The sequence below is a fragment of the Lampris incognitus genome, chromosome 20, assembly GCF_029633865.1.
Source record: "Lampris incognitus isolate fLamInc1 chromosome 20, fLamInc1.hap2, whole genome shotgun sequence".
In the NCBI taxonomy this organism is placed as follows: Eukaryota; Metazoa; Chordata; class Actinopteri; order Lampriformes; family Lampridae; genus Lampris; species Lampris incognitus.
In genome coordinates this window covers 32532015-32676193 of record NC_079230.1, presented here as the reverse complement: position 1 = coordinate 32676193, position 144179 = coordinate 32532015, and the positions used below count along the sequence as shown (strand labels likewise).

General features: G+C 47.3%; 2 protein-coding genes and 1 non-coding gene across 3 annotated transcripts; all 3 read right to left on the bottom strand.

The window, feature by feature from the left end:
* Nucleotides 1-45874: 45874 nt before the first annotated feature.
* eif4a1a (eukaryotic translation initiation factor 4A1A) lies at nucleotides 45875-55929 on the bottom strand. Its single transcript, XM_056300762.1, has 11 exons — nucleotides 55844-55929; nucleotides 54433-54475; nucleotides 54109-54241; nucleotides 53608-53747; nucleotides 53074-53242; nucleotides 50350-50459; nucleotides 49935-50078; nucleotides 49638-49775; nucleotides 48543-48632; nucleotides 47613-47692; nucleotides 45875-47494 (listed from the first exon to the last, which is right to left on the bottom strand). Exons 1-11 carry the CDS (start codon nucleotides 55864-55866, stop codon nucleotides 47350-47352), a joined length of 1215 nt encoding a protein of 404 aa, XP_056156737.1. The 5' UTR covers nucleotides 55867-55929; the 3' UTR covers nucleotides 45875-47349.
* Nucleotides 52716-52856, bottom strand: LOC130131217 (small nucleolar RNA SNORD10). The gene has a single exon (XR_008812370.1). It is a non-coding gene; the product is annotated as a small nucleolar RNA SNORD10 (small nucleolar RNA).
* Nucleotides 55930-56781: 852 nt separating the features above from the next.
* On the bottom strand, nucleotides 56782-105161 carry senp3b (SUMO specific peptidase 3b). The gene is made up of 12 exons (XM_056300761.1): nucleotides 105001-105161; nucleotides 102831-102956; nucleotides 98778-99461; nucleotides 97481-97627; nucleotides 79443-79554; nucleotides 74848-74995; nucleotides 73182-73229; nucleotides 63397-63474; nucleotides 61216-61353; nucleotides 59898-59981; nucleotides 59662-59712; nucleotides 56782-58140 (listed from the first exon to the last, which is right to left on the bottom strand). Exons 2-12 carry the CDS (start codon nucleotides 102916-102918, stop codon nucleotides 58030-58032), a joined length of 1689 nt encoding a protein of 562 aa, XP_056156736.1. The 5' UTR covers nucleotides 102919-102956; nucleotides 105001-105161; the 3' UTR covers nucleotides 56782-58029.
* Nucleotides 105162-144179: the final 39018 nt, after the last annotated feature.

Sequence of the window (144179 nt, the reverse complement as noted above, 5' to 3'; positions counted from 1 at the left end):
GTCTCTAAGGCTGAGCCCAGACACCCTACGGAGGAAACTCATTTCAGCTACTTGTGTCCGCGATCTCACCCTTTCGGTCCCTAACCAAAGCTCATGACCATAGGTGAGGGTTGGAACGAAGACTGACTTGTAAATTGAGAGCTTTGCCTTCCGGCTCAGCTCCCTCTTCACCACAACGGTCCGGTACAACGTCCGCATTACTGCTGATGCTGCACCAATTCGCCTGTCAATTTCCTGCTCCATCCTACCAGCTGAGTGTGAAATGGCTGGGATGAGAATCAACACCTCCCAAGTCTGAGGCCATGGTTCTCTACCGGAAAATGGTGGATTGCTCCCTCTGGGTTGGGGATGACTTGTTGCCTCAAGTGAAGGAGTTCAAGTATCTCAAGGTCTTGTTCAAGTTGGCACACAGTAGATCTGTGTCTTAATAGTTTGTATTAGGCACGGATCTAATATGACTTAAATGTTATCTTTCCACTTACAACAGGCACAGATCAAGCAAAGGTATTGAAGTCAAGAAATGCTACTCATTTGCTATGGACTGGGCATCAAATACCTTCATTTCTGCTAGTGCTAGCAAATGCTCCTTAACTGCCCCCTCTGCAACGTATACCCAACACACGCAGCCGCCTGCTCTGACTGTCCATCCCTGGCCTCATCTCCTATAATGGCATACATTCTGGACTTTGTCATCTCAGAGATTATGACATTAGTAATTTGTTGAGCACAACACTCAACCATCTCATTCTGAGATGTTGGAGAGCGATAAGTGGTATTTGATGGAGGATTGTGCTTTTGTAGAAAAGGGTCAAATTCCTTCAAAAGTTCCATACATGCAACAAAGTTGTCTCTGTTTGTGCTTTCATTAGCTTCATTACTGCCATGAAAAGGGAGTCCCTGTCTTCCTAACATGGAGGTGACCGCACCAATTTGCCTGAGATATTCCCTTCTCTCTGCTATCTCGCTTACATGTGCAGATGCTATAATCTGAGCAATGTTTCTCTGACTGTCAGTTGCCTGGTAGCTTTGCCATGCTACAACACTGTCTTTATGGGTTTGTGCCATCTCATGCTTTTCAAAGATAAACAAGGCTTTCTTCCAGTTTTTACAGCCATTACTCACCAACGCGTCATTGTAGGTTTCCAAAGAATGAAGCCTTAGCTTGACGCTCTAACAACTCCCCTTGTCCGGATCCACATCACAAACAAACCAATATCCACAGGACCACTCTGTAAAGTTTAACTGTTTACTGCGATACAATATATATTTGGTACAGAACGATGTCAAGTAACAAAAAAATAAGGTTAATAAGAACAGGAGTCCGAGAGGTCAGCAAACTGTGGCTCCACTCTCTCCTTGCCTAACTCCACCCCCCTAATCCAACTCTCATTGCGAGAGTATCAAAAGACAATTAAAGGCGCATACAGTTACTAGGAAGCAACAATTATAGTCACCTATTCCCAAATATTGCAAATGTACCATAAATGAGATCTTATACATTTTAAATTATTCACACACGTTTTAAGTGCAAGGAATCAAACAATTAACTTATTGTATTACTGTAAATATGAACTGTAAATCATTGCATGCTAATCAGTCCAATATTTACATTTTATATTTTATCAATAAACTGTATTAGGGCCCCTACAATCATGCTTCATGTTTCTGCCAAATACCCGACATGGAAAGCAAAAAGCTGCATTTTGGTTGACAGAGTATTCTGGGCATTTGTATTTATCAAACCAGCAGTAGTGAAATGACCTGTTCTGTGTACCAAAACTGTTGTTGGTAGCTATTCAGCTTTACGTGTCTGGGCCCAGTGTCTTTATCAGCTAAATCCTCCCTGTAACTTCTGGAAGGAGTTGCTGCAGCTGCTTGATCACTTTCCCTCTCTACAACGGCTCTCTCTCTCTCTCTCTCTCTCTCTCTCTCTCTCTCTCTCTCTCTCTCTCTCTCTCTCTCTCTCTCCCTCTCTGGATCCGTTTTCTCCCTTTCCCTCAAACAGCTTGCTTCTTGACCCTTTTCTTTCTCAGCCTCTCCTTCTGCATGACCCTTTAAGATAAGTCCAAACATTTGATAAAATAATCATTAAATGAATGAAATTTAATGATTATTTTATCAAAAACGAATCCTACTCCATTTTTTGCTAAATTGCCCAGTTAGTGGATTTCTATGGTGGAAAGTAAAATCATCATGAAAGACTGATGTTTGATGTGTGAGCCTCTAAAAGTGAAAATGTCATGTAAAATCATTTAGGCTAGTTTGTACCTAGTATGAGTAATAGGCCTACGTCATAAAATTCAGTATTAATTTTAACTGAAAGCTTAAACAACTCCCAGTTGCTTTCTTCTTCATCACTAACCTCCATCAGACCTGCTCCTTCAGCCCTGTCAGTCTCCTCCATCTTCCTCTTCTCCCTCCCCTTGCCTGTTTTTAGTAACACGTTATTTTATTAAACTCCGATTTACAAGAAGTCGATGCTTAATGAGAGATCAATCAGTTTAAATCTGTATTTGTCTGAACTGGCAAAATCCTCTCAGCTGACTGGCTTTTGGTGGAGATGCCTCCTTTTTTGAAGAAATGTCGTATATCCATCTACAGCTTGAGGAACTGAGGGATGTAAAATTGTGTTATGATCAACACAATGTGGCCTTTTCCCTGACATTAACTGATTATGAGCAACAATCTATGCCTGCTGATATGATTGTTTCGAAATACTTCAGAGGAAAGTAAAAGCAAAGCATGTAAGGAGCTGTCAATAACCTTATTTCTAGCGCTCGTTCACGCTGTGGCTGGCTGGCTCGTCAGCTAGTTAGCACAACGCTGGTGTTTTATAGCCTATCCTCTTGTCTTTTCCTCACTTAAACCTAAAGTTATCTAACATTAAGCGGGGAACAAAAGAGTAACAACTTGATAGCTAGCTACATTTGTAATATTTGCTAGTAATAGTTGATTTGCTAATGTCCCTTACGGCTTTCCGTAGCACCACAACAAAGTCACGTGATGTACGTAACAACGTCAGTCTGAATCCGGTCGGTGCAGAAACACCCAGCACGAGAGAAGTCGTCCTTGCTTTATTAATGTTATAAGTTAACATAGCCAGAGGGCACAGATCATTACAACATTGACCATCATTTGCCACAAATTCATGTTGGAGCTAGGTATCTTCACTCTGTAACTACTTACTATTTCACTCTGTCCATTATGTTTTGGTAAAGTTTTAGCCAACATCATGTCACAACTGTAGTATTCATGTAACCTATCACGTTACAGTTGATAGACAGGATATGACGTACAGTTGCTACGACAGGATATGACATAGGACGTACGGAATTACTGGAGGTCAGACGTCATGGGGATGCCCAGATGGAGTTCATTAAAGACAAACAATTTGAGTAAACTGCCTCATTCATTATACCGTATCAATGAATACGACATGGTGTCAGAGTCGTTGATCGAACTCACGTCAAAGAGAGAGCAGATGGATTCCCACGGCGTTCCGAGCCCTAGGATGGACTGGGATTCGACGAACCTGCCGGACGCATGGAGAAAGTTCCGACAGCATGTTGAGCTGATGTTCTCGGGCCCACTACGTTTGCAAAACGATGAAGCAAAGTGCAGTTATCTTCCACTATGGGCGGGAGAAAAATGACGCGACGTCTCCAACACGTGGACCCTGACAGCTGCTGAAGCTAGGTTACTAAAGGCGTATTATGATAGATACGAGGAGTACGTGATTCCTAAAGCTAACCCGATTTTTGCTAGGTACAAGTTTCATGAAAAGATGCAGAACGTGGGAGAGTCCTTTAAGAATTTTGTAACGGAGCTAAAGTTACTCATTAAAGACTGTAACTATGCTATGAAATGGTCCGGGATAGGATTGTTTTTGCAACCAGCTCACCAAGAGTGCGTGAGAAACTGCTTACCCACGGACCAGATTTGACCTTAGAGAAAGCCATCGAGATCACTAGATCGCATGAGCTAGCACAGGAACAGATCAGAACGATGGTTGGCAGCTGCGCCTGTAGCGATGCGGCTTTACATGCTGTAAATAAGAAACCCAACAGGAATGAAACAGTTAGCCACAGACAGGGGCGATATGTCAAAGGAAATGATGACCACAAACAATACAGAAATGGGAAGTATGGATATTGTGCATAGGAACACAATGACGATGAGGTCTGTCCAGCAAAAGGGAAACAGTGTAGTAAGTGTAGGAAATTTAATCACTTTGATAAAGCTTGCAAGACAGGACCACAACGAGAAAGATACGCAAGAAAAGTGCATGGCATAGTAGAAAATGACAATGTGACCGAGGATGAATCCTTCATAGACACAGTTACTAAGAATCCCAGTAGTAATGACAAAAGGCAAGCATTTGTTGAACTGGAGTTGGGACCACAAAGGCACAAACTGAAGTTTAAACTGGACACAGGTGCTGATGTAAACACAATACCGAGAGACATTTATGACAGGGACTTTAGAGATGTAGATCTAAGACCAGCAGAAATAAAACTCAGTGCATATGGTGGTCAAGAACTGCATGTGACAGGGATGTGTGACGTAGAATGCAAGTACAAAGGCACTACTGTCATGCGAGAGTTTTACATAGTCAGTACTCAGGGCCCACCTGTCCTAGGCCTGCAAGCCTATCTAGACACCAGTTTAGTCAAACTGGTGCTATCTGTCGATGCTGCACAAAAGGAACCCACTAACATTATGGCTGAGTACTCTGATGGGTTTAAGGGCATTGGACAGTTCCCAGGAGAATGCACAATCCACTTGAAACTGGATGCAGTACCACTGGTGAACCCTTCACAATGGATTCCACTCAAACTCCGCAACTGTTTGAAAGAAGAGCTGGATGAGATGGAAAGAGCTGGAGTCATCCAGAAGGTAACATAACCTACAGAATGGGTAAATGCCCTGGTGGTTGTTGAAAAACCCAGCACTGGCAGACTGAGAATATGCCTTGACCCCAAAGACCTGAATCAGGCAATACAAAGACCACATTACCCAATGCCTACATTAGATGACATCACACCAAAGCTGGCTGGAGCACAGTATTTCAGTCACAGTCAGGCTACTGGGCGATCAAACTAACAGAAGAGTCTTCAATGTTGACAACCTTTAACACTGTAGTTGGCCGGTACAGGTTTCTCTGTCTTCCTTCTGGTGTCATTTCAGCACAGGATGAGTTCCAGTGGAGGATCGATGAGACCTACGAGGGCCTCAGTGGAGTTGCAGCCATCATTGATGACATTCTGGTGTATGGCAGCACAAAAGAGGAGCATGACACAAACCTACGGACCATGCTGCAGCGGACGAAGGAAAGAGGGGTAAAGTTAAACCCAGATAAACGTCATTTGTGTTCCAGAGGTCAAATACTTCGGGCACATGCTGAGTCATGAAGGCATCAAACCAGATCCAGGCAAGGTGGAAGCCATCAGAGATATGGGGCGACCTCAGAACAAGGCAGAGCTTGAGACAATACTGGGGATGACCAACTACCTGGCCAGATTCGCACCCAGATTTTCAGAGGTGAATGCACCACTACATGAACTACTGAAGGAAAACAGTGAGTTTGTATGGGATGCAACACACAACAAGGCGTTCCAGAACATGAAAGATCTCTTTGTACAGGAACCAGGTCCAGTCCTCACGTACTTTGATCCAGAAAAGGAACTGACACTACAGGTTGATGTATCCAAGAGTGGCTTCGGAGCAGTGCTCCTACAGGAAGGTAGGCCAGTTGCATATGCCTCAAAGTCACTAAATCAATCTGAAGAAAACTTTGCTCAAATTGAGAAGGAGCTCTACGCGGTTCTCTTTGGGTGTAAGCGCTTTCACCAATACGTGTATGGTCGCCACGTAGTGATCAAGTCTGACCACAAGCCCCTCGAATCGATACTGAGGGAACCCCTCGCAGCAGCACCAGTCAGACTTCACCGCATGATACTGCAACTGTATGACATCACTATCATACACTGCCCCGGAAAAGACCTTCCAGTCACAGACATGTTGTCCAGGAAGACAATCGTCACCGATGAGACCAATCTGAGTGAAGGCATGGATACCCAAGTACACATGCTCATGAGTAACCTACCTGTGAGCGACAGCAAGCTTATGGAAATCCAGGCAGCTACATCCCGAGATGCGCAGCTCACCGTGTTGAGACAGATAATTCGGGCTGGCTGGCCTGAATCAAGAAAGAAGCGTCCACCCAGTGTTGCTGAATATTGGAATCACAGAAATCAACGGTGTGTTGTTCAAAGGTGACAAAATAGTCACTCCGCACACTATGAGAAGAAATGCTAAGACGCAGACACACAGGACACATGGGAGTAGAAAAGGATAAACAAGGGGCTAGAGACATTCTATTTTGGCCTGGCATGAATGCACAGATAGAATATGTAGTGGAGAGATGTCCCATATGCACAGAGCGTCGCAGCTCAAACACGAAAGAACCAATGATCTCACACCCTATTCCTGAGAGGCCATGGCAGGTTGTAAGCACGGACTTGTTCACTTCTGAAGGGCAAGACTACATAGTAGTTGTAGATACTTTGAGATCAAAAGACTACATTACACTACTCCATCTGTAGTCATCCACAAAATGAGGGCCATATTTGCTAGACAAGGAATACCTGAGAGAATTATCAGTGATAATGGTCCTTGTTACAGCTCCAGGGATTTCAAGAGCTTTGCAGAAGCATGGGAGTTTAACCACATCACTTCTAGCCCCCACTATGCACAGAGTAACGGCCTTGCAGAGAGGACCGCCCAGACAGCCAAGATGATACTGGACAAAACCAGAGCAGAAAGAAAGGATCCCTACCTCAGCTTGCTGGAGTACTGCAACACTCCAGTCGACGGCCTGAAGTCACCAGCCCAGCTGCTAATGAGTCGACGACTGAGGTCAGTACTTCCCACCACAGGTAAACAACTCCAGCCACAAGTTGTCTGTCAAAAGGCTGTGTCTGCCAGGAGAGTACAGTGTCAGCACAGACATAAGCAATACTATGACCTCAGTGCAAGACCACTGTCAACACTAAAGCGTGGTGACACAGTCCACATCCAACAGCCAAACGGACGTTGGAAACCTGCCACTGTGACAGAGCCTGCAGAGACACAGAGATCCTACAACGTCCACACTGATGAGGGTCAAGCCTATCGTCGCAATCGTCGTCACCTGCTACAGCCAAAGGACAACACTACACACACAAGTTGTGAAGTACAGCCAGAACCAAATGATGGTACAGAACAAGGGACGTCAACACCGGACACTACATCTTCATACACGTACACTACCAGGTTTGAACGTGCAGTTAAACCAAGAAACGTCCTTGACCTGTAAATATAAAGGGTGTAGGCGGATCGCTGCCCTTTGGACATTTGTCCCCAAAAAAACAAAAACAAATAATAATAATCATTATGTTGAACGTTACATTTTCTGAATTGCACTGACCATGCCAAATGCAAGAGTTAAAGTTTACTATTACCTGCTTATCATGCTTATGTTGTATTTTGAATTGCACTGACCATACTGAACGCAAGATTTGAATATGATACTTGCCTCTTTATCCTACCCGCTTACCTGAAGAGTATACCTCGTTCGAGTGTTCTGTTTATTATATGCTAAAAAAAATTGCATTATGTTTTCACTGTTGCCTTGAAATATTTAGTGTTTTAAAAAATGTGCACGTTTACAATAATCCACTTACGTCATAACATGGTTTACTTACTGGGGCAGTAGAAATGTGATTGATGCCAAATGTGTTGTATGTTATGAAGGCATTTTATTTTAAGAAGGGAGATGTAGTATTCCTGTAACGTATCACGTTACAGTTGATAGACAGGATCTGGCATATGACGTACAGTTGACACGACAGGATTGACATAGGACGTACGGAAGTACTGGAGGTCAGAGATGTCATGGGGATGCCCTGATGGAGTTCATTAAAGACAAACAATTTGAGTAAACTCCCTCATTCATTATACCATATCAGTGAATACGATAACAACTTCAGTGGTTTCCGACTACCGTTACAGTCTCTACCAAAGATGGTACAGGAATTGTAGAGTGGGCAGCACAGCCAATGGAAACACTGGATTAGAGCAGCAGCAGCCTGTCGCAGGTCCTAGCGCCCGGCTTTTATATACATTGTGAATTTGGAGACGCAATGCCACAGTTCGATCGATTTTAATGAGAAATGAATGAGGAAAAACTATTCATGATTTCAACTAATAATGTACATTCAGCCCCCCTAAAATAGGCTTAGCGACGCCCCTGATTACTGTGCTTTAAATTAAATAACTTTTCCCACTACTTGGCGGAGCTTCGGGAAACATGACCTCACTCCACTGTGTTCAACAACGCCCCCCCCCCCGTCGTTTTGTAATTTGTCATAAGAGACTTTTGTTTCATCCCCCTCCATAATGGTGTCCCTCACCTTATCCACAACATCCATAGTGTTCTGAATGTGATGTTCATTACTGCCTACCACCGGGTTAAGAAGAGATGCCAGAAACGTAGAGATGTTGTAGGTCAATGAGTTGATCATACTAACAATAGGCCGTAATGGCACATCCTGTTTATGTATCTTGGGTAAACCATACAGACTAGGTGTAGCCTCCCTGGGTATAATCTACTACTACTACTACTACTACTACTACTACTTTCGGCTGCTCCCGTTATGGGTCGCCACAGCGAATCATCTGTTTCCATTTCTTCCTGTCTTCTGCGTCTTCCTCTCTCACACCAGCCACCTGCATGTCCTCCCTCACCACATCCATAAACCTCCTCTTTGGCCTTCCTCTTCTCCTCTTCGCTGGCAGCTCCATATTCAGCATCCTTCTCCCAATATACTCAGCATCTCTCCTCCACACATGTCCAAGCCATCTCAATCTTGCCTCTCTTGCTTTGTCTCCAAACTGTCGCAAATCACTCCTGACACTCTTCTCCACCCACTCCACCCTGCCTGCACTCTCTTCTTCACCTCTCTTCTTCAATCCCCGTTACTTTGGACAGTTGACCCCAAGTATTTAAACTCAAATGCCTTTGTCACTTCCACTCCTTGCATCCTCACCATTCCACTGTCCTCCCTCTCATTCACGCATAGGTATTCCGTCTTGCTCCTACTGACTTTCATTCCTCTTCTCCCCAGTGCATACCTCCACCTCTCCAGGCTCTCCTCCACCTGCACCCTACTCTCACTACAGATCACAATGTCATCCACGAACATCATCGTCCATGGAGACTCCTGCCTGATCTTGTCCGTCAACCTGTCCATCACCATTGCAAACAAGAAAGGGCTCAGAGCCGATCCTTGATGTAATCCCACCTCCACCTTGAACCCATCTGTCATTCCAACCGCATACCTCACCATTGTCACACTTCCCTCATACGTATCCTGCACCACTCCTACATACTTCTCTGCAACTCCTGACTTCCTCATACAATACCACACCTCCTCTCTCGGCACTCTGTCATAAGCTTTCTCTAAATCTATAAAGACACAATGTAACTCTTTCTGGCCTTCTCCATACTTCTCAATCAACATTCTCAAAGCAAACATCGCATCTGTGGTGCTCTTTCGTGGCATGAAACCATACTGCTGCTCGCTGAACATCACCTCTCCTCTTAACCTAGCTTCTATTACTCTTTCCCATATCTTCATGCTGTGGCTGATCAACTTTATACCTCTGTAGTTGTTACAGTTCTGCACATCGCCCTTGTTCTTGAAAATCGGTACCAGTATGCTTCTTCTCCACTCCTCAGGCATCCTCTCACTTTCCAGGATTGTGTTAAACAATCTAGTTAAAAACTCCACTGCCATCTCTCCTAAACATCTCCATGCCTCCACAGGTATGTCATCAGGACCAACTGCCTTTCCACTCTTCATCCTCTTCATAGCTGCCCTCACTTCCTCCTTGTTAATCCACTGAACTTCCTGATTCACTATCCCTACATCATCCAACCTTCTCTCTCTCCCATTTTCTTCATTCATCAGCCCCTCAAAGTACTACTTCCACCTTCTTAGCACACTCTCCTCGCTTGTCAGCACATTTCCATCTCTATCCTTGATCGCCCTAACTTGCTGCACATCCTTTGCAGCTCGGTCCCTCTGTCTAGCCAATCGGTACAAGTCCTTTTCTCCTTCCTTAGTGTCTAACCTGTCATACAACTCACCATACGCCTTTTCCTTTGCCTTTGCCACCTCTCTCTTCGCTTTATGCTGCGTCTCCTTGTACTCCTGTCTACTTTCTTCATCTCTCTGACTATCCCACTTCTTCTTTGCCAACCTCTTCCTCTGTATATTTGCTGTACTTCCTCATTCCACCACCAAGTCTCCTTGCCTTCCTTCCTCTGTCCTGATGACACACCAAGTACCTTCCTAGCTGTCTCCCTCACTATTTCTGCATTGGTTGCCCAGCCATCTGGCAACTCTTCACTACCACCCAGTGCCTGTCTCCCAGGGTATAATCTAAGGTGCAAAATTCTGTAGCATTGTCTTGTTCTAACAGCTTCAGACAATCTCAGGGCGTATCAAATTTCACCAAAATGTTAAATCTGTGGACAACCACATCAAGTTCACCAGGAAGGATGTGGAACATGACAGGTTACCCTTCTTAGGCTGTGAAATTGCAATTGGTGAAGGGGGACATTTGATTGTTGGTGTTTACCGTAAACCAACACATACTGATCAGTACTTAAGGTTTGACTCTCATCATCCGCTGGAGCACAAGCTAGGAGTCATCAGGACGCTGGACCACCGAGCTGACAACGTCCCCACCGACACAGTGGCCGGGGAAGGGGAGAAATCCCACATTAAACAGGCCCTGGTTAAGTGTGGTTATCCTAACTGGGAGTTTGTCAAAGCCAGGAAGACGCCCAACCAGTGCACCAACCGATCAAAGAGAGGAGAGGGACAACAGCTGCCTAAGCGTAAACCAGTGGTGATTCCATATGTGGCGGAAATTTCGGAACAGTTGAGATGTGTATTTTCCAGGAAGATTGCTGTGACTTGTACATCAGGGAAACCAAACAGATGCTGGGTGGCCAAGAGGATGGCACAACACAGGAGAGCTAACAAGTCAGACCAGGACTCCACAGTCTACACCAGCTACAGTCCAGTGGCCACTCTTTCAGGGATGAGGATGTGCACATCCTTAATAGGGAGGAACGCTGGATTGAACAGGGAGTCAAAGCGGCCATCTATGTGAAGAGGGAACGACCATCCGTGAACCGGGGGGGGGGGTCTAAGAGTACATCTGTCGCCATCTTAAATGTTGTGATTGCAACTATTCGCCAGTCCCCTGTGAATAGTACACATGGCCATTGTAACTCTAGTTAATGGTCACGGTGTAGTGGTTATAGGGATACATAATTCCCCTTATTGAGCTGGTAGGAACGTTTGTTTACAGCTGCTGTTTTCTCGGTTCGTGTTTACAGTGACACACTTCCGCTGCGCGGTTTTTTTGGGTTGTTGTTATGGTGAAGGAATAAATGGTGCACGTTGTGTAGCCGAAAGAGAAAGTTGTCACGACTCCTGATTGAGCTCCTCTACACTGGTGACCCCGACGTAGTTATCAGAGACAATCTTTCGAACGAACATGGTTGACGAAATCAACGCGGTTTCTCTCAAATTGCCAGAGTTCTGGGAGTCATCGGCAACGACGTGGTTCGCCCAGGCGGAAGCGCAGTTTGCTATCCGCAAAATAACGGATGATGCTACTAAATACTACTACGTGGTATCGGCGCTCGGGGGTTCGACTGCAACTAGAGTGGTGAGTCTCCTTACAAATCCTCCGGCGGCAGACAAATACAAGGGGCTCAAAGACCACCTCTTGAAGATTTTTGAACGGTCCGACGCCGAGAGGGCCCACCGCCTCTTTTCTCTGCAAGGCTTGGGTGACAGCAAGCCATCCGAGCTCATGGACAAAATGCTGAATCTGCTGGGACCGACGCACACACCTGATTTCCTCTTTGGCCAACTGTTTCTGTGACAACTGCCTGCTCAGGTGCGGGCCGCTTAGGCTAACACCAGCATTACCGATTGCCGCAAGCTAGCTGAAGAAGCTGACAAGTTCTTCCTGGCCAGCCAACAGCATCACTGCGCGTCCGCGCTCACCCCTGCCCACCCCCACACGCCAATACCTGGTGACTCCATGGTGGTCGCCGCGGCAACAGGAGCCCGGCCTGTGCTTTTACCATGCAAAGTTCGGGGCCAAGGCGAAAAGGTGCAACTCCCCGTGCAATCTCAGCATCGGGAAACGCCAAGGCCGGCGCTCACTAGTGGCCATGGGCGTTGGCGTGGAGGACAACAGGCTACATTTCCTGCAAGACTCCATCTCGGGGCGGCGTTTCCTATGCGACACTGGGGCGCAGAGGAGTGTCGTACCTGCATCGAGGGTGGACGCCCTGTCAGGCGCTCACGGCCCTCCCATGGAAGCTGCTAACGGCAGCTCTATCCGTACGTAGGGCACGAGGCCCATTGACATGTGTTTTAACGGACAGCGGTTCAGCTGGGATGTTGTCACCGCCGACGTGGCATTTCCCCTCCTCGGTGCAGATTTCCTTTGTGCTCATGGGCTGCTGGTGGACGTCAGGAATCGACGCCTGATTGACGCCATCACTTTCGCTTCACACGCGTGTACACTTAGCGATACAGGCTCCATCAGGCTGTCCAGCATGCTCTCCAACGAGGACGTGTTTCTCCATCTTCTCTCCGAGTTCCCTGACCTCACTCAGCCCACATTCCCGTCATCTACGACCAAACATGGGGTTGAGCACCACATCGTCACCACCGGCCCGCCGGTGCACGCCCGAGCTCGGAGCCTCGACCCGACCAAGCTCTCTGTCGCCAAGGCGGAGTTTGAGAACATGGAGCACCTCGGCATCATCCGTCACTCCAGCAGCCCGTGGGCTTCACCCCTCCACATAGTGCCTAAGCCTGGCAGTGGGTGGCGTCCATGTAGTGACTACCGTCGGCTCAATGACGCAACAACACCGGACCGCTACCCGGTCCCTCACATCCAAGATTTCTCCGCCCACCTGGCTGGGAAAGTGATCTTTTCCAAGGTGGACCTCGTCCGTGGATACCACCAGGTGCCCGTCCATCCCGCTGATGTCCCCAAAACGGCTGTGACAACTCCGTTCGGACTGTTCGAGTTCCTGCGCATGCCGTTTGGGCTCAAGAACGCCGCGCAGTCCTTCCAATGCCTCATGGACTCAGTGTTGCGGGACCTTTCCTCTTTGTGTCCCTGGAATACATCCTGGTCGCTAGCGCCTCCGTGTCCGAGCACTTGTCCCACCTCAGAGCCCTTTTCGAGAGGCTCAGCCTGCACGGGTTGATAGTTAACCCGGCCAAATACCAGTTTGGTCTGAGCACCATCGACTTCCTGGGCCACCGGGTTACCAAGGACGGGGTGCCCCCCCTTCCATTTAAGGTGGAGGCCATCGCAGACTTTCCACGCCCGCACACGGCCCAGTCCCTCCGGGGGTTCATTGGCATGGTGTCCTTCTACCACCGGTTTATCCCCCGGGCTGCCGATCTCCTCCGCCCCCTATATGAGGCTCTGAAGGGCACAGCCCCCAAACATGCCGTGGACTGGTTTGCAGAGAGGGACATGGCTTTTAAGGATGTGAAGGCCGCCCTGGCTGACGCGGCGATGCTGGCACACCCTGTGTCTGGAGCGCCCATCGCCATCACGACGGATGCTTCGGACTACGCTGTCGGCGCGGTTTACGAGCAGTGGGTGAGCGGTGCGTGGTAGCCGCTTGCTTTCTTCAGCTGGCAGTTGAACCTGAGAGAGCGCAAATACAGCACCTTTGATCGTGAGCTGCTTGGCCTTTTCCTCGCTGTTAGGCACTTCCGTTTCCTACTGGAGGGCCGTCAGTTCACGGCTTTCGTCGATCACAAACCGCTGGTGTTCGCGATGGCCAAGGTGGCAGAGCCGTGGTCAGCCCGCCAGCAGCGACAGTTGGCCTACATCTCAGAGTTTACCACCGACGTGAGGCATGTCGCTGGGAAGTCCAACCCGGTCGCCGACTGTCTCTCCCGGGCCATCGCTGGGGCCGCCCATTTGGGACTCGACTACAGCCAGATGGCGGCTGACCAGGCCGCCAACCCAGGAGTGCAGGCATGCAGGACCGCCCTCACAGGGCTGCAGTTGGAGAATGTGGCTTTCGACGACGCCAGCGCCACGCTCCTGTGCGATGTCTCTACGGGTCAGCCCCGCCCCGTCGTTCCGACTGTTTTGAGGCGGCGGGTCTTCGACGCAGTCCATGGGCTGTCTCATCCTGGCAGAAAGCCTTCACAGAGGTTGGTGGTGGCAAAGTTTGTCTGGCATGGACTCAAAAAGGATGTGAGGGACTGGGCTGACACGTGTGTGGAGTGCCAACGCTCCAAAGTGCTCCGGCACCTCAAAGCGCCCCTGATACCTTTCACGGTACCTGAGAGGAGCTTCGACCACGTGAATGTGGACCTGGTAGGCCCCCTACCCCCCTCCCGTGGTTTCACATACCTGCTCACCATGGTCGACAGGACCACGCGATGGCCAGAGGCCGTCCCGCTTTCGTCCACGACGGCGCCTGAGGTTGCCCAAGCGTTCATCGGGTTCCTTTGGCACCCCATCTGACCTTTCCTCGGACAGAGGGCCGCAATTCACGTCAGCGCTCTGGGAGGAGATCGCCGCAGGTTTAGGGGTGAGGCTCCATCGCACCACAGCGTATCACCCCCAAGCTAATGGATTGGTCGAGAGGTTCCATCGCTCGATGAAGGCCGCTACCCTCAAGGACGACCGCTGGGTCGACAAACTGCCTTGGGTCATGCTTGGGCTCAGGACGGCCCCCAAGGAGGACCTCCAGTGCTCATCTGCCGAACTGGTCTACGGACAGCCACTTCGGGTCCCGGGGGATTTCCTTCCCACCGCCACAGCTCCCTGGTCCGCCAGCTGCCAAAGGACTGCGCTGAAGGAGGAAGCCAGGGCTTTTGCACCGGTCCCCACTTCTCAGCATGGCGGCTCTCAGTCCTATGTCCCCACGGAGCTGCGGATGTTTACATCCGTCACGACGCGCACGGCGGTCCCCTGCAGCCACTCTATAATTGCCCATTTCAGGTACGGGACACTGGAGATAAGCACTTTGTGGTGGAGGTTGGCAGCAGGCTGGAGCGGGTTTCTGTGGACTGCCTCAAGCCTGCTCACCTGGATTTAGACTGCCCTGCTGGTCTGGCCCTGCCCCCACGGCGGGGGCGTCCCCCGGCCCTGCCGCCCTCCCCCGGCGAGCCGCCCCCTGTTTCCCCAGCCCCTCCCTTTCCCCGGTCCAGCTGTGAGGACTCTGCTGCTTTGCCTGCGGTTAACCAGCCCCCAACTCCTGTTCAGCGGAGCCGTTGGGGCAAAGAGATCCACCCCCCTCGCCACACTGACTTTTCCTGTTAAAGCGAATTCTGGGGGGACGTGTGTAGTGGTTATGGGGATACATCATTCCCCTTATTGAGCTGGTAGGAACGTGTGTTTACAGCTGCTGTTTTCTCGGTTCGAGTTTACAGTGACACAGTTCCGCTGCGCGGGATTTTTTGGTTGTCGTTATGGTGAAGGAATAAATGGTGCACGTTGTGTAGCCGAAAGAGAACACAGCCACTGAGGATGCACAAGCCAGTGCATCCTTAGTGCCGGTCCCAAGCCCGGACAAATGGGGAGGGTTGCGTCAGGAAGGGCATCCGGCATAAAATCTTTGCCAAATCAAATATCCGGATCATAAATAAGACTTACATACCGGATCGGTCGAGGCCCGGGTTACCAACGACCGCCACCGGTACTGTTAACCAGCAGGGTGTCGGTGGAAACTATGCTACTGTTGGGCGAAGGAGAAGGAGAGGGGGAAAGCATGTCCAGAGGCAGTTAGAGAGGAGGAAGGGTAGGCATGTGGAGGTGAGAGTTGGAACTTTGAATGTTGGCAGTATGACTGGTAAAGGGAGAGAGCTGGCTGACATGATGGAAAGAAGAAAGGTAGGCATACTGTGTGTGCAAGAGACCAGGTGGAAGGGGAGTAAGGCCAGGAGTATCGGAGGTGGGTTCAAACTCTTCTACCATGGTGTGAATGGGAGGAGTAATGGGGTAGGGGTAATTCTGAAGGAAGAGTATGTCAAGAGCGTGCTGGAGGTGAAGAGAGTGTCAGACAGAGTGATGAGTATGAAGCTGGAAATTGAAGGTTTATTGCTGAATGTTATCAGCGCATATGCCCTGCAAGTTGGGTGTGAGATGGATGAAAAAGAAGAATTCTGGAATGAGTTGGACAACATGGTGGAGAGGGTACCCAAGGAGGAGAGAGTGGTGATTGGAGCGGACTTCAATTGACATGTTGGTGAAGGGAACAGAGGTGATGAGGAGGTGATGGGAAGGTATGGAGTCAAGAAGAGAAATGTGGAAGGACAGATGGTGGTCGATTTTGCGAAAAGGATGGAAATGGCTGTGGTGAATACATATTTCAAGAAGAGGGAGGAACACAGGGTGACATACAAGAGTGGAGGAAAGTGCACACAGGTGGACTATATCTTATGTAGAAGGCGCCATCTAAAAGCGCTTGGAGACTGCAAGGTGGTGACAGGGGAGAGCGTAGCTAGGCAGCATCGGATGGTGGTCTGTAGGATGACTTTGGAGACCAAGAAGAGGAAGCAAGTGAAGACACAGCCAAAGATCAAATGGTGGAAGTTGAAGAAGGAAGACTGTTGTGTGGAGTTCAGGCAGGAGTTAAGACAGGCACTGGGTGGTAGTGAAGAGTTGCCGGATGGCTGGACAACCACTGCAGAAATAGTGAGGGAGACAGCTAGGAAGGTACTTGGTGTGTCATCAGGACAGAGGAAGGAAGACAAGGAGACTTGGTGGTGGAATGAGGAAGTACAGCAAATTATACAGAGGAAGAGGTTGGCAAAGAAGAAGTGGGATAGTAAGAGAGATGAAGAAAGTAGACAGGAGTACAAGGAGATGCAGCGTAAAGCAAAGAGAGAGGTGGCAAAGGCAAAGGAAAAGGCGTATGATGAGTTGTATGACAGGTTAGACACTAAGGAAGGAGAAAAGGACTTGTACCGATTGGCTAGACAGAGGGACCGAGCTGCAAAGGATGTGCAGCAAGTTAGGGTGATCAAGGATAGAGATGGAAATGTGCTGACAAGCGAGGAGAGTGTGCTAAGAAGGTGGAAGGAATACTTTGAGGGGCTGATGAATGAAGAAAATGAGAGAGAGAAGGTTGGATGATGTGGGGATAGTGAATCAGGAAGTTCAGCGGATTAGCAAGGAGGAAGTGAGGGCAGCTATGAAGAGGATGAAGAGTGGAAAGGCAGTTGGTCCTGATGACATACCTGTGGAGGCATGGAGATGTTTAGGAGAGATGGCAGTGGAGTTTTTAACTAGATTGTTTAACACAATCCTGGAAAGTGAGAGGATGCCTGAGGAGTGGAGAAGAAGCATACTGGTACCGATTTTCAAGAACAAGGGTGATGTGCAGAACTGTAGCAACTACAGAGGTATAAAGTTGATCAGCCACAGCATGAAGATTTGGGAAAGAGTAATAGAAGCTAGGTTAAGAGGAGAGGTGATGATCAGCGAGCAGCAGTATGGTTTCATGCCATGAAAGAGCACCACAGATGTGATGTTTGCTTTGAGAATGTTGATTGAGAAGTATAGAGAAGGCCAGAAAGAGTTGCATTGTGTCTTTGTAGATTTAGAGAAAGCACACGACAGGGTGCCGAGAGAGGAGGTGTGGTATTGTATGAGGGAGTCGGGAGTTGCAGAGAAGTATGTAGGAGTGGTGCAGGATATGTATGAGGGAAGTGTGACAATGGTGAGGTGTGTGGTTGGAATGACAGGTGGGTTCAAGGTGGAGGTGGGATTACATCAAGGATCGGCTCTGAGCCCTTTCTTGTTTGCAATGGTGATGGACAGGTTGACGGACAAGATCAGGCAGGAGTCTCCATGGACGATGATGTTCGTGGATGACATTGTGATCTGTAGCGAGAGTAGGGAGCAGGTTGAGGAGAGCCTGGAGAGGTGGAGGTATGCACTGGAGAGAAGAGGAATGAAAGTCAGTAGGAGCAAGACGGAATACCTATGCGTGAATGAGAGAGAGGACAGTGGAATGGTGCGGATGCAAGGAGTAGAGCTGACGAAGGCATATGAGTTTAAATACTTGGGGTCAACTGTCCAAAGTAACGGGGCGTGCAGGAGAGAGGTGAAGAAGAGAGTGCAGGCAGGGTGGAGTGGGTGGAGAAGAGTGTCAGGAGTGATTTGCGACAGAAGGGTACCAGCAAGAGTTAAAGGGAATGTTTACAAGATGGTAGTGAGACCAGCTATGTTATATGGTTTGGAGACAGTGGCACTGATGAAAAGACAGGAGGTGGAGCTGGAGGTGGCAGAGTTGAAGATGCTAAGATTTTCACTGGGAGTAACGAAGAAGGACAGGATTAGGAACGAGTATATTAGAGGGACCGCTCAGGTTGGACGGTTTGGAGACAAAGCAAGAGAGGCAAGATTGAGATGGTTTGGACATGTGTGGAGGAGAGATGCTGGGTATATTGGGAGAAGGATGCTGAATATGGAGCTGCCAGGGAAGAGGAGAAGAGGAAGGCCAAAGAGGAGGTTTATGGATGTGGTGAGGGAGGACATGCAGGTGGCTGGTGTGACAGAGGAAGACGCAGAAGACAGGAAGAGATGGAAACGGATGATCCGCTGTGGCGCCCCCTAACGGGAGCAGCCGAAAGCAGTAGTAGTAGTGTAGCCGAAAGAGAAAGTTGTCACGACTCCTGATTGAGCTCCTCTACAACGGTAATTATTATTATTATTACCCCTTTTTTCTCCCCAATTGCATTTGGCCGATTACCCCACTCTCCGAGCCGTACCGGTCGCTCCTCCACCCCCTCTGCTGATCCGGGGGGGGGGGGGGGCTGCAGACTTCCACGTCTCCTCCGATACATGTGGAGTCGCCAGCCGCTTCTTTTCACCTGACAGTGAGGAGTTTCACCAGGGGGACGTAGCGCGTGGGAGGATCACGCTATTCCCCCCAGTTCCCCCTCCCCCTGGAACAGGCGCCCCGACCGACCAGAAGAGGCGCTAGTGCAGCGACCGGGACACATACACAGCGACCCGGCTTCCCAACCGCAGACACGGCCAATTGTGTCTGTAGGGACGCCCGAACAAGCCGGAGGTAACACGGGAATTCGAACTGGCGATCCTCATATTGGTAGACAACGGAATAGACCGCTACGCCCCCTGGACGCCCATGGTAACGATAATTTGCATATGAAACTGATTGTTGGCTTCGGTCGTTATACCACTGTATTGTTTATAAGGGTGGGATACCTGCAGTCAGTTGGGGTTCACTTCAGTGATGAAACGTTCCTGTCAATACATTGTCCACATGACGATTCAACTGTCCACATGATGATTCAACTGTCCGCGTGATGATTCAAGCGTCCACATGATGATTCAACTGTCCATATGATGATTCAACTTTCTTTGACTGATAAAAGGGTTTTCCTATCTGAAAAGAAAGACACCAATGTTCTTCAACCTGCAGTGCACCCAATTTCTGCTAAAAAAACTAGATGGTAGGCAGATTGTATCAAGCACTGAATTAAAGCAGGACCCAGAAATTAAACACACTCGAGGATAGGGCAAAAAAACAAGTCCTTTATTCCGCAGAAGGTTCGGTACACACAGAGGTCAATCAGCTCAGCAAAGGTATCCAAATACGACAGGCAAGAGGCAAAGTCCAGAAACACTCAGGTCTGATCTAGAACACTTAGGTCTGGTCTAGAACACTCACGGGGAAAGCACAAGGGGAAAAATGCCGGAACGCTGTCACGCAATTATCAAGACGAACTGGTCTGGCACAGAAGACAGGGAGCACACAGAGTAAATACGCTAGGGAGGGAGACAATTAGACACAGGTGCAACACATTAGGGCGGGGCAGGTAATCACAAACGCGGGAAACACGGGGAACAGGAAGTGAAGGTATCTGCAACGAGAGACAGAGTGAGTGTCAAAATAAAACAGGAAGCACGAAACAAGGAAACAAGAGGAGACAAAAACAACTTAACTAAGATGGACGGTGCCAGATTGTGCTCAAACTATAACTAAAGGTTAACTTTGAGCAGCAATATTCAAAGGTCATAATTAAAGGTGCTATGTGTAAACTGCTACTTGAATCCTGAACTCTAACGTTCATGATGTTGACAACAACAAGTCAAAGCGAGCGAGATAAACAAATTCAAACAGGAAGCCAGCAGGTGATGCGGACATCTGCGATTTGCAAAGGCTCTCCAGCGCCTTGTGTCTGCTGGGGTTGACCTTGAGGGCAGTGAGATTTTTTTTTCCTTTTGGAGGGGAGGGGGGGGCTTACACTACAACAATGTAGTATGTTTTTCTAATATTTTGTAGATGTTTTAATTCAAGTTTCGTTGTTCATTTTTACAAATCTATACAACATTTGAATTGATATTTATTGTTCATTTTTACAAACCTATACAAATGTAGCGTTCACAAAGGTATGCCACTGTTCTTACATTCATGTGCTTCTGCAGTTGCGTAGCTGAACTGAAGGGTGTAGCTGCAGCAGATGCTTGCATGCATGCTTTGCAGCCAGTCTCATTTATCTATTATACTTTGTCTTTTTTTTTTACTTGTAGTTTTGCCGTATTTTTTTTCCCCAGGCTAGCTCAAGGCATCGTGCCACATTTTCTTTTCATTGATTGAGAATTTCATTGATTGACAAGGCACAAAGTCAAACATGTTTTCGGTGAGTGTTGGACTCCGCCAAGGTTGTCCCTTGTCTCCGATTCTGTTTGTGGTATTCATGGACCGGATCTCAAGGCGCAGCCAAGGTGAGGAGTGTGTCCGTTTTGGAACCTCAGAATTGCCTCTCTGCTCTTCGCAGATGATGTGGTTTTGTCGGCTTCATCAGAACACGACCTCCAGCGCCCACTGGGGCGGTTTGCAGCTGAGTGTGAAATGGCTGGGATGAGAGTCAGCACCTCCAAGTCTGAGGCCATGGATTGCTCCCTCCGGGTTGGGGATGACTTGTTGCCTCAAGTGAAGGAGTTCAAGTATCTTGGGGTCTTGTTCACGAGTGAGGGTAGGATGGAGCGGGAGATTGACAGGCGGATTGGTGCAGCATCAGCAGTAATGTGGACGTTGTACCGGACCGTTGTGGTGAAGAGGGAGCTGAGCCGGAAGGCAAAGCTCTCAATTTACCAGTCAGTCTTGGTTCCAACCCTCACCTATGGTCATGAGCTTTGGGTAGTGACCGAAAGCGTGAGATCACGGATACAAGCGGCTGAAATGAGTTTCCTCCGTAGGGTGTCTGGGCTCAGCCTTAGAGATGGGGTGAGAAGCTCGGACATCCACAGGGAGTTTGGAGTAGAGCCACTGCTCCTTCGCATCGAAAGGAGTCAGTTCAGGTGGTTCGGGCCTCTGATTAGGATGCCTCCTGGGGGCCGTCCTTTGGAGGTTTACCGGGCACGTCCAACTGGGAGGAGACCCCGGGGTACACCCAGAACTTGCTGGAGGGACTACATGTTCAATCTGGCCTGGGAACGCCTTGGGATCCCCCAGGAGGAGCTGGAGGGCGTTGCTGGGGAGAGGGACGTCTGGAGTGCCCTACTTAGCTTGTTGCCACCGTGACCCAACCCCAGTGAAGCGGCTGATGATGAGATGAGATGAGATGAGATGATTGACAATTCATCCCCCACTAATACATCTAAAACAGCCCTGACAGTTGTCAGCCATTTTGAAGTTTACAGATGTGTGCAAGTCATCTCAGTTTGTCTTCCAGTTCTACAAATCAGTGCAACTACTCATAAATAATGTTTACTGTTCACTTTCACCATACCATGTTTGTGATGATGTTGATTCACTTTTTTAAATGTGTATAAGTTGTTATATGGTGTAGCTGAACTGGACTGCGATGTAACTGCACAGGAGAAGCAGTAATGATGGGATACCTACTGTCGTATGCTCACCTTCTCACCATCTGTCACCATATATGCTGATGACACTGTATCGTATAAGTTTGATTCTACATGGTGTTGGGTAACAGCATGCCCTAAGTGACTAACTGCTATTTTCACATGTGTTGCTCAAAAATTAGTGTTTTTAATTAATCTATAGGTGACCTCAGTACACGTGACCTCACCGGTCTGTCACCTCAGCACCCAGTTTATTGGCATGAATTCACTCTCGCTTCTCACTTCTGCTATCAGTCATTTTATTATACTTCATAATACTGGAAATGAATTAATGAAATAGTAAATTATCTAAATATGTGTATTTGTATATTTTCCATATATTAAATTACATATTTTTACCACAAATGTTGCTTCTTTGTGTTGTGTTTGTGTTCTTTTTTTCAGTTGATATTTCAACAATATTTACAAATAGTATCTCATAACTGCTGTTTGTCGCGACCGCAATGAAGTCCACACCGGTCTGGGAGCTCTAAGGAAAGGCAGTGGTGTTACTTAGTCATTTCACAGCTATCACAGACCATATGAAACAAGAAAAAAATTCTTCATATATACTTGGACAATATTGTTGTTTAGGTTTTCATTTGAATGTAGTTCAGCCAGGGGGCGCAATATTCTAGCGTTATGTGGCAGTTGGAAGAGTGAAGAAGGATCAGATTGTTATAAAACATTAGAGAGCACAAAATGATGTAATCTGGATTTGTGAATGCCCACTGCCTACCCAACCACTGACCTCACCACACCTCACCGTGTGTGTGTCTGTCTGTGTCTGTGTGTGTGTGTGTGGGGGGGGGGGTTCCTAGGGGGTCGTTTCCTGTGTTTCAGTCAATGTCACTGAGTGGTCGTTGCTGATATGTATCATTCACATCACACACACACAGGAAAATGGTAGTATTATATAGTATATAGTATTAGAATATAGTATTATATAGTATGTAGCATCAGTATATGGTATTATATAGTATGTAGTGTCATATAGCATTATGTAGTATGTAGTATTATATGGTATCATATATATCTGTGAATGTTCTCATTCATCCAGGTCATGGTTATCCAAAGGAGTTGAATCAAGTGCAACTGGACTTGGTTTATATTCGTGAAGACGTTTCGCCTCTCATCCAAGAGGCTTCCTCAGTTCGTGCCTTTCTGACTAGACCAAGCTAGTCTGACTGGCTGTTGATGAGACTCAGAACTTTATCCTCTAGGAGTCGTTATCAGAGCTAATGATGTCCAGGGCACTTTGTGTTCCGATGTTAAGCAGTGACGGTGGTTGGGGGTGTTAGTTTCGACTTCATTATTCAGTGGTCATGAGAGTCGTTGGAGCCGTTAGTGAGCGACTGTTGTTCTTGGAGGCCAGGCTTCTTGAGTCTCCTGGGTAGAGATGAAAGGACGGCATTGTAAGTGGGAGATAGGTGGTGTCGCAGACCTCCTCCTCTGTTGGGGGATGGTTTTTCCAGTTTCACAGATGGCTTCCTTCACTCCTCTTTCAAACCATCTATCTTCTCTGTCCAGAATGTGTACGTTGCTGTCCTGGAAGGAGTGTGTCTTCTCCTTTAGGTGTAGATAGACTGCTGAGTCTTGTCCTGAGGAGTTTGGCCTTCTGTGTTGGGCCATCCGTTTGTGTAGTGGTTGTTTGGTTTCTCCTATGATAGATAGGTCAGTGCAATCCTCACTGTATTGTACAGCATACACCAGATTGCCTGCGGCTACCCCAGTTGGACCTTTGTGAAAACTGCAACACCTTCCAGAAAGACCAACCAGGTGAGCGACGAGGAGAGAAGGAACAGAAGGAAGAGCACAGTCATCCCGTATGTTTCTGGGGTCTCCAAGAAACTCAGGAGAATTTTCAACAAACACCGCATCCTGGTATACTTCAAACCCAGCAACACACTCCGACAAAGACTGGTTCATCCCAAAGACTGTGTACCACACACCTGGAAAAGCAATCTGGTGTATGCTGTACAATGTAATGAGGATTGGTAAGTAATTGCAAACTAACTCTTGGCAGTATTTGGTTGTCTGTCATGATATCTTGTTAATTGCATTGGTTGTTGCCAACTTAAAAGCCAATCAGAAGGGCGGAGGGGCGGGAAACTCAGGTTGACCCTGCAGGTCCGATTCAGGGGCTGAGTCAGACGACAAGCGGAGCAGACAGCTGTGTGAAGGAGGTGCGATGAGAGGGAGCGGAGCGTCATGTACTTTACCCACCCGGGGAATGCAGAGTCCCCAGTGTGTAAAGGACGTTGTGTACAATCTGCCCAAGGTAAATATCTCAGTGTGTGTGTTGTGTATCACTCTGTAACGATGCTAAAGAATTCTCATGCTAGTCGCGATTAGCCTGTTAGCCTATTAGCCTGTGTTTGCTGTAGTAGCGGCTCGTGTTACTGTGTGTTAGCATACATTGATTTTAGCATCCCGCTAAAGCTAAACTGAGCTCAGTATGGAAAGTGATGAGTTTCATGACGAGTACAGCGACTGAGGAAAACCTGTCCTGTCCCCTCATTAGACCGAGAGGACCAGGAAGTACTCCTTGGACCTTAAAGACAAGCAGATGTCTTCCACTCAGCTTCTCCCTTCATCCGGACATGTTGACCAGTTCCCGCTCGTGGTTTCCATGGCCTTGCCTCGCTTCCTTCGTCAGCCATCACCCGGGTTCCAACTCACGGCCTGTGAGTAACAGTAACCAATGCACGTGCTATTTTATGTTGCTGCGTGACGTAGTCACGTGAAACGGCCATTTGTGTTTGGTCACCACGCTGCCCAGCATGGACTCAGGCCTGCAACGTTTTATTCTGAAAAAGGAGACATGCTTTTGTTTTTACATTTACTAAATTCATAATTTGCATTTAAAGTGTCGTGTGGGTCATGTTTACATTTCATGAAGGTGTATTTTGGGTTAGAAGTATAAGTAGTGATTAAAGAAATTGTTCATCAGGGAACAAATTCTTTAAAACATAATTCCTAGTAGGATTAAACAAAAGTAGTATATCTATATTCCTGCTAAGTGGAGGCACCGTCGCCAATTAAAATTCATTTTTGTATAAAAGAAAAAGGGTCAGCTTAGGAATTTCATTTATTGTGCACAGGTTAGCACGGCAGCCATTTGTTAAAGGTACCCAGGGCCCCGCCCATCGTACTACAAACCCCAGTTATACAGTGAAAACTATATAGCTACGTGGGACGGGTGTTACATATAGTATTATACAGTATGTCATATTATATAGTATCATATACTATGTAGTATCATATAGTATTGTACGTAGCAATGACCACCCAGGTGCAGAACTTGAAGCAGCTTACTTTCTAATACGAACACTTACTTTACTCTCCTCATATCATTACTTTACTCTCCTTATATCATTACTTTACTCTCCTCTTGTCATTACTTTACTCTCCTCATATCATTACTTTACTCTCCTCATGTCATTACTTTACTCTCCTCGTAGCATTACTTTACTCTCCTCATATCATTACTTTACTCTCCTCGTAGCATTACTTTACTCTCCTCATATCAGTACATTACTCTCCTCATGTCATTACTTTACTCTCCTCATATCATTACTTTACTCTCCTCATATCATTCCTTTACTCTCCTCATATCATTACTTTACTCTCCTCGTAGCATTACTTTACTCTCCTCATATCATTCTTTTACTCTCCTCATATCATTCCTTTACTCTCCTCATATCATTACTTTACTCTCCTCGTAGCATTACTTTACTCTCCTCATATCATTCCTTTACTCTCCTCATATCATTACTTTACTCTCCTTATATCATTACTTTACTCTCCTCATATCATTACTTTACTCTCCTTATATCATTACTTTACTCTCCTCGTAGCATTATTTTACTCTCCTCATATCATTACTTTACTCTCCTTATATCATTACTTTACTCTCCTCGTAGCATTACTTTACTCTCCTCATATCATTACTTTACTCTCCTCATATCATTACTCTCCTCATGTCATTACTTTACTCTCCTCATAGTATTACTTTACTCTCTTCATAGCATTACTTTACTCTCCTCGTATCATTACTTTACTCCCCTCATAGCATAACTTTACTTTCCTCATATCATAACTTTACTCTCTTCATAGCATTACTTTACTCTCCTCATATCATTCCTTTACTCTCCTCATATCATTACTTTACTCTCCTCATGTCATTACTTTACTCTCTTCATAGCATTACTTTACTCTCCTCATATCATTACTTTACTCTCCTCATAGCATTACTTTACTCTCTTCATAGCATTACTTTACTCTCCTCATAGCATTACTTTACTCTCCTCATATCATTACTACTCTCCTCATGTCATTACTTACTCTCCTCATATCATTACTTTACTCTCCTCATATCATTACTTTACTCTCCTCATATCATTACTTTACTCTCCTCATATCATTACTTTACTCTCTTCATATCATTACTTTACTCTCCTCGTATCATTACTTTACTCCCCTCATAGCATTACTTTACTTTCCTCATATCATAACTTTACTCTCCTCATATCATTACTACTCTCCTCATAGCATTACTTTACTCTCCTCATATCATTACTACTCTCCTCATAGCATTACTTTACTCTCCTCATATCATTACTACTCTCCTCATATCATTACTACTCTCCTCATATCATTACTTTACTCTCCTCATATCATTACTTTACTCTCCCCATATCATTACTTTACTCTCCTCATATCATTACTTTACTCTCCTCATATCATTACTACTCTCCTCATAGCATTACTTTACTTTCCTCATATCATAACTTTACTCTCCTCATATCATTACTACTCTCCTCATAGCATTACTTTACTCTCCTCATATCATTACTACTCTCCTCATATCATTACTACTCTCCTCATATCATTACTTTACTCTCCTCATATCATTACTTTACTCTCCCCATATCATTACTTTACTCTCCTCATATCATTACTTTACTCTCCTCATAGCATTACTTTACTCTCCTCATGTCATTGGAAGTGGTTATCATAGTTTAAAATGCGACCAGATAGTCCTTAAAATAATAAAGTTCTGTCTCTAACATCAAGTTTTGTTTTGCTTTTCACAGAGAAGTCATGAGAGACACTTATCAGCCAACCAGATCAAAGAGCAGTGATGTATAATGGGTCCACTGCGAATAAAGACTCCTCTGGCAATACCAGCTAGCATGACCTGCAGAGGACACACCATAAAGTCTGCATGCTACTCCGCATCTGCATCTATCTATCTATCTATCTATCTATCTATCTATCTATCTATCTATCTATCTATCTATCTATCTATCTATCTATCTATCTATCTATCTATCTATCTATCTATCTATCTATCTATCTATCTATCTATCTATCTATCTATCTATCTATCTATCTACCTACCTACCTACCTACCTACCTACCTACCTACCTACCTACCTACCTACCTACCTACCTACCTACCTACCTACCTACCTACCTACCTACCTATCTATCTATCTATCTATCTATCTATCTATCTATCTATCTATCTATCTATCTATCTATCTATCTATCTGTCTGTCTGTCTGTCTGTCTGTCTATATATATATATAGTATATATATACTATATAAAGATAGATGTAGGGGAAAAAACTTGAACTGATAGCAGTACAGGCCTGTTCCGCGCGGCGCAGTCATCAGCTGCTGGGCTGTAGTAAATTGGCTACTCCAAGAAACACTGTCAGGTGATCAGAAGAAAACGGTTCCTGCCATGTTGGTACCGAGGCGGTCCTTTTGGGAGCAATTACAAGACATGCCAAAAAAAAAGAAGGCACCAATTCACAGCAGATTTCTGAAGTGGTGCAGATAAAGAGTGAGCTACCGGACACAGCTCAACTCCTTCTCCGCCCGGGAGGAGCGCCGGGTCGCCATGTTTACTGGCTGATCAGCACGCTGCTGAGAAATGTGACCATCTGAGAGGAAAACATCAGATCAGCTGAAGACTCGGGAAACTGTAGGCAAAATAAAACAATCTTTTTCTTTGTTAAGAAAGGAATAACCACAATAATGGAAACAATGTTCCCACGTGGTTTGTGTCACCTGATGGTAAAACGTGTATTCCTTAGACGGATTAATCCCTTTTTTTCTGTTTTAATTTCCGAGCTTTCACATGTTCAGCTGTTGAGTTCTGACTGGACTGTTATGAGCAGCTTCGCTGACGAAAAAGACTCAAGGATGTTTGCTGTTCTAGTAACGTCCACCTCCCCGTAACGAAGGAAGAAGCAGAACAATCAAATAGGAAAAAGGAAAAGTGGCAGACCAGAGCGAGCATGAAAATGCTCCTTTGAACAGCCACCATAGTGGTACAGCTGCATACGGTTAGCCAGCATCCTTTCACACAGCCCTTCTAAACCCCTTCTAGACCCCTTCTAGACCTCTTTTATTCTCAAACCTGCGGTTAAAGTGAAGGAAGTCAAACTTTTTATGGAGGCTCGTTTAGCAGGGATGTAAAGGCGCGATGGTTTAAGTCTGACTCGACTTTTGACCCATTTGCAACGCAGCAGTTGCAGACATGAGTTTCCTGACCTTTATTTAAATGGTAGTAACTGCTGCCCTCTAGTGGCCATAATGCACACTACACGTGAAATTAAGGTCGTGTACAGACTGCAATACAATGCAGTAAAAACACACGAAGTAAATACTTCCCCCAAATACAAATTTGAAGCAGCAATATATTCGAGTTTAAGCTGAATTAAATGCCAAGTTCTTCAGTTGCTGCGTTGGTTCAAACAGCTTTATGATTCTCGCTGTGTGATTCTGTCCCGTTGATGCACAACGAGGGTCAAAAATGACCCATATACATTTTCTATGTTATTTCATGTATGGCTGAGTGTTTCTATGATATATCTTTGAAATAAATGTATTTTATCATTTACTATTTCAAGTGTTCAAGTAAATATCTTGTTTTTGTTTAGCACACATCATCGTTTTTACTTTTTACTTTTTTACTTTATGAACAAGCACAGCTTTTGTATTTCCACATCAACTTTACCCACATGGGTCAGAAACGACCCACGTGCATTTCCTATAGCATTTGGTGAGCAACTGTGAAATTTGTTTGTTTGTAAGTCGGAACATATTCACCTCACACAACTATTCACCTGCCCGACATTTCACAGCTCAGCACAGCTCCCTTTGCACATCTGATACATGTAAGTCTTGTTTTACACTACAATTGTGAAAGATAACATTACAGTAAATTACATTACAGTCATTTAGCTGACGCTTTTATCCAAAACGACTTACAATAAGTGCATTTAACATAGGAGATCAGGAGAACTACTAGTCATCAGAGGTCATAAATTCATCTAAACAAGCATCTAATAGCAAAACCAGTGCTAAAGTAAAAGTGCAAAAAAGAGATTTTTTTGTTTGGTTTGTTTTTAATGAGTGAATACAATAAGTGCTAAGAACAAGCAACAGGGTGGTAGTTCTTAAAGAGGTGAGTTTTCAACCTGCACCGAAAGATGAGCAGCGACTCCGCTATCCTGACATCAGTGGGGAGTTCATTCCACCACTGTGGGGCCAGGACAGAACAGAGCCGTGACCGGGTCGATCGGCAGCAGGGGCCTCTGAGCGACGGGGCAACCAGGCGTCCCGAGGCAGCAGAGCGAAGTGGTCGGGCGGGGGTGTAGGGCTTGACCATGGCCTGGAGATAGGAAGGAGCAGTTCCTTTCACTGCCCTGTAGGCCAGCACCAGAGTCTTAAACTGGATGCGAGCAGCTACTGGGAGCCAGTGTAGGGACATGAGAAGGGGAGTTGTGTGGGAGAACTTAGGGCGGTTGAACACCAGACGAGCTGCAGCTTTCTGAACAAGCTCCAGAGGTCTGATGGCCGACGCCGGGGCGCCAGCAAGGAGGTCTCGTCGGTGAGGAATGGGCGACTCCTCCTGATGTTATAGCGGAGAAATCTGCAGGAGCGAGCAACCGATGCAACATTTTCAGCAAACGACAGTTGGTCACCCAGGATCACACCCAGATTCCTCACAGTCCGAGTTGGCGTCACCACGGTGTTATCAATGGTGTTGGCCAGGTCTCGGTGCGGGCAACCTTTCCCCGGGAGGAACATCAGCTCTGTCTTGTCCAGATTGAGCTTCAGGTGGTGTGTCGCCATCCACTCCGAGATGTCAGTCAAGCACGCAGCAATGTGTGTCTCTACTTGTGTGTCAGAGGGAGGAAAGGACAAGATCAGCTGGGTGTCATCGGCATAACAATGGTAAGAGAAGTCAAGCGAGCGAATAACAGAACCCAGGGATGTCGTGTACAGGGAGAACAGGAGAGGACCCAGAACCGAACCTTGTGGAACGCCTGTAGCCAGTCTGTGAGGCTCCGACACAGATCCCCTCCATGTCACCTGGTAGGAGCGACCCGTCAGGTAGGTTGCAAACATTGAGCGTGCAGAGCCTGTGACACCCAGCCCCTCGAGGGTAGAGAGGAGGATCTGGTGGTTCACTGTGTCGAATCCAGCTGACAGGTCCAGGAGTATCAGGACAGAGGAGAGAGAGTTTGCTCTCGCAGAGTGCAGCGATTCTGTCACTGCAAGGAGGGCCGTCTCTGTCGAGTGACCCACCCTGAACCTAGACTGGTTGAGGTCCAGGAGGTTGTTCTGGTGGAGGTACAAAGAAAGTTGGTTAAAGACAAAACGTTTGAAAGTTTTGGATAGAAAGGGTTGAAGGGAAACTGGTCTGTAGTTTTTGACGTCAGAAGAGTTAAGTGATGGTTTCTTGAGAAAGGGGGGTGACTAGCAGTCTTGAGGGTAGATGGAAAGCATCCTGCCTGGAAGGAGCTGTTGATGAGGTGGGTTAGATAGGGAAGGAGTTCAGGTGCTATAGACTGAAGAAGAGGGGAGGGGACCGGGTCAAGGGAGCATGTGGTGGGGCGACTAGATGTGATGAGGTTTAGAACCTCGTCGGGGGAGAGGGGAGCGAGGTGGGATAGGGTGGGACGTGGAGAGGTGAGGGAGGGTGCAGAGGGTGGGATAGTGCAAGCAGCATTAACCGGGTGATGAGAAAAGAAGGATCTGATGTCGTTTACCTTATTGTCAAAGAAGTTAGCGAAGTCATCAGGGAGAAGGGAGGAAGTAGGAGGAGGAGGTGGGGGTTGAAGAAGTGTAGAGGTTTCAAAGAGTTTCTTAGGATTAAAGGCAGAGGATAGGATTTTAGAGCGATAGAAGGCAGCCTTAGCAGCAGAAAGGGAGGAGAAAGTGGAAAGAACAGATTGGGAGTTGAGAAGGGCCTTCTCAGCTGTACATAATAGTTGTACATAATAGTTGCCATGGCGGCATTTAGGTACGTGTGGGACTGTTTCCTGGACAACTGCAGGAGACGGTTCATCCCCAGTGACTGTGTCACCATAGATGAGCAGCTTGTGCCATTCCGAGGCAGGTGCAAGTTCCTGCAATACATGCCCAGCAAGCCTGCGAAATATGGGATAAAAATCTTTTGGATGTGCGATGCAAGGGTGCCTTATGCAATAGATGGAATTGTCTATACAGAGAGACAGCCAGGAGAGGAGGTTCAGAGGAACCTTGGAGAGAATGTCGTCCAACCATTGTGCAGTGGAGTCAGAAAGACAGGTGAGTATACAGTACAATACAGAAATGAATGTATAAGTTTTAGCACAATACCTACATAATTTTTCCAATCTTTCATAATGTGTATTTTAATTTTTTATTTGATTTCTCTATAAGCAAAATAGTAGAATACAATAAAATGCAATGCAATACAATGCAACAGATTATGGTGTTAGAATTTAAGAGAATTCTATGTTGAGTAAATTTACAATCTTTTGCCCCCTCTCATATGTCGCAGCATCACAATGGACAACTTCTTCACCAGTGTCCCTCTGGCTGAGAAGCTCCTCGAGAAGAACCTGGCCATTGTTGGGACTCTTCGCCAGAACAAGCCGGACATACCACCTATCATGAAGCCATCCAAATCACGGGAGAGTCATAGCTCAGAATTCGGATTCAATGGCAACATGACCATGGTGAGCTATGTGCAGAAGAAGGGAAAGGCTGTTGTCCTCCTGAGCATGCATGATGACAAAGCAGTGGATGACAGCAGTCAGAAGAAGAAACCAGAAGTGATCCAGCACTACAACAAAACAAAAGGAGGAGTGGACACAATGGATCAGATGGTTAGCACCTATTCATGTAAGCGGAGAACACGGAGGTGGCCCATGGTGCTCTGGTACAATATGCTGGATGTTGCCACCCTCAATGCCTACACCAACTTCACTGCACAACACCCTGATTACATGGGTGGTGTGAACCATGCACGCCGGCTATTCATCAAGGAACTGGGCAAAGAGCTTGTCATGCCACATATGAAGAGGCGCATGGAGGGCACACCCAAGCTCCAAAAGCATGTTATTGAAGCAATGGGAAGATGTGGGTTAAAAAAACAAAACACAGCCAGCACCCAGCCACAGGAGGACATCAGACAGGAGGGCCAAAGAAAGAGGCAGAGGTGCGCGATCTGCCCAGTTTGCAAAGACAGAAAAGCCAGCAGCTGGTGTTCCCAGAGCACCAGGCTTGTGTGCAAGGAGCACAAACATGTAGTGGTCATTTGTGAGGCGTGTAAAAATTGAGATGGCTGTTTGTGCTCTAGTAATGTGATCAGTTGTGTTTTATTTTGTTTGGTCACATTTCACCAGTTTACAGTAGTTACACTATAGATACAGTACAGTTCAATAGCCATGTTATCTGTTGTCAGAGGTATGTATAATATGCTGTGCCTGGGCACTATGTACGCATATACAGACCGAAGACAGGCATGCCATTTTCTGTAACTTTATTCACCACGATGTCAATACAATATCCCGTCCGTCCTCTAATAGCGTCCCTACATCAACCCCGTACTATATATATGTTCTCACACATATCCTATCAGTACATCTCCCCCTTTTAGCTTAATGTCAGACATTCTTAAAAGTGCTTTTCTTTCTTCACTAAGCATGTCACTTATCTTGAACAATAAATATGAACAGTCACTAACAGTGCTATCTATTGTGGATTACTCTCTTTTTCCTCTCCTTTTTTTCTTTTCTTAGAGACATTCCTCTCATTTAATAAAACAACAACATAGAACTGAATGTCTACTCACTAGGGGTCAGGGTAGACTAACTGGGTCCCTGAAGCTGTGCAAGGATTATTCTGCCTTGTGAAACAAACCACAGCTTTCTAACTTGTGACTATAAGTCCATTCTCTTGGGTGGTCTTATGGACCGGCCCGATCTGGTCACTGTGGGAGTCTCTGGAACGACCCTGATGTGAGATCTATTTCTCCTAAGACCTCCTGAGGGCAGGTCTATTTTATAAGACCTTGGTGTATGAGCTGGACCACAAACAGTTCCTGTTTCCTTTGCGTTCTTCACCCAGACCCTTTGTCCTGGTCTGAGCTCTTGTCTTGTCTTAGCGTTGTGTCTTTCGTCGTACCAGGAAGCTTGTTTAGCTTTCGAGTCCTGATCCTTCCTCCTGAAAGCCTGGATGTCAGGCCAACCTGGCTGTAGCTTCTCCTGACTGACGGGCAGGAGCGTTCTGATGTTACGGCCCATCAGCAGTTGTGCAGGGGATGACCCATGGGCCAAGGGGGTGGCTCTGTAAGCCATGAGGGCCTTGTGCGGATCCTCCCCCTTCCTCAGGAGAGACTTTACCGTTCTCACAGCTCTCTCGGCTTCCCCATTACTTTGAGGGTAGCAGGGGCTGCTCGTTGTGTGTGTGAAGCTATAGTCTCTGGCGAAAGATGCAAACTCCGCTGCAGAGAACTGGGGGCCATTATCCGTGACAACAGTTTCTGGGACCCCATGGCATGCGAAGATAGACTTCAGCTTCTCTGTCACGTGGGCTGTGGTGGTGGATGAGAGGTTGGCTACTTCTATGCAGCGTGAGAAGTAGTCAATCACCACGAAGTACATCGCATTGTTCCACTGGAAGAGGTCCGCCGCAACGCGCTGCCACGGCCTGTTGGGCAATGGTGTCGTCAGCAGCGGCTCCGGTGCATTGTGAGCCTCACGTGCACAGATCTCACAGTTTGCCACTTTCTGTATGATTTGACTGGTTAGACCTGGCCACCATATTGACTGCTGCGCTCTGGCGGCACACTTTGTCATGCCTTGGTGGCCTTCATGAAGTTTGTTGAGCATCTCCTCTTGCATGGTGAGCGGGATGACAAGTCTCTCGCCCTTCAGCAGTAACCCGTCTGCTATCAGCAGGTCCTGGTGATACTGCCAGTACGGTTGAAGTTCCGACGGAAGACATTTTCTGTTTTCAGGCCATCCGGTCTGTTCCATGTTTTTGAGCTTTTTGCAGATATCATCTGTGTCCTGTGCAGTCCTGATCTGAGCCAGCCTGTCGTCCGACACTGGCAAGTGCTCCATTATTTGGTTGATGGACACGCACAAATTTCAGCTGCCTGTCCTCTGCTGTGGGCTCTCCATGAACTGGCGCCCAGGACAGTGCGTCCGCTGTGATCAGTTTCTTTCCAGGCACATGCTCGATCTGGTATGTGAAGCGAAGCAGTCGCAGCCTGAATCTCAGGATGCGAGGTGGCAAGTCATCAAGCGCTCTGCTGTCGAGCAGAGAAATGAGAGGCTTGTGATCAGTTTGTATGAGGAAGTCCATTCCGACCAGATAAATTCGAAAACGCTCGCACGCCCAGGTCAGCGAGAGCGCCTCATTTTCAATCTGGGCATATCTTCGCTCCACGTCTGTCATGCTGCACAAGATGAATGCGACTGGGCGCCAGTTCCCCGACAGTTGCTTCTGAGACAACACTCCTCCCAGTCCGAAGGAGAAAGCGTCCGCTGCAACTCTGGTCGGTCTGTTCAGGCAGTACTGTGCCAGAACTGCAGGCGAACTCAGTTCCTGGCGCAGCTTGTCGACAGCACGCTGCTGCATGCTCCCAGTCAGTGTCTGTCTTGAGTAGTTCTCGTAGCGGCTGTGTGAGCTCTGCGATACGTGGTGAAAACTTACCCACGTAGTTCACCATGCCCACAAACCTCCTCACATCTGCAACATCTTTGGGTGTGGGCATCTCCTTGATCGCCTTGATCTTTCCAGGGTCTGCCTCGATGCCTTGAGCTCAGACGACATGGCCCAGGAACATGACCTTGTCCACTGCAAACTCACATTTTTCACTGTTGAGCGTCAGCCCCTCCTTCTGGAGCCGCTCCAACACCTGGTGGAGCCTGCGGCCATGTTGTTCACGTGTCGCCCCAAAGACGAGAATGTCCTCCGCGTGACACACAGTGCCTTCCAGCCCTGTCAGCATCTGTGTCAGCCTCTTTTGAAAATGTTCTGGTGCTGACGAGATCCCGAATGGAAGCCTCTTGTAGCAGTATCTCCCGAACGGGGTGATAAATGTTGTCAGCGGGACTGATTCTGGATGTAGAGGGACCTGCCAGAACCTGGCTGTGGCATCCAGTTTTGTAAACACTGTTGCACCTGCGAGCTTGGCCAGGGTTTCGTCGACGGCAGGCAAGTTGTGTCTCTCTCTGACGATGTATTCGTTCAGATGGGTCATGTCGGAGCAGATTCTGATTTTTCCTTTGGGCTTTGGTGCGACGACCATCCCCGCGCACTAGTCCGTCGCCTCCTCAATGGGCATGATCACTCCCATGTCCTCCATTCTCTGGAGCTCTGCTTTGACTTTGTCGTGTAGCGGTAGAGGTACACGTCGTGTCAGCGACAACGCGTAGGGCTTGGCCTCCTCCTTCAGCTTTATCCTGTACTCCCCCTTCAGGCAACCAAGCCCTATGAAGACCTTGGAGTATTGTTCTTTCATCTCAGCCTCCAGCTCTCTCATACTGTCCACTGGATGCAGTAGCTGCAGTGCTGAAATGGCTGGAAAGCCAAGCAGAGGAGTTGCCAGCTTCTGTACGACGTACACTGGTTGTGTCGTTGTCCTGTCCTTGTATTCCATGACTCCATCAAACTGACCACTCACCTTAAGAGGTTCGTTGCTGGGCCCACATAGTGGTTTTGTTGCTCTGGTGAGAGGGCCGTGCTGTTCTTTTGAGTAGATGGTAGCTGGGATGACTGTCACGTCCGCCCCTGTGTCCAACTTGAAAGTCATTTCTTGGCCATTCACTTTCAGTGTCTTTTTCCATGTTTTCGGTTTTTCTCCTGCCGACACTGCTCCCAGGAAAAGAGGATCTTCCTCCTCCTCTTCTTCTTGAACTGCACCCACTCTGCTGGATTTGCAAACAGCAGCAAAATTTTCTTCCTTCTGACATTTTCTGCACTCCACTTCCCGTGCAGCGTAGTTGTTCGGGGAGTGTGCAGGAGCTTTTCCACATCTGCCACAGCTTTTCTGCTCTGTTCGACCCTTTTTGTAGGCTGTTTTACGTGTCTGATCTTTGTGAGACTTCTGCCTGAATTTCAGTAGATCTACATTTGCCTCCTTCTGGTCTGTGGTCTCTCTCACTACGGGTTGCTGCTTCTTGATTTCTTCATGTTGTCTTATTTTAAGTATAGCTTTTTCTAGGGTCAGGTCACTATCCATCTGTAGCCTCTCTGACAGGCCATTATGTCTGTGCCCGACCACTAACCTGTCTCTGATCATTTCTTCTTGTAGTGCACCATACTGACAGTTTTCTGCTAGTTTGTAAACTGCAGAGATGAAGGACTCAGCCGCCTCTCCTGGCTCTTGGCATCTCTTATTGAAACGAGCTCTTTCATAAATCTCATTATATTTGCAGATGAAATGCTTATCAAAAGCCTGTTTTACTTTGTTGTACTTCTTAAGTTCATCATCAGTTAGGCCTAGCGTGCCTAAAACATCATCTGCTTTATCACCCATTGTGTAAACCAGTGAATTCACTTGTTATTCTTCACTCTTCTTGTCCAGTCCAGCAGCTATTATGAATCTTTCAAACTGGCGACTCCAGGTGGTGCCAGTTAGCAAAGTCAGAAAAGTCAAAGTTTCCCGGCGGGTTGATGGAGAAAAGGGAATCCATCGCGTTCTTGCTGACTTGTAACATCACGTTCAACCAACCGTCTCGCTAGCTAACTAGCCTAGCTGCACACAGTCTCTAACTGCTGGCTAGCGTTAGCTTAGCTTAGCTAACGGGACTCACGTTGTTCGCACTTCGTGGTTATATAACTCGCCCGACAACTTCTTCTGAACTGCTCAAACGTCCTCTTGAGACGGGATTCAAACTTGTGACACCATAATATGCTGTGCCTGGGCACTATGTACGCATATACAGACCGAAGACAGGCATGCTATTTTCTGTAACTTTATTCACCACGACGTCAATACAACCTCTGGTCCGTCCCCTAATAGCGTCCCTACAGCAACCCCGTACTATATATATGTTCCCACACATATCCTATCAGTACAGTACGTGTATGTGTCTGTGTGACAAAATGACAAATAAACATGTTGTAAATATGAAATGTATGAGTGTGTGTCCCCACTCACTGCTAAAGTAATTATTTGAAACAAATTATTATTATAGTATTAAGTCATTTAATTTTAAATCACACTTGGATGAATGGGTCATTTTTGACCCATGTTTGTAAACTTGATGTAGTAATACAAAAACTATTTTTGTTCATAAAGTATGAAAGGAAAAATGGAAATAATGATCTGTGGTATTCAAAAACAAAATATTTAAAGAATACTTGGAATATTCAATCATAAAATAAATTGATTTAAAAAGATAGAGCAAAGAAACACTCAGCCAGCGTGAAATAACATGGGAGATGAATGTTGGTCAGCCTTGACCCATGTTGTGCATTAGAAGGGGTGTGCATATGTTGTGCATCAAAAGAAAATATGAATTTTTTTGCTTTGCAAAATAGCTTGAATGAATGTGGAATTCCACACTTTCATAATGTATATTTTATCTGAGTCTTACGGGTTATTTCAACTTGCACATAATAAAATAATCTGAACATTTATTAGTAAGTGACCATTAATTTTATTAAATGTATTTTATTATAGTCATTCATTTTTAATATAATGCACTATATGTGCAATCCCCAAACAAGTGAGTTATTGTTTCACCTGTTATTTCAAATTAATCTGAACTGTACTACTGGAGTTAACTGGATAACATCTATATTCTCAAACAAACTTCCTGCACTTTATTTGCCATAAAAAAAAATGTTTTAAATCTAGCTGACCGTGATCTGCACATCCAGTCAATGTGATGAATCGGTTGTTCTGTCACAGCCACGGCAGCTGCTTCTGAAAGGACGTGACAAGTCTTATGACAAGTCAAGTCTTATGACAAGTCTTATTAAAAGTCTTATGACAAGTCAAGTCTTATGACAAGTCTTATGGCAAGTCTTATGACAAGTCAAGTCTCAAGACAAGTCTTTTTACAAGTCTCAAGACAAGTCAAATCTTATAACTTATGACAAGTCTTATTAAAAGTCTTATTAAAAGTCTTATGACAAGTCAAGTCTTATGGCAAGTCTTATGACAAGTCTTATTAAAAGTCTTATGACAAGTCAAGTCTTACGTCAAGTCTTATGACACGTCTAATGACAAGTCTTATGTACATAGTGTTCCCTGTCGGCCCTGAAGGAGAAGTGTGTGTTCCCAGTGTTCAGGCCCTGTGGACTGTTTACATACAGGCTCCGACCCTTCAGGTGACTGGTTAGCGCAGTCGCCCATGGTGTGGGAGACCCGGTGTAGCAGGCCAGATTAACCCCCAGCCAAACTATACCCACGTATAGTCTGGCCTAGCCTGACATATACCCCGGGGTATAAACCAACCCAGGGCAGACTATACCCCTCTAGTCCAGATTATACCCCCCCGCCCCCCCCCCCCGTTAATGCATACAGATGTCCTTCAGATTGGCAGATCAAGGTTAGGAAGGTTCCTAGTGAATATATATGTGTTAAAGGCTGCTGTCATTTCTGATGTTTTTAAGCTAAAATATTTATTAGCTTAGCTAAAAGGGCTAAAAAAAAGCTGCTAGTTAGCCAAAAGCTAATAGGCCAGGAAGGTGATAGAGATTTGAAAGTTTACATGTATGTGGTACACCTCCGCTTGATCATGCACCGCAATAATCACGGAACTGCACCACTAGGTGGCGCTACAGTGAATACTTTAATTCTGTATTTTTAATAACGGTAAATAGGAATGGCCAAGTGACAATTTGCCCCGGTAACTGTTATATGTGTAATTAAATAATTACAATGACAAAATATGTTCTCGTAGGAATAACAAACAGAAGGAAGAAAATAAAGAAGGAAGGAAGGACAACGGGAAGTGTGAAGTTTTGGGTGCCTACATGTGTATTATTCAATTTTATTCTTTTTTTTCAAACAAAAATCCATCATGGATGATAACCTGTATAACCAGATTTTGAACTTCTACGCCAGCTCTGTCCGGAAGTATCCTCAACATATCTATGACCTGGATCCTCCCAAGCGCGTGAATGCAAAGTCTGTTTTGTCAAACAGCGAAGCCATTTCGTGCTGACGGTGGAACTCTCTTCCATGGAGATAAGGAGGCTCTTGTCAAAACCCATGTGCCCAACATTCTGAAGGCCTGTCATGACAATCCAGCTACAGGGGGGCACTTTGGCAAAGATAAAACCTTCAGTAAAATATCTCAGCAATATTACTGGAGAGGCATGAAGAATGATGTACAAGAATACGTGAAGGCATGTCCGAAGTGTTTCGTCACTAATCCCGAAGTCAGCAAAAAAGCTCCGTCACTCAACCCCATACCTGTACCCGCCAAGATCTGGAGTCTGGTTGGGATTGACATTATCGGCCCTCTTCATGAAATTAAAAGTGGTAACAAGTACATCGTCGCCATAACTGGCCATTTCTCCAAGTGCTCTGAAGCCGCAGCTATCCCGGACAAGAGCGCAAAGTCAGTGGCAGAGTTCCTTTACTCTGTTGTATGTCGACTAGGCTGCATGGACACCCTTATCAGTGACCAGGGTCGTGAATTCATAAACAAAGTTATTGACTTGCTTATGGACTGTTATCAGACAGATCACCGTATAGCCTATGCAGAGGCTATATGGTGATCTGTCTGGAAACAGTCCAAGCCGATGATTGGGATCAGTATATTCCAGGCATTTCGTTTGCTTATCATACATCTATCCATGCCTCAACAAAGTGCACGCCCTTCGAAGTGATGTACAGCCGCACTGCCAAGCTGCCCATCGACCTGAAGTCTGCCGACGAGAATGACGAAGCACTACCAGACTCAGCCAGCCCTGATGTTCTGCAGACACGTCACACGATTCGTAAATACCTCTGTTCCAGTCTCCAGCAACATCGCCAGTGCACAGTCTCATGGTACACTAGTGGTAAACTGCTCAACTCACTAACTAACTTAGTGTGGCGAGTGCCCTTTTAACCCAAAGTCTATTACAGATTGAGGCGGTCTGGGGGTTTTCTTTCCCGTGTAGGGTACCTCCTAACAGTCTCTGAGGGAACAGTCTCTGGGGGAGCATCAGCCTCAATCGATACTTCTGTTGGCCCCGAGTTTACTGGCTCCATTTGTGGGACTGAGTGACTTTTCGGGGGGGGGGGGATCCTGCCTACACGCTGGGGGAATTGGCACTGGATCTTTTGTGGGGACAGTAGCTGTTTGCTCCAATGATGCGGGTTGTGATGGCTCTCCAGGCATTAGCATTTCCGGGTCGCAGGCCCTTTCTGGTCTGTGTGGCGTTTCCAGTGTAGCCCTGACCCCACCTCTGCCATTTAGGACACTAGCCCTGCCTGAGACACCACCACACCTGGCATCCACTTCTCCTCCCCCGTCTATAATCACGCACCAGAACAGAATCCCCAGGCACGAAGTCTTTGTCCTTGGCGAATGGGGCCCTGCGACCCTCCCAGCCTGTCTGTGCCTGACCCACCACGGCCACCATACTTGGCTTGAGGAGGTCGAAGCGGGAGCAGAGCTGACGGGGAAGGAAGAGCATGGCCGGAGACTCATTCGTTGTGGCATGGGGAGCATTTCTATAGCTGAGCAGGAATTAATCCAGTCGATGTCGCATCATGGTCTACCCCCTGGAAGCTTTCAATGACCGCTTAAGTGTCTGCACAAAACTATCCACCAATCCATTTGTGGCTGGATGAAAGGGTGCAGAGAGCGCATGTGTTCACCCCATTTGCTTTGAGAAAATCCGCAAAATCACTCGAGGTGAACTGCGGACCATTGTCACTGACCAAAACCTAAGGGAAGCCATGATGGCTGAACAACCCCCTTAAAGCCTGAACAGTCTTTGCGCTTGTGCTGGAATCCATCAGTTCCACTTTCGGCCACTTCAAGTGAGCGTCAACCACCACTAGCAACACATGCCCCTCCACCGGCCCAGCAAAATCCACATGTACCCTCTGCCACGGCATGTCCGGCCACGGTCACGAGTGCAGCGGGGAGAGGGTGGGAGACTTCTGGTTGTGCTGGCACGAATGACACACTTTGGCCTGCTGTTCAATCTGAGCGTCAATCTCCGGCCACCAGAAGAAGCTGCAAGCAACAGCTTTCATTTTAACCACTCCCAGGTGCCCTGCATGCAACTCCTTCAGCAGTTGTGGTCTCAACTTTGGGGGTACAATAACCCGGTTGCCCCACAGAAGGCACCCCAGAACCACGGTGAGCCCCTCTCTCCTTGAGCAATAGGGCATCAGTGCATCGTCCCGTTCCTTGACTACGGGAAACTGCCCTGACAAGTCCATGTCCATTACGTGAGAGAGCACTGGGTTATATCTTGTTTCTTTGCGAAAAACTGTGCTGCACACAGGCAGGGAGTCCAGGTGGTGTAACAGCACGGTATCCACAGAACCTGGTTTGTCCTTGTGATCCACCTGCAGTGGCAGGCATGAGAGGCCATCCACATTTCCATGTTCAGCTGCACTCCTGTATTGGATAGTGTAGTTGTGAGCTGCCAATACAAGGGCCCATCGCTGAAGCCTCGCAGTTGCCATAGATGGGATGGCTTTACTGGGACTCAATATAGTCATCAGTGGCCAGTGTTCCGTCAGAAGGGTGAAATAGCGCCCATACAGATATGCAAAAAATTTGTGTACGCCGAATATGATCCCCAAGGCCCCCCGTTCAATTTGAGCATAATTTTGCTCAGCTTTGCTCAAGGTTCTGCAGGCGAATCTCTCAACCACCAGGCATCACATGAGAAATCATCATGCCCACTCCGTACGGCGAGGCATCACATGCCAGTACGATTGGCAGTTGGGGGTCATAATGAGTCAACACTCTCTCAGAGAGGAGCGGTTCTTTCGTCGAGCAGAACGCTTTTTCATGCTCTGGGGACCACTCCCACTGTGCCCTTGCATGCAGTAGTTTGTGCAGGGGGCTATGTGTTGTTGCCACGTTTGGGACGAATCTGCCATAATAATTAATCAGTCCTACAAAGGAGCGGAGTTGGCTTATATTCGTTGCGGCAGGGGTCTTGGCAATAGCCCTGAGTTTTTCTGGGGATTTGTGGAGGCCTGTGGCATCGATGGTGTGTCCCAGATATTCCAGTGAGTTCCTGAAAAACTCACACTTTTTCTTCTGCACCCGGAGGCCAAAGCTCTCCAAGCAACTCAGCACTATCTCCAAGTTTTTTAGATGACCAGCGTCGTCCCGTCCAGTCACTAGAATGTCGTCCAGAAAACAGTGCACATTGAGGAGCCCCTGAAGAACTTGGTCCATTACTCTTTGGAAGAGCGATGGCGCTGACGTTATTCCAAATGGCAGCCGGTAGTAGCGGAACATTCCCTTATGTGTGGTGATGGTAAGATAACTGTGAGAGCCCTCCTGAACCGGCATCTGCAGGTAAGTATGGGAGAGATCCAGTTTGCTGAAATGCTGCCCCCCCCCCCCCCGCTAGGGAAGCAAACAGATCTTCTATCCGGGGAATAGGATAATGTTCAGCACAGAGGGCGGGGTTACCTTGCAGGCGCTCCAGTTCTGCTTCCACTTTGGGCCTGAGTGCATATGGGACCACACGAGCCTGACAGAACTTCGGTTGATGTTCTGGTTTCAGTGTCAGTGCTACTTCACAGCCCTTCAGTTCCCAGTTCATCTTTGAACACATCTGTATGTCGGTGTAGCACGGCTTCCAACGTATCTCCCCGCATGTGCTATATGGATCTGACAGTTTCTATTGCGCTCCAATTCAGTCTCAATGTTCTCAGCCACTCCTGCCCGAAAAGGGTTGGCGCATCACCTTTCACCACATAGAGGGGGAGTCGTGCTCTTTGTTTGTTTATCTTACCCAACATTGGGGATCACTTGGGGATCACTTGACCTGAGTAGGCTTTCAGCAGGATGTGGGTGTGGCGCAGGGGAACATGGCTGAATTTTGCTTTGTACAACTCTTCTGAAATAACGGAGACCGCTGCACCAGTGTCTAGTTCCGTCTTTGTTGTTAGCCCCTCTACTTTTGGCCTGACCCACATTACTGAATAGTCCGGATTGTCCTGCTGTATGACATTTTCACTCACAGCTATATCTACCTTGTGCAGGGCGAATTCAGCGTCTGAGTCAGTATCAGTGTCACTCAGCTTGGCATTGGTGTCCAATTTATTTAACTGTCTCTTGGAACGATCTTTCCCTTTTTGTCCTTTTATTTTCCACATTGTGTTACCTGCCTTATTTCCCTGCTTGCTCTCTCTGCATGTGCGTGAAATGTGGCCTTTCTTACTACAGCAGTGGCAGAGCTGATCTTTGTAGAAACAGTCACTTTGGTATGATTTGTCCTGCAACATCGAGTGCATCTCCTCCCCGGAGTGACTGGAAGAGACATGACATTCACTTTCAAGGAGTCGCTGGGCTGCTGGGACTCCCTTGCCACCGTCTCCATAGAGACGGTGATTTCCGCATCTCTCTGGTAGGTGAGGGTAGACTCTGTTAACAGCTTCTTCTGAATGGACTCGCTGTTGAGGCCTCAAACAAACCTGTCCCTCAGAACATCACGTAAATAAGTCCCAAACCCACAGTGCTCCGACAGTTTTTTTTAGATCAGCAATATACTGTGCTATTGCTTCCCCCTCCGCTCGGTTCCTTTTGTGAAAGCGACATCTTTCGGCGATCACAATGGGCTTCGGGGAGAAATGGCCCTGCAATACAGCCGCTGTCTGATCATATTGTAACGTGCATGGATAAGTAGACACGCTGGCCGCTGGCTGGCGGGTCTGACCCTTTAGTCGAGTGGTTAGCGATGCCTCCTGCGGTGCGGGCGATACGGGTTCGCTTCCCGGCCGCGGCACTTCCTGTGGGTTGCGTTGTTCCCCGAATTCGCCACAATATGTTCTCCCTCCCGGCTTGTCTGGGGCAATTAAGCTGCGCAGTAGTCCGTAAATTGTCAGCCCGATCACATTTAAACACCGACAGCTTCTTCTCCCCGTCAATCGCGTTTGCCAGCACAAAATGCTCAAACCTCTCCACATATGCTGACCACTGCTCCGCCGCCTCATCGGGCATCCATATGCCCGATGATCCCCACCATCTCCTCTTTGAAGTGATCCCGGCACTGCTAACTAGCAACTAGCACTGTTAACCTAGCCACACGATGCTAACTTGCTAACGCGGATTCTTCGTTACCGCAGCGTTGGAGGGGACGCCAGGTGGACCGTACTCGTCGCCCACTTGTTAGATTCACAGGCGGAAGTCACCGACTTCTCTGTACTAAACTTGAAGTACGTCATAAAATAACAGGCGCGAAGCGGACTTTCACTGTGCTGGGGTCCGACTTTACTCCCGAGTGCACAAAAAGACGACCCGGAAACAACGAGGGATTCTGCTGCGCGGGCCGGAACACTCGCCGCGTTTGCGGGCGGGAATGGTCAAAATCCAGCGGGAGCGGGATTAAGAAAACAGCCCCGTGCAGGGCTCTAGTATGTGTCCGGGTCGCTGCGCTAGCGCCTCCTCTGGTCGGCCGGGGCACCTGTTCGGGGCGGAGGGGTAACTGGGGGGGGGGCAGCGTGATCCTCCCACGCGCTACGTCCCCCTGGAGAAACTCCTCACTGTCAGGTGAAAAGAAGCGGCTGGTGACTCCACATGTATGGAGGAGGCACGTGGTAGTCTGCAGCCCTCCTCGGATGGACAGAGGGGGCGGAGCAGAGACCGGGACGGCTCGGAAGAGTGGGGTAATTGGCCGGGTACAACTGGGGAGAAAAAGGGGGGATGGGGAAGGTAAACAAACAAGCATGGAGGGACACACGGGTGTTGAGCGCGGCAGTGCGCCGGTATCCCTGAACACACAGAGAAGCGCGTGGACAAGGATTTAAGACGGTACATGAACACGAGATCAGAGGAAGGCAAGCACGTGCTATATTGCACACCTAGTTTATTCATCAACCATTTAATTGTAGCTAATTTGATGGTGTTTAGAAAACCCAAGTGAACGGACTGGACAATTACCTCTCATCTACTGAGGCCGAGAGCCCGGAGGACGTTCAGCGGCCGGTCCCTGGAGCGCCTTGGCCGTTAGGAAAGTAAAAAACGTAAAACAAAACGTCCCAAAACCATAAATGGTGCTAATTTCTTGACGTCGACAAGACAACGTGCTGTCCCATTCCTATTTATACCATTCTGAGCCACGCAGCCTCTCGTTGTGTCATCTTTCGTGACGTCATGAAGTCCGTTACTGTTCAGGGGTCAGCATTTGGTACTGAACATTCCAAAAGAAACCCACCTCCTGGAATCACTTGCCAACCACTTCCTGTCCTCTTTGGCCATATGACGTCATAGGACACCGGTTCCTGCTCTCAGCAGTTCCCAGTACCATCACCCATCAGACCCCGGGCGACAGGTTCCTGCACTTCCAAATCAGCTGACCAGATTTTACTGTCGCTCGTGATAGTAAAATAGCATTTTTCATGCAAATTTGGTTGCTTTAGTTTTTTTTAATGAGTTCATTTATACAGCACAACTTTACAGTTTTGATGAGTTATATTTTGTACATGCAACAATGCAGAAGCAAGTTTTCACTTAAGGAGAAATACCTTTATTTTTAAGACCATTAAAATAAATACTATACAGAATCCAATGTAGAAAATTTGGTACATGGCTTCTGTCTCAAAAAAGGTTAGCATTTATCACATTTTGATAAATTCCTTTAATAAAAAAAGCTATGACATATCCCCATCCACCTAACCACACCCTCCCTCCCCTTCATAAAAAAAAAAAAAAAAGAAAACCCTTCTACGTCTATACTCAATCACCTGCAATTTGGTCCTTATGTGTCAAAGACCCTCCTCTGCCCCAACATTTCACGAGGTAGGTTACTAGTGACACCACCTTACCAAAAATGTAATATTTCTTGGGGGGGGAAAAAAAAAACAAAAAAACAAATGGAACAATTATTTATGGAGCCAAGTGATGAAAAACCAACAAGTTGCACAAGCCAAGGCAAATTCTTCAAACTCACCCTTTTACCTCTGCACTTCTGTCCACACCATAAAAAACCTCAAGCACCACCTCACAATTTTTACACGAGTTAAGCCGTAATAACAAGAAATTGCACAGCAGAGATCAAAGGGGAAACCACTCATACATCATCAATTTTACTATACAGGGTTTTTTTATTATTGAAGATGCCCCGTGAATATAGCTGCAAACACTCCTTTCTCAAAATGTTAACGGACAAGCCCCCGGTCCCCAGCATATACTGAAGCTCATCTAAGCACACTGAAGGTTGTGACTACAAGTACTATTCTGGTCAAATTCATGAGTAAACCATTTGTATTCTGTAGATTTCTTCTTGCTCAGAAGTGACTGAGATGCAGTCTTGGCTAACCCTCATATCCAACTGTAAAAAGGTCACAACAATTTGAATACAATTAGATTGCCACAACCACTGTTAAAACATCTTCATATCTAAGTCACTTGACATCAAAGTTTAAAAAACTTCTGTCTCGTTTGCATGCATTTTGCCATCAGTAAGAAAAGGAAAGAAAGCACTGGAACAACACCCGGTGCTCTTTTTAGGCTGTGGAAATGTGGGAAAGGCAGGTGACTTTAGATGCGGTAAAGAGAAGAAAAAATGTAAGGCCTTGACTTTGAATAATAGACTATGGTAGGCAGACAGAGCAGGTCAGAACCATTCATCACCCCCCACTGAAGCTGGCTGAGAAACCAATCTGAAGGGCTAGCAACTAGAATAGAAGCAAAGCAACATGGGAAAGCATTAGGCCAGGGTCTCTCTTCAGGGGCGTGGGGCAAGAGACTTGAAAAATTCAACCAAATGTGGCAAGTTCTTGTGACGAATTCATTACACAAATAGGGCTATAAGCCTGATTTAGGGGGAGAAAAAAAAGAAAAGAAAAGAAAAAAGGGACGGGGTAAGATAAAGGGTGGGCAGAATTGTCTAGATAAGGTCAGCCACATTCATTGGCATCTCCTCAACGGTGGTGTTGTAGAAGGTCTCAATGTCTCTCAGGGTGCGCTTGTCGTCCTCAGTTACCATGTTAATAGCCACACCTTTCCTGCCGAAACGACCTCCACGACCAATCCTGGGAGAAAGAAGCGCCAACACAGGTAAGATCAGACACAGGTGGATCAGTGACTAATGTAAACTTATCAAAACACATCATGGTCAAACCAATACGCAGGTTGTGTTAAAAGAAGTACCTGTGAATGTAGTTCTCCCTGTTGGTGGGCAGGTCATAGTTGATGACCAGGGACACTTGCTGGACATCAATCCCTCTAGCCTTAAGTAGGGAACACACAAAAACACTGTCAGTCACACAGGTTCAGCAACAGAACAGAACAGAACAAAAGAACGCACGTGGAAACACCCATACACGGGGCCTCACTTTTGACAAGTTATCAAGTTCAACAAGTTTTAACAGTTTTTCAAGGTTACACTATGTAGAACTTAACGCTGGTGCAAAGAATCCTTTGCAAACAAAATGTGCAGTCAAGTTAACAAGTCTTATATATGTATATATTTGGTGGAGTGAAATCTGTGGGGTTTTGTGTCCTCTGCTGTTAAGTTGCAACGTGGGATTGCGAGGCCCAGGTCACTGTGGAGAGCAGTAAGGTTTCTCTACCAAGGAACATTCAGTCCTTCACCAGCACAGGAGCTGGGAGGAGAGGGAACCTTGGGGGACCAGCCCATATTGTGAAAAACTGTAGCACATGTTGCTCGCATATCAACCACTAGGGGCAGTGGTTCTCAATCCAGTTCTAAGGTACCACTTAAGTACTGCTGGTTTTCTATTCTGCAGCTCCTCCTGTTGGCCTGTAGTGTCATATAGTGCCAGGTATTTGAGCCAGTAAGGCTTGTTACCTGGCACAACCACTAAAAAGCAGTAAACTACCTGGCAGAACAGAAACCCACTAGAGGATGAAATGTTTTACAACTGCACTCGTAGATACTACAGGCTATGGCTGCTATTCTAGATGATCAACATCAGCCCTATCACACTTGTGTTAGCTGTCCATGCCGATTTTAAACCTCAAGTACTTTTGACCAAAAGATTGACGCGTCCAGCCACAGCTTCATGTCAGTCACCTCAAACTGTTAGCTGTGTGCACACAATGGCTGGCAGTACATACCAACAGGTCCGTGGTGATGAGGACTCTACTGGAGCCAGAGCGGAACTCCCTCATGATCAGGTCTCTCTCTTTCTGCTCCATGTCTCCATGCTAAAACAAAAACAAACACACACGCACGCACAAGGGAACATGTTTAACACTTGTCACCACAGCAGTGCAGTCCAATTTGTCCCAGGCCTGTTCCAGATGCACAGCTGCTTACAAACTGTCAGCCACACTTCACTATTCACTGCATTCTTACAACCATCCTGTGGTGGATTCAGTCAACACCCCAAGTTCTTCAAATATTCGAATATAATGTTTTGGGCAAATGAACCCTCTGTAATTTGTATGCATCGGTGTTCAGTTAGAATTTCATTTCAGTTTACTGATGCCATAGAGGGACCAGTACCCATGAGGACTTAACAGCAGAAACATTACAAGTGATCATTGTAGCTCATTGCCACAGGAGCAGGCCATCTAAAAAGGGTCTTTAAAATGGTTAAATATTTAGAAAAGGGTAGATGTTGACTCAAACAACTAGCAACAAGCCGGAACATACCGTGCCCATAGCATGAAGCAGTCTAGTGTCTCACTGAGGAGAGCTGACTGGGATGAATATGGACTGCAGGGACACTGCCTTGCTCAGTGGCAGAAGGAAGAGCGTTACACCATATTTGCTAACTTCATGGGTTTACTTTGATAAAACCTTTATCAGAAAAAGGATCAACAAGACACCCTGAACACCAACCCAAGGTCTCCTTTTACATTCACATCCACCAGCCAGGGAAGACCGGGAGACAAGTGGACAACAACTCTTCTCAGGGGACCGGGATTTCACTCCTAGCTAAAACGACCATGGGAGGTCAAATTGACTGCCAGTTTTGGTCAAAAATTTGCACCAGTTGGGCAAATCTTTTGTGCAATTGCACACAACAGAAACGTTGTGCAATTGATATAAAACTAATTTTAATGCAAATATATGCAATTTTAGGAGCATTCAGGGAGCGGCGGGTCTTTATTTCCCCCCCACACACATTATTAAACTTTGAAAATCCAAAATGGTCAAAATGACCGCCTTGGTCATTCTAGTGTTAAGAGTCCATGTAACCTTACCAGAGCAGAGACGGTGAAGTCCCTCGCATGCATCTTTTCAGTAAGCCAGTCAACCTTCCTCCTAGTGTTAATGAATATGACCGCCTGTGTGATGGTAAGCGTCTCGTACAAGTCACACAGGGTGTCCAGCTTCCACTCCTGCAAACAATAGGTCAGTTAATGAGTGAACAGCTTTTTGAAAATGAGCTGATCCAATGTTTCAATAGTAAGTGATCCGTGACAAATAATCCCAAGCAAACATGACCTCATGTCAAATGCCAGTAGTCGATGTTAGTTACAGAGCCGGCTGGCCATTACCTCCTTCTCCACGTTAATGTAGAACTGGCGGATACCCTCCAGGGTTAGCTCCTCCTTCTTGACCAGGATGCGGACAGGTTCACGCATGAACTTCTTGGTGACCTCCAGGACATCAGCGGGCATGGTGGCAGACAGCAGAACAACCTTCAAACAGACAAGCGAAAGGTGTTGGGGTCACTGGGACACAATTTTAAAGGGATACCTCACATCAGGCCTATGCTTAATTTATTCCTTTTTAAATCACTGACAGTTGAGGAGGAACCATGGATTTAATCTGGTATTAGGGCAATGTTCTTAAACTCATACTATGTTCTCATGACTCACATTACACCCATGATCCCACCCCATCACTAAATACTGAAATAAATACTAAGAATAAGGGGCAGAGTTGTCTGCTTAGACAGCAGTCACTTACCTGTGTGCTGCTTCCTAGTTTCTGGAAAATCTCGTAGATCTGGTCTTTGAATCCTCTGCTCAACATCTCGTCAGCTTCGTCCAGAACAAACATTTTGATGTACTTGGCCGCTGGGAACAATAAGTAACTTTTTCAACAACCACAACAATGCATATATCGAACTTAAAAACCTGAAGCAACATGATCATGGTTTTCCTCACTCATTTTCATTAAACCAGACTGGTTCTGACAAACGGCAGTGACAAATTTCGGTCCACTTTGATATTTAGCACTGGCTAAAGACACAGCGATCCTCCCACGCACTACGTCCCCCTGGTGAAACTCCTCACTGTCAGGCTAAAAGAAGCGGCTGGAGACTCCACATGTATCGGAGGAGGCATGTGGTAGTCTGCAGCCCTCCCCGGATCGGCAGAGGGGGTGGAGCAGTGACTGGGACAGCTTGCAAGAGCGGGGTAATTGGCCGGGTACAATTGGGAAGGAAAAAAAATGCACTAAAGGATGTCCAGATCAGCAAGGCACCAAGGGCTTCAAGATGCCTTTAAAGAACATTTCAAGAGTGAGCTAGCCAGCACCAAGCTAAAAGCAAAGCAACAAATGGGTACTGCTGAGCATAATCTGATACAAGATGCATCAGTGAGATGGAACAGTTAATTCTTTTGTTTTTTGGATTCCCCCCTTGTTCTTCCCAATTGTATCTGGCCAGTCACCCCACTCTTCCCAGCCATCTCGGTCGCTGTCCCCTCTGCCGATCCAGGGAGGGCTGCATATCACTAAATGTCTCCTCCGATACACGTGGAGTTGCTAAACGTATTCTTTTTACCTGATAGTGAGGGGGACGTAGCGCATGGGAGGATCCATCATTTCTCCCCAGTTCCCCCTCCCCCCGAACAGGCACCCCAGCCGTCCAGAGGCGGTGGTGCAGCGACCAGGACACATCCACATCCGACCAATTGTGTCTGTAGGACACCCGACCAAGCTGGAATAGACCGCCACGCTACCCGGACACCCTGAAGAGTTCATTCTACGCCATCATCTGCCTGCTGGAACAGAGGTGCTGGATAGAGGCTTATATCACTTTTTCTGCTCTACCTCCGCTTCGTTAGGGGCCTCCAAAGGTCCACACAGAGCATATCATTTGAGACCATGCCCGTCAAGGCTTTCCAGGCTGCAGCAGCACAGGAGATCACTTCAGATGCGAGTTGGAGACTACTACATTCAGAGATGATGCGCAAAATGTATGCATGATTGCACCTGCCCTTAACCCAAGATTTCACAAACTTAAGTGCAGAGGGTTCAAAAGGGAGAGGTAACATCAGTGTTTAAGAAGATGACTCCTTAAGTGCCAAACCATCAGTTTCAGAGAGGTCAGTGTCTCTGCTGGACATGTTACTTGGCTCAGATTCACATAAGTACAGCACAGAACATGCCCAAGACAATGGACATGTTCAAGATGATGAAACTAAAAGTGAAATGGTGAGGAATGAGGTACTGATACACTTTGGAGCACCGCCTATCTCAAAGGATGGGAACCCACTCAAATGGTGGAAGGGAAATGAAGCAAGGTGTCCCCATCTTGGCCACCCTGGCAAAGTCATACTTGTCTGTCCCTGCAAAATCAACCCCATCCAAACACCTCTTCTCAACTGCAGGGAACATTGTGACTCAGAGAGGAGCACAACTGACTGCAGAGCATTTACGCATGTTTACATTACTCCACCGTAACGTAACTGAACTCTTGCTGTTCCTTTAGTCGAGAAAGAGAAAAGTTCAATATTGGGATCAGTGCTGATTCAGATTTTTTGTTTTTAGATTATCAACCTCTTTTGAACAGTTACTTGAACTGATCAACATTCCAATTACCAATACATGCCTTCAAGTCTTTTTTTGGCAATTTTGCTGGGCTGATTTCATGTTGGACTTATGAATACTGTTTTAAGTGAACGATGCCCTACAGTTTTTTGCACCTCTTAAGTTAAGCTCAATTTAAGTTGGAATAATGGACATTTATATTGTCGTTAGATGCCTTTTAATTCTTGGCACTTTTTGAAGAGAAATTTTAATTTGTAAAATAAGTATTTTTATGAGAAAATATTTGAATGGTTGAAGTTATTAAGTTAACCAAATGATTAATCGACTAATCTGAAAATATTCGATAGTGAATTGAGGGAAGAAAAAAAAAAAAAAAGTTGCAGCCTTCGTTCCAAGGGTATACAAATCTCCTTATATAAGGGTATATAAATCTCAAGGCTGTATAAGTCTCCTTATGGCTATGGGACAATAAGAGAAACCTGAAATCCCGACCAAACAAGCTACACTTCTTTACCACTGAAGGTCTCCAAAGCTAGTGTGTCATAGGTTTTGAAGCTGTATTCAGGCAGTAAAGTCTCTGATCATTGGTCTGGAACCCTGTTGTTCTGGACACGCCGACCTGCAGAACGCTGATCGAGGCAACAGAACCCTCAGGGACTTCCAAACTCAGTTGACACGCATGGATTTCATCATAATACAGCCATTTCATTGGTCACAACCATACACCAGTAACAAGCCAATACATCTTTCAGTTTTACTCCAAGGTAACATGAAATTGCAGGCTGTTTTGCATGGCAATGAACAATCTAGTCAATTCTGAGTTTATATTGTTAACCTGCTCTCTAATAACTTTGAAGACCTTCAGATGGACATCTATAGCAAAACACACTTTTCTTTCTTCCACAGGTCACTTACAGAGGAATTTGCGGTTCAACATATCAAAGACTCGGCCAGGGGTGCCCACCACTATGTGAGGGGCCTCAGCCTGAAGCTTCTGAACCTCACTGCGGACGTTGGTTCCACCAATACAAGCATGGCAACCTGCACCCATGTAGTCCCCCAGGGCCAGGATCACCTTCTGAATCTGAGGGAAGAAAAATTAATAAGCACTATACATTAAGTCAAGTGTTAAATGACATGGGTTAAAAAGCTTGCCTGGTGGGCTTCCCGATATCAATATACAAGATTCACAAAAATACTTCAAACTTTTTCGGCTAAAACATGCTTCGGAAAGTTATAACAATTTAACATCCTATACCATGGGAAACCCACCCTGATTAATAATAGCCATTGGACAAAACCAGTTGTTGCCTTGTTTAGCAAGTTAAAGTTTGTACTTTGAGCATAAATGGGGGACTTCAGCAATGTTACTCAGATGCTGCCATTATTCTGGCAAAATACAAAGCTCATAATCAATCAAGTCACAGTTCCTTGATCACATTAACCTACCTGCTGAGCCAGCTCCCTGGTAGGGGCCAGGACAAGGGCCTGAGTGGCCTTCATCTCCACATCAATCTGCTGCAGGATGGAGATGGCAAATGTAGCCGTCTTCCCAGTCCCCGACTGAGCCTGTGCAATCACATCATAGCCTGTAGGAATAAAAGACGCACCAACCTTACTGTAGGTCTTCCCAGCATGCCAAATTTGACGTACAAGAAAGAAGACTTCAACAAACAGCTTTGTGCCCATTGCATGAACCAACCATGTCTCACTGAACAGAGCTGACTGGGATGAAAATGGACTGCTTCCCTCTTCCCCTACCAGATATAAGACTCAGTGCCATAAAAGGACACTGCCTTGCCCAGTGGCAGGGGTGTGTGTGCGCGCGTGTGTTTGTCAGACATTTGCATTATTAGAAAACGTCCTAACTACACCAAAAATCCATTACAAATAATCGACCAAGGCAGTGTAAAGTTATCAGGTTGGGTTCATTAAATGCTGCTTACTCACCCTTGATGCAAGGGATAATTGCTCTTTGCTGGATAGCGGAGGGCCTCTCAAAACCATATGCGTAGATTCCCCTGAGCAGAGCCTCACGCAGGTTCATCTCATCAAAACTATCCACAATCTGGTTCCAGTTGCTCTGCAAGCACAAAGATGGTTGGGGGGTGTAAGAAAAAGGTAATCAGTGAAAATAGGGAAGAAGCTTAATACTACCTTCACGACACACAAATTTACTATGGAACTGTGTTCGCCATTTGCCAGCTTTGTTGATAGCTAGAAATGTATAGCGTGATTCTAGTTTTGATCTTTTCAAGGTACACCAGGACTCACCTCAATGATGCCATCTGGCTCCATGCCCTCGGGGCCATTGTCTCTGCAGACAACAAAACAGAAATGAATGGCAAACAGTGATCACTTCTTAATGTGGCATCCTTCCATTTTACAGTGTGTAACGCTGAAACGCCTGCCCAGTGTGACAGGACTATTACGCAACGACTCCGTGTCTCCGTTTGTAGGGCTGAAATTCTTCGTTCTGCGTACTTGTAAAGCGGACTGAAGGAAACTGAGATTTTCACTGGGATCCTGTTATGGCAAAATAAACTAAAGATCCACCGCTGCGCAAACTACGAAAGCAGAGCAACGCATCGGGTTAGAGGAGCAAGGCCTCCGCCGAGTCTTTGCTGGTCCGCCATTTCTAATTCAGGCATCCAAGATGGTCGGCTCGCTCGCTCGCTAGGAGGAGGAGGAGGAGGAAAACCCCCCTAGCAGAAAGGCTGGTCGAGGTCTAACCGAAAAAACACACTTGGCAGTTGTGTGCGTTGCTATATTACCTTTAAAACACACAAAAATCGTACGATGTTCGAATCGTTTTTTTTGTACAGACCCGTTTTATTACACAATAGCGTGATGGCCTAGCAAGACCATTACGAGAATTATCGCGTAGAATGACGGGCCTCCTCCTCCCTCCACCGGTGGAGGTTTGGCTAAATCAGTCAAGTCAGCAAAGTGTGTTGACCAATATACACAGAACACGTCTCCACTTCATGGACCGGGCCCACCGTCCGGGCTAACTGCCGTCCGGGCTAACTAGCGGACTGGCTAACTGGCTAGGAAATGTCCGGCCTACGTTACTTTGTCCTAGCCGACGGCTAACAGTTCCGTGCCCATGTGCGCTCGATGTGCCAGATGGCCGCGATAAAACCCACAACCTCCCGCCCGCCGCAGAGGCCGGTGTTCACACAGGCGGGCTCGTAGACCTCACATGGTTCCTGACCAAGAAACCTGGAAAATGAAAGTCGAGTTTCGGGAGGAAGCGCGAGAAGCCCGGCGCGGGAGGCCTGTATCGTGCTCACTCACGTGCTCCGCTAGACGCCGGTCGGCTCGCCCTCGGTACGGCTCACGACGGCAGCCTCCAAAAGCGTTCGCCTCATAGGGGAGACCCTTCTCAGGCCCCCCCCCCCCTCATACTAGACCCTTCTCACCGCAGTTCCTCGACACCGACATAACGGCGCCGAGTTTCCGGGAACACGAAGAAAAGCGGTTGGAGCCCAGGAGCTGGGCTCTGCCAGGCCCGGGCCAGGCTCACGGTGAGGCCCGAACGGCAAAAGACCCGCCCGCTGCACACAAAACTAAATCCACACCAACTAAAGTACCGCACATCGGTGACACCATTACGATGCTGACAAGAAAAAGAGGCCCAAATGTGATAGTACGGTTTAAGCCAACAATAGCCTTCACCTACCTCTCCTCATATTCTGCCGACATTATTACAAAGAGGGCATATGTGGTAGGAATGTGCTATATACGTCGCCGAGCGAAGACGAAGAAGCGCTCCTATTGCAGCACAACGCCATCGTTCAACTTTAGCCCCGCCCATTGCCTCGTGTGATTGGTTCACTTCCTGACGTCAGCACACCATGGACACGCCTACGAGGGGGGTCGTGCGCGGATGGTTGAACTGACGTGATCCGCCGCCTTTGTGTGTGTGTTTGTGTGTAACTGAATTCGTATTACACATTTCTAAGGTGTTAGATGTGTATTTATCGATATATATATATGTATATAAATATATATTTAAAAAAACAAAACAAGACCGCCGCTGGTGCTGTGCCCTCACGGGGTACTGATGCAAACTATCAAGTCCGCTGTGGCGACCCCTGGCAAACAGGGAACAAGCCGGAAGAAGTATTTACAAAACCCTCAGAAACGTCTCGACTCAGCGGCTGTTAGATATGTGCACTTCAGACCATTGCTTAAAATAGGCAACATACGACACTGAACGGGCTGCTTCCTCTCATTTCCCGTATTTCCGGCAAATCCTTTATTTTTCGTCGACGAATGACGTCAGCAAAGCTACAACTTAATGTTTCGCAATCGGTGTACGTCACTACCGGAACTACGTCAGAGCCGTCAACAAAGGCCGTATCCAAATTATTGCAGTCGTTTCAGCCAACTTTAAAAACTCGGAAATCTACCACTTGACGAATCTGAAAAGAGTTTAATGTCGTTTAAAAGAGCTCAAGCCGTGTTTTAACCACGCTCCCCTTGGTAGCTGAGCGGCGTGCTATGGCACAAAGTAACCGGTCAGTGCAGAAGGGCGTCATAACGCCGGCGTCATAATCGCTCATGCGGGGCGAATGCCTGAGAAACACACATAGGAGAGACTTGACTTTTTTGCCACGTATGTTTATTTTTAGCAACCATAATAATGCATTGTAGAAGATATATAAAACAAGTCAATTATGTTCCATCAACTCCAGCTTGAAAAAACAAAAAACGAAAATTAAAAAAACACAGCTATCAAAGCCATCTTAAGTTACAAAAGAAGAGTAGAGCATGGTAACACCATTGAACATACTGTGATTTCTTTTAACTGTCATGGTCCATAACAAAAGTGGCTCGAACTTTCTAAGAAATAGTAACTGGAGTATTCTTATGCTCCAAAAATATGAAACAAAGTTGTTGTCCTCGTCGTTTTCTCTGAACACTTTTTTTTATGAGAAGCATAGCAACACATTTACTGACAAAGAGAAAACAAACATCTCTGACTTGTATTAGGGCAACAAACCGTCGACAGACTGATAAAATTGGAGAAATGAACTCACAAAGGAAGCTGGTAAGTTTGTGTGGACTCAGCAAGGCCAGGAGCAGTAAGAGCAGGAGCATTAAGGTGGGGGACAGGCCGATAGCAGTGTGAAATACCTCGCCCAGCAAAAATCACTCCTACCTTGCCCATTATCCTGCACTGTCGTTTCCATCTATTTGCTCTCATTCATTCCACATTTATGTACGTTGAGTGAAGTTAGCAATACGGCAGGAAAACTAAAAACTTTTTGTCCTAAATCTGAAGTAAACAACAGATATTTTGCTTGTTACCATCTTTCTCTCACACTTCACCATTTAGATTTATGAAGGCAAGTTGACTACAACATATGGAAGATTAGAAAACTCCCAGAACAGAATTTTGTTCCAGCCTTTGTCGATCACGAAGAACTAACCATAACCATGCAAATAAAACTGGACATGTCACAGGCGAAGTTGTGAGATCACAGTGAAAGAGAAAGAGAGACACAAAGAAACAATGCCAAATGTTAAAATTGCCTGCCAGGAAGGAGTAGAAGTTGTAATGTCTCTAGATGTTGTTGTCAGAGTAAAAACAAAGTTCTTTTGAAAAGTTCACCTTTTTCCAGTCAATCAATTGCTTGTCCTTCACTCATTCAACTGTATCTCTCCATCCTTTGGGGGACAATGCCACAGAAGCCCCCTCGGGATGAAGTTGCTTTGAGTGCTGACTAGGGATTGGTCACCCCCAATCATCAACTGCAATCATCACTGGGTCACTTTGCTGACACCCAACCCCCCATCCTCTTCGACAGACAACTCCATCCTGCTCCTTGCCTTTCCATGTAATGGCTGCCAGGTGAGAGGTCATGGGGAAAGCTTGCAGTGACACAGTTCTTTGTACATTTGTCTCCTTAGCCTTGGCATGTCCTGCTGGCCAAAGTTGAACAGCTGCCCCAGCGCCAGACATTTACAGTACTGGAAGGTGGCGGAAGGAAATGAAGAAAGTTAGTCACATGCTTAATCCAAATTGTGATCCATTTCTTTGCAGACATTTCTCAGGACTTCAAATTCAGTGCCACGATGTAAATGCCATGTCAAACCCACTTAAAACATATTGTTAAACCAACCCAAATAAGTAGACAACATAAATGTAATGTGATATCAGTACAAAAGCTAGGGTAGGTTCTTATCATTTTGACAGGAGAAACTATAATGTGAAAACAATCATCTCAAAATATTTGGGGTCACCTCTGCAATATTACATGAAAATGACCACCTCGATACCATCATTCTTCAGCATTCCAATTCGACTATCATGAAAAATCCTCTCTCTCAGAGACACACACACACACACACACACACACACACACACAAAGTAAATACGAACGTCTTGCTGTCGATACTGACATTTTTGTCTAGAACATTTGGCACCATGTTCTTGAGCAGAGCGCAGCCCTGTTTCATAAGGTTTGCTGTAGGCAACCGTGTCTTAAACAGTCTACATACTGTGTTGTGTTGTACATGCTGTGCTGTGTTGTACATACTGTGCTGTGTTGTACATACTGTGCTGTGTTGTACATACTGTGTTGTGTTGTACATACTGTGTTGGGTATAGCAGCTCCCTGGAAATCAGCTCTGTGCATGACTGTTGTCCACTGACTTCCAGTTTCTACTGCAGCAGTCATACCAGTTTCCTGTTTGTTGGCGTGTGCTATTGACAATGGCATACTTTTGGCGATGCCTGCAAGATTTACCATGGATAAATGTCAACCACATGCACACAACTGTCCACACACTTTCACCTGCACCTACCAGCAAACGGGTGAGAAGCTTCCAGTTGTACATATCAAGTTATGTCCACAGTTATCCACAACTCTGTCCGTCCGTCTGTTCATCCGTCCGTCCACTCATCCTCATAATGGTGGATGTAACTTTATATGTACAACTTGAAACTTCTCACCCGTTTGCTGGTAGGTGCAGGTGAAAGTTTGTGGACAGTTGTGTGCATTCGGTTGACATTTATCCATGGTAAATCTTGCAGGCATCACCAAAGATATGCCATTGTCAATAGCACACGCCAACAAACAGGAAACTGGTAATGACTGCTGTAGTAGAAACTGGAAGTCAGTGGACTACAGTTATAAACAAACTGGACTGACTAAACCTTTTTATAAAGACTTTTTTAACGCTCAATGCATTGCTCCATTTTTGTGAACGTAACTGAAATTACACTTTCAAGATCTGATGAGTGACTTCAAAACTGATGTTTTTTGCAGTAACTCGTTCTTGAAAGTAGTTCCACGTTAAAACCGGTTCTTAATACCCAGCTCTACTGTGACTGCTCCTGTCATCCCTCAACATGTGGGTGGTTTTCTGCATGTCGTGTGGTATTGTGAACACAGGTTTGTTGAAGTATCAGGGAAATAACTATTATTTTGCCAAAACATGATGCAAACAGAGGCTCCTGCAGCGTGATGCAAGACACGAGAAACCCACCTGTAGTACAAAGGCCCCGCAGTCACTGTCGTTGTTTTGACGACCCACATTCTGGAGTGCACAAAATAGCCCACAAAACATCAGATTACTTGCTACACCAAATGTGCGATCATACTAACATTAGAAATTCAGAAATCAATCAGTCATTTTGGCAAAATAAACATCCACAGCTAACTTTGTTCATGAGCTTTGCGGAATACATAAACCGCGACATTCAAATTAGAATGAGGTCTCACCATTTTGAAAAAACCTTTCCATCCGGTCAAAAAGTCTCGCTGGTCTTTCTTGATCGCCTCTGCTTGCAGGTATTTGAAAATGTGCTTAAAAAACAAGAAAAAACAATAACAGTACATGAAAAGCAGTACTTTGATGTGCAAGTGGAGAAACTGCGGACACGTGCTGTTTTGTCCTTGGGTAATCTGTTGATCATCAACAGTCATGGTCATAGACAATCCAGCTTCTGGTAGCTGAACATCTGCATTATTGTGATGTTGTGGAGTCCCCCAGGCCACCTCCCAAGGTCTCCTGTCATTCTAGTTTTACTTCCTGGAGCTAAACCTTATTCCTAAAAGCATCATGGAAACCTCCGCTTAACAGCTGGGAGTATAAAGTACAAGTCAACGTATTTCAAAATGTGCCTTGGTAACCCACCGTGATCACTGGAAACTAGTGTCATTTTATAAAGAAAAAACAAACAAACAAACAAACAACATTTCTGTGTTGGGCAATGTCGGCGAGAAAAACCATCATAAGTGTTTTTACAGCACTCCAGCGCTCACCAGTTGATTTTTAATATACAATGTTGACATCCCTAGCTATGGTTGGATTTTTTTTCTCCCCAATTGTACTTGGCCAATTACTCCACTCTTCCAAGCCGTCCCGGTCACTGCTCCACCCCCTCTGCTGATCCAGGGAGGGCTGCAGACTACCACATGTCTCCTCCCATACATGTGGAGTCACCAGCCGCTTCTTTTCACCTGACAGTGAGGAGTTTCACCAGGGGGACGTAGCGTGTGGGAGGATCACGCTATTCCCCCCAGTTACCCCTCACTCCTTAACAGGCGCCCCGACCGACCAGAGGAGGCGCTAGTGCAGCGACCAGGACACATACCCACATCTAGCTTCCCTCCCGCAGACACGGCCAATTGTTTCTGTAGGGACGCCCGACCAAGCTGGAGGTAACACGGGGATTCGAACTGGCAATCCTCATATTGGTAGGCAACAGAATAGACCGCTACACCTCCTGGATGCCCACTAACTGGAGTCAGTGAGGCAACTCTCTCTTTCTAGCTGGTTTTGGTCCAGCCATGATTGGTCATAGGATGATAAAAGAGGATTAAATTTGGAACATAAAAAAGAAAAGTGGGTTGTCATAGTCCAGAGGAACGAGAGTTCACGTCAAATACGTTGCCTGCACTCTCTAATCAGCCACAACTGTGGGTAAATGAGTAAAAACAAGTTTGCAAACAACACCCTGTCTCTGAAGTTTGGCACTGTTGTCAAAATTGATCAAACTGTTTTTCTAAATGTCTGCTGGATTGCTACACCACTCACCTTTGGGCATCGGCGGTTCAGTGTGCGTTGGGAGTCAAAGTAGGTGATAGCTCGACGAGGGATATCAACACTGACAAGGGACCAGTGAACTTCCAGGTGGATAGGAATCAACAACAAATCCTTCTGGAAGATGTCCACCTGGCAGAGGGAGGAGGGAGAGAGGAAGAAGAAATGTTGGGAGGATGGATGGATAGAAGGAGGGATAGATGGAGGGAATGGAAGAGGAATGGATGGAGGCAGACAGGGAGGAATGGAGTAGGGGTTAAGAGGGAACAGTGGGTAAGAAGGAATGGAGGATAAATGGTGCAGAGCCATTTGAAATAGAATTCTTTCAACTGCCTGAAAGCCAAACCATGAGAAAATATGCGTGTGTGTGTGTGTGTGTGTGTGTCTAGTGCAGGGGTGGGCAGTCTTATCCAGAAAGGGCCGGTGTGGGGGAAGGTTTTGTTCCAACCAAGCAGTTGCACACCTGATCCCACTAATCAACCAGTAGAGTCTTTGCTGAGGAACTGGATTAGGAGACACAGGTGTGTAATCCAGTCTGTGCATAACTGTAGTCCGCTGACTTCCGGTTTCTACTGCAGCAGTCATACCAGTTTCCTGTTTGTTGGCGTGTGCTATTGACAATGGCATATTTTTGGTGTTGCCTGCAAGATTCACCATGGATAAATGTCAACCACATGCACACAACTGTCGACCAACTTTCACCTGCACCTACCAGCAAACGGGTGAGAAGTTTCAAGTTGTACATATCAAGTTACGTCTACAGTTATGAGGAAAAGGACACTCATCCTCATAACTGTGGACATAACTTGATATAATTATGTGGTTTTAATTATGGTTATAAAGATAAGGTTATAATCATCCTCATAATTGGGAAGATGGCGGCGCGAACTCACGTTTGCAGCAGCCTCGCCCAGTGCTGTCCGTGCAGTGTTTTTGTCCATGTCTGCGTCTGGGTTTGTGTCTTCAATTGGTGGCCGGGAGAGCTGGTGCTGGATCAGCTGGGGGAGCCTGGTCTGCTGCGTCCTGTGGGCTCAGGGACCACGGCCCTGCCTGGAGCTGTGCCCGAGGAGGTAACACCAACAGTGGTCTGACAGGACACAGAAGCGGGGCAGACCGGTAGTTCTGACAGTCATCCTGGCTGGCGCTCGCTCTCTTGGACATCAATGTTTTTTTTAATATGTTGAGATATCTTTGTAGTTTTTGTTGTTTTTTGTAGTTTGGATATCTGTGTTCTTGTAGTTTGGATAGGTGTTTTTTTGTCTTTGTGCTGCAATGCCATGGGCTGGGGAAAATGATATTTCATTCCAAATTAAATAAATGCTCCCGATTCCTCAGAATCGGGAGCATTTATTTAATTAATCGGGAGAGGTTCGAAACCACGTGAATGTGGACCTGGTAGGCCCCCTACCCCCCTCCCGTGGTTTCACATACCTGCTCACCATGGTCGACAGGACCACGCGATGGCCAGAGGCCGTCCTGCTTTCGTCCACGACAGCGCCTGAGGTTGCCCGAGCGTTCATCGGAACCTGGGTCGCCCGCTTTGGCACCCCATCTGACCTCTCCTCGGACAGAGGGCCGCAATTCACGTCAGCGCTCTGGGAGGAGATCGCCGCGGGTTTAGGGGTGAGGCTCCATCGCACCACAGCGTATCACCCTCAAGCGAATGGATTGGTCGAGAGGTTCCATCGCTTGATGAAGGCCGCATTGCGGGCTACCCTCAAGGACGACCGCTGGGTCGACAAACTGCCTTGGGTCATGCTTGGGCTGTTTGATTACAGCTGTTTGATTACAGCTGCTGTTTTCTCGGTTCGTGTTTACAGTGACACACTTCCGCTGCGCGGGGTTTTTGTGTTGTTGTAATGGTGAAGGAATAAATTGTGCACGTTGTGTAGCCGAAAGAGAAAGTTGTCACGACTCCTGATTGAGCTCCTCTACACCATGGTAAATCTTGCAGGCATCGCCAAAAATATGCCATTGTCAATAGCACGCACCAACAAACAGGAAACTGGTATGACCGCTGCAGTAGAAACAGGAAGTCAGTGGACTACAGTTATGCACAGAGCCCATTGCTTAGTTAGAACAAAAACCTTCACCCCCACTGGCCCTTTTGGGATAAGACTGGCCACCCCTGGTCTAGAGGGTGGAGGAAGGATCCATCTCGTGGCATCCACTTACATTTTTTGTCCACCGTTTGACTCCTTCATAGCCTTTTGTCCTCAGCTTGTCATAAAAGAAGCTGTTGAAAAAGTGGACCTGGGAAAGAGAGAGCAGGTTACATAATGACGTTGGCAGACACCAAGAACAAAAAACGGCTGTCGCTAATGCCGAGTTAATACTGTTTGTTTTAAGGGATCATTTTATCAAACGCAGAGAGACATGACTGAGTGTAGCAACTGTTCACTGCTGAAACTGTATTGCTGTCGTGAGGAAAAAGCATTAAAACAAACATTGGGTGATTTTTAATATCTTTTATTAATTATATAGCGAAGGAGATTGAAAAGATATTATGCCCCTTGACCCCAGGAAACCCTTTCAAATCATTGTTTATAACTTCACTGATGCTTAGTGATGGGTATTATACTGCAAGAAAAGGTAGGACCCTGCCACTTGTACTGCAGTGGTTCTACTAGTCCAGGTGATGACATCATTTACTGCCCAGAAACAAAGTGAATACTGTTCTTGACAACTTTTTCACAGCACTACTTACTGACCTCTGGTGTGCTGGTGTCAAGTTGTTCACCATATACAACTAGCCAATGCTAGCTAGTTCACTAAAGGTGCACCTAGCTCAGATATAGTGGACGTTCGTGTCATTGGGTCAATCTTTCCGGTTGACCCAACTGGGCAGGGTTCCACTTCCTTTTTAGTTGCTGTTTGACTAGCTGAGATGGATTTAATAGACTGCCATTCCATATTAATTTTTAGCCAGCTAACACCAGAATTTCCAGTTTTAACAATTAGAATTTGGATTTTCATACTGGGCTGTCTGATGGAGGTGTCCATTTCCGGTGCATTGCCAGCCCATGCCGATTTCAATCAGGCATGACAGCTGTTATTGTTGCCAAAAAAGATTCCAATCTAAGGGCGTCCGGGTGACGTGGCGGTCTATTCTGTTGCCTACCAACATGGGGATCGCTGGTTCAAATCCCCGTGTTACCTCTGGTTTGGTCAGGCATCCCTACAGACACAATTGGCCGTGTGTGCGGGTGGGAAGCCAGATGTGGGTACGTATGTGTCCTGGTCGCTGCACTAGCGCCTCCTCTGGTCAGTCGGGGCGCCTGTTCGGGGGGAGGGGGAACTGGGGGGTAGTGTGATCCTCCCACATGCTACGTCCCCCTGGTGAAACTCCTCACTGTCAGGTGAAAAGAAGCGGCTGGTGACTCCACATGTCTTGGAAGAGACATGTGGTAGTCTGCAGCCCTCCCCGGATCAGCAGAGGAGGTGGAGCAGAGACCGGGACGGCTCGGAAGAGTGGGGGTAATTGGTCAAGTACAATTGGAGAGAAAAGGGGAGTAAACCCCCCCCCCCAAAAAAGATTCAAATCAATCCTTTCCTTTCTCTTTGCCCATGTTTGATGTAAAAAAAAAAAAGAAAGAGCAGCTTAAACACTGGTTAAAGATATGTCCACATTATGTGTCATTACTACGGACCGAATGTGGACCTTGGCCCAGTTGCGTCTCAGAGGGTTGGGCAGTATCACTTCATCTAGTATTAATTATTATATCTCATGGGAAATATTTAACTACACCACTTGAACATCCTTATTCAGTTTGGCTTTATAGAAATATTACACACTAAGTTTTTCCCAAAACTACTTGTGATTTGCAACATATGTGACGGTTACATGTGGTCCATTCACTCAATCACTTCCCATGATAAAGTTAATCCACAGAGAACTGGCTTTGAATCTTAACCAGTATATTACATAATGGAGCAAGAGTTAGCACAGAGACACCTCCCCCCCTGGCCAGAATGAAAGGCTGTGCATGGGGATCCATTTTTTAAATCATTGTACTGTCACTTGATAGTGTTTGGCTATGCAAGACGTCATGCTTACAAGTGTTCCCCCAGTTTGACCAGCTACTACCAGAGTGGTAAAAAGGTGCTACTCTGAAAACTTGAAAAAGAGGTTTTCCGCAAACAACCTAGCATCAGTCTGAAGAGGTTGGCAAGACACGACCAACTACAGGAGAGTCCCCACCCCACCCTGCAGGGAACTATAAACTGGCTGATGACCTAAATGGGTTTTACTGCACATCTGATAAACACACGTCCACACCCATCACCCTGTCCAGCCACAACACACAACCAACTGCACTCCCTGCCAGCCCCTCCACCCTCCCCACCAACCCCCCCACCCGCACTCAGGATCTGTGTTGAGGACATGTGCCAGCTCTTCCAGAGACAAAACACCAGGGAGACACCGGGCCCAGATGGCGTGTCACCCTCCTGTCAGAAAGTCTATGCTGACCAGCTGGCCCCCATTTTCACACTGATCTTCAACAGATCACTGGAGCTGTGTGAAGTCCCCTCCTGCTTCAACAGCTCCACTATCATCCCAGTCCCAAAGAAACCCCGCATCACAGGATTAAATGACTACAGGCCCATTGCCTGGTCACGAAATCCTTCGAGACTGGTGTTGGCCCACCCGAAGGACATCACGGGCCCCCCGCTCGACCCCCTGTAGTTTGCCTACCAAGCAAACAGGTCAGTCAATGCTGCAGTCAACATGGGATTACACTATATCTTCCAACACCTTGACTCCCCAGGGACATATGCAAGGGTCCTGTTTGTGGACTTCAGCTCAGGGTTCAGCACCATCATCCCAGATATCCTCCACTCCACACTCACCCGGCTCACTGTTCCAGCCCCCATCTGCCAGTGGGTTAAAAACTTCCTGACAGACAGGAGGCAGCAGGTGAGGCTGGGGAAAAATCACATCCAGCACTTGAACAATCAGCAGTGGTGCCCCCCCCAGGGATGTGTGCTCTCCCCTCTACACAAATGACTGCACCTCAGGTGACCCATCTGTTAAACTCCTGAAGTCTGCAGACAACACAACCATCATCGGCCTTATCCGGGATGGTGACGAGTCTGCATAGAGACAGGAGGTTGGTCAGCTGGCCCTCTGGTGCGGTCATAACAACCTGGAGCTGAACACGCTCAAAACTGTGGAGATGACAGTGGACTTCAGGAGGAGCCCCCCTCCCCGCCCCCAACACTGCCCCCCCCCCATACTCAACAGCACAGTGTCTGGTGAAAACCTACATATCTCTGGGTTCCACAGTCTCCCAGGACCTAAGGTGGGCATCCAACATAGACACAATCATCAAAAAGGTCCAGCAGAGGATGTACTTTCTCTACCAGCTCAAGAAGTTCAACCTGCCTCAGGAACTTCTGATTCAGGTCTACACTGCAATAATCCAGTCTGTCCTCGGCACCTCCATCACTGTCTGGTTTGGATCGGCCACCAAACAGGACGGGGACAGACTACAACGGTGAGTTAAGTCTGCAGAGAAAACCATTGGTGCCAGCCTGTCCTCCATTCAGAACTTCTACACCTCCAGACTCAGGAAACGGGCAGGCAACATCACCGCAGACCCATCACACCCTGGTCACAACCTGTTCCAACTCCTCCCCTCTGGTAGGCGCTATAGAGCACTGTACCCCAAAACAACCAGATATAAAAACAGTTTCTTTCTGCAGGCTGTCATTCAAATGAACACTGTCAATACATCCAACCATGTAGTATATACTGTACATGTAGTATATACTGTACTGTACATGTTGTATATGCTGTACTGTACATGTAGTATATACTGTACTGTACATGTAGTATATACTGTACTGTACATGTTGTATATACTGTACTGTACATGTAATATATACTGTACTGTACATGTAATATATACTGTACTGTACATGCTGTATATACTGTACTGTACATGTAGTATATACTGTACTGTACATGTAGTATATATACTGTACTGTACATGTAGTATATACTGTACTGTACATGCAGTATATATTGTACTGTACATGCAGTATATATTGTACTGTACATGCAGTATATACTGTAATGTACATGTTGTTAATACTGTACTGTACTGCCTTTCCACTCTTCATCCTCTTCATAGCTGCCCTCACTTCCTCCTTGCTAATCCGCTGAACTTCCTGATCCACTATCCCTACATCATCCAACCTTCTCTCTCTCTCATTTTCTTCATTCATCAGCCCCTCAAAGTACTCCTTCCACCTTCTCAGCACACTCTCCTCGCTTGTCAGCACATTTCCATCTCTATCCTTGATCGCCCTAACTTGCTGCACATCCTTTGCAGCTCGGTCCCTCTGTCTAGCCAATCGGTACAAGTCCTTTTCTCCTTCCTTAGTGTCTAACCTGTCATACAACTCACCATACGCCTTTTCCTTTGCCTTTGCCACCTCTCTCTTTGCTTTACGCTGCATCTCCTTGTACTCCTGTCTACTTTCTTCATCTCTCTGACTATCCCACTTCTTCTTTGCCAACCTCTTCCTCTGTATACTTTGCTATATAGAGGAAGTATATTAGTGTATATATATGTATACTAGTATATACTGTACCGTACATGTAGTATATACTGTACCGTACATGTAGTATATACTGTACCGTACATGTAGTATATACTGCACTGTACTTGTTGTATATACTGTACTGTACATGTAGTATATACTGTGCTGTACATTGTACGGATACTGGTACACTCTGTCATGTCCATCTACCTCAGGCATGTATGTCAGTAAGCTGCTAACATGTATTTCAGCATCTCTGATATATTCTCGTCACCACTGCACCTTATCACCTCTTATTTCTCCTGTATAAGTCAGACCTTGTGTATATATCTGAAGACTGTTGTGTTGTAGTGTTGTTAAATCAAATCAAATCAAATCAATTTTATTTGTATAGCCCAATATCACAAATTACAAATTTGCCTCAGTGGGCTTAACAGCAACACAACATCCTGTCCTCAGACCCTCTCATCGGATAAGGAACAACTCCCTATTGTTATTCTATGTTCAGTACACTGAGAGAGCCATGGAACCACAGTCACATTCCAGGTAGTGAGAATCTACATAGCCAATAAACATGATTCTGATTCTTGTCAACAAAAGATCCAGTGGGATAATATTAGGGGTGTCCCGATCAAGTTTTTTGTTGCATCCGACCCGATCCAAGACATTTCACGTTGAGTATCTGCCGATACCAACTCCCAATCTGATGTTTATATTTTCCTATGTAATACAGTATCACAGTGAACGCCTTAGTAACGTTAAAGTTAGTCAACCAATCCAGTTTAGATGAGATATTCTCAGCAAATTAGTAGCCTCGCACAAAGAAACAAAATAGCACCAAATCTGTTCATTGTCTTGATGCTCAATAATGCAGGAAAGGAAATCCCAGAAAGGTGAATCAGCTCATCTGGACACAACATTTAGTGGGAGAAACGTTTCCTCACTCGACTAAGTAACTTCATCAGTCTCAGCTGACTGCAGGTGTCCCCACCCTTATACACAATACAGTGGCACAACGACTGAAACCGACACAGTTGCGTCACAACCGAAACCAGCGACCAGTTTGATATGCAGATGGCCATGACCATTAACTAGAGTTACAATGGCCACGTATACTATTCACTGAGGATTGGGGAATAGTTGCAATCACAGCATTGTAAGATGGTGACAGATGTACTCTTCTTAGGTGTAATCCCAGTCTGTCTGCACCTGAGGCTGAATCTCAGGTGGTTGCTGTAGTCTGTCATCTTATGCACCGTCTCATACAAGTTGAGTCAAAATGTCTTGTTACACGCTCAGTTTGTTCTCTGCACTGAACCCATCCAACTGTATAGGAGCAGTGGGCAGCTGTGGTGCAGCGCCCGGGGACCGACTCCATTTCTTTTTCCTGTTGCCTTGCTCAGGGGAGCAGGCAGGAGTATTAACCCTAACATGCATGTCTTTCTGATGGTGGGAGGAAACTGGAGCACCTGTAGGAAACCCACACAGACACCGGGAGAACACGCCAACTCCACACAGAAAGAACCTGGGATGGGGTGCCCTGGTGGGTCACCTGGTAGAGTGTGTACCACATAAGGCTGAGTCCTTACTGCAGCAGCCTGGGTTGGAATCCAGCCTGGGCTCTTTGCTGCATGTCATCCCCTCTCTCTTTCCTGTCTCTCTGGACTATCGCTATCATATAAAGGCAGAAAACGCTAAAAAAATAATCTTTAAGAAATAAAATTAGAAAGGACCTGGGATTCGAACCCGGGACCTTCTTGTCGTTAGCCAACAGTGCTAACCACTGGGCCACCGCAGCGGCGTCAAAACAACGGAATTAATATCGAAAACAACAGTTGTTAAAAAACTTTATAAAAACTGACTGAAGTACACTGCAAAGAGAAATATATGAACTCCTACTTCTCTGAGTGACTTCTTCTCAGGTGCGTTACTACAGTACTGGCCATCTTCTCAGGTGCATTACTACAGTACTGGCCATCTTCTCAGGTGCATTACTACAGTACTGGCCATCTTCTCAGGTGCATTACTATAGTACTGGCCATCTCCTCAGGTGCATTACTACAGTACTGGCCATCTCCTCAGGTGCATTACTACAGTACTGGCCGTCTCCTCAGGTGCATTACTACAGTACTGGCCGTCTTCTCAGGTGCATTACTACAGTACTGGCCATCTTCTCAGGTGCATTACTACAGTACTGGCCATCTCCTCAGGTGCATTACTACAGTACTGGCCATCTTCTCAGGTGCATTACTACAGTACTGGCCGTCTCCTCAGGTGCATTACTACAGTACTGGCCGTCTTCTCAGGTGCATTACTACAGTACTGGCCATCTTCTCAGGTGCATTACTATAGTACTGGCCATCTCCTCAGGTGCATTACTACAGTACTGGCCATCTTCTCAGGTACATTACTACAGTACTGGCCATCTCCTCAGGTGCATTACTACAGTACTGGCCATCTTCTCAGGTGCATTACTACAGTACTGGCCGTCTCCTCAGGTGCATTACTACAGTACTGGCCATCTTCTCAGGTGCATTACTACAGTACTGGCCATCTTCTCAGGTGCATTACTATAGTACTGGCCATCTCCTCAGGTGCATTACTACAGTACTGGCCATCTTCTCAGGTGCATTACTACAGTACTGGCCATCTCCTCAGGTGCATTACTACAGTACTGGCCATCTTCTCAGGTGCATTACTATAGTACTGGCCATCTCCTCAGGTGCATTACTACAGTACTGGCCATCTCCTCAGGTGCATTACTACAGTACTGGCCATCTTCTCAGGTGCATTACTATAGTACTGGCCATCTCCTCAGGTGCATTACTACAGTACTGGCCATCTTCTCAGGTGCATTACTACAGTACTGGCCATCTTCTCAGGTGCATTACTACAGTACTGGCCATCTTCTCAGGTGCATTACTACAGTACTGGCCATCTTCTCAGGTGCATTACTACAGTACTGGCCGTCTTCTCAGGTGCATTACTACAGTACTGGCCATCTCCTCAGGTGCATTACTACAGTACTGGCCATCTTCTCAGGTGCATTACTACAGTACTGGCCGTCTTCTCAGGTGCATTACTACAGTACTGGCCATCTCCTCAGGTGCATTACTACAGTACTGGCCGTCTTCTCAGGTGCATTACTACAGTACTGGCCATCTTCTCAGGTGCATTACTACAGTACTGGCCGTACTGACAGTAGCTTGGTTACTCCTCCTCATGAAACACTAGCACTGCAGACTGAAACCGGCTGTTGAGCTGCTTTCATTTTGCAATGTAAAGAAGTTCCACACTGCAGACACTTAAGCTGCTTGTTTCTGACTTTTTAAAACACTGCCTCACTGCTACAAACTGTGGATGTGGTTAGTTCTGGAAACCTGGACACAACGCAATGGGCTGTTTACCACACCTATATGACTGCTGGCGCAGACGGAGTGAAAGGGGGCAAAATAGACAAAGGATCTGAGTTTGATTACGCTTAATATCGCCGATACTAATGGATGAAAACACGCCTATCTCAGCCAGGTTGGGACTACTACTACTACTACTACTTCTATGCCCAATCAAGTGCAGTTGAGACGTGGTAAAATTGTTCTTAACTAACGTCGACAAAATGGAAAAACAGGTCAAAGCCTGACTGATGATGTCATGGTGTTTCCTCACCCATGAAGGATAAATCTGAATGCATTTTCATCACGTTCTTGTACATGAATTGAAATGACAAAGTGCTTCTGATTCTGATTTCTGATATTCTGGTACCATACAAAATTATGTCTCACAAAAAAAGTTATGTTTCACTGACTCTTTATGAATAAATTAAAAAGTAAAATAATAGTGCTTGCATCAGTATTCAACCACTTGTGCTCTGAAAGCTCAAAGTTTACAAAATGACAAATTATTCCTAAAACAAACTCAGGTTAACACAATGGGACATAATTAGCGTGCACCTGTAAGATGTTAAAGTAACGGTCTGGTTTATGGTATAAATACCTCTCTGTGTAAAGTTCATTAGCCGGGCATGCACTCCATCAGAAAATGAAGCCAAAGCAGCAGAATACTGAAGTAAGAGATAAAGTGATTAAAATGCAGAAGGCGGGAAAGGGACACAAAACAATATCCAAGTGTTTGGATGTCCCAGGAACACTGTTGGATCCACTGTCAGAAAGTGGAAGCTGTATCACACCACCCAGACACTTTGTAGGACAGGCTGTCCCTCAAAGCTAAGTGTCCGAGCAAGACGTTGGCTGGTGAGGAAAGCCACATATGATCCTGCAGTCACTCTGAAGGAGCTCCAGAGGTCAGTGGCTGAAACTGCAGTAAATGTGCATGAGTCAACCATATCACGGCTCTCCATAAATCTGGCCTGTATGGGAGGGTGCAAGAAAGAAGCCGTTGCTCAAAACTATGCATATAGAAGCACGGTTGGAGTTTGCTACCAAGCCTGAGAGAGACCCAGTTAGGATGTGGGTAAAGGTTTTGTGGTCAGATGAGATGAAAGTTGAGCTTTTAGGCCAAACCTCAAAGCGTTATGTGGTGCAAACCTAACACTGCTCAAGTTCTAAAAGAACACCCCCCCCTACTGTGAAGCAGGGTGGCAGCAGCATAAAGTTATGGGGTTGCTTTTCATCTGCAGACACTGGGAACCTTGTTCACAGTGAGGGAAGAATGGATGGCGCTAAATACAGGGAATATGGACGAAAACCTGTTGCAGTCTGCCATAAAACTGAAGCTCGGGAGAGGTTCACCTTCCAGCAGGACGATGATCCTAAGCAAAAATGGCATGGCTCAGCAACAAAAAGGTGAAGGTTTTGGAGCAGCCAAGTCAAAGTCCAGACCTCAACCCCATTGAAAATATGTGGCACAGACTGAAAATCGCAGTCCAGAGGTTCCATCCCACCAACCTGAAAGACCTGTACAAATTCTGCCAAGAAGAATGGGTAACAGTTACTCCAGAGGAACGTCAAAGCTTGTACATACTTACCCCAAGAGAATCATGGCTGTTACTGCAATAAAAGGGTACTCTACAAAGTACTGGTATGTGGGGGTTGAATACTTATGCAAGCGCTACATTTTAGTTTTTAATTTATGAATAAAAAGTCAGTGAAACATAACTTGTGTTGGCTGTGGGAACATGCTGTTAGAGCTTATGGGTTCACAACAACAATATTGATCAGCAACAGATGTGTGAGTATCTTTTATAATCCAGACATTACTGATGACTGTCAAGTGGGCTGAATACTTTTGCAAAGCACTGTACTTGGCTGTCACAAAAATAAGGCTACTTTTTTTTCTGAAAATTAGTGGACTTCTTTGAGCTACAAGGTTTTCAACTGACAGCAATATGCAATAGGTTGATCTTCTTAAGAAAAATTATTTGTGGCCTACAAATGCTTCTATTACGGCCTTACCTTGTCTGGCACGGAATCCATGACAAGGTCACCATACATATTCATGACCTGAAAAAGACAAAAACAATGAACGGTGATGCCACATGAAAGAACATTTCTTTACTTCCTTTGCCTCGATGAAAGCTGTCTAGAGCAAATGCTCAGAAACAAATCGAAATGTTGCAGTCATGGAAGAGTTCCTTTTAAAAGGGCGTGACATTTTTGTACGCAATGTCCAGCTGGGGACTGGGGGGATTCTCCGCAATTTGAGCTAAAATGGTTTTGGCTCTATTCATCTTAAAATTAAAAACAAAGAATGGCAACAAATATTTCAACATGTTGTGCGGTTATTGAGCAGCTTTCTCTGGATGAAAGGCCTCTACTACTTAAAATAGGACTGACTTGGGCAAACACAGCAAAGGCTTACTTTAAGGTCCTTTTATTACGTCGCACATTTTTAAGCCTGGTATTCCACCAGGTGCACAGGCAACAAGCCATTGCAAAATCAAGTCCATTTTGACATCACACTGGGAGGTGACGGATCAAATCCCGTCCTTTTCTTCAGTCTTCTTACTCATGTCATTGTACTTAAGCAGATAAACGTCATGGCAATAAAGTGGCTGCTCCATGGCAACAACGTTTCTGACCCATTCAACCAACTGTCAGACAACGCTTGTCACATAGAAGTGAAAGTTTGGTCTGCAGCGGTCCATTCCGTTGCCTCCCAACACGGGGATCGCTGGTTTGAATCCTTGTGTTGCCTCTGGCTTGGTCGTGACATCCCTACAGACACAATTGGCCGTGTCTGTGGGTGGGAAGCCAAATGTGGGTATGTGTCCTGGTCGCTGCACTAGCGCCTCCTCTGGTCGGTCGGGGCGCCTGTTCGGGGGGGGAGGGGGAACTGGGCGGAATAGGGTGATCCTCCCACGCGCTACGTGCTCCTGGCGAAACTCCTCAATGTCAGGTGAAAAGAAGCAGCTGGTGACTCCACATGTATGGGAGGAGGCATGTGGTAGTCTGCAGCCCTCCCCGGATCAGCAGAGAGGGTGGAGCAGAGACCGGGACGGCTCGGAAAATAGGGTAATTGGCCGGGTACAATTGTGCAGAAAGAGGGGGGAAAAGCCAACAAAAAGAGAGAGAGAGAGAGAGAGAAGTAGAAGTTTGGTTTGGTGAAGCAGTTTAGAGGAAAAACCATCAAACCATCTTCTAAATCACTCCATACTGATGCAGCTATGAGAACTAGCAATGAGCAGTACCTTGCAATAACAAAAAAAACAAAAAAACAAAAAAAAGTGTAATAAACTTATCTGGTAACTGAAGAGCCGTAAGACGCAGACAACTATCTGACGACTAATTGTGCAAGCACATATACACAAACAAGCACTGAGTGATAGTTTCATTTTCATGACCAATAGAAAGCTCCTTATAGACTGATCAGAGTCAGGAGAAGCAGCTTGCTGAAAGAAAGAAAACAGAAAACATAGCTGGCTGGACATGTTTTAATATCAGGCTGTCCAGCCAGCAGCTGGGTGTGTAAAACACACTGCTTTTGGTGTGCCCCCCCCCCCCCCCCCAGAGCCACTGAGGTCTAGCTAGATAAGCAGTGCAGGCTGCACAGCATCGGCGGGCTGCTTCGCAGGAAAGACGTGCTTAGTGCAACAGACAGGGTTAGGTCAGTGGGAGATACCTGGTCATTGAGCCAGTTCTGTCCATACAACGTGCTGAGGTCATCCATGGTCAGGACGTGGCGTTTGTAGTTGACACGGAATGTTCGCACCAGTGCAGTGCCCGATGACCGCTGAAAGGACTGAATTACATGTTGCACCACCGCTTTCCTGAGGAGGACACATCACACACACCCGGCAATTTCATTTGTTCGCTTTGATCCCAGTTACATCATCATAAATGAAAACACTACCCCACCTTCTGTGAGAGTGTGACTCGTAATATGTTTGGATTTGAAATGTGGATTTGCCCTCTCTTTGTCGAAGCATCGCCGTAAGAAATATAAACCGTAGGAGCGAAACAGTTCTGTGCTGTAGCACCAGCCAGCCGAATTCTGGCTTTGCCATTACTGACCCCCTCCTAAACTCTGGTACGACTGATATCACTGTCTTTCAACACCAGACCGACCAAGCAGTCATTTTGAAGATTCTGGATTTTCACAGTTTAATAACTTTTGGGGGGGGGGGTCCAGACCTGACACTCCATGAATTCTCCTAAAATTGTATATATTTGCATTAAAATTAGTTTCAGATCTATTGCACACAAAAACAAGTTATGATAAGCTCTACCTAAAACGACCATGGGTGGTCAAAATGGCCACTCGTAATGTGTGCGTGATGGTGGGTGTCATGTCGGCATTGATGACGTGTGTTGGTCGCATCATTTCCTTCGGCAAGTTCATTGCTGTGTCCTAGAAACACACTAGCGCCCTCCAGTGCAGACAAATAGTCTAAACTTGATGAGGGATGATGTCCAACATGTCTAGTTACAGACGCCGCTACAGACGCACCATGACTACCACCGAGGCGCTGCAGTATTTACGGGCGTTGGACAGCGGCCATTTTAAATTGTTTAAAAATAGTCCTAAAGTTGTTAACATGGTAATGTTGGTGTCAGTTAGTTTCTTAACAGACACACTGACACATGTAATGCATTAATATCTCTACTGGGTATTTACCTTGACACAATATAGAGTTTAAAACCCGCGGCGGTCATTGGGAATTGGCTATCCACAATGTCATCACAAGAGTGTCTACGCACTTCTGGATGACAAGGGTGCATAGCTTGTTATCAGTACACCCAGAAACAACCGTCCTGCAACAAAACCACAGCAGCAACCAAAACCAACAAGAACAATGAGTGTTTGTGCCAAAGAGTTCATCACTTTGCTTGAGAAAAACTGTGGAATTCATGGCATCTCACCCCTGAGAGACATCAGCACTCCCTCACTTTGGGACCGCTCAGCCATCCTACGTGAGGGCTCATTTTACACGGGTGGGTTGTTCTAGTAACAATGTTTCAGACCTGACCGTTCTTAAACGTCAATGCGAAAGCAGCGGTGTGTGGTTGGTCGTTCTGAGCGTTAATCAAAAGACCTTTTCTGGGGCGTCTGGGTAGCATAGCAGTCTATTCCATTGCCTGCCAACATGGGGATCGCCGGGTCGAATCCCCGTGTTGCCTCCGGCTCGGTCGGGCGTCCCTACAGACGCAATTGGCTGTGTCTGCGGGTGGGAAGCCGGATGTGGGTATCTGTCCTGGTCGCTGCATTAGCGCCTCCTCTGGTCGGTCGGGGCGCCTGCTCGGGGGGAGGGGCTGGGGGGAATAGCGTGATCCTCCCACGCACTACGTCCCCTAGGAGAAACTCCTCACTGTCAGGTGAAAAGAAGCGGCTGGTGACTCCACACGTATTGGAGGAGGCATGTGGTAGTCTGCAGCCCTCCCCGGATCAGCAGAGGGGGCGGAGCAGAGACCGGGACGGCTCAGAAGGGTGGGGTAATTGGCCGGATACAATTGGGGAGAAAAAGGGGGGGGGGACCTTTTCCGGTCAAAGTAGGTGACTTGAACCCATAAAAGGGTACTGTGGATCAGACTATGCCGCTAGTCAAAAGTCTGGCTATGCAGCAGGATTAATAACAGCTCTCGTGTCTTTCGGTTGTGTCCCTCGGTTTATAAAAGCTCTGGTTAACATCGGGTCTCAGAACTAAACAGACAGAACAGAATGAAATGGGTCTAATTCCCCAGTTCTCAGTCACTGCAGGCTCATTGAAAATGTGCTCATTTTAGAAACCCCGGAGAAGGTTGTATTAAGGAGTTGTGGGGCAACAACACTTAAACAGTATTAACTCGTATCATCTGCTCAGTGGACAACATTGGTTGCAATTTACCCCCCCCAAACACCTCAGGGGTGTTTTCTTATCAGAGCTTCTGGTGTAGACCTGGGTCTGTTTGACCATAAAGTTCAGGTCATTTGATTGGTGTGAAACTTTTTTCCTTTGGAAGCCAAGGAATCGAACTCAAGTCCATTTAAAAAGTGTGGTCTAGAGCCCGCTTCATGCAAACCGCAGTGCCGTCCAGGATCGGTATGAAAGCGATCTGGTTTCATGTGACGAAATGAACTGCAAGTATGGCAGAAATGTACATGTAGTGTGTAATGTACAGCTAACTCTGGGCAGCAGCAGGTCCACTGACGACCTCTCCTACATGTGTGAGAATGCACCGCCAGTAATGGCAGCAAATGCATTTCTCGGTAGTGCCCGTCTCCTCAAAGACCACGTCCAGCTACTGCACGAGCGGGTGCACCGTACAGTGTCACTGGTTCACATCATCCTGCCTGTGGCAGCAGAATCAGCAGAAGCCCTGCCAAAACTGTGAGGGGATAATGTTTTCCATCTTTAGCTCAGACCAAGCGCACGCTCCTGCAACCCTCGTTGCCTGGCAATGCTGGTAAACAAGCGGCTGCCGGTTGATGATGAACGTATTATGCAGATGTACCCTGGTTAAGGCCCTGACACCGCAGGCCCACGATCGGCCCTCGGCCAACGTCGGGCCGTCAGTGAGCATCTGTGACCCTAGTTTTTGTAGCGTGTCCCGCACCGTCGGCACTAGTCGGACCCCTGTCGGTAGCTTTCGGCCGATTCAGCACGTTGAATGGGCGGAGCCCGCCGGTGAGAGAGGTCACTCTGATTGGCTGCTCAGCTCAGCGAATCAGTGCAGAACGTACACGCTAGCTGGCCGTCAGCTGTAGTCTTTGCGGTGTGTTCAAGTGCCACTTTTTGGCCCGGACGGCAGGCGAGGTGAGGTGACACGACAGTCGGCCCTCGTCGCCACTCGTCGGTATGGCGTGTCTGGGCCTTTAGAAGCGATAGACTCCAGTGTGAAAGCGGACCATCAGAGGCAGGGGAGAGGAGGCCAGAACAACTCCAGACTCCAGTTAACAGACCAAATGTGAAAGCCCTTCAGAAATCCAGGCACCTGCTTCCCATCCTGGCTATAACGTAGCCTATTCCAGTGTCTCGCCGCCATAAAGCCGATATCCAAAGATAACAACTACAACGAGCGGCCACAATAACCGCCTTTCCACAACCAGGGGCCCTAATCAACAACTTAACTGCCCCCCAAAACTCCATCTCTTTCTTCCACAGCCAACCACATGAACACAGACCGTCTGTGGCCACTGGCACTGAGCACTCATGCCACACAACCATTGTGAGTCTTCTTCTTCATCAACCCCAGACACGCTATATAGACAGCAAACATGTATCTGCATTTATCTGTCACAAATTTAAAAGCATCTGAGAAAATATTTCAAATACACACACCAAATTAATACGATCGATCGATACGATCGATACGACCATGATCATTTTGTGTGTAAATATCCCTCTGGACTCCAAGGCGATATCGTTACACATGTACCCGACACATCTCAACTTGAGGATTAAAGAATACACATGTACTGATTTTGGTGTACTGCAGGCAAAACCACGGACAGCTTTGACCTGGAAGAACACCGTTGCCCCTACAACACGTACTCGGGTTAAGAATAGGGCGCCACCGTATGTCAACAGAGAGAATAACGCATGCCTTGAAAAACAAAACGGGTGTTTATGAAGGAATCTGGAAACCATTCGTTGATTTTATAAAAGATGGAGATATAGGGGAGCTCTTACAGGAGGGCAACTGAGGACAGGGTACTGGAAGATGTGAGGGGCAGACTCCACAAGGGGATGGAGGCACGTTTGGAAATGTTGTTGCAATGATGTAATTTTTTTGTCTGTGTATATCTTTATTTTGTTAGCGGTACCACTGAATTGTGCGATTGATTTTGTCCTGTTTTTATTCATTTTGGCTCTAAACACAAGGGGGATGTTAAGAGAGAACAAGTGGGTGTTGGGGGGGTGGGGGCATGTCTTGTTGGTTTGTCAAAGTTAACATTTGTAGTGTAATTTGTTGCCCAATGATGCTGACTTTACTGATTTTTGTCTTTATTGATTTTTCATCGTACAATGTAAAATCAATACATTGTTAAAAAAAAATAATATATATATATACATACAATATATATACACACCAAATATGTGTTTCCATAAGTGTGACACCATTAACGATGTCACTGTGACAGTGGAATACCCACAAGGGAACACGGATCAATGCACAGAAAGAAGAGCACAACCTACATAATCGTGAGAGTTGTGTTGGTGTGTTGGTGTGTGTGTGTGTGTGTGTTGGTGTGTGTGTGTGTGTGTTGGTGTGTGTGTGTGTGTGTGCGTGTCAAACCTGTGTGGCTGTGAGAAGTTCTCACTGAAGATGTCTTGAAGCGTCTGAACAATGTCATCTACATGAATGGGTATCAAGCTGCCGTACTGCTGTAAAGACTCCTCCAGAATGCCTGCAGACAGAACAACACACAGGAAGTTTCATCAAGCGCCACATGTGGAACCTGAGCTGCTGCTCAGGTTCAGCATATTCACAGGGGGGGGGGGGGGGAGGGGGGGGAGAAGGCCCAAACATCAGCACTCCACTGCTTCTGTCTTACAAAGCTAAACTACGGATCACGTAATGAGCACCATCACTACACCTACCACAACTACACCTACCACAACTACAAGTACCATCACTACACCTACCACAACTACACCTACCACAACTACACCTACCACAACTACAAGTACCATCACTACACCTACCACCACTACACCTACCACAACTACACCTACCACAACTACACCTACCACCACTACACCTACCATCACTAAACCTACCACAACTACACCTACCACCACTACACCTACCACAACTACACCTACCATCACTAAACCTACCACAACTACACCTACCACAACTACACCAACCACAACTACACCTACCACCACTACACCTACCATCACTAAACCTACCACAACTACACCTACCATCACTAAACCTACCACAACTACACCTACCACAACTACACCTACCATCACTAAACCTACCACAACTACACCTACCACAACTACACCTACCATCACTAAACCTACCACAACTACACCTACCATCACTAAACCTACCACAACTACACCTACCACCACTACACCTACCACAACTACACCTACCATCACTAAACCTACCACAACTACACCTACCACAACTACACCTACCACCACTACACCTACCATCACTACACCTACCACCACTACACCTACCATCACTAAACCTACCACAACTACACCTACCACAACTACACCTACCACAACTACACCTACCATCACTAAACCTACCACAACTACACCTACCACCACTACACCTACATCACTAAACCTACCACAACTACACCTACCACAACTACACCTACCACAACTACACCTACCACAACTACACCTACCACAACTACAAGTACCACCACTACAAGTACCACAACCAAACCTACCACCACTACAAGTACCACAACTACAAGTACCACAACTACACCTACCACCACTAAACCTACCACAACTACAAGTACCATCACTAAACCTACCACAACTACAAGTACCATCACTAAACCTACCACAACTACAAGTACCATCACTAAACCTACCACAACTACAAGTACCATCACTAAACCTACCACAACTACAAGTACCATCACTACAAGTACCACAACTACAAGTACCATCACTAAACCTACCACAACTACAAGTACCATCACTAAACCTACCACAACTACAATTACCATCATTAAACCTACCACAACTACAAGTACCACCACCAAACCTACCACAACTACAAGTACCACCACTAAACCTACCACAACTACAAGTACCATCACTAAACCTAGCACAACTACAAGTACCATCACTAAACCTACCACAACTACAAGTACCACAACTACAAGTACCATCACTAAACCTACCACAACTACAAGTACCATCACTAAACCTACCACAACTACAAGTACCATCACTAAACCTACCACAACTACAAGTACCACCACCAAACCTACCACAACTACAAGTACCACCACTAAACCTACCACAACTACAAGTACCACAACTACAAGTACCATCACTAAACCTACCACAACTACAAGTACCACCACCAAACCTACCACAACTACAAGTACTACCACCAAACCTACCACAACTACAAGTACCATCACTAAACCTACCACAACTACAAGTACCATCACTACAAGTACCACAACTACAAGTACCATCACTAAACCTACCACAACTACAAGTACCACAACTACAAGTACCATCACTAAACCTACCACAACTAAAAGTACCACCACTAAACGTACCACAACTACAAGTACCACCACTAAACGTACCACAACTAAAAGTACCACAACTACAAGTACCATCACTAAACCTACCACAACTACAAGTACCACAACTACAAGTACCATCACTAAACCTACCACAACTACAAGTACCACCACCAAACCTACCACAACTACAAGCACCACAACTACAAGTACCATCACTAAACCTACCACAACTACAAGTACCACCACCAAACCTACCACAACTACAAGTACCACCACTAAACCTACCACAACTACAAGTACCACAACTACAAGTACCATCACTAAACCTACCACAACTACAAGTACCACCACCAAACCTACCACAACTACAAGTACTACCACCAAACCTACCACAACTACAAGTACCATCACTAAACCTACCACAACTACAAGTACCATCACTACAAGTACCACAACTACAAGTACCATCACTAAACCTACCACAACTACAAGTACCACAACTACAAGTACCATCACTAAACCTACCACAACTAAAAGTACCACCACTAAACGTACCACCACTACAAGTACCACCACTAAACGTACCACAACTAAACGTACCACAACTACAAGTACCACAACTAAAATGAGACAGTGCAGCTTGTTTGTAAGAGTAAAGCCTCCTACAGACTGGGTGGTGTCAGCAGTCCTGTCGGGTCCCTGCGGGCCACACTGTGTGATGTGGGTCCAATACACCTGGTACCACATCAAGTGTGATGTGTGTAGACTACCATGACAACACTACTGACTCACAGCCTACCACACAAGTCCAGAAAAACGTCATCAGCGAGCGCCGCATCAGCGTGTCATCAATCTACGCCGCTGGAAGAGCAACATGACACCAAGCAGGAAGCCAGTTGGTCAGCGCGTCACTTCCTGCTGCATTTCTATTGGTTGTTAGGAGACATGCAGCTGGCAGCAGCAGTCACGCTGTGAGACGGTCGTCCTACATTTCTGGCCCTGTCACACTTTTGTCCCAGGTTGTCTTCGGTCACAAGACCGTCATAACGGCCGTCTTTGAACCCGTCTCACAGTGAACCTGTCTCACAGTGAACCCGTCTCAAGGTGAACCTGTCTCACAGTGAACCTGTCTCACAGGGAACCTGTCTCACAGTGAACCCGTCTCACAGTGAACCTGTCTCACAGGGAACCCGTCTCACAGGGAACCTGTCTCACAGGGAACCTGTCTCACAGTGAACCCGTCTCACAGTGAACCTGTCTCACAGGGAACCCGTCTCACAGGGAACCCGTCTCACAGGGAACCTGTCTCACAGGGAACCCGTCTCACAGGGAACCCGTTTCACAGTGAACCTGTCTCACAGTGAACCCGTCTCACAGTGAACCTGTCTAACAGTGAACCCGTCTCACAGGGAACCCGTCTCACAGTGAACCTGTCTCAAGGTGAACCTGTCTCACAGGGAACCCGTCTCACAGGGAACCCGTCTCAAGGTGAACCTGTCTCACAGGGAACCCGTCTCACAGGGAACCTGCCTCACAGGGAACCCGTCTCAAGGTGAACCCGTCTCACAGGGAACCCGTCTCACAGTGAACCCGTCTCACAGGGAACCCGTCTCACAGTGAACCCGTCTCACAGGGAACCCGTCTCACAGTGAACCCGTCTCACAGGGAACCTGTCTCACAGTGAACCTGTCTCACAGGGAACCTGCCTCACAGGGAACCTGCCTCACAGTGAACCTGTCTCACAGTGAACCTGCCTCACAGGGAACCTGCCTCACAGTGAACCTGTCTCACAGTGAACCTGTCTCACAGGGAACCTGTCTCACAGTGAACCTGCCTCACAGGGAAACTGTCTCACAGTGAAACTGTCTCACAGTGAACCTGTCTAACAGTGAACCTGTCTCACAGTGAACCTGCCTCACAGGGAACCTGTCTCACAGTGAACCTGCCTCACAGGGAACCTGCCTCACAGTGAACCTGTCTCACAGTGAACCTGTCTCACAGGGAACCTGTCTCACAGTGAACCTGTCTCACAGTGAACCTGTCTCACAGGGAACCTGCCTCACAGGGAACCTGTCTCACAGTGAACCTGTCTCACAGGGAACCTGCCTCACAGTGAACCTGCCTCACAGTGAACCTGCCTCACAGGGAACCTGTCTCACAGTGAACCTGCCTCACAGGGAACCTGTCTCACAGTGAACCTGTCTCACAGGGAACCTGTCTCACAGGGAACCTGTCTCACAGTGAACCTGTCTCACAGGGAACCTGCCTCACAGGGAACCTGCCTCACAGGGAACCTGTCTCACAGTGAACCTGTCTCACAGTGAACCTGTCTCACAGGGAACCTGTCTCACAGTGAACCCGTCTCACAGGGAACCTGTCTCACAGTGAACCTGTCTCACAGGGAACCTGCCTCACAGTGAACCTGTCTCACAGTGAACCTGCCTCACAGGGACGTAGGACCACTGTGTTGGAGCCACGACCAAAGACATCACCACATTTAGTCATCTTTCTTCTGAGACGGCCGTCACACGGTCTGCAGGAGGCTTAAGAGCAACACAGTCGAAGGTGAATCCTGAGAGCTACACTGCTGGGCTCAGTGGCGCTGTCATTTTGCCAATATAATCCAAAAAATACAATTATTCAAATTCTACATTAGCCTGCTGAAACTGAGCTTATCTGTAATTGTGGGTGTGAAGTAGCACGAACACCTTCGATTATTCTCACAGACAACACAACTTGTTTTCTCTGTTGCGTAGCTTGACTGTTTGCTTCTTAGGCAAACGGCCAGCATTAAAACCTGTTTTGACATTTATGAAGCTGATGAACAAAATGACCTTTTAGCACTTGTTCTTTAAGCATTTGGGATGTGTTGTCTGTATTTTAATCACACAATGTGTCCCGGTCCAAACAGTCATGCAGCTCATGTATGAAGAGCATCGTAGCTTATCCCTTCAATACTTTTCTTTTACATTATTTTTTTGGCAGTTTCCACCTGTACTGGATAGCGATAGCCGAGAGAGAGAGAGAGAGAGAGACAGGAGAGAGGGGGGATGACATGTGAGCCTGACATTCCTCTGTAAGAAGTGGGGTTGCTGTGAAGCGTCTAGTGTGTTGGTGTAGTGTTGTGTGTCTGTCACGTCTCACTCTCAGCCTTCACCGCTGGCTAGCAGAAATGCGAACAGGAGAGCAGAACACCCAAGTCTCTCTCTGCTAGCACATAGCCTCTCCAACAGCAAGCCCTATGTAGCGCCTCCTCGTGGCGACACACGGTAACTGGGTACACCTTGGACCCTGGCTGAACTACAAGGGACTCGGAGGAGGTCTGGCCCCTAGACGTGCGGTACGCAGGCCCACCAGTGTGTGGATATTCCCTGATACCCATGAACCAGCCCCCAGCTATGGGTTAAATAGTGCCACCTAGTGGATGCCCCGGGAGAGGAACAGGCTACGGGAGTAAACCCCTACACAACATCGTCTACAGTGTTGTGTGTTTTTCTTGCCCTTTTGAGTGTGTTTAAGTGGGAGAGTACTGCTGGCATCGTGTGTCGCTGCCACTTCTCCCTCTCGTAGCCCCCCTTCCCATCCACCCCTGTTTGTTTGCCCCCCTTCCCATCCCCCCCTGCATGTTTGCCCCCCTTCCCATCCACCCCTGCATGTCTGTTATGTTTATCTGTTGTCTTGTTTCACCCTGTTTACTGTAAAGCGACTTTGAGTATAAGAAAAGCGCTATATAATTATGACTGATTTATTATCATCATTATCATTATTATTATTATTATGATATGCAGCAAGGGGCCTTGGCCGGATTCGAACCCAGGCCGCTGCGGTAAGGACTCAGCCTTATGTGGTACCACACTCTACCAGGTGACCACCGGGGTGCCCCCAGTTTCATACATTTCTACTGGTTACAATAAGTACATCTGACCAAATAAAAATAAGACATCCATGGGCATTGTATAAATATGCCAATCAAAGTTATAGAAAAAAATATATATACATATACACTAAGCATGTATTTTTATGTTTTAAAAATGTTGATGGCCCTATAAAATGTGTTACACCTCGATTCAAATGACAATGAGCATATATATATATACACCCACACACACACACATACAGTATATACATATATAAATACATACATACACACACACATATATACACACACACACATATAGTATATACATACACACATACATACATATGTATATATCTATGTATATATGTATGTATGTATATAGGTATTATATATAGGTATGTATATATATGTATATACACATACATCCACACACACACACACATGTATATATACATATATGATATGCATGTCTTAGCAGCCAATCAAATGTCTTAGTTTGGATGAATCCAAATCATCTAGAGGCTATGGCGTACATTATGCTATGTTATATATACAGTGCATCTGGAAAGTATTCACACCCCTTCACTTTCCCCACATGGTGTTATGTTACAGCCTTATTCCAAAATGGATTAAGTTCCTTTTTTTTCCTCATCAATCTACACACAATACCCCATAATGACAAAGTGAAAAAGGTTTTGTAGAAATTTTTGCAAATTTATCAAAAATAAAAAACTGAAATATTGCATGTACATAAGTATTCACACCCTTTACTCAGTACTTGGTTGAGGCGCCCTTGGCAGCGATTACAGCCTCAAGTCTTCTTGGGTATGAAGCTACAAGCTTGTCACACCTATATTTGGGGTATTTCTCCCATTCTTCTCTGAAGATCCTCTCCAGCTCTGTAAGGTTAGATGGGGAGCGTCGCTGCACAGCTATTTTCAGGTCTTTCCAGAGATGTTCAATGGGGTTCAAGTCTGGGCTCTGGCTGGGCCACTCAAGGACATCCACAGACTTGTCCCGAAGCCACTCCTTTGTTGTCTTGGCTGTGTGTTTAGGGTCGTTGTCGTGTTGAAAGGTAAACCTTCGCCCCAGTCTGAGGTCCTGAGCGCTCTGGAGCAGGTTTTCATCAAGGATCTCTCTGTACTTTGCTCCATTCATCTTTCCCTCCATCCTGACTAGTCTCCCAGTTCCTGCCGCTGAAGAACATCCCCACAGCATGATGCTGCCACCACCATGCTTCACTGTAGGGATGGTATTAGCAAGGTGATGAGAGGTGCCTGGTTTCCTCCAGACGTGACGTTTGGCATTCAGGCCAAAGAGTTCGATCTTGGTTTCATCAGACCAGAGAATCTTGTTTCTCATGGTCTGAGAGTCCTTTAGGTGCTTTCTGGCAAACTCCAAGCGGGCTGTCATGTGCCTTTTACTGAGCAGAGGCTTCCGTCTGGCCACTCTACCATAAAGGCCTGGTTGGTGGAGTGCTGCAGAGATGGTTGTCCTTCTGGAAGGTTCTCCCATCTCCACAGAGGAACGCTGGAGCTCTGTCAGAGTGACCATCGGGTTCTTGGTCACCTCCCTGACCGAGGCCCTTCTCCCCCGATTGCTCAGTTTGGCTGGGCGGCCAGGTCTAGGAAGAGTCCTGGTGGATCCAAACTTCTTCCATTTACGAATGATGGAGACCACCGTGCTCTTCGGGACCTTCAAAGCTGTAGAAGTTTTTTTGTACCCTTCCCCAGATCTGTGCCTCGATACAATCCTGTCTCGGAGGTCCGAAGAGACAATTCCTTTGACTTCATGGCATGGTTTCTGCTCTGACATGCAAGGTCAACAGTGGGACCTTATATAGACAGGTGTGTGCCTTTCCAAATCATGTCCGATCAATTGAATTTACTAGAGGTGGACTCCAATCAAGATGTAGAAACATCTCAAGGATGATCGGTGGAAACAGGATGAACCTGAGCTCAATTTTGAGTGTCACAGCAAAGGGTGTGAATACTTATGTACATGCAATATTTCAGTTTTTTATTTTTAATAAATTTGCAAAAATTTCTACAAAACCTTTTTCACTTTGTCATTATGGGGTATTGTGTGTAGATTGATGAGGAAAAAAAATAATTTTATCCATTTTGGAATAAGGCTGTAACATAACAAAATGTGGGGAAAGTGAAGGGCTGTGAATACTTTCCGGATGCACTGTATATATATGTATATATATATATATATATATATATATATATATATACATATATACACACAAACACACACACACATACATATACATATAAATACATACATATATATATATATGTGTATATATATTCAATACATTCAAACCCAGCCACTGAGGATGCACAAGCCAGTACATCCTTAGTGCCGGTCCCAAGCCCGGACAAATGGGGAGGGTTGCGTCAGGAAGGTAATCCGGCGTAAAATCTTTGCCAAATCAAATATGCGGATCATAAATAAGACTTACATACCGGATCGGTCGAGGCCCGGGTTACCAACGACCGCCACCGGTACTGTTAACCAGCAGGGTGTCGGTGGAAACTATGCTACTGTTGGGCGAAGGAGAAGGAGAGGGGGAAAGCATGTCCAGAGGCAGCTAGAGAGGAGGAAGGGTAGGCATGTGGAGGTGAGAGTTGGAACTTTGAATGTTGGCACTATGACTGGTAAAGGGAGAGAGCTGGCTGACATGATGGAAAGAAGAAAGGTAGGCATACTGTGTGTGCAAGAGACCAGGTGGAAGGGGAGTAAGGCCAGGAGTATCGGAGGTGGGTTCAAACTCTTCTACCATGGTGTGAATGGGAGGAGTAATGGGGTAGGGGTAATTCTGAAGGAAGAGTATGTCAAGAGCGTGCTGGAGGTGAAGAGAGTGTCAGACAGAGTGATGAGTATGAAGCTGGAAATTGAAGGCTTATTGCTGAATGTTATCAGCGCATATGCCCGGCAAGTTGGGTGTGAGATGGATGAAAAAGAAGAATTCTGGAATGAGTTGGACGACATGGTGGAGAGGGTACCCAAGGAGGAGAGAGTGGTGATTGGAGCGGACTTCAATGGACATGTTGGTGAAGGGAACAGAGGTGATGAGGAGGTGATGGGAAGGTATGGAGTCAAGAAGAGAAATGTGGAAGGACAGATGGTGGTCGATTTTGCGAAAAGGATGGAAATGGCTGTGGTGAATACATATTTCAAGAAGAGGGAGGAACACAGGGTGACGTACAAGAGTGGAGGAAAGTGCACACAGGTGGACTATATCTTATGTAGAAGGCGCCATCTAAAAGGGATTGGAGACTGCAAGGTGGTGACAGGGGAGAGCGTAGCTAGGCAGCATCGGATGGTGGTCTGTAGGATGACTTTGGAGACCAAGAAGAGGAAGCGAGTGAAGGCAGAGCCGAAGATCAAATGGTGGAAGTTGAAGAAGGAAGACTGTTGTGTGGAGTTCAGGCAGGAGTTAACACAGGCACTGGGTGGTAGTGAAGAGTTGCCAGATGGCTGGACAACCACTGCAGAAATAGTGAGGGAGACAGCTAGGAAGGTACTTGGTGTGTCATCAGGACAGAGGAAGGAAGACAAGGAGACTTGGTGGTGGAATGAGGAAGTACAGCAAATTATACAGAGGAAAAGGTTGGCAAAGAAGAAGTGGGATAGTCAGAGAGATGAAGAAAGTAGACAGGAGTACAAGGAGATGCAGCGTAAAGCAAAGAGAGAGGTGGCAAAGGCAAAGGAAAAGGCGTATGGTGAGTTGTATGACAGATTAGACACTAAGGAAGGAGAAAAGGACTTGTACCGATTGGCTAGACAGAGGGACCAAGCTGCAAAGGATGTGCAGCAAGTTAGGGTGATCAAGGATAGAGATGGAAATGTGCTGACAAGCGAGGAGAGTGTGCTAAGAAGGTGGAAGGAGTACTTTGAGGGGCTGATGAATGAAGAAAATGAGAGAGAGAGAAGGTTGGATGATGTAGGGACAGTGAATCAGGAAGTTCAGCGGATTAGCAAGGAGGAAGTGAGGGCAGCTATGAAGAGGATGAAGAGTGGAAAGGCAGTTGGTCCTGATGACATACCTGTGGAGGCATGGAGATGTTTAGGAGAGATGGCAGTGGAGTTTTTAACTAGATTGTTTAACACAATCCTGGAAAGTGAGAGGATGCCTGAGGAGTGGAGAAGAAGCATACTGGTACCGATTTTCAAGAACAAGGGCGATGTGCAGAACTGTAACAACTACAGAGGTATAAAGTTGATCAGCCACAGCATGAAGATTTGGGAAAGAGTAATAGAAGCTAGGTTAAGAGGAGAGGTGATGATCAGCGAGCAGCAGTATGGTTTCATGCCACGAAAGAGCACCACAGATGTGATGTTTGCTTTGAGAATGTTGATTGAGAAGTATAGAGAAGGCCAGAAAGAGTTGCATTGTGTCTTTGTAGATTTAGAGAAAGCATATGACAGGGTGCCGAGAGAGGAGGTGTGGTATTGTATGAGGAAGTCAGGAGTTGCAGAGAAGTATGTAGGAGTGGTGCAGGATACGTATGAGGGAATGGTGACAATGGTGAGGTGTGCGGTTGGAATGACAGATGGGTTCAAGGTGGAGGTGGGATTACATCAAGGATCGGCTCTGAGCCCTTTCTTGTTTGCAATGGTGATGGACAGGTTGACGGACAAGATCAGGCAGGAGTCTCCATGGACGATGATGTTCGCGGATGACATTGTGATCTGTAGCGAGAGTAGGGAGCAGGTTGAGGAGAGCCTGGAGAGGTGGAGGTATGCACTGGAGAGAAGAGGAATGAAAGTCAGTAGGAGCAAGACGGAATACCTATGCGTGAATGAGAGGGAGGACAGTGGAATGGTCAGGATGCAAGGAGTGGAGGTGACAAAGGCATTTGAGTTTAAATACTTGGGGTCAACTGTTCAAAGTAACGGGGAGTGCAGTAGAGAGGTGAAGAAGAGAGTGCAGGCAGGGTGGAGTGGGTGGAGAAGAGTGTCAGGAGTGATTTGTGACAGAAGGGTATCAGCAAGAGTTAAAGGGAAAGTTTACAAGATGGTAGTGAGAACAGCTATGTTATATGGTGTGGAGACAGTGGCACTGATGAAAAGACAGGAGGCGGAGCTGGAGGTGGCAGAGTTGAAGATGATAAGATTTTCACTGGGAGTGATGAAGAAGGACAGGATTAGGAACGAGTATATTAGAGGGACCACTCAGGTTGGACGGTTTGGAGAGAAAGCAAGAGAGACAAGATTGAGATGGCTTGGACATGTGTGGAGGAGAGATGCTGGGTATACTGGGAGAAGGATGCTGAATATGGAGCTGCCAGGGAACAGGAGAAGAGGAAGGCCAAAGAGGAGGTTTATGGATGTGGTGAGGGAGGACATGCAGGTGGCTGGTGTGCCAGAGGAAGACACAGAAGACAGGAAGAAATGGAAACGGATGATCCGCTGTGGCGACCCCTAACGGGAGCAGCCGAAAGTAGTAGTAGTAGATTCAATCTCTGCCCTCTGATTAACAAAACCCGTCCCACCGCGTTTGTCTATTTCAATTAATTAATTCACTAATTCACTTATCTCTAGTTTATTTTGCTTTGCTTTGTGCATCTGAACTTTGTATAATATGAAAACACATTTAAAAAGGCAGAAAATATGGCTGTTTCGTATTTTGATCCATTGAGCTGCACAGTACTTTGATTATATTACTATAATGTAGCAGTTAAACTGACATTTTGTCCTCTCACGCACTATATTTCCCATAAACATATTAAACAAAACTGGGCATCCGGGTGGCGTGGCGGTCTATTCTGTTGCCTATCAACACAGGGTTCGCCAGTTCAAATCCCCGTGTTACCTCTGGCTTGGTCGGGCATCCGTACAGACACAATTGGCCATGTCTGCAGGTGGGAAGCCAGATGTGGACATGTGTCCTGGTCTCTGCACTAGCGCCTCCTCTGGTCGGCCGGGGCACCTGTTCGGGGGGGGGGGGTAGCGTGATCCTCCCACGTGCTATATCCCCCTGGTGAAAAGAAGCGGCTGGTGACTCCACATGTATCACAGGAGACATGTGGTAGTCTGCAGCCCTCCCCGGATCGGGACAGGGGGTGGAGCAGTAACCGGGACGGCTCGGAAGAGTGGGGTAACTGGCCGGATACAATTGGGGACAAAATGAGTGGGGGGGGGGGGGGGGGATTAAACAAAACGTATAGAAAAGGCTGTTTTCAAAATACCCGTGTGTGTGGACTAGGCGTAAGAACCTGTCGTGGTTTGCGGCGATTCAAAGCCTTTCCAAAACATTAGTTCTCTCTATCCAAGCTCCCACTCTTAAGTCACTCCAGCATCCCAAGGAAGCATTTCTTTAAATACCTGCAAACGAGGAGTTTTATCTCTTTTATGCAAAACCAGTCATTAGTAATTCGAGTACTTTCATCCTCAGCAGAAGTTATTACCAAGAATGGCTAGAGTACTGGTCTGATCTGGCTTGATCTGGCTCTAATGACACCTTAGTATCCGTACTTGATGCATGGTGGGCAGACTTAAAAGAGGATTTTTCAAACAACACAGCCTGTGAGGAGGCTCAAATACAAACAGCCAACACTAATTTAGAGTTATTTCAACTGGCTGGTGTGGACTCATGTAAGCCCCGTCAAACTGAACTACTGCTAATATACCTGACACCTGTTTTAAATGTAATGAGGCTCAAGAAAAAGTCATACGTTGTATTTGGGAGTGTGACAAAATTAAGAACTTCTGGAAGGAGGTGAACAGTAAAATTATGATAATTTTTCCGTGAATATGCCAAGATGATATTGCTCCACTTGTATCCAACAGATCTCAATGTGAAAACCAAAGAACGTAACTAGTTATGTTTCTATACTGCAGGCAAAACAACCGCAAGACAACTGTAGCGCCTACAACTGGTGCTCGGATCAAAAATATGGCGCAATGTATGCCAATGGAGAGAATAACATACTCTGAAAAACAAACTGGCAGTTTATGAGGGGATCTGGAAACCATGTAACGAGTTTATGACATGTGGAGATATGGGAGAACTTCTACAGCAGGAACACTCAGGACAGGACACTTTAAAAAAATCAGAGTAGTGGTAAACCCCAGAAGAAGATGGGAGTATGTTTTGAAAATTTGCAATGGGTAACTTATGTAACAGCTGGATAGTTCAGTAGGTACGGACACCGGTTTTCCTGCCAGAGATCGGGGGTTCAAACCCCAGTTGGGACAAGTCTACAGTAAAACTCTACAGTAAAGTCTGTGGCTTACACTCATATATATATTTATTTATTATTTATAATAAATAATTATTTATTAATAATTGATATTATCATATTATACCCAGCCACTGAGGATGCACAAGCCAGCGCATTCTTAGTGCCGGTCCCAAGCCCGGACAAATGGGGAGGGTTGCGTCAGGAAGGGCATCCGGCATAAAATCTTTGCCAAATCAAATATGAGGATCATAAATAAGATTTCCATACCGGATCGGTCGAGGCCCGGGTTACCAACGACCGCCACTGGTACTGTTAACCAGCAGGGTGCCGGTGGAAACTATGCTACTGTTGGGCGAAGGAGAAGGAGAGGGGGAAGGCATGTCCAGAGGCAGCTAGAGAGGAGGAAGGGTAGGCGTGTGGAGGTGAGAGTTGGAACTTTGAATGTTGGCACTATGACTGGTAAAGGGAGAGAGCTGGCTGACATGATGGTGAGAAGAAAGGTAGGCATACTGTGTGTGCAAGGGGAGTAACGCCAGGAGTATCAGAGGTGGGTTCAAACTCTTCTACCATGGTGCGAATGGGAGGAGAAATGGGTAGGGGTAATTCTGAAGGAAGAGTATGTCAAGAGCGTGCTGGAGGTGAAGAGAGTGTCAGACAGAGTGATGAGTATGAAGCTGGAAATTGAAGGTGTATTGCTGAATGTTATCAGCACATATGCCCCGCAAGTTGGGTGTGAGATGGACGAAAAAGAAGAATTCTGGAGTGAGTTGGATGACGTGGTGGAGAGGGTACCCAAGGAGGAGAGAGTGGTGATTGGAGCGGACTTCAGTGGACATGTTGGTGAAGGGAACGGAGGTGATGGGAAGGTGATGGGAAGGTATGGAGTCAAGGAGAGAAATATGGAAGGACAGATGGTGGTCGATTTTGCGAAAAGAAAATATTTCAAGAAGAGGGAGGAACACAGGGTGACGTACAAGAGTGGAGGAAAGTGCACACAGGTGGACTATATCTTATGTAGGAGGCGCCATCTGAAAGGGATTTGAGACTGCAAGGTGGTGACAGGGGAGAATGTAGCTAGGCAGCATCGGATGGTGGTCTGTAGGATGACTTTGGAGACCAAGAAGAGGAAGCGAGTGAAGACACAGCCGAAGATCAAATGGTGGAAGTTGAAGAAGGAAGACTGTTGTGTGGAGTTCAGGCAGGAGGTAAGACAGGCACTGGGTGGCAGTGAAGAGTTGCCAGATGGCTGGACAACCACTGCAGAAATAGTGAGGGAGACAGCTAGGAAGGTACTTGGTGTGTCATCAGGACAGAGGAAGGACGACAAGGAGACTTGGTGGTGGAATGAGGAAGTACAGCAAAGTATACAGAGGAAGAGGTTGGCAAAGAAGAAGTGGGATAGTAAGAGAGATGAAGAAAGTAGACAGGAGTACAAGGAGGTGCAGCGTAAAGCAAAGAGAGAGGTGGTGAAGGCAAAGGAAAAGGCGTATGGTGAGTTGTATGACAGGTTAGACACTAAGGAAGGAGTGCAGGAGAGAGTGCAGGCAGGGTGGAGTGGGTGGAGAAGAGTGTCAGGAGTGATTTGTGACAGAAGGGTACCAGCAAGAGTTAAAGGGAAGGTTTACAAGATGGTAGTGAGACCAGCTAGCTATGTTACATGGTTTGGAGACAGTGGCACTGACGAAAAGACAGGAGGTGGAGCTGGAGGTGGCAGAGTTGAAAATGATAAGATTTTCATTGGGAGTGATGAAGAAGGACAGGATTAGGAATGATTATATTAGAGGGACATCTCAAGTTGGACGGTTTGGAGACAAAGCAAGAGAGACAAGATTGAGATGGCTTGGACATGTGTGGAGGAGAGATGCTGGGTATATTGGGAGAAGGATGCTGAATATGGAGCTGTCAGGGAAGAGGAGAAGAGGAAGGCCAAAGAGGAGGTTTATGGATGTGGTGAGGGAGGACATGCAGGTGGCTGGTGTGACAGAGGAAGATGCAGAAGAAATGAAGAAATGGAAACATATGATCCGCTGTGCCCCCCCCTAATTGGAGCAGCTGAAATTAGCAGTGGTAGATTATTATCATATTATATATCCTAAAAAGCCAACTAGCTCTTGGATGTACGTGGGGTTGGATAAAAGCTTGTGCTAAATTAAATTCTAACTTTTTGTTTATGTATATCCTGACTTTGTTAGAGGTGCCATTGAACTGTATGACTGATGCTGTCATGTCTACACATGTGGCAGACGTTCACAGACAGAATAAGTAGGTTTGTGTGTGTGTGGGGGGTGTTTAATTTTAAAACTTGCATTGCATAATAATGCTGAAGTTTGTACAATGAAAAATCAAAAGGCATTGTTCAAGAATATTGTGTCAGAATTCCCTGACTTGTACAACACCCAGACCTCGAGAGGAAAGCCCTATCTTGGATCCAGCCAAGTAGGCATATCAGGGACTGCTGCATCTGCTGGCAACAACAAATGACGAACTGGTCCAGCTGGAAGTTTTAACAAGTCCCACTAGAAGTTTTAAAAAGTCCCACTAGAAGTTTTAAAAACTCCCACTAGAAGTTTTAAAAGGTCCCGCTAGAAGCTTTAACAAGTCCCGCTAGAAGTTTTAAAAAGTCCCGCTAGAAGTTTAAAAAGTCCCGCTAAAAGTTTTAAAAAGTCCCGCTATTAGCTTTAACAAGCCCCGCTAGAAGTTTTAAAAAGTCCCAGTAGAAGTTTTAAAAAGTCCCGCTAGAGGTTTTAACAAGTCCCGCTAGAAGTTTTAACAAGTCCTGCTAGAAGCTTTAACAGTCCCGCTAGAAGTTTTAAAAAGTCCTGCTAGAAGTTTTAAAAGTCCTGCTAGAAGTTTTAACAAGTCCTGCTAGAGGTTTTAACAAGTCCCGCTAGAAGTTTTAACAAGTCCCGCTAGAAGCTTTAACAGTCCCGCTAGAAGTTTTAAAAAGTCCTGCTAGAAGTTTTAAAAGTTCTGCTAGAAGTCTAAAAAGTCCCATTAGAAGTTTTAAAAAGTCCCGCTAGAAGTTTAAAAAGTCCCGCTAGAAGTTTTAAAAAGTCCCGCTAGAGGTTTAAAAAGTCCCGCTAAAAGTTTTAAAAAGCCCCACTAGAAGCTTTAACAAGCCCCGCTAGAGGTTTTAACAAGTCCCACTAGAAGTTTTAAAAGGTCCCGCTAGAAGCTTTAACAAGTCCCGCTAGAAGTTTTAACAAGTCCCGCTAGAAGTTTTAAAAGTCCCGCTAGAAGTTTAAAAAGTCCTGCTAGAAGTTTTAACAAGTCCCGCTAGAAGTTTTAAAAGTCCCGCTAGAAGTTTAAAAAGTCCTGCTAGAAGTTTTAAAAAGTCCCGCTAGAAGTTTTAAAAAGTCCCGCTAGAGGTTTTAACAAGTCCCGCTAGAGGTTTTAACAAGTCCCGCTAGACGTTTTAACAAGTCCCACTAGAAGTTTTAAAAAGTCCCGCTAGAGGTTTTAACAAGTCCCGCTAGAAGTTTTAACAAGTCCAGCTAGAAGTTTTAAAAAGTCCTGCTAGAAGTTTTAAAAAGTCCTGCTAGAAGTTTTAAAAAGTCCCGCTAGAAGTTGTGAAAAGTCCACCTATTTTGCTCCGTCTTCCACACCAAACCCAGCCGCAAGCGCAGCGCAGACCACGCTGTGTCTGAAAGCCCCATAAGTAAACTGTGTGCATGCGTGACTCACATCTACTGTTGACTCAGATCAGGAAGTGACATGATCAAACGTTATCAAAAGAATTTTGATAATCCGAAGTGCTAAAGTTAAAGGAACAACTTTCTCAAGGTTGCAGTCAAACCAGGAAGTTTTGCATTTTCTTGTTGCCGCCCAATCTGAGTCAACCATAGCTCTGAGTCACTTCTGCGTGAGTGTACACAGTTTAGCCAGTTTTATTATTATATTGTGCAAATAAAGACAGGGTTAGGAGTCACATAACAAACCTTTTGTTTTTGGAAAGTGCAAGTTCATTTTAGACTTGGTCGCCTTCGTGCGAGGGACCGCCTAGGTGGCTGCGCATCCAGATTGACAGGCAAAACTTTATTGTGTACATTTTTTAGCTTTTTTAAACTTTGTTTCTTAACATATTTCTTGTTCAATCATTTTGGGCGCTGCACAAAAGTCTTATAATGGCAGGAAAAGCTTTCTGTCCGTGTGTGCGTGTATCTGTCCGCTGCTAATCTAACAGACTACTGGGCCTGTCGGCCTAAAAACTTCTGGGCACAGTTATGACTGTATGATCAAGAACCCTCCCGACAGGCGAAAAAAGGGGTGGTTTGTTGCCAAGTCTGAGCAACAGAGAAGGGGAGATATGCCTGGTGGGGATCTGCAGATCTCCGTGACTCTTCTAGTCACATCTGAATTCACCTCACAACATAACAGATTCTGTAGGCCTGTCAAATTCTGTAAATCAGAAATAAATGGGTAATTAAATTTTTTCTGGAAAAGTTCCATTGCCTACCAACACGAGGATCGCCGGTTCAAATCCCCGTGTTACCTCCGGCTTGGTCGGGCGTCCCTACAGACACAACTGGCCGTGGCTGCGGGTGGGAGGTCGGATGTGTGTATGTGTCCTGATCGCTGCACTAGCGCCTCCTCTGGTCAGTCGGGGCGCCTGTTCGGGGGGGAGGGGGAACTGGAGGGAATAGCGTGATCCTCCCACGTGCTACATCCCCTGGTGAAACTCCTCACCGTCAGGTGAAAAGAAGCGGCTGGGGACTCCACATGTATTGGAGGAGACATATGGTAGTCTGCAGCCCTCCCCGGATAAGCAGAGGGGGTGGAGCAGCGACCGGGACGGCTTGGAAGACTGGAGTAATTGGCCAAGTACAATTGGGGAGAAAAGAGGGGGAAAAAGCCACAACAAAAAAAAAAAATTCTGGAAAAGCAACTATTTGATTAGCACATTTATACAATTCCTATCAATGTTATTTTTATTTGTTTGTTGACCTAGATAAACTTCAGGGTGAGGGTTAGTCATGTCCTAGCTAAGGCGAGATATAGCACATTCAGATAAGCATGTTGTCCATACCAGTCACACAGCTCATGTGTTCTGCAGTGAGGACCAGCTCTACTGGTTTGTCCCTGCCAGCAGAGTAAGGGTTCTCTCCTTCCCTCCTCACTCTTTCCCCGAGAGTTTCCTCCTGACTGTCTGCAGAGCAACCATTAAAATGGTCATCTGCAAAGAAGAAGCAGAATAAACAACTAAGAAATGGGGGGAAACTGCACCCAATGGGCTGTTATGAATACCTCAGAAAAAAGTTGAGGTTTGAATCTGGTCAGCTGCCTTAACCATTCAGAACCTAGGAGAGAGTCTAAGAACTGGCCACACCGGTCACTAGAAGCCTGCCTTGGCTTATAGTGGGAGTATATATGGGTGAACAATGTGGTGATTTTGTCCCAAAACTAGGTCTGTATATATAATAAAACTGTATAGTTTGTGTATCCCAGGACACTATGTAATAACAACTTCCAGTCCGCAGGTAGCTCCAGATCACTCCATCCATTGGTGATGACTGGCTAAGGCAACAGCATAACCAGACACACTTACTGGTGCAGATATCTTCTTGCATGTTGCATGCATCTTACATGCAAGTTGCATGTAAGGATGCACCAAATATCGGGCCAAGATCTGATTACAAAAGCCATGTGTAACATGTCATAAATAAAGGCAAAATGGCTTGATTTACTGCAAAAAAAAAATCTTTCTTTTTGGCACATGGAAGCCTGTATTTCTCTAATGGTGGGGAAAAAAAGCACTCTATTTCAAAGCACGTTGAGTGGCTGCTGCAGCTAGAAAAGTGCTATATAAAATGCAACTTGACTGACTGATTGAATTGTTTTGCCCATTGATCCCAAACCAAAGGGGCAAGTCTGCATTGTTCAGCAAAAGTAATAGATCAGACCGGTATTCTGCATTAGCCAACAGTTGAGGATTTGTAATCAGAATCAGTACCGCCAGTTAAAAAGTGACATCAGTGCATCCCTACATCAGTCCACATCCATCACATCATCAGCAGCATTTCTACTAACTAGTCCCCATCTTGCCTTCCCCAAAGGCCTCTTTCTTTACTTGTTCTTGGTTTGATTGTCCTATTATTCTAATGAAACAGTCAATCAAATCTTTACCCTTTCCTGGTATGTTTCAACATTTTACTTGCTTACTGCCAGTACACTCAAGAATAATGTTAGCCTTAAAAATGACTGCAGACTGGTTTTCAGTAGATTTCACGTTAAATAGCTCTACATTAAGCGTCACCATATGGCTAAATGCAAGTTAACTTAAGTGTGTACATATGTGTAATTCTTAGTTTCGACATCTCTCCCACCTCTCTCGGACTCTGTCAACCTCTCGTCGTCGTCGTCTTCCTCATCTGTGTATGGGGATCCTCTGCACCTCTTCTTCCTCCTCTGCATGTAATACAAACCGTACCTCTGCCCTCTCCTGGCTCGCCTGTGCCCCTGAGTCCCCACCCACTGGGCCCGCTGACGCCAAGTCTTCCAATGCTGTGTCAGCCGGAAGCGTATGCTTGCATGGGATCGAAGCCTCTGCAAGCGCCTCAGCCTTCGCAGAAATCGGAACCCACTAAACCTGGACCGTACAGGGAATCTGGATTCAGAGGACTGTCCAGTTTTAACTTGGGAGTCATGACTGTCAACACCAACACCTTCTTCCTTTTGCTGTGGTCTGTGGTGTTGCTGTTGCTGTGAGTGAGGGTGTTGGATTAACTGGAAGGGAATGTCCGGAACCTCCCACTCTACCTCCGCCTCTTCGCCCTCCTCTTCCTCCTCTTCATCGTCCCAAGCCTCCCCTTCAAACCCACCCTCCCTATCCAAATCGTTCTCGGCCTCCTCATCATCTATGGCCTCAATCCCTCCCATCCCATCTTCCTCTTCCTCCTCCACACACTCGCCGGTCCAGACCTTCTCTTTCTGCCCCAGTTTGAGGTGCATGGGGCTGGGCACATTGTGGCCTGATGCCGGGTCTATGAGGTGGTCCCCAGGGATCCCACCTAGATAGAAAAATGTCACACATACATTATTACACGTCCCACATTAAAAATCAATCACAGCACCCCCACTGCCCCACCCCATCCAAACCCCAACTCTGTCAACACACCAACACATCACCCCCCCACCACTCATCACACTTCTAGGTGAACACAGAATCATCACCATGAAACATTCCTGACCAGTAGTGGCCAACAGGGCCAATCTAGGGACACCGACTCTTCAACTTTATCACAAGTTGTATGATAAACAAGTTTATTTATTCGATCAGACTGTTATCTTGATCACAATCTCCCCATAACTGAGCAGTAGATTATTATGCCCGAATTATTAAACTTCTAGCTGTTTGAGTATCTGGTTACTCATTCCAGGTTGTTTTCAGGAATTAGTCAGAACGTAAAAGATAGAAACTTTCCAATCATTTAAATAAACCAGTTTCAGTAAAAAAAAAAAAAGGTGACAAATTTAGTTGATAGGGTCAATAGTTTTGTGCTTGTTAATTCTAATTCTTTTAACTCTTTTGGTACAAAAAACAGAATAAAAAAGTTCATTTTGGTGTACTCCAAAACGTTTCATGCTAAGCATGTAACCAGTGCAAGGAAAGACCAAGTGGAGGCGTGGCGATAAGCAGCGGCGCTGGGTGATGGACAGAACACATTCCCCTTATCCACACAAAAACCACCATCACAGAAAGCTGAAGCAGCTCATCTGGATACAATGTCTGAGATCAAGCTAATCATCACCTACATGACCTCTTTACTCTCACCTGACTGCTGGTGTCCCCACCCTTATAAACAATACAGCGTCCTCACCTGACTGCTGGTGTCCCACCCTTATAAACAATACAGCGTCCTCACCTGACTGCAGGTACCCCCACCCTTCTAAACAATACCGTGGCATAACGACTGAAAACAACAACCGGTTTCATATGCACATGTGGCCGTGACCATTAACTGGAGACACAATGGCCATGTGTACTACTCACAGAGGATTTGGAAGTGTTTGCAATCACATCATTGACTGCATTTACACGCACAGTTAAGTGGCGCTATGGTTACGGCTCGACAAGGTCATGTAATTGGACTACCGCCGTTGTCCCATTAGACAAGAACAGGGGGAGAATCGATGTACTGACGGAGGTACGTCCGACCCCGGTACGGTACGTGGCGATATGCCCCTTTCAGCTGGTTGCTACTGGACCTTCTTCCGGTTGACCTACTGCATCACATACCAAACAAGCGACAAACAAGTTAGCAAGCGGCAAGCAGGTTCCACGTGGAGCGGTGAAAACATGGACCCCTTCACAGCGCTGTACATGTCATACGTACTCCACGCTTTACTTTTGGTGCAAACGAGATGCACGCTATCCCTGGAGCTCATGGTGATGTCCGAAAGCAGAAGACAACAAAACGTTTGTCTCCTCGTCTGTCCAGACATGCGTGGTTCTCACTCGGGCACCCGCCATGTTGATACTGTTCATACGACGCTGTTCGACTTCCGGGTGAAAGACCGCCGCGGGAACTACGGATCATGTGCAGAACGCCTAGGCCAGTTCGGGCCGATTGAAGTGTAGACATGCCAGAGTAAATCCATCCCCAACCGCATCATCTAGGTACGTTAGTCCCACTTCAGAAACTCTATTTAGTCCGACTGAAGTCGGACTAACACGTTTACATGTGTTTTAAAAGTGCAGTTTTAGTCGCACTAACACAATAAATCCACTTTTTCTAACATCATGTAAATGTGCTGAGTATAAGATTAGGTTTCCTTTATTAATCACCCTGGGGAAATTCAGTTACTGCAAATTAACCCATCCAAGCTGTGATCTGTGTAGCTAGGAGCAGTGGGCTGCTGCCTTCATGCAATGCCTGGGGACCAACTCCAGTTCTTTTCCCACTGCCTTGCTCAGGGGCACAGACAGGAGTATAAACCCTATAAAATGCATGTTTCGTTTGATGGTGGGAGAAACTGGAGCACCTGGAGAAAACCCACCGCAGACACGGGGAGAACATGCAAACTCCACACAGAGGAAGACCTGGGATGACCCCCCCCCCCCAAGGTTGGACAAGCTCCGTCCAGGGTTCAAACCCACAACCTTCTTGCTGTGAGGCAACAGCGCTAACCACCAGGCCACCGTGCCGCCCTACAATGGCAACAGATGTACTCTTAGACCTCCCCTCGGTTCAGGGATGGTCGTTCCCTCTTCACATAGATGGCCTCTTTGACTCCCCATTCAAACCAGCGTTCCTCCCCATCAAGGATGTGTACATCCTCATCCTTGAAAGAGTGGCCAGTGGCTTGTAAATGGTGTAGACTGCGGAGTCCTGGCCTGTAGATGGGTGTCCTCTGTGAATAGTACACATGGTCATTGGATCTCCAGTTAATGGTCAAGCCCATATTTGCATATGAAACTGGTCTTTGCTTTCAGTTGTTATGCAACAGTATTGTTTCTAAGGGTGGGGACACCTGCAGTCAGTCACTTAGATGATGATGAAACGTATCTGTCAATAAATGTTGTGTCAAGATGAACTGATTCAACTGTCTTTGATTTTCTTACCTGGATTATTGAGCATGCATCAAGACAAAAACCAACACTTGTTAGACTGGTTCTAAGTGTTCCTCTCATGTTTAACAGCATGCAAAAGAATGGTTAAAGATGAGACCGCCAAACATGTAGCAACTGTCTACCCTACCTAAACTACGCTACCTAGCAGTTTGGGTTTGATAGTGGAATTGGCCCAAATGAAACTTTCCAGAGTGACCCTAACACCAAGGCAAATACCAATACCTTCTGCATCTCTGCCACGGGTTTTCAGCACAGCACGAGACACTAGCCATGCTACCAATCACCTACCTGTCTGGTGAACTTCAGGAAAGTCCAGAATTCACCAGTTGTGGTTTGGTAAGTTTTTTTTAGCGAATAAGCAACCTCCCCCTGTACAGAACTAACTAGTTTTCAAAAAAACTTGAAGGGTGAAAAGGATCTGACAAGTATTGCTTGCCATTAGAGCATTCTGAATTCCGTTTCCATCGCCTTTTAAAACATCTCCTTACCAACACAGCTACTTTTCCATCTCAAGCACCCATAAAAGCTTTTGTATACTTGTGTTTTCATTCACAAATACAAAACTTTCGTATTATATACACGTATTATGTGTTTGAAAGGTCCACATGTATTAACATATGGTCACCAGAACTTGATGTGTCATCCACAACATGGTGAGCCACAGTAAATGCCTTGCTAATTAAACTAATTGATATTGTTCAGCAAGCATGGCCAGACTCTAAACACAATCACAGGCATATTACCCATTGTAAAATAACCCGACCAAATGTATAAAAGAATCAGTCATCAAAAGAACAAATCTCACCTCCTCCAGCCTCTTCCTGCCCCACAGCAGTCAAGCCCAGATCCCCCTGCCAGCGGTTCTGGGCCAGGCTACCGCCGCTGTCTCGCATTATCCACGGGCACCCCACAATTTGCGCCAGCTCGTTGCCTTGAACCAATCGAAAAATGTAGTGTCAGCAAAAAACAAAAAAAACAAAAAAAAGTACATGTACGACATTTTCATTGTCATTTGGTAATCAGAATCATGTTTATTGGCCACACAGGTTTGTACAAATATGGAATTTTGACTCCGATTTCGTGGCTCTCTCAGTGAACTTAACAACACAACACCACAATCTTCAGAGATATACACAAGGATTGACTATATACAGGTGAAATAAGAGTTGATAAGGTGCGATGGTGCAGGGGAATCTATCAGCGATGCTGAAATAGATGTTAGCAGGTTACTTACATATATGCCTGAGGTAGATGTAGTACCAGTATACTTACAATGTAATAAGTCAACAATCACATGAACACATTTCCATTTTAAGGGACACCAGTATAAATGGAATAAAGGGAGACTTTACCGATGGCTTTGTGCATGTGCAATCAGTACTAATGAGTAATGTAGTGGACTGCACCAATAAAGCCCTCAATGTGTAGTACATTGATAGAGAACTTGGTGTTCCCCGGCTCAGAGAGTCTTTCCCACAGCGCCTACACATACCAGAATGCATCACACGTAAACCTCTGTATTGGCCATAAAATGCTCTGCAACACTTTTGTGGGACATCATTTATACCAATGGACCAGTAGCTTAGCTGAGGGAACGAGGGTGTGTATTTGGAACTGTATATTTAGTGTACATTAGAATATTAGAAACCGTGCAAAGCTGTAGTATGGCTTTGACTGCTGCCCTAGAGATGTGCAAACGACCAGGAACAACTGCAGGTGTGTTCACATGCAATCCCTGTCAGATAGACAAAGATAAGGTTTATAATCGGGGAATACCCATGCATGCATCCACCCATCCACCATCCAAGCGGTATAATCGGGGAATATTCGCTTTAAAATCGCCAGCGATGGTGCCAAGAGGCATGAAGCCCTCGGCACGGGGAGCGCCGGTGTCACATCCCATCCAGGGAGGAGGGTAGGGACACCATCATGCTCGTCATCCAGTAATAACGTGCAATGAAGAAAGCTTGATATCGAGTATGGGGGGGGGGGGGGCTACTGTGCTATGGCTCCGTCACGCTGCATGTGTTGCCAATGTACAGCTGGCGGGTTACAGCTGCATTTGGTACCAAAGTGTGAGGGGGTCGCCATAGGCACTTGCATCATGCTGCATGTGCAACAAAGGGCAAATCCCTGGGCGGCTGTGCCAGCGCGTGCCGACTGATGGTTACAAAGTAAACAGCTCATGAGGAGGCGCCGGCACACCACACGGCGGCTGAGCTAGTTAGCGTGGCCACAAAGCTGGCTGCTGCCTTATCATGCCAGCCGCTACGGCTTGAGGTGGGGGGAGCAAGGCGAGGACCACAGCCAGTAGTCCTGTTGCCATGTGCAGCCGGGCGGCGAGTCGCCCCCCCCCCCCTGTAATGGGCAGCTGGGCTGTGTAGCAAGGCTGCGTGTATTTACTGGAAAGGCTCTCGGCAAGGACTCGCCAGAGGCTCTACAGGAACATTTACACCACGAACACACCGCCGGTCGCCCCGCCGTCAGGGCTCTGGCCTAGGCAGTGACAGTGTTAGGGCACGCTACACATTACGTAAGAGAAAACAGCGTTCGGTCGCAGGAAGTAGACGGCGCCAGAGCTAGCGGCAGAGGCAGGCGGGCGGGCAGAGGCAGGCGGGCGGGCAGAGGCAGGCGGGCGGGGAGGGAGGCAGGGAGGGAGGGAGGCGTGAAGCTAGCTAGCCGGGGTACCTCGGCTGACGGCGCTCCGGCGGGCAGCGCGGCCTGCACAGCGCGGGCGGGAGCAGCACGCGCGGCGCTGCGTGCAGCTCCTCGCGCCGGGCTGCAGCCGTTCGTGCAACACGGAACGAGGTATTCCAGGAGCCGCAGGGCTGCTGCAGCCCGGCTAACGCCTAGCGGCTAGCTAGCCTGCTAACGTGCGCTGGCTAGCGGGCTAGCGAGCTAGCTAGCTAGCGAGCACAACACTGAGGCGCTTCTGGCCTGTCGCGTTCTAGAGGCGCTGCGCGGCTCGCGCTTACCGTTCTGCTGCAGCTGTGTACGCGCGCGCCTCCGAACCGCAGCTGGACGTTGACCGAGTTCCAATTCCTCACGAGGACCGAATCAAACCGCGAGCTTAACGTTCGCCACAACTCATTGAATGAAGTCAGGTGTCAGCGCTAATAAGCGGAGGTGTCGCCTCCTAACGTTCGCCTCCTCCCCTCTTCCGGTTCGCAGAACGCACCAACAGCGGCCAAGACCGTGCACGACGGACGGGGTCGGCAGCGCGTGTGCGACTTTCAGAATCCATCTGTTTATTTCACGGCGTGTGATGACGTCATACGAGAAAAACTAAACATATCATATAGTTTACATCATTATATCATAATGCATGCATAATATAATCTACAATATCACATATGATAATAATATATGTAATAGATATAATCCCATAATATAACACATATAACAGATGCTCTGCTTGTAGCAAAGCATCTCTGTTTATTTCACCTATAGTATAATATACATATAACATAATTATATAATTATATCATATAATTATGTTATTTACACACACACACACACACACACACACACACACACACACAATACTCTTATCAAGATCAGAATCATGTGTACTGGCCATGTAGGTTTGCACAAACATGGAATTTGACTCTAGTTTCGTGGCTCTCTGTGTACTTAACATAGAATAACAACACTACAACACAACATAAAACAGGTTGTTTTGGGGTACAGTGCTCTGTAGCGCCCACCAGAGGGGAGGAGTTGGAACAGGTTGTGACCAGGGTGTGATGGGTCTGCAGTGATGTTGCCTTCTCGTTTCCTGAGTCTGGAGGTGTAGAAGTCCTGAATGGAGGACAGGTTGGCACCAATGGTTTTCTCTGCAGACTTACCTGTCCGTTGTAGTCTGTCCCCGTCCTGTTTGGTGGCCGATCCGAACCAGACAGTGATGGAGGTGCCGAGGACAGACTGGATTATTGCAGTGTAGACCTGAATCAGAAGTTCCTGAGGCAGGTTGAACTTCTTGATCTGGTGGAGAAAGTACATCCTCTGCTGGACCTTTTTGATGATCCTGTCTTTTCACGGCAAGGTGGAAAGTGTCGTGAGCTGATGTTGGTTAAGTAAACGTTATAAACGGGGCTCCCGGTGTGGTCATTGACTGAACATAATATTTGGCGCACGAGGACGGCTGGCTTCGTTCTGTCGCCACCGCCACCTTGCCTACCCTGGTGACCCAGCTGCTCCCTGGGACCGGTGGATATCGTCGTTTGATGACTATTTACTGGCTCTGGGGCCTTCGGATTTAGCAGCAGCAGCTAGGAAGTGTGCGCTCTTGCGGCACTGCCTCGGTCAGGAGCCGCAGCGTATTTTCACTACACTCTCGGTGGCGGATGACGCCTACGCTGCGGCTACCAACGCACTACAGTCCCGTTTCAGCTCAGGAAGGAGCCGACGCGTGCACCGGTTTGAGTCTCGTCAGAGAGCCCAGAAGTGTGGTGAGTCAGTGGGCCGGTTCGTCTCTGCCTTACGTGGGCTAGCAAAGCATTGTGACTTCGGGGCTTTGGAGGATGGACTTACAGTTGATCAGCTAATAAAGAAAACGTCTTGTGCTCAGCTGAGGGAAAGACTGTTACTCGAACCAGACTCCATGACGTTATCTGACGCTATAGTGATTGGGAAGCAGCTGGAAACGGCTCTGCTGGAAGCCTACAAGTTCTCTCGCGCTGTGCAGGAGCCCGTGACGTCACTGTACCGGCAGTTCACCGCTTAAACGCGTCTCCGCTTAAAGTACCTACTGTTGCCCAGGAGACGGCAGGGGCGGCTGACATGGACGGTGACAGGTTTGATGTGCAAAGAGTGGCAGACAGGGGGTCTAGGGAGAGTGGGCCCAAGCGTTGTACCAACCGTGGCTCCACAAAGCATGTATCTCGGGACAAATCATGTCCTGCCCTGGGCAAGCGCTGTCATCACTGCAACAAGATGAATCACTTTGCACGCTGGTGCCGCTCCCCCCCCCCCTGCAGACCCACAGGCTGCTGCAGTTCCTATCAACACAGTTCAGAGCCAGCGGGCCTCCTTCAGCCACTGCACATGCCTTGTGGGCGGAGCCTACATACCGCTCCTTGTGGATACGGGGGCAAAGGTGTCACTCCTTTGGGAGTAGTCTGCCTTCCCGTGGAGTATAATCACCAGTACGTCCCTGAAACCAGGTTCTACATCACACAGAAAGGGGCTAACATCATGGGGCTAGACTTGTTCCATGCCCTGGACTTTACACTTACTGGCGCTGTGGGCCTGCGTGTCTTGCAGGTCTCCACCTCCTGAACTATAGACCACCGGAACACTTCCGGGTACCTTGACAACAGGACGCCAGGGGTGGAAAGGGGTGGAAAGACTGAACAAAACTCTCAAGAATGGAATTTGAGGCTGTCTGGAGGAAGGGAAAACCTTCAGCACTGCACTCAGCCAAACTCTCCTGACCATCCAAGCACTCCACCACGGGGGTGACACCGGCTCTGCTCATGATCGGGCGGGAACTAAAGCAACCACTGGACCACTTGAGAGCGGAGCCAGCCACTGCACACGAGAGCCCAGGGCTCCAGAAAGCCAGAACTCAGGTCCGAAGCTCACAGGCCCGGATGAAACAGAAGTTCAATGCCTCCCGCCGAGTACAGACTCCCTCTCTGTCTGTGGAGGACTGGGTCAGGATCAAACACGCCCACCGCCAGAACAAGCTGCAGTCATACTGGTCGGAGCCCCATCAGGTGACTCAGCAGCTGGGACCAGCTACCTACAGACTGAATAATGGGACTCATTGGTACTCAAACCGCCTGCATAGGGTTGAAGCCCCTACAAACCTTGCATCATCCCTGTCCCCAGCTGCTGCTCTCAGTTGGCAGCCCAGACCGGAGGTAAACCGGGTGGGTGGTAACTCACCTGTTGTGGTTACAGCTGCCTCCCCTGCACGTTCAAGCCACTCCCCCAGCTCGGACGTGCCGGAAACATCCGAGCGCTCGGCTCGCGCTCTGAGGAGACGAATGCTGCACTGCACCAGGAGTTTGCCATCATCTACCGGGCACACCTGCGGCAATCGGGCAGCTCTCTACAAGAAGCCTGCCAGAACGTCTCTCCGTGCTTCGACGTACTGAACCCTGTGGTAAAGCTCTGACAAGACCTCTCCAGCGATGTCCCTCCGTGTCTCTCTACCTGGACCCCTCCTATTCGGACCTGACTCCCTGGATCTCGGACCCGGACTTCCTCGGACAACCCCTCGCTCTACGGATTCGGACTTCGGTAGCCAGGCGCACATCGTCTCAACAACGCCCACCTGAGACTCACCTCTCATTATCCCCTGTGGCAGTTTTGTTTGTTTTTCTTCCCCGCATTAAATCGCCCTTCGGGTTATCCCGGTGCTCTGTTGTCTGTCTGTCCTTTTGGGTTTCGCTACACTGGCCTCTGGTCTTCATTCGTGAAACATAACACCACTGCCATTGCCAGGCCCTGCTCCCCAGCCTTCTCGCCCTCAGAGGGTGAGGGTTTCGCCTGTCTGGCACAGGGACTATGTTACAAATGGCTAAGGGACATCTAGGGTAGGGACTGATATGTTATGTTGTTACTTTCTAAAGGGAGGTGGGGGAGAAAATGTTGTGTCTGGTTGGGTGGTGTTATGCCCAAGTCTGACTTGTATGGTTGAGTACTAGCAGTTACTGTGCCTTTGAGAGGGGCGGGGAGCAGTGTAATTTACAGCAAGGTGAAAAGTGTTGTGAGTTGATGTTGGTTAAGTAAAAGTTATAAACGTGGCTCTCGGTGTGGTCACTGACTGAACACAATAGTAATGCTGTACTGTATGTGTTCCAGCAACACTTCCATGTTGTTGTAGGTTTCTTTCATGTGTACTGCAGAGCCAGTGGGTACTGAAGGGTGGACACTGCTATTGTGTAGCAGGACAGCTTTCAGGTTTAACTTTGATGACTCTATAAAAAGACGCTTTTGTTGAGAGTCATCAATGTCAGTGCAGAAAGTGGTTGTCAACCTGCGTAAAGAAGTTTGTCAAATGTTCTTGACGGTTCCGAAAGATAGAAATTTCTGTACCTGGTGACAGCAAACCCCATCATTGCAATTTTGAACCAAGTAGTTCTGCTTTGGCTTCTAACAAATCTAAGTCCCTGACCAGGTCATTTAATCCTGGCTGTGTTATCAGATGAAGATAACCAGGCATAAAGGGCTCAACATCTGGATCAGTGTCGTTTTCTACATCTGGTTCATGCATTGTTGCATCTTCACCTGCCTCATCTAGGCTCCATGTCTCTGGTGGCTTCAGTACTGACAAACTGTCATGTGGCACTGGCCTGATGGCTGAAGACAGGTTGGGGTATTCAGTAGAGTTCTTATTTTTGGTAAAGAAGCCAGATACATTGGTCATACAGAACAGTCCATCACATGATCCTTCTGTTGTCGCCATATCATTGCGACCTGCAAATGGCATTGATTTCCAAGTACCTTAGGTTGACTGCACATGTAGCACAACAGATGTGAGGAGCCCAGGGTTTCTCTTGGTCACCACTTTTACATCAGAAGTACAGCTCACAGGCTTTCTTAATAAGTGCAGTCATGGTGCGTCTCTGAGTCTTAAGTGTGTCCTCACCACAGATGTACCAGGATGATGTACTGCAGCTGCTGCAGCACTGACGAGACATCTCTGCTGTATTAAGTCTTCCTGAAGACAATAAGTCATGTTAAGTATGCTCACTATGCTACTGCCTGAAAAACATGTGCACCAACATGCGTCCACACAGCATGTTTACATGTAAGCCGCTTCTAGAGCCTGTCTGCAGCATCTGACCTGACTGGGAAGCCATCTGGACTGAGTGACTTATTCGCTTTGAGCCTGGAGATGGCGCTGTTCAGCTCCGTCTCAGTTACTGCAGCTGTTAGTGTTTGATTTGTTCCTCTGATAGAACAGGTAAATTGAGAGAATCAAGTACCTTTCCAATTGGTTGCTCGTCCTCTAAGCGGGATTGTGTACAAGGACGTGTAGTACTTTTTAAACATTTTTTTTGTATTTCATTTTTTTTATATATATATATATATATATATATAATATAACATCAAAAAAAGTTTTAATAATTTTTCCTGTATCTGTGTTGATATTCCGCTCCTCATTAGTTGAGCACTTAACACCACTGACGGTTTCGGGGAAAAAAATGGTTAGCGTGGTCGCCTCACAGCAAAAAGGCCCTGGGTTTGAGCCCCGGGGTAGTCCAACCTTGGGGGGGGGGGTCGTCCTCTGTGTGGAGTTTGCATGTTCCCCCCTTGTCTGCGTGGGTTTCCTCCCACAATCCAAAGACATGTAGGTCAGGTGAATTGGCCGTACCAAATTGTCCCTGTGTGTGCGCGCGCATGTCGGCCCTGTGATGGCCTGGCGGCCTGTCCAGGGTGTCGCCCCACCTGCCGCCCAGTAACTGTAACGCCGTGCGTTTGGACCCAATCGCAAAGAAGACGCAGAGGCAGTTGATAAGTACTAACTCGCTTTACTGGACTTCGGCAAACACACAACCAAAAAAACACTGCCAAACAGAGCAGGCAAAAATACAATCAAGAGTAAACAACATAGGGAACACAGGAAACACTCACACAGAGGAGGCAGGCGAGGGTTCAGGAGACGCGGGCTTCCGCAGACCGACGCTTAGCTTCTCCAAGACTCGACGACGTACGTCTGCAAAGCACCCGGTCAAGTAGTCCCCAGCACCTAATCACAGGCCAGTCAAGGGCAGGTGCCACTCATACTGGCCGACAGGGAGAGGTCACCTGTTGGCTGCTGACCCTCTGGCCAGTGATCGTGTCAGTACCCCCCTCCCAGGGACGCAATCCAGACGTCCCAAAACCAAAGGACCCAGCAGGACGGACAGAGGGGCCCAGGGGAAGGACGAACGGGGCCAGGGATCTCAAGCGGGCGACCCATGCTGGGACCGATCGGGAGAGCGGCCAGGACGCAGAGCATCTCCGGCGGGCGGCCAGGCTTCGGAGGCGGCGGGACGGCCGCGGGGCAAACTGAACTCGGAGGCGGCGGGACGGCCGCGTGGCAGACGGAACTCGGAGGCGGCGTGGCAGCCGCTCGTGGAGCAGGTTTCGGAGGCGCCCCGGGGACGCTGGGCAGCGGAGGCTCCTCGGCACCATCCCTCGATCAGCGGTTTACCTGGCGGTAGGCAGGATAGCGGCTAGCGGGTTTAAGGTCAGCAGACCGGTAGGCAAGCTGCTTGTTATCCAACCGAACAACCCCTCGCTGGAGGCCATTCACCCCAGACACCGGGCTCGGCCTACGTTGTCTCCGGTACGCCGACCCCTCGCTGGGTCCACATCGGTCGGGGTGGGTGTTGCCGACACAGGTGGCACTGTCTGGGTAGGCCGCAGCCGCTGGAGAGCGGTGGTGGCGAGGCCGGTGATGGCGGCCATCATCTGCTGCTGTTGAGCCTGGACCTGCTGCAGCTGGGAGTGATCCGCTGCCTGCTGCTGAAGCATGGAGCGGCTCTCTCCAGAAAGGCTGGAGATGGCGTGGATGCTCACCTTCAGCGACTGCAGCTCGGTGTGCTCTTCGCCAAGAACTGCACCTTGGGCAGTAATGGTGACGCGCAACTGCTCTAGCTCTGCTGGGTCCATGTCTGTTCGGGTCTTGCTGTAACGCCGTGCGTTTGGACCCAATCACAGAGAAGAGGCAGAGGCAGAGGCAGTCGGTAAGTACAAAGTCGCTTTACTGGACTTCGGCAAACACACAATACCCAAAAAAAACCCACTGCCAAACAGGGCAAGCAAAAATATAAGCAAGAATAAACTTAAAATACGAAACACAGGAAACACTCTCTCACACAGAGGAGGCAGACGAGGGTTCAGGAGACGCGGGCTTCCGCAGACTGACGCTAAGCTTCTCCAAGACTCGACGACGTATGTCTGCAAAGCACCCGGTCACATAGTCCCCAGCACAGGTGCACCTAATCACAGGCCAATCAAGGGCAGGTGCCACTCGTACTGGCCGACAAGGAGAGGTCCCACCTGTTGGCTGCTGATCCTCTGGCCAGTGATCGTGTCAGTGGCTGCTGGGATAGGCTCCAGCATCCCCGCGACCCTGAGAGAAGGATAAGCGGTTCAGATAATGGATGGATGAATCTTGTTTATATTGTAACGTGCATGGACAAGTAGACACGTTGGTGCTTGGCTAACGGGTCGGACCCTTTAGTCCAGTGGTTCTCAACCTTTTTGGGGTCCTGGACCCCCTGCGTATTTTTGATCTACCCTGAGGACCCCTCCACCTGATCTTGGGGGAGGGGGGTTGCAATTTGGTAGGAACAGTAGAAACTGAATTTTAAATTGCATTATAGCATTTATTCACTCTTTGGGGCAAAAATAAGAGCTTTCAGTTGTAACTTAGATATAGTTAACAAAACAGAATTCTTATGCAGCAACTTTCAGATATATGTAACAAAACAGAATATGTATTCAGTAACTTTCAGATATATGTAACAAACCAGAATATGTATTCAGTAACTTTCAGATATATGTAACAAAACAGAATATGTATTCAGTAACTTTCAGATATATGTAACAAAACAGAATATGTATTCAGTAACTTTCAGATATATGTAACAACACAGAATATGTATTCAGTAACTTTCAGATATATGTAACAAAACAGAATATGTATTCAGTAACTTTCAGATATATGTAACAACACAGAATATGTATTCAGTAACTTTCAGATATATGTAACAAAACAGAATATGTATTCAGTAACTTTCAGATATATGTAACAAACCAGAATATGTATTCAGTAACTTTCAGATATATGTAACAACAGAATTTTTATGCAGTAACTTTTAACAATGCAAACGGGAGCGAGATCTCTTATTAAAATACAATAGATTACGCTTGTGAAACAGATGTAATTAGAGAAAAAAGTCCTGTTACCCTTTATAGTTTAGGTAGATAAAGGTCTCAGTTGAGAAACACTGCTTTAGTCGACTGGTTAACGTTGTCGCTTGCGGTGCAAGTGATATGGGTTCGCGTCCCGGCTGTGGCGATTCCCGGGCTGCCCGCTCATATTCTTAGTCTTAAGAGTCTGTGTCCCTTATTTCATATGTTGTGTTACCCGCTTGTTGTTTTTGTAGCTTCCTTGCTAAAAGTTTAGTTGATTTTGAGCCTGACTAATAGTATTTCCGTTTTGTAAATATTGTGGTGAACGTAGAAGTAATGACAAAGGTAATTTTTCAATCTCCTTTATTGAACTCACGCAGAGACAAAAACTTAAGAGAAACGCGACACAATACATGGGCGTCATCTACCCGAACAACAAAGTTGATCATGGTTTCAGTACCAAAGTTACACAACACAACAGAATAACAACTACAATTACACCACACCAAATAGTAATCACATAAACGCATAAAACCACATAAAACACTTACAAAACATTTAATAACAACTGACAAGCTGAACGCAGTGCCTGATGGGTAAAACAGGACAGCACAATTCTGACGGGGTAGCCTCTTCTCTGCATTACCCCCTCCAGCGTGTCGCCTGTCCTCAGCCGACAACAAAGTCCCTATAGCGAAGGGGACGCCGTCTCCGCCGCCGCGGGGGCACGGGTCCCTGTTCCCCACTGTCTGTTCGGTTGGTAGGGCCTGTGGGTGTAGGAGGGACCGTCCCGGGTGGGCTAAACTGATCTGCAGGTTCTTCAGCAAAGGGGCGGTAAGGTGCCAAACGGCCCCGGTGCAAAACTACCACTCGCCCCCGCACACACAGTTTCACCCGGTACACAACATCCGAAAGCTGCTCCAACACCTCACAGGGCCCTACCCACTGGCTGGCGAGCTTGGGGGGGGGACTCCTCTCTTCCGGGTTGGGTTGAAGACCCACACTTTCGCTCGTGAAGGAGCGGCCCTGACAACGAGCGTCATACGCCCTCTTTTGTTTCGCACCCACCTGTTCCTGATGCTGCCGAGCAAACTCATGTGCCTCGGCCAGACGTTGTTGGAGGTCCCGCAGGTACTCGAAACCGGGTATCTTGGGAAAGTCAGTGCCAGGGGGCGTGCCAAAGGCTAAGTCCACAGGAGTCCGCAGTTCTCTCCCGAACAGTACTTTCTTGTACTGCCGACCGGTACGCCCACAGGACCAGGGGTAGATGACAGTCCCAGTCTCGCTGGTGCTGTGAGGTGACAATAGCGAGTTGTGTTGTTGTGAGCGTTCGATTGAACCTCTCCACCAGTCCGTCGCTCTGGGGGTGGAGGGGTGTTGTCCGGGTCTTCTTCACCCCCGTGCTTTGACACACCTCAGCGAACACCTGTGCCTCGAAGTTCCGTCCCTGATCGCTGTGTATTTCTTCGGGCGCACCGAACCGACAGAACATCTCATACACCAGCTGCTCGGCTGTAGTGGCAGCGCTCTGGTCTGGGACCGCATACGCCTCAGGCCATTTGGTAAAGTAGTCCATGGCCACAAGGACGTACTGGTTTCCGTTGTCTGTGGTGGGAAATGGGCCAAGGAAGTCCACACCGACCCGCTCCATGGGGGCCCCCACCAGATATTGTTGTAGAGGGGCATGAGAGCGTCTGGTTGGTCCTTTCTTGGCGGTGCAGGCATCACAACAGTGCACAAAAAGTTCAGTGTCATGCCTGCATCCGGCCCAGTAGAACCGTTGGCGCAGTTTGTTCAGCGTCTTTGCCACCCCATAGTGACCTGCCCCCACCCAGCCGTGGGCTGCCCGTAGCACTCGTTGGCGCCAGTCCTTGGGCACAAGTAACTGCCACACACTTCTTCCCCGGCCCGGCACTTGCCAGACCCGGTACAACAGTCCATCACGCCGGGCCAAGGTGGCCCACTGGGAAAAGTAGGCCTTGGTCTCCACCGACATGGCAGAGACAGCTTGCCAGTGGGGCGTGCCTTGGTGTCGACCCACTGTCCCACCCTTGCCAGGGTGGGATCACTATCCTGCGCTGCTTTCCACTCCTGCTTGTCCATTGTCACCAGCCACGCCGCCTCTGGCTCAACCTGCCGCATGGTGGACACTTGGAGGATTGCTCTGTCTCGCTCCTCTTGGTGCTCACAATGTCTGCAGTCCTTGCAGGGACGACAGGAGAGGGCATCTGCATTGCTGTGCAGGCGCCCGGTTTGGTGCTGGGTCTCGAAATCGTAGCTCTGCAGCTCCTCAATCCATCTAGCCACCTGGCCTTCGGGCTCCTTAAAGCTGAGCAGCCAGATCAGGGCCGCATGATCCGTCCGCAGGAGAAAGGCCTGGCCATAGAGATAGGGGCGAAAATGATCGAACGCCGCGACCACCACCAGGAGCTCACGTCGTGTAACGCAGTAATTGCGTTCAGGGCGGCTCAAGACACGACTGTAGTAGGCCACCACTCTCTCTCCCCCAGCAACCTCCTGAGACAGGACGGCCCCCAGCCCCACATTGCTGGCGTCTGTGTCCACGATGAAGCGGCACTTAGGATCAGGAAAGACCAGGATGGGTGCAGTGATCAAGGCGGTGCGGAGCCGGGAAAAGGCGGCTGCACAGTTGTCGTCCCAGTTGAACTCCCGTCCCTTCTCGGTGAGACGGTGTAGGGGACTGGCAATGGAGGCAAAGTTGCGGACAAAACGCCGGTGGTAGGAGATGAGCCCCGTGAACCTGCGCAGTTCGCTGACGTTTCGCGGAACTGGCCATTTCTCGACCGCCTCCACCTTGGTAGGATCAGGGGCCACGCCCTCTGCCCCCACCACGTGGCCCAAAATCTTGGTATCACGTCGAAGGAGGTTGCATTTCTTGGGGTGCAGGCGCAGGCCCGCCCCCCGAATGGCTTGGAAGACCTGACGGAGGTTCTCTAGGGCCAGCTCGAAGTCAGCGGCATGAACCAGAAAGTCGTCAAGGTAAACCATGCACCGGTTGCGGGGAATGTGAGCCAGCACCCTCTCCATTAGTCTCTCGAACGTGGTGGGGGCATTGCAGAGACCAAAGGGCATCACACGAAACTGCCAGAGTCCCTGGCTGATGGTGAAGGCCGTCTTGGGTCTGGCTTCTGGTGCCAGCTCCACCTGCCAGTAACCGCTTCGTAGGTCAAGTGAGCTGAACCACTATGACCCTGCAATGTGGTCCAGAGCGTCGTCACTGCAGGGCAAGGGCTCGGAGTACTTACGAGTTAGGGTCCGCGGTGGTGTAGCGGTCTAAGCATCGGCTTTGTGTCGATGCAGTTGCCCATTGGGGTTAGCGCCCCGGTCTTGTCAGATCCGACTGCCTGCACATTGTTTTTAATGACATTGAATTGAATGTTTTATTTGCAGTATTATTATAACTACTCGACTGCTCCACATGCCCATCCCTAGTCCCAGACTACTTCTCACTCTACAGCGGTCACTGTCTTTGCAACGTCCATGAAGTCTGACCTCCTGGTCCTGACAGAGTCTTGGTGCCACAGATCAACAGCACTGGTTGGGTCATACTCCCTGATCTCGGGAGATTGACAGCTGCACCATCAGTAGATCCCAGAGTGTGTCTGAGTTGAGGTTGGACCGCCAATCAGTTTTAACCTGTTTCATGGTGTTGAAGCTAGCACACACCTAACGTTAATGCAAGCTAGGTGTCACATACTAGTGCTAGCTGGCTAATGTTAGCTACAGCCAGCACTTTGTTTACGCTGTATAAGGATGTTTTGAGATGACAACTAAATTCACTTACTCGCACATCCATTCGAAGTCGGAGAGTGGTCTGGCCTTCTTGCCAGTGGCATGCACAGTCCTAAACCTGTTCTGCATTGTCCTGCTGGTCTGCTCGGACATGGCTATTAGCGCCTTTACAGAGGATGTTGCGAGGACAGGCTCCAACTGAGCCCGAGAGGCCTTCATACAGGTAATGTGACATCTGGAGGTCTCATGTTCCTTGATGTTTTCTACCTTCATTATCTTGTTACTGATGACAAATGAATCGCTGTGGTTTTTGGCATCCTGGCGACAGACGGAGCAACTCATTATCACGGCCTGTGCGTTATACTCCAGCCAGCCTCTCGCACCTCCTTTATCGTCATATCGCCACTTTTCACTAAACTTTCTTTTTTTCGGTTTGGTGGTGGTGGTGGCTTTTTCCTTCTCTTCGGGGCATGGTTGTCTTTATGATGGTTGTTTTGCGCCTTCTAAATATCACCATGTAACTGGTGTTGCTCGCTAACGTTAATTAAAAGAATAGAGTAGGCTAGTACCGAGTTTGACGGGTGCTGCTGTCGTCGTTCCTCTCGAGTGTGTGCGTCATGTTACCCGCCAGTAGCGTCTAGCAACATTCTAATGCACTTTGATTGGTTAATTTCTGTTATTCATGTTGCTAAGGAGAGAGAGCGAGAGAGGTGGGGGGGATTAAGTGGTTGGATTTCACTTTTTTTTGTTACTCGCCATGTGGCGGGTAGGCTTCTGACATTTACTCGCCAATCAGAAGATCTACTGGCCTTTGGCGGGTGGCGAGTGTTAATTTCGGACCCTAGGCTAACATTAGTTGTTCTAACTAGCTTAGATAGCTAGCTACTACGCAGTTTTTGCAAAGAAGAATTATGATGGATGCAAACATCATGGACCGGATCCTACAGGAATCTTTTCACACTTTCTTCTATGAGGAAAATCTAGGAGTGAAGGCACAGGAGAGACCAAAGCCCCCCATCAAGCTGCTGCAGAGAGTGGGCTCGGTAAGTCGGTTTTAGGTGTTCTAGGTATGACAAGGCGGAGTGGCTAACGGGGAGTGTGCTAATAAACCGCTTGTATTGCTGGCCTTGCGTGATGTGTAAGTGAGCTGCTGCAGGAGATGGGTGTTCTTCAGTTTGCAAGAGATGGATTTGAGGATCTACGACATGTTGACAGATCTGTTAAGCGTCATGAAAAACCAAAGGAGCATGTCAGTGCTGCCGTGCAGTCAAGTGTGCTGGGAAACGTCAGGATTAATACTCTGATTGATGAAGACAAGCATCTCCAGCTGGCAAAGCATAACGACACGGTCCGGAAAAGACCGCCACGTTCTTTAAAACTAAAAACAGACTATACTGTAACGTGCATGGATAAGTAGACACGTTGGTCCTTGACTAACGGGTCAGACCCTTTAGTCGACTGTTTAACGTTGTCGCTTGCGGAGTAGGAGATACGGGTTCGCGTCCTGGCTGTGGTGACGGTCTCCCAGACGGCCCCCCGAATTCGCTACATTTGTCACGTATCGGGAAAGAACACAAAAGCAGACGGGACAACCAGGTAAAGGAAGAATCCAGCTTTTATTGAAGTGACCGATCTCGGGGGTTGAGCAGGAGGTGGCTCTGTGGCAGGTAGGCAGGCAGGCAGAAGTCCATGAATGGCGACGTTCCAGCGAAGACTGGTCCATAGTGGAGGCCTTTTAAGGGTGAGGGCGATTGCCGGGGTGAAGGGGGGGGTCAGCAGGTGTCAGCCGGTGTAGCAGGTGTCAGCTGGCGTAGCAGGTGTCAGCTGGTGTAGCAGGTGTCAGCTGGGGTAGCAGGTGTCAAGGGCGATCGCTTTGATGTCAAGGGCGAGAGGCTGTGACAGTACACCCCCTCCGAGGGGCGCCACCGGGCGACCTACCAGGCCCGTCAGGGTGCGTCCTGTGGAAGTCCCGGATGAGGTTCGCGTCCAGGACAAGGCGACGAGGGACCCAACACCTCTCCTCCGGGCCATATCCCTCCCAGTCCACGAGATACTGCAGGTCGCGACAGCGGCGACGAGAGTCCAGGAGACGACGAACGGTGTAAGCCGGATGATCGTTGATCATACGAGGAGGTGGGGGCGGGGGGGCGGAGGAACTAGAGGGCTGGTAGAGACAGGTTTGAGGCAGGACACATGGAAGGAAGGGTGAACCCGGAGAGTGCGGGGCAGCTGCAGACGGACCACAGAGGGGTTAATGACTCTGACAATGGGAAAGGGACCAATATACCTGGGGGACAGTTTTTTAGCGTCCGATCTCAAGGGTAGATCCTTGGTAGAGAGCCATACCTGATCACCGGGGGAGTAGTCCAGAGCAGGGGTGTGATGACGATCCGCCAAGCGCTGGTAACGGAGGCCCTGAGCAGTGCAGCACGGGCTCGCCGCCAGGTCCGACGGCACCGACGGACATGGGCCTGGACAGACGGAACCGGAATGTCTACCTCTTGAGAAGGAAAAAGCGGGGGCTGATAGCCGTAAAGGCATTGAAAAGGGGACAACCCAGTAGCAGACGATGGCAAGGTGTTATGGGCATATTCTACCCAGGGAAGTTGTGAGGACCAAGAGGATGGGTTGGCAGACACCAGACAGCGGAGGACAGTCGCCAATGCCTGGTTGGCCCTCTCAGCCTGGCCGTTGGTCTGAGGATGGAACCCCGATGACAGGCTGACGGTGGCACCGATGGCAGAGCAGAAAACCTTCCAGACAGTAGAAGTGAACTGGGGGCCACGGTCAGACACTATATCACGGGGAAGACCGTGGACCCGGAAAACCTCCCTGACCAGCAGATCCGCAGTCTCTCGGGCCGAAGGCAGTTTAGACAAGGGCAAAAAGTGAGCAAATTTACTGAAGCGATCAACAACAGTCAGTACAACGGTGTTACCGTCGGAGGCGGGCAGACCAGAGACGAAATCCAAGGACAGATGCGACCAGGGACGGTGTGGAACAGGCAGGGGGCGCAGCAGACCGGCACTGGCCCGAGTGGCGGGCTTATTCTGGGCACAAACAGGACAGGCAGAAACAAAAGACCCAGTATCCTCCGTCATGGAAGGCCACCAGAACCGCCTGCGGAGGAAGGCTAGAGTACGGGTTACTCCAGGATGGCAGGTAAGTTTGGAAGAGTGAGCCCACTGCAACACGCTAGATCTAACAGCATCTGGAACAAACAAGCGCCCGGGGGGACCGTTACCTGGGTCAGGCTGAGTCTGTTGTGCTGCCATGACCTCCCTTTCAATGTTCCAGGTGACAGCCGAAGCCGCAACCACACAGGTAGAGGGAACGATGGTGTCAGGTTGGAGCTTGGGCTCAGACTCCTCCCCATGCACACGAGACAGAGCATCAGGCTTGGCATTCCTGGAGCCAGGTCTGTACGTCAAAGAAAAATTAAAGGGACCAAAAAAGAGCGCCCACCTGGCTTGGCGCGCGGTGAGCCGCTTTGCTGACTGGATGTATTCCAGGTTCTTATGGTCAGTCCACACTATAAAAGGAAGCTCAGACCCCTCCAGAAAATGTCGCCATTCCTCCAGTGCCAATTTCACCGCCAGGAGCTCACGATTCCCCACATCATAGTTCCTTTCAGCTGGGGAGAGACGGCGAGACAGGAAGGCACAGGGGTGTGTCTTGCCATCCTCACTGGAGCGCTGACAAAGGACCGCCCCCACCCCAATTTCAGAGGCGTCCACTTCTACAACGAACTGCTTGGTTGGGTCTGGCTGGATGAGGATAGGAGCTGTGGTGAAGCGGTGCTTGAGGGCTTGGAAAGCTGCCTCTGCTACAGGGGTCCACAGGAACGGTCTGGAGGTGGAGGTAAGAGCGGTTAGTGGGGCCGCAACGCGGCTGTAGTTGCGGATGAGCCGTCTGTAGAAGTTGGCAAACCCGAGGAACCTCTGAAGCTGCTTACGGCTGGTCGGGCTTGGCCACTCAAGAACCGCTCTGACCTTGGCGGGGTCCATTCTCACCTGCCCATCGGCCACGATGTAGCCCAGGAAGGTGACTGAAGGGGCATGGAATTCGCATTTCTCTGCTTTTACGAAAAGGCGGTTCTCCAGAAGCCGTTGAAGGACTTGGCGGACGTGCATGACATGCTCTGACAGGTCTCTGGAAAAAATCAGGATATCATCCAGGTAAACAAAAACGAAGCGATCCAACATGTCACGTAGGACGTCATTGACCAGACTCTGGAAGACAGCTGGGGCATTAGTGAGACCAAACGGCATCACCAGATATTCAAAATGCCCCAGGGGAGTGTTGAAGGCAGTCTTCCATTCATCTCCGTCTCGAACCTGGACCAGGTGGTAAGCATTGCGGAGGTCTAGTTTAGTGAACACTGTGGCTCCCTGGAGAGAATCAAAAGCGTTAGTCATGAGGTGCAGAGGGTACTTATTCTTGACTGTGATGTTATTGAGGCCTCTATAGTTAATACACGGCTGGAGGGTCTTGTCCTTCTTGGCCACAAAAAAGAACCCCGCACCAAGGGGTGATGATGACGGGCGAATAAGACCAGCAGCCAAGGAGTCCTTGATGTATCTCTCCATGGACTCCCGCTCAGGCTTGGAGAGGCTATATAGGCGGCTGCTGGGGAGGGGAGCGCCCGGCAGCAGGTCAATAGCGCAATCATAGGGGCGATGAGGAGGCAGGGAGAGAGCTTGCTGCTTGTTGAACACGGCTTGGAGGTCATGGTACTCTGGAGGCACCAGTGACAGGTCAGAGGTCTCAGAGCTTGACACCTGACAGGGGACAGACTGAGGCAGAGCAAACTGGAGGCATATGGCATGACAGACGAGACTCCAACTTGAAATTCTGGCCAATGACCAATCAATATGGGGACTATGCTTAACCAGCCATGGATGATCAAGTATAATGGGAACAAAGGGAGAATTGATAACGAAAAAACTCAACTCCTCTTGATGGTTTCCCGACAACAGGAGGCGCACAGGCTCGGTCTTAGAGGTTATCCGGGCCAGGAGACGTCCATGCAGGGCATTAGCTTCAAGAGGCTGGTCCAGACTCACAGTGGCAAGACCTAGCTGCTTCACAACACTTGCATCCAAAAAGCTTTCATCAGCTCCAGAGTCAATTAAAGCCAAAAGTTTAGTGGACTGACCTTTAAAACTGATGGTAGCTTGCAACTGAGGGCAGAGGGCAGACAGTTGGGCTCACGAGGATCCTCCCCCTCCTTCGTGAGCCTGCTAGTTTGACGGACGGTGAGGGCAGGAGCCGAGAAAGTGACCAGGCTGACCACAATACAAGCAGCTGTTCTCGGTGATGCGGCGTTGACGCTCCTCCGGGTTGAGCCGGTAGCGGCCGAGTTGCATCGACTCCGAAGCTGGGGAAGAGTCACGCCTCGGGCTTTCTCGGGGGACGGCAACCTCAGTCGAGCGAGCTCGGCCCCCAGAGTTTGGAGGTGTGGCCCGTGGTAAGTTGTTGTGACCAGGAAAGCAGCGCGTCCTCTCTCGCCTCCGCTCCCGGAGACGGTTGTCCACACGAATGGCCAGGGTAACCAATTCCTCCAACCCTCCAGGCTCGGGGTAGGAAACCAATTCGTCCTTTATGGATTCGCTTAACCCGTTGGAAAAGCCGGCCTGGAAGTACTCGTTGTTCCATCCGCTCTCCGCTGATAGCGTACGGAACTCAACTGAGTGGTCAGCGACGCTGCGGGAACCCTGGCGGAGAGAGATCAGTCTTTTTGAAGCGTCCTTTCCCCGCACGGGATGATCAAAAACCTGGCGAAAGGCAGTGGTGAACTCAGCGTAGGATGAGGAAGTGGAGGCCTGCATCTCCCACACCGCTGTAGCCCAATCCAGGGCGCTTCCCCGGAGAAGACCCATGATGTAAGCGACTTTGCCTCCATCCGTGGAGGTTGTGTATTGCACTATGGATTCTTGTGCTCCCTGCACTCTTTTTCTGAAAGCATGCCGCTCCACAACTATGTTCACCGTCGGCGTAAAATGGCCCTGTAATGTCGTAATGGCGGATGCTAAACCCTCACCTGCGTCCGGCAACGTATGGAAGATCCGCTGTCCTTCCGAGCCAGTGGTGGATCTAGAGATTTTTTCCTGGGGTGGCAAAGGGGTGGCAAGACAGTGTCCCAGAGGTGGCAGCTGCCACCACTTGCCACCCTGTAGATCCGCGCCTGTGAGGGGGAGGGGGATTCTAAATCGGCGACTTCTGTTTGAGATGAGTTTGGAGCGGGTCTCATTGACCTTCACCATGCATGTACATAAAATATACTTTAAAAAAATATTATCTGATTTATAAATGGGGTGGCAACAGGGGTGGCAAGACTGTGTCCCAGAGGTGGCAGCTGCCACCCCTTGCCACCCTGTAGATCCGCCCCTGTTCCGAGCCCAAACAACGCAGAAGTGGTGCTCTTTTCCTTGCCTCAGGCCACGTGTTTCCAGGTGCATTGATCACGAGAAGGTAATTCTTGAACATCTTCACCCACGTGTTGTAAAGTATCGCCGGTTCTCCCGGGCACGGCAAAAAAGGTCTGGAAACGGTGCATTGGCCATCTTGTCCGTTTTAAAGTATGCAGGTCCGTCTCGTCGCCAATTAGTTCTATTCTTTGGTAGAATAACCACACGAAGTATTGCTTAATAACTTTACTAAAAGAACTGCAAGGCAGACCGTTAGCTTCCAACACGCTCCGACAGGTTCTCAGCAGCAAGTCACAACATTCAGAGTCAACCTACTAGTGACCTAAGAATACAGCGCCCTCTAGCGGTTGGCAGTGTAGAACTCAATGTAATATAGGGTAACTAGATTACTGAACACAACAGGGGGCAGTCAGGAAGACCGTCGCCACAGCAGGGACGCGAATCCGCGTCTCCCGCTCCGCAAGCGACAACGTTAACCAGTCGACTCAAGGGTCCGACCCGTTAGTCGAGGACCAACGTGCCCACTTATCCGTGCACGTTACACTACTTTGCTGTGTTTGCGGAAGACGTGCTTCCCCGTTTCAGGTTTACCTGCCTATATCCTGAAAGTGGCAACTCCGGCAGCCAGCACAGACTTGATAAAGACTAAATGTTCCAGTTGTTTGAAATGTGGCTCTGTGCGAATTTCGAAAAGCTGCAATAGCAAGTAGAAGAAGTTGTGTCTTGAGGAATTATTTAACTGAATTATCGGCGGACATCGTTTTGTTGGTGAGTGAAACACAAGAGACGAACGAACGGTTATTAACTTTATTGAGCAACAACTAGCTTCCGTCCAACCCTCTGTCCCCGCGCTCTTGTTCTTCTTCTGTCCCCTTACAGCAGTCTCTCTCCGCCAGACATATTCTCACAGCGCCACCGAGTGGCGATGGAATGTAGCGTCCGCAAACACAACAGACATTGTTATGCATCAAAAATGTTCAGCGTTTTCTGCTGAATCGAAAGGTACCGGAGACAAAAACAGCTGACCTGCTTCTGAGGACCCGACTCTCGCTGCAGCGGGGGGGGGGGGGTCCGAAATGCAGGGTGGCAGGGGAAGGGTCATTAATATTCATAAGAAGTGCTACCTGATTGGCCGGTGAAGGCAGGGTAAGGTTAATTAATATTCATATACTAAGCGCTACCTGATTGACCGGTGAAGGCAGGGGGAGGTTCATTAATATTAATATAAGAAGCGCTACCTGATTGGCCGGTGAAGGCAGGGTAAGGTTAATTAATATTCATATACTAAGCGCTACCTGATTGGCCGGTGAAGGCAGGGGGAGGTTCATTAATATTAATATAAGAAGCGCTACCTGATTGGCCGGTGAGGTTCATTAATATTCATATATGAAGAGCTACCTGATTGGCCGGTGAAGGCAGGGGGCGGTTCATTAATATTAATATAAGAAGCGCTACCTGATTGGCCGGTGAAGGCAGGGGGAGGTTCATTAATATTCATATAAGAAGCGCTACCTGATTGGCCGGTGAAGGTTCATTAATATTCATATATGAAGAGCTACCTGATTGGCCGGTGAAGGCAGGGGAGGTTCATTAATATTCATATAAGAAGCGCTACCTGATTGGCCGGTGAAGGTTCATTAATATTCATATATGAAGAGCTACCTGATTGGCCGGTGAAGGCAGGGGAGGTTCATTAATATTCATATAAGAAGCGCTACCTGATTGGCCGGTGAAGGTTCATTAATATTCATATATGAAGAGCTACCTGATTGGCCGGTGAAGGCAGGGGGAGGTTCATTAATATTAATATATAAGCGCTACCTGATTGGCCGGTGAAGGCAGGGGGAGGTTCATTAATATTCATATACTAAGCGCTACCTGATTGGCCGGTGAAATGTTGCCGCTCTGACGTTCGCGTTGCTCCCGTCAAAGTGCGATTCCTTCGTTGCCCTGACAACGCTTGGCTAGTCAGCTACGTTATAACGGTCTTCACCATTACGTCAATATCTTATACATATTTATGAAAACCACTACTTGTGCTATCTCTATATATTAATGTGATCCTATCACCACCACAGATATACTGAAAACATATTCATTATGTTCGCCATTATTGTCATAGGCGCAGTAATGTGCAGCAGACTAGCGCTGGTTAGAGAGATGCTGCATCAGCTTCAGCAGCGTTATGACTTCCGGAGGGAGGACCGGAAGCAGCAGCATGTCGAGGATGTGGCCCTTAAGGGCTTCAACCTACAGTAATGTGAAATATGTGTAACACAAGCATTACAATACGCTCCCTTACAAGAAGTGCCTTCTGGCAAACACTTGTGGCAAACCTCCCGCAAAGTTGCTGCCAGTTTATCATAACTAAATATACCAACACGTAATTTACATAATTAATATTTATTTAATCAGGGGTGTTGACGTTGTCATGTCTGAGGGCAGGAAGACCGGCTCAACTAGACTCATTTCACGGAGCGGTTTCTTTCTTGTGCGCATGCTCTCTTACAGACCACAGGTCAACACAACAGCGCTCTCTAGTGGCAATACAGTGTAAGAGCACGTACACAACCTCGGCTTAGCCAATATTGTAACAAGGGGGAACCTGTGTGTGTGTGTGTGTGTGTGTGTGTGTGTGTGTGTGTGTGTGTGTGTGTGTGTTTGTCATTTTATACACAATAATTAGTACATGACCTGTCCATTCCATTTTTTTCAGAGCTGGCATACATATATATTAAAAAAGGCATAGTCTGGGATTTGTTTGAGATTTTGTTCTTGTTTAAATCAGAATACGTAGGCCTACATAAACATGCTGTTTTTTAATACAATACAGTTTTATTTGCTATAACGTAACAGGAATAAAGAAGACTTGTACGAATACGAATTCTGCAAGCGTTAAGACCTTCATGTTTATGAACTGATAACGTTATATGAATACGTTTTTCTATAAGGTAACAGGAATAGGAGAAACAAGATGATGTGGGAATAGTGGAGCATCCTGAGGTTAGATGGCTCAGAGTAACTCCCTGTTAAACACTAGCTATTATAATTATAGTTACAGTCCGACCAGGCATTAGCCGTTATTGTACTGAGGTCTGGTTTTATAAGGGAAATAAAGGCCATTTCTCTCAGGTACATGGGACTAGACTCATAGGACTGAATTGACTATGTATACACCCTACTTTGTCCTCCTAAAATAGACAGCTATTCGAAGCTAGTAAAATAGACAGTCATTATAAATAGTTCATTGTGAATTTGTGTTAAGATGGTTGGGGGTAAATTTTTTGAAATAATGTTGATTTACTCAAATAATATTTAATCTGTTTAAACAGCAACTTTCCCCTGAGGGGTCTGAACACAATGTGTGTTCTCATGAGCCACTGGAGGGGGGGGGGGGTTTCAAGGCCTCCTTGAAACTACAATTAAGCACTAGGGAGGAGGTCCAGAGATGGCTGGAGGCCTTGGAAAGGTCATCCCAGATTACCTGGAGGGGGGCAAAAACCGATCCTGCTACTGAGGATTCTGCTCGCCACAACGAGTACAGAGTAAGAGCGTTCATGGTAAATGAATGTTCTTTGGTTTACGATTGTTTAAATGGTCAAAAACATTAATGAAGCATTTCTATGTTCTAAGGTTGACTTAAGATGCCAGCACAACACACGGCATCCGTCACCTAGAAAAAACAACACGTTCTGTCCAGCTGGGCTCCACCTTGTACTGAAAAAAACAACTTTCAGTCAAAACAGAAAGGCCAGGTTAGCTATTAAACAGAGTAATAGTGTCATAATACCATATCAATCATTTTGAGACTGCATACTGTTTAATCAAGGTAACATGCCCATGTTTCAGTTGCAGTTTTGGTAGATCTGGTGATTGCCACAATCAAGAGGGGTTTTTGTTCCATGTGACCAGTACAAACCAGCATAACCACCGCTTGACTTGTGCTGAGGCCTTGCAGCACCGGGATGTGTCAAAGGAAACAGTAGAGAAAGTGACCAAACAGTTGGAAAGTGGCCGCTCTCCCCCTTCAGCCTGAACACTCTCAACTACGACCTTCAGGAGGAGCAGGTGATGCTTATGTGTATGCCTCCGCAGATCGCTCCACCTGCCCTGATGTGAAGTTTTGTTACGGGTTAGTTTCATGAATATTGCTCCTAACATATTGCTTATTCAAATACAATCCCAAAATTTACCATGTGCTTGAAGTGTATCAATGGCATTCAAATTGCCCCGTTCTCTTTCCTTTAAAATACCCCTGACACACTTCTGTTTCATTGCCAGCTGTCAGTTCATACTTAATACAACTAGTAGTGAGCATCCTATGGACATCAGTTATTTACACTAAGTAGTCCTAGTGGAGATTAACCCATTTTTTGAAAAGAAAAAAAAAGAAAAGTGAAATCTAAGGAAGCCCACCCTGCAAAATTCAGCCCGAAAATGATGTCTTTGTTTTACTTAAAAGGGTGTCAAAAAGAGTACCAGCATGTGTTTTTATTGTCATTACAGATTATACTACACCATTTTTGAGAGGGCTTATGGAGCATCTTCTGGGGCTGGCATGTTGTGCAACCTACAGGAACGTCTCAATGCCTGCAACAACGAACAAGGCGAGATATGGGTTAAGATGTGCACAGGCGGCGGTCAAACCATCACTGGTGTCTGCAGTCCTGTCATGAAAAGAGTGCACAAACATGAAAAGCACAGTTCAGAGATGGTGTTCGTTGATTCGTCAGGAAACTGCGACCGAATGAACAGCAGGGTTTTCCTCCTCCTGACACATTCAGCTGCAGGTGGGCTGCCACTGGGGGTGGTGATCACAACCTCTGAATCACACAATACCATCAGTGCAGGACTCAAGTTGCTGAAGACCATTCCTCCAGAGGAAGCCTTCTATGGAAGGGGAGAGCTTGGCCCGCAGGTCGTAATGACTGACTACTGTAAAGCTCTGCGACAGGCAGTAAACGATGTCTACCCTCAAACCAACCCCATCCTCTGTGTCTTCCACATTCTCCAAGCAATGTGGAGATGGCTATGGGATGCTCACCATGGAGTGCCAAAAAATGATCGGCAGCATCGCCTCAAAATTTTTAAGCATCTCATCTACGCCAAGTCACCACTGGATCTGAAGACGTCATACCATCAGGCAGTCCAGGACCCCACAGTAAACCAACACTCGAAGTACAAAGACCATCTGGCTTCAGTTTTTGAGAGGCGTGAGGTTTGGGCTATCTGCCTACGGTCAGACCTTCCAACACGAGGTAACAACACAAACAACTCAGTGGAAAGTGCAATGAGGGTCCTGAAGGACAAGATCCTTTACAGGCTGAAGGCCTACAATGTCACACAACTGGTAGACTTCATCACAACCAGGCTGGAGGCATATTATGTGAGAAGATTGATGGATGTAGCAAACAACAGGACCACGAAGCAGCAGCAGTCCAAATTCAAAGGCATCATGAGTGCTGACAGAGTTGTCAAGGTGTGTATTCTCAATGCATATCGGCTCATATTGTGTAGTTCACAACAAACAATGTTCGTAATATAACCTTCAACATTCTTCTCTTTTTTCATATTGTAGGAAGATGAGTCAAACTATACCATTCCCAGTGCATCAACAGATGCCATGTACCTGGTGAATGTGTCTATGGGAACATGCACCTGTCCAGATGGCAACAGTGGTGCTCCCTGCAAGCACCAGCATGCAGTGATGCAGGCCTTCAAGCTGCAAGGCAGCACCTTCTTTCCAGTCACCTCACCCACTGCAAGCAAGCTGTTTTATGAGACTGCCACAGGTATAGTACTTAGGTTGCTTGTCCGGGAATGTCAACAGCTTTCTTATCTGAGAGAGTCCTGGCCCTGATGAAGTGTTTGCATCAGTGCAAAATGTGCACATTTGTACAAATTACATTTGTAACTACACTACTACATGTAAGCTTTGAGTTGATAAAAGAATATAAAACAGGACGTTAAAGTTAAAGTCCAAGTTGCAAGGGAATGAATACGATGTCCATGGCTCTTTGTGTCGTTATCGGAGCTATTGATATGCGTGGCGCTGCTGTGCTCCGATGTCCAGCAGCGCCCGTCGCCATCGGAGCTATTGATTTGCATTTGTTTAGGAGCGACGGTCGTTGGGGGTGTTAGTTTCGACTTCATTATTCAGTGGTCATGAGAGTGGTTGGAGCCGTTAGTGAGCGACTGTTGTTCTTGGAGGCTAGGCTTCTTGAGTCTCCTGGGTAGAGATGAAAGGACGGCATTGTAAGTGGGAGATAGGTGGTGTCGCAGACCTCCTCCTCTGTTGAGGGATGGTTTTTCCAGTTTCACATAGATGGCTTCCTTCACCCCTCTTTCAAACCATCTATCTTCTCTGTCCAAAATGTGTACGTTGCTGTCCTGGAAGGAGTGTGTCTTCTCCTTTAGGTGTAGATAGACTGCTGAGTCTTGTCCTGAGGAGTTTGGCCTTCTGTGTTGGGCCATCCGTTTGTGTAGTGGTTGTTTGGTTTCTCCTATGTATAGGTCAGTGCAATCCTCATTCCATTGTACAGCATACACCAGATTGCTTTTCCGGGTGTGTGGTACACGGTCTTTGGGATGAACCAGTCTTTGTCGGAGTGTGTTGCTGGGTTTGAAGTATACCGGGATGCTGTGTTTGTTGAAAATTCTTGGGAATTCGGGACGACACCCTCCACAATAGGACCAACCTCAGCCCAGACCAGATGTAAGTGGGAGATAGGTGGCTATCTCCCACTTACAATGCCGCCCTTTCATCTCTACCCAGGAGACTCAAGAAGCCTAGCCTCCAAGAACAACAGTCGTTCACCAACGGCTCCAACCACTCTCATGACCACTGAATAATGAAGTCGAAACTAACACCCCCAACGACCGTCGCTGCTAAACAAATGCAAATCCATAGCTCCGATGGCGACGGGCGTGGCTGGACATCAGAGCACAGGAGAGCCACGCATATCAATAGCTCCGATAACGACGGGCGCCGCCAAACATCGGCACACAAAAGAGCCACTCATATCTATGGCCCTGTTAGCGACGGGCGTTGGTAATCATCGGAACACAAAGAGCCATGGACATCTATAGCTCTGACAACGACTCCAAAGAGGCTAAATTCTGAGTCTCATCACCAGCCAATCAGACTAGCTTGGTCTAGTCAGAAAGGCACGAACTGAGGAAGCCTCTTGGATTAGAGGCGAAACGTCTTCACGGATATATACCAAGTCCAGTTGCACTTGATTCAACTCCTTTGGGCAACAGAAGGAAGCAGCTCAATCTGCCAGAATTAAAGCCACAAGCGTCAACGAGCGGGTTTCAGGCTTCACAAAGCCAAGCAGAGTCGCTACAGCTAGCTTGATTCTGTGTAAAGAAGGAGTGAGACCAATCACTAAGCGTAAATTAAGACTAAGCGTAAACCAGTGGTGATTCTGTATGTGGCAGGAGTGTCAGAAAAGCTGAGACACATATTTTCCAAACACTGCATCTCAGTTGCTTTCAAACCCAAAAAACCCGCTGCACCAGAAGTTGGTCCACCCGAAAGATTGGGTCCCTTGGCACAAACAGAGCAATAGAGTGTACGCTGTTAAGTGCCAGGAGTACTACCGTGACTTGTACATTGGGGAAACTGAACAGACGCTGGCCAAGAGGATGGCACAACACAGCAGAGCTAATGCGTCAGGGCAGGACTCCACAGTCTACACCATCTACAGGCCAGTGGCAACTCTTTCAAGGCTGAGGATGTGTACGTTCTTGATAGGGAGGAACGCTGGTTTGAACGGGGCATCAAAGAGGCCATCTATGTTAAGAGGGAACGACCATCCCTGAACCGAGGGGGTGGGGGTGGTGGTGGTGGCTAAGAGTACATGTGTCGCCATCTTATAATGCTGTGATTCCAAACATTCCCAAATCCTCTGTGAATAGTACACATGGCCATTGAAACTCTAGTTAATGGTCACACCCATATTTGAGTATGAAACGGGTCGATGGTTTTGGTCGTTATGCAACTGTATTTTTTATAAGGGGTGTGGATACCTGCAGTCAGCTTAGACTGAAGAGGTCACTTAGATGAGTGATGAAACTCTATCAATAAACGTTGTATTCAGATGAACTGATTCAAGCTTCTTTAATTCGCTTACCTGGATTATTGAGCATGCATCAAGTCAGGATGTAGGAGTAATGCTCACTGTTTGACCAATTATGTCACTGATTTCTTTAAGAACATGTTTCTACAATTTGTATGACTATATAAACATTCTAGTAAACAGTGAATGTATGTACCTTCTGTAGTCTTGCACTTATTACTAAACTTTGATAGATCTTGATTCATTTTATTGCGTCTCACAGGGGTAATATGTAGTCTATGATTTATCTTAAATTGCAGTTCTTTTGCTCTATTAGTGGCAAAACAGCTGGATAGGTTGCCCACATATCATCCCACTCTTCAACACCACAGTCATTCTCCCATTCTGTTTGAATTTTAGCTGTATTGTCTTTTACTGTCACGGAGAGTGACAGTTGTTTCATTAGGTTCAAAAATAAAATGTTGGGATCTATTTCCTGGAACACATCTCTGTAGGTTAAACTTCCATATTTATACTGATTAAAAACCTCAGAACCTTACGTGTTGGTTTTGGCCCAGCTGATCTGGGTCCTCCTCATCCGAGCTCTCACCCTCTTCTGTCTCGTACTCTCTCTGGACTCTCATCCTCTGATAAATCGATGTCAGAATCTCCCTCAGTGGTTCTGTTAAGAATCCTGTCTTCCTCCGTCATAGAGCTGTCTACTGAAAACAATGAGAAACAAACTAAGCACCAAGTCCTGATGTCCACTACAGAGGAGATTTATAAACTAGCGTTTTTCAAATGAAAATAAATAAGCTCAGCTCTGAAAACTCACGCAGATATTCCTGAGATGTTTACTTACTCGAAACAATCGAAAGATAACATATATTTTTTTAAATTCATGAATATCATTATTCTGTCCTACGTGTTTGTGTCCATGTATGAACAGGCCGACAGATAGCCAACATGAAGAATCCCAAAGAAATACAGAGTCCCGGTCCAAGTTGAGGAACTTTACTGAAGAACTTTGAGAATTCAACCTTTTTAGTAAAAAGACGATGCTCTCCAAGGCACAAACGTAGATAGAAGCAATAAACACAGGAGCTGGGCAAACATATGAACTCTGCATGGAACGCTGGACTGTACTGTTACCATGACTATCAGGCAGGAAACTATTTCCTGAATTTAAGTCACGTGAGGAAGGCTAGGGGGAGCAAATAAACTTCAAAATAAAAGTACTCTTCTCACATTCTAATAAAGTAACGTCACACTCCCCGCCTGGTATAATTACTATACCACTACCTTAAACTAACATGAGGAGCATGTCTGGAGAACACAAACTAACTCAGTCCATATCCTCAGCAGGCATGAGTAGGACTGTCTCGGAGGCAGGCCTCAGGAAGGTCTTTGTAGATCCAGAACTTTTGACCTTGAGCTCAATCTTCCTGACCTTTCCATCCTGGCCAGGGAATGTCTTTGTAACAAGAGCCAGGGGCCACTCATTCCTCGTCACTTGATTGTCCTTCAGCAACACTAGGTCGCCCTCCTTGGCGTTAGGACGCATGTCCTGCCACTTGCTGCGACTTTGGAGTGTGGGGAGGTACTAACGCCTCCATCGGTGCCAAAAGGTGTTGGCGAGATGTTGCACCTGCCTCCACTGCTGGCGGTGGAGATCCTTGCTGTCGAAGGTCCCCGGAGGGGGAGGGAGAGTACACACCTTTTGTGTCAGTAGCGAAGCAGGGGTCAGGAGGAAGGGAGATTCTGGGTCCGAGGAGATTGGTGCGAGGGGCCTGGCATTGATGATTGCCATAACTTCTGCCATTAAGGTAGACAACACCTCATGAGTAAGGCGTGATTGGCTGGTTTCCCTGAGCATGGAGTCAAGAATACGTCTGGAGACTCCAATCATAATCTCCCAGGCTCTTCCCATATGGGAGGAATGAGGAGGGTTAAAGATCCATGAACACCCTTCCTCACCCAAGTACTTCCTGATGTTGGGTTCTTCGGGATCTATGAGGAGCATATGCAACTCCTTGCAGGCGCCTGTAAAGTTCGTACCACAGTCAGAACGAATCTGCTTCGCAGGGCCTCTCAGTGCAAAGAATCATCGTAAGGCATTGATGAAACTTGATGTGTCCATCGATTCGATGAGTTCGATGTGCACGGCACGTGTGCTCATGCACGTGAAGAGGACTGCCCACCTCTTGCTGTTAGCTTGACCGCCACGGGTTCGTCTTGTGGTGACAGCCCAAGGACCGAACACGTCGAGTCCTACGTAGGTGAAGGGTGGCTCTGTGCTCAGACGGTCGGAGGGTAGGTCCGCCATTTTATGTTCGGCTGTCCTCCCTCGAAGTTCGTTGCAAGCCACGCATTTGCGGAGGATGCTGTTGATGCACCGCTTGGCTCCGACGATCCAGAATCCTGCTGTGCGGATGGACCCTTCTGTGAAGATACGACCCTGATGTTTGACTCTCTCATGGTAATGCTTCACAAGGAGCGTCGCGATGTGGCTGCAAGCTGGGATGACGACTGGGAACTGTTCTCTTGTGTCGATTGCTGCATGCTTGAGCCTTCCCCCTATCCTCAGAAGACCATCTTCATCCACGTAGGGGTCCAGCTTCCTTAGAGGACTGTGTTTGGGAATACTTTTCCCAGCAGCCAAGCAGGTGAACTCTTCTCTGTAGGTCTCTCTTTGCACACAGCTGATGATGAGAGTCTCTGACATCGATAGCTGTTCCGCCGTGCAAGGCTTTGTGGGACCGGTACAGGTTTTGAGGTTTTCTTCCACAGCAGCTTTTTTGAGCTCCAAGATGCGGGTTAGGGATGCGATAGCTTGCACAAGAGACTTCCATGAGAAGAACCGCTCAAAGCGATGAGATCCCAGGTTAGCTGGAGGGACGGAGAGAGTCGTGGCATGAGAACGCACCTCACTGTCAGAATCCGGGTCAACGAGTTCGTGAGGCTCCTCTTCAGGAGTGTGAACTCCGTCAGGCGGGGACAGGAAAGGGGGTCTTGTGAGCCATGTAGTGTTTGTTAGCTCGGCAGCAGGTACCGATCGGGTAGCATGATCCGCTGGGTTTTGAGCTGTGTGGATGTAGCTCCACTGTTCTGGTTTGGTGAACCTCCTGATTCACTGCACTCTGTTGCAGATGTACACATAGCACCGCCTGGTCTGGTTGTATATGTACCCTAAGACAACTTTGCTGTCTGTGTAGAACCGCATCGTGTCTACACTGATGCCCAAATCCCTCTCCACCAGCTCTGCCATTTCCACTGTCAGCACAGCGGCGCCGAGCTCCAGTCTTGGGATAGTATGAGCGGACGGAGGCGCCAGTTTCGCCTTTCCCAGGACAAAACCGACATGACACTCTCCATCACTGTCGATCACCTTGAGGTAAGCTACCGCGGCGATAGCCTTCACTGAAGCGTCAGAGAAGACGTGGAGCTCATTCCTTTGCGCGGTAGATAGGGTGGTGGGAGTGTAGGCTCTTGGTATCCTGATGTCTTTCAGGTCTTCTAATGAATCTTTCCACATCCTCCATTCTGCTTCCTTTTCATCTGGTAGAGGGGTGTCCCAGTCAAGAGCTTCATTGCAGGTGAGTTCTCGCAGCAGAAACTTTCCCTGAATGACGACTGGAGCGACGAGACCGAAGGGGTCAAACAAGCTGTTCACCATGGCTAGAGCACCTCTGCGGGTGAAGGGCTTCTCTGTGGCCGTTGCTCTGAAGGTGAAGATGTCATGCTTGAGTTCTCAGCTGAGTCCCAGGCTGCGTTGGATGAGGGTGGAGTTGTCGTCAAAGTCCAAGTTTTGCAGTCCCTTTGCATGGTCTTCTGGAGGGAAGGCCTCCAGGACATCAGAATTGTTTGACGCTATCTTATGGAGTCTCAGGTTTGAGGCAGCAAGCATCTCCTGTGTCCTTTTCAACAGGTCGATGGCTTCTGTGGCTGACAGGAGCGACTTGAGGCCGTCGTCGACGTAGAAGTTCCACGAAGTGCTTGGCATCCATTCCGTGTTCCCTGGAGCCGTGTTCTGCTGCTCGGTAAAGTCCATAGATGACGACAGCTGGGGATGGTGAGTTGCCGAATACGTGGACTTTCATGCGATATTCGACAACCTCTTGGTTGGGGTCGTTGTTGTTGAACCACAGGAAACGCAGGAAATCTCTGTTGTCTTCTAGAACGACGAAGCTGTGAAACATCTGCTCGATGTCTGCTATGACAGCCACTGTTTCTCTTCGGAAGCGCAGCAAGACTCCCAGCTAGCTGTTGTTCAGATCCGGGCCGGTAAGTAGCACATCGTTCAGGGAGATGCCGTGATGTTGAGCGCTGGAGTCGAAGACAACCCTGATCTTGTCTGGCTTTTGAGGGTGGTAGACACCGAAGGTAGGTAAGTACCAGCACTCACTTCCCTCCGGTAGTGGTGGGGCCAACTCAGCCTGGTCGTAATCAAAGATGTTTTGCATGAAGGTGACGAAGTCGGCTTTCATCTTAGGCTTTCTTTCCAAGGTGCGGCGGAGAGAGGTAAGTCTGCTAAGAGCTTGGTCTCGATTGTTCGGGAGCCATCGACGAGGGGATCGGAATGGGAGAGGCGCCACCCAGCTGTTGGTGTCGTCCATCACCATCTCTCTGTCCATGAACTCCAGAAACAGACGATCTTCGATGGAAAGCCCCACTTTGTCGTCATTTTTAGTACTCTGGAAGAGAGTGCTGCCTAGGCTGCAGTCATCAGGGACTGGGGTGTCATGTTTGACGCTGTAAGGAGGAGAGGTGCTGTTCTGTGCTTTGGAGCTGAACCTTTCCTTGACCTGGAGACGGTTGGGGCACGGAGTGAGGAGAGATGGCCTTCCATTTTCGAGCACGCTGGTGCGATAGGAAGTCACAGCTGCTGGCTTGTGGGCTGAACCCAGGCACACGTCACCTATAACCACCCAACCCAGGTCTAGACGTTGGGCATAGGGGGCGCTGGGAGGACCATTGCGTTGCTCCCTGACTTTATGGACCTGAAGGATGTCGCGTCCCAGAAGTATCAGGATCTGGGCTTCAGGGTCCAGGCGAGGGATTCTGCGAGCGATGGACTTCAGGTGGCTGTGGTGCTGTGCAGCTTCTGGGGTCGGGATTTCTGACCGATCGTCAGGCATATGGTTGCACTCAATGAGTGTTGGAAGCACCACACTTATTTTTCCATCCAACGACTCCGCCAAGAACCCTGTGGCTCTTCTTCCAGATGTCTCGGTGACTCCTGCACATGTACGCAGGGTGTACAGTGAGTCTGAACCTCTGATTTGGATGAGGTCGAAGAATTCAGACCTTGCCAGAGATCTATTGCTCAGGTCGTCCAGGACGATGTAGACGTTAGTAGCTCTGTCTGGGTGTGCTTTGGGGTACACCTTCACCAGGCAGATTTTGGCAGAGGATCTGAGGCTTTGGCCTCTCCCACAGACTTCTGTGCATTTAGAGGTGACTGCTGGTGGAGGCGCCTCCTCTTCACTCTCCCCGCCATGCTCTGAGGTGGGGTCCTTGTCTTTTTTGTCCCACGGAGGAGGTCCAGGGTGGAGCGCCGCTATCTGGTCATCGCTCTCGCATTCGCTGCACTTCAAAGTTGCCTTACAGTTCTTCGCCAGGTGAGTTGTGGAGGAGCAACACCTGTAGCAGGCACCATTCTCTTTCAGAAAGGCTTTGCGCTCCTCAAGAGACTTGCTTCGAAAACCCCGACATTTCTTTAGAGGATGGGGCTTCTGATGGATGGGACATTGTTTCCCAATGTCGTCAGGCTTGCTGCTCGAACTGCGTGACTGAGAAGCTGAGCGGTTTGTTGAGACCTCTGTCTTGTGGGTGGAGACATACCTTTTGGCGTGTCTTGATTCCTTTTCTGATCGCTCATGTTTTGAGGACCCTGAGGAGGACTTGTTGGACGTTTTCAAGGGAGCTGAAGGGAGAGTAAAGCTGGGGTCGTTTCTTCTGCGTGCCTCGCTGCAGATAAAGTCTGCGAAGAAGGTGAATGGGGGGAAAGAGACATGGTGCTGCTCTTTGTACTGGGAACCCTTAGTTATCCACCTCTCTTGTAGACTGTGTGGCAGTTTCTCAACGATCGGATTGACACCCCTGGCGGTGTCCAGGTACGAGAGCCCCGGCAGGTAGCCTTCATAATTAGCAGAGTCTAACTCCATCAGCAGGTCTCCCAGTTCCCTCAACTTTACGGGGTCTTTCTGAGAGATTTTTGGAAAGTTATCTAGCCTCTCGAAGAGCGCTCTCTCGATCACTTCAGGGGAGCCATAGCACTCTTCTAGGCGTTCCCAGACAAGTTGTAGGCCCACTATAGGGTTGGCGACGTGCACAGACCGAATCCTTGTAACGTGCTCTGAGGACATTTTTCCTAAACACTTTGTCAAGAGGTCGAGCTCCTCGCTGGCAGTTAAGTTCAGTCCTTCAATGGCGTTGAAGAAAGAGGACTTCCATGCCCAATAATTTTCTGGGCGCTCATTGAACTGGATGAGACCAGAATTCACAAGCTCTCGGCGCACCAAGTACCTCGCAATGTCATTTATACCAGTCGTGTCATCACGATGTGGCTGCGGTGAGGCTCTGAGAGGAGAGTGGTGCAGCTGAGCAGGAGGAGGCTGAGGAGGGGAGAGCTGAGCAGGATGTTGGTGATGTACTGCAGGTGTTGACCTCGCAGGTTGCTGTGCCGGAGCTGCCGGCGCTGACCTCGCAGGTTGCTGTGCTGGAGCTGCAGGCGCTGACCTCGCAGGTTGCTGTGCTGCAGCTGGCATCGACCTCACAGGTTGCTGTGCCGGAGCTGCAGGCGCTGACCTCGCAGGTTGCTGTGCCGGAGCTGCCGGGGCTGACCTCGCTGGTTGCTGTGCCAGAGCTGCCGGGGCTGACCTCGCTGGTTGCTGTGCCAGAGCTGCAGGCGCTGACCTCTCAGGTTCCTGTGTCGGAGCTGCAGGCGCTGACCTCGCAGGTTGCTGTGCTGCAGCTGGCATCGACCTCGCAGGTTGCTGTGCTACAGATGCAGGCGCTGACCTCGCAGGTTGCTGTGCCGGAGCTGCTGGCGTTGAACTTGCAGGTTGATGTGCTGCAGCTGGCGTTGTGGTTGCAGGTTGCTGTACTGCATGAACATCGTTCGTGGCTGAGAGGTGAGGGCCTTTGAGCGGCGTGTATCGTTCAAGTTCTGGGGGCTCCTCGTAACTAATCTGTAGCTGAGAGTGGTGTTCGACGTAGTCACGTGTGCGTTGAAGGCTGTTGCTAACCGATTTGTATCGACTCTTCTCACTTCCCTCACGATCTTCAAGTTCAGCCGCTTCTTCGAGAACTTGAGCTTCTGCTATAGCTGCCGCTACCTCCTTCTCATGCTCCAATTTTTGATAACTCGGCGGCTATTTGAGCTTCTTTAACTTTAATGTCAGCTGCTAGATGAGATTCTTCTAATTTCAGGTGAGCTGCTATACGGGCCTCCTCTACCTTTAATTCAGCTTCCCGTTGACCGTAGGATGCACGTGCGCGGGCAGCTTCAGCTTTGCCAGTTGAGGAGGTTTTAGATCCAGATGATGAGGCGGAATGTAGAGATGCAGCGTCAGGTGAGCGGTCCTGTTTCGTCTCATCACCTTCAGTGTTTCCATTGGTTACGCTGTTGTCCGTCATTGTTTATTGATCCTGTTGCTGTAGTGCCCGCCGTGAAGTCGTCTTTTTATTATTCTGTCCTACGTGTTTGTGTCCATGTATCAACAGGCCGACAGATAGCCAACATGAAGAATCCCAAAGAAATACAGTCCCGGTCCAAGTTGAGGAACTTTACTGAAGAACTTTGAGAATTCAACCCTTTTTTGTAAAAAGACGATGCTCTCCAAGGCACAAACGTAGATAGAAGCAATAAACACAGGAGCTGGGCAAACATATGAAACTCCGCATGGAAAGCTGGACTGTACTGTTACCATGACTATCAGGCAGGAAACTATTTCCTGAATTTAAGTCACGTGAGGAAGGCTAGGGGGAGCAAATAAACTTCAAAATAAAAGTACTCTTCTCACATTCTAATAAAGTAACGTCACAATCATGCTTACCTTTCTTTTTTCCATAAAACGCGCTCACTGAGATGGCAGCCATTTTGACGATAGTCTTCTTCTTCTGCTTCTTTTACTTCTTCTTCGTTTGGTGTTTATTGGCGGTCGGCAAACAACGAAATGGTGCATTACCGCCACCAGCTGGTATGTCGTGTGGATCAGTGTCTATTATTTACGTTATCCCCCCCCCCCAAACCCCCCCCCTCAAATCTTCTTAATTAAATTAGTTACTCTAAGAAACTGAAACAAGACGTTATAACACTCAGTTTTGTTCTTCTATTGAATATCTACGGAATCAAATTGTATTTTTATTTTTCTGAGATTTTGAGTCAGATGCCTTCTTTCTGCCTCATATTTCTGACAAGGTATCATAACATGCTCTAATGTTTCTTCTTGTCCACAGTAGTCACATCTGCCTGTATTGTGTTTGCCTATTTTGAAAAGTGTATTGTTTTGTCCAGTGTGTCCAAATCTGAGTCTTGAAACTATCGTCTCATCTCTCCTATTCCCTTCTGCACACCTCATCTCTCCCACTTTGCTTTGACCTGTGTAAAACCACCGTCCTTTCCTCTCTTCCTCCCATTGCTTTTGCTACCTTTCCTTCAGTCTGTGCTTAATAATGCTCTTTATTTCTGTCTTGCTTAAAGTAACTACCAAATCAATGTGATTATGTTTTGTAGCCTTCTTTGCAACCTTTTCTGCTATTTCATTTCCCTCAATGCCAATGTGTGCCGGTACCCATAAAACTGATACCGTAAGACCCATCATTTGAGTCCTATATAATGTTTGTGGTACCTCTATTAAAATGTCTGGTCTGCTTTCTGAGTGACTGTATTGTAGACTGTCTAGCGATGAACTTGAGTCTGAACAAATAATCGTTCTCAATGGTCTTGTGTCCTCTATCCACCGCACTGCTAACAATACTCCAAGTATTTCTGCTGTGTATACTGATATTTCCTCATCGGTCCTTTTCCCTACTTTAATATGAAATTCTCAAGGAAAAAAATGCTACACCTACTATATTTACTGAACTCTTTGATGCATCCGTATAAATCCGGACCTAACTGTAGTGATTATCAATATAAGTCTGTATGGTACGAGAATCATACTTAAACTCTTTATCTTTATTCTTTTCTAATAGTGTGAAATCTACGGTGGCATCTGGAAGTATCCAAGGTGGTGTTGCTGGCAAAGGCACTGTTGGACTAATGTTTAATGATCTACTTCAAGTTCTGTTGCTTTCTGTGTCATTGTTCATCCAAAGCGTTTTGTTTCCCTCCCCTCCTTTTCCCAACAAGGGGTTAAAGTGTTTAGTGTTGGATAATCCTGACTATGGCCCCGTCAATTAACCCAGTAGTTCAAGGATAACGGTGCTCTTCTCATTTCTAGTGGCACGACTCCCATTTCCACCTGTAATGCTGCTGTTGGAGTTGTCTTAAATGCTCCTGTGCTCGTCTCAAAGCCTGATACTGTATTTTATCTCGTTTCTTTAGAGAAGTGTTTGCTGCTGACCCATACACCACACAACCACAATCTAATACTGACCCAATTAAACCACTGTATATGACCTTCAACGCAGTTCAATCTGCCCCCCATTCATTTCCAACTAAACACCTCATTACATTTAGTACCTTCTTACATTTGTCCACTATTTTCTCAGTCTGTATAAGCCATGTAAGTCTTTCATCAAACCATATACCGAAAATACTTAGTGTTTCACTCTTTCCAATTCTTGATTATATACTTTTAAGTTCTTTTTCATTATCAATCCTTTTCTTTGTAAAGAACATTGTCTTTGTCTTATCAACTGAAAATTTAAAACCCCATTTATATGACCATTCTTCTTCTCTCATAACAGCCCCCTGCAGTTTCTTTATAATGAATTCCACATTTCTTCCCCTCTTGCAAATTGCTCCACCATCTGCAAAAAGCGAAAGGCCTGTTGTGGTTACACCGCCTCGAGCTGCCTCCCCGGCACGTTCAAGCCACTCCCCCAGCTCGGACGCGCCGGAAACATCCGAGCGCTCGGCTCGCGCTCTGAGGAGACGAGCGCTGCACTGCACCAGGTGTTTGCCATCATCCATCAGGCACACCTGCGGTAATCAGGCAGCGCTCTACAAGAAGTCTCCCAGAACACCACTCCGGGCTTCAACGTACTGAACCCTGCTGTAAAGTTCTGACAAGCCCTCCAGCGGCGGTCCTTGCATTCTGTTTATTCCCCAGTGTCTTCTCTTCGTGTCTCTGTTTCCTCCCAAGACTCTCCCTCCGCCACTTCCACGGCTCCCCGCGTCTCCCTCGTCCCCAGCGACCTTCACGTTTTTCCCCGGACCTCTCCTGCGATCTCCCCCCTTGTCCCTCTATCTGGACCCCTCCTTTCGGACTCGACTTCTCGGACCCGGACTTCCTCGGACAACCCCTCTTGGATCACGGACTGGACTTTCTCGCCAGGTGCACGCACATTATTTCAACACCTCCTGGTCATTTACATACCGCACCACACATTGGCTAAAAACATTCACACATAGTTCTACACGCAAACCACGGGACACCACACAGTTTATTCACACATCCCACTAGACTGTGAGTTTTGTGTCCTGAAATCCCAAGTCAAAGACAAGGACACAAGACGGCTATGTACGAGGCATGTCACAGAGGAGGGAATAAACCAGAGAAATATTCACACCCAAATCAGAGAATTGCAAAGTTTTTCTTATAAATGACTCAGATCAAAGTGTTGTCAAAATGTATATTTAATAACAGCTCTCAATTAATAGTTGCAGTTCTAAATTATTTGGAGAGGAAAACAAAAACAATGTTGCATGTTCCGACAATTGACAGTGCAGTGCTGTTTGTGAAATGGCAACATATGAATGATAGAATTCACTCAGTTTTTGGGAACAACACTTTTGCAGAGGTTTGTGAGAGCGCCACACACTATCACAACATCATCGAGAATGTTAACACGTGACACTGGAATTACGGTCTGCAAAATCTTAAAGTTCTTCCATCGTCCAATTACTCGTTCCACATGTATCCTTACACGAGACAGATGTCTCCATGGTCCACCACCTCCTGTGCAGAGAGTTGCTTTTTTCCTTTTGTGAAATGAGGAATACGAAGGGTGGCACCATAAACTGCAAGTTCATCTTGGATTAGAAATCCCCTGTCTGCCAGAATCTCATCGTTATGTTCCAAAAGTTCCAGAAACCCTGATTCCTTTGTTATCTGCTTGTCAGAAACCCGCCCACCCCAACCAGGGGGCAGAAATGAGATTGCTCCAGCTGGAGTGATGCCAATCAAATATTTAATGGTGTTGGTGTGTTTATAATTTGACCATGTCTGGGCCCTGGCAGTCAGATTACTGGGTCTAGCAATGAAAACCTCTGTGCAGTCTATTCTGCACCGGCATCTCTTAAAGTGTCGCTTGAAGATTTTAACGCATGTTCTTTAGTATAGCTCCCTTACTTGGCCATTTAATGGGTGGCTTGAGGACTATGGCCACAGCAGGTATCCAGCTCCGACAAATATTTGATAAGGTGGTTTCTGATACCTTAAATCTGTAGGCTAAATCAGTATTAGTTAGGCCCAGCCTTAATTTCATTAGCACAACCAATAGATGATCCTGTAGAGAGAGGTTTTGGCTAATTCTTTCTACACTGTCCGTTATTTTTGCACACAGCCAGTCAAACATAATGGAGGTAAGTCCTGTGAAAAAATCAGTTGTCCCATGTTGAACTTAATAGTGGCATAGGAAAACGTAGTTTTGCAGCTCCTCCGCTACGTCCTCCTGGCGAGACTCCTCACTGTCAGGTGAAAAGATGTGGCTGGCGACTCCACATGTATTGGAGGAAGCACGTGGTAGTCTGCAACCCTCCCCGGGTCGGCAGAGGGGGTGGAGCAGCGACCGGGACGGCTCGGAAGAGTGGGATGATTGGCCAAGTACAATTAGGGGAGAGAGAGAGAGAGAGGAAGGCTTTGGACTGTACTGCACCTCCTGCAGCAAGATTCTTTTGGTCTTCTGTCATGAGGGTTTCACAGTGGAAACAGGATTGTTGTATTATAAACAATTATTGTATTAATAACAAAGTGAAAGAAGTACCCTTCAAGACTTTACATGGAATTTACCCTGCTAAAGAAGTCCCGGAAAGATTTAAGCTAAATATGGAATATACTTGGGTTTTGGAATTCAGATAGAGGAACTATATTTTATTTGTTTTTTGACTGTGCCCATTCAGTTATTTTGGATTGATATGCAAGACTTTATAAATGGGTACTAATGTACAGACTAATGTATTTGATGAGATGTTATATTTTTGCTTTATGGGATGGACAGCAATATTAACTATATAACTCAGCCTTTGATTGTTCTTGGTAAACTCCACATCCATAGGTCTAAACGGCCTGACTCCCAACCCTGCTTTCATCGATTTGTTGTTGAACTCAAGCAGGATGCTGCCTGAACTGAAAATGTGAAAAAGGAAAAAAAGCTAGAAAGACTTTCAATATCTTAAAGAAAGTACATTTTATTTGAACTCCGAGAGAACTTAAAACGAGTGGACTTTGAACCCCTCTAGTCTGTACAAACTTTTTTCTTTTTTTAAGTCTCTGTATAACAATTGTATACCTCTTTTTGTTGTAAATAAAGGGTTTTTGGAAATACTCACGGACACGTCTCTCTAGTACAGACAAGCTATCTGTAAATGCGGAACAGTCCCCGCACACCATCGTTTTAATGAGGCTGCTTTGACTGCATATGCAAGAGAGCTAACTGCTAGGCTAATGCAATAGAGCTAACTGCTAAGCTAGGCTAATGCAATAGAGCTAACTGCTGAGCTAGGCTAATGCAATAGAGCTAACTGCTAAGCTAGGCTAATATAATAGAGCTAACTGCCGAGCTAGGCTAATGCAATAGAGCCAACTGCTAAGCTAGGCTAATGCAATAGAGCTAACTGCTGAGCTAGGCTAAGCTCGAAGCTAGTAAACTACG

What these genes read in the sequence shown, in the direction of transcription:
- senp3b (XM_056300761.1), bottom strand. Translation starts at nt 102,918, where the DNA reads ATGCGAGACAGCGGCGGTAGCCTGGCCCAGAACCGCTGGCAGGGGGAT. An exon ending in GGAAAGGTTTTTTCAAAATG is followed by an intron (nt 59,713 to 59,897) that starts GTGAGACCTCAT and finishes TGTGCACTCCAG; the next exon opens with AATGTGGGTCGTCAAAACAA. An exon ending in GCGGGGCCTTTGTACTACAG is followed by an intron (nt 58,141 to 59,661) that starts GTGGGTTTCTCG and finishes GCCACCTTCCAG; the next exon opens with TACTGTAAATGTCTGGCGCT.
- eif4a1a (XM_056300762.1), bottom strand. Translation starts at nt 55,866, where the DNA reads ATGTCGGCAGAATATGAGGAGAG. An exon ending in AACTAGGAAGCAGCACACAG is followed by an intron (nt 50,079 to 50,349) that starts GTAAGTGACTGC and finishes GTCTGTTTGAAG; the next exon opens with GTTGTTCTGCTGTCTGCCAC. An exon ending in AGGGAGAACTACATTCACAG is followed by an intron (nt 47,495 to 47,612) that starts GTACTTCTTTTA and finishes TCTTTCTCCCAG; the next exon opens with GATTGGTCGTGGAGGTCGTT.